General features: G+C 50.6%; 3 protein-coding genes, 1 long non-coding RNA gene and 1 pseudogene across 7 annotated transcripts; 3 read left to right on the top strand and 2 right to left on the bottom strand.

The window, feature by feature from the left end:
- Positions 1-7: 7 nt before the first annotated feature.
- On the bottom strand, positions 8-4433 carry LOC117095825. The gene is made up of 2 exons (XR_004442194.1): positions 3976-4433; positions 8-1951 (listed from the first exon to the last, which is right to left on the bottom strand). It is a non-coding gene; the product is annotated as an uncharacterized LOC117095825 (long non-coding RNA).
- TFF2 (trefoil factor 2) lies at positions 3905-7623 on the top strand. 2 transcript variants are annotated; one of them, XM_033232561.1, is made up of 4 exons: positions 3905-4110; positions 4943-5092; positions 6365-6511; positions 7431-7623. In XM_033232561.1, the coding sequence occupies exons 1-4, from the start codon at positions 4032-4034 to the stop codon at positions 7442-7444; spliced, it is 390 nt and encodes a 129-aa protein (XP_033088452.1). In that variant the 5' UTR covers positions 3905-4031; the 3' UTR covers positions 7445-7623. The 2 variants fall into 2 exon arrangements, with proteins under 2 accessions (XP_033088452.1, XP_033088451.1); XM_033232560.1 differs by lacking the exon at positions 7431-7623 and having other exon boundaries at positions 6365-6771.
- A 26827-nt stretch (positions 7624-34450) lies between these two features.
- Positions 34451-38367, top strand: TFF3 (trefoil factor 3). Its single transcript, XM_033232559.1, is given in 4 exon segments — positions 34451-34540; positions 34542-34680; positions 36794-36943; positions 38150-38367. Coding segments are annotated over 4 exon segments (393 nt in total). The 3' UTR covers positions 38164-38367.
- Positions 38368-40861: 2494 nt separating this feature from the next.
- LOC117095822 lies at positions 40862-42374 on the top strand (annotated as a pseudogene). Its single transcript, XR_004442193.1, has one exon. The product of XR_004442193.1 is annotated as a ribosome maturation protein SBDS-like (transcript).
- A 5287-nt stretch (positions 42375-47661) lies between these two features.
- On the bottom strand, positions 47662-126624 carry ABCG1 (ATP binding cassette subfamily G member 1). Of its 2 annotated transcripts, none has more exons than XM_033232556.1 (15): positions 126444-126624; positions 119840-120083; positions 80118-80235; positions 77818-77950; positions 74190-74240; positions 68561-68706; positions 66770-66893; positions 65321-65435; positions 63249-63433; positions 63012-63113; positions 61084-61252; positions 60110-60210; positions 59673-59831; positions 57310-57428; positions 47662-55778 (listed from the first exon to the last, which is right to left on the bottom strand). In XM_033232556.1, exons 1-15 carry the CDS (start codon positions 126483-126485, stop codon positions 55550-55552), a joined length of 2037 nt encoding a protein of 678 aa, XP_033088447.1. In that variant the 5' UTR covers positions 126486-126624; the 3' UTR covers positions 47662-55549. The 2 variants fall into 2 exon arrangements, with proteins under 2 accessions (XP_033088447.1, XP_033088449.1); XM_033232558.1 differs by having other exon boundaries at positions 63285-63433.
- Positions 126625-141981: the final 15357 nt, after the last annotated feature.

Here is a 141981-nt window from a genome sequence, read left to right as displayed (position 1 = left end):
TTTTCACTTTATGCTCTAGTTTGCATAGTTATCTTGCACTGACTTCATTCAAGTAAACTGACCATTCCTCTGCAGTATCTAATAGTATCTAATCTAAAACCCACACAGTGTATTTTTCATTTCAGATGTTGTATTTTTCATTTCTAAAATTTGTACCTGGTTAATGTTTAGTTTCCACCTATCTATTGAGATTTCTTTTTGTTCCTTTGTTATATTACGTTCTTCTTTCAATCCTTGAACATTTTATGCCATGTCTAAGTCTGTTTTTGTTCACTGATTTTTCTAAGGGGTGTGGGCCATGTTTCCTAATTCTCTCCACACATCTAGTAAACTTCTGATTTTCTGTTGGACATTAGGGATATGTTGCGTATTTAGGTTTCGCTGTCTTCGTTAGTAAAGTGTTGGGAGCTTTGCTCTCTTAGGTAGTGTTATCGGTTGAATTATTCCTCCCAAATTCATATATGAAGCCTTAAATTCCATTACCTAAGAATGTGACTACATTTGGAGACAGTGTCTTAAAAGGGGTAATCAAGTTAAAATGAGGCTCTTAGGATGGGCCCTGGTTCAATCTCACTGGTGTCCTTATAAGAAGAGAGACACCAGGGATGTGCAGGCACAGAGGAAAGACCATGTGAGATATGGGAAAACACAGCCATCTACAAGCAGAAAGAGGCCTCAGTAGAAACCAGATGTGCTGACACCCTATCTTGAACTTCTGGGCACCCGAATTGTGAAAAAGTACATTTCTGTTGGTTAAGTCACACAATCTGTAGTATTTTGTTATAGCAACCTGAGTGAACTAATACAAGCAGTTAATTTAGTTGGAGGTTAACTTGATTCTTGCAAGACTTGTTTTAAAGTTTTGCTCGAATGGGTTTAGAGTAGCTTTCCTCTAGAAAGATCAGGCTTCCTTTTACGGCATGGCCTTTACTGAATGTTTGAAGTAGTCAATACCTCTGGCTGCTCAGAGCTCAAATGCTTTCCGGCCCCACGAACCCTGCACTAGTCATTCAGTTCAGCCTCCCCAGTGATTTTTCTGTCCCCAGGAGCTGTTTAGCCTGGCCTTGTGGGCATGAACAGCACAGTATTTGACGAAAAGCTTAAAGGACCCCCATTTATATTTCTGGAGCTCCCTTCTCTTACCCTGATAACCCGCCTGCCTCAGAAGCTTCCCGTTCCAGCCTGTGTCCTCAGCTCGGTGGGACTGCGGTACTATTGGGGTTCCCCTCCCTGTGCTGTAGTCTGGAGAGTGTCTCCAGGAAACCAAGGCAGCCGTGGGACTCCCCCTATTGTTTCCTTTCTCTTGGGGATCGCTGTCTGGCCCTGCCTGCTGCTCAGCAACTGCAGACAGTTACTCATGTAGTTTTAGAGTTTAGCCTCACGGTGGGAGGCTAACCTGGTAGCCATGACTCCATAGTCAAAAGCGGAGGTCCACATGGGTGATATTTGAGGTGGTTCCCATTTGTTGACTTTCTATGTGAACTGATGGACAGTATCATCCCCAAAGTGTGCAGAATGGAAGCGAGCAGGGGTGGAGAAGGAGAGAGAGAAAGAAGGAGGGTGCCAGCCCTGAGTGCCTGGATGGCGCTGAGATCATGCATTGAGAGTGACAACAATGCAAGGCAAGTGTTGGCCACGCTGGGCAGATGGCGTAGGCACAGAGACAGTGCGAGACAGCAGTGAGGAAGACGGTGGGTGAAGACAGCACCATGGAAGTCAGGCTGGAGAAGCAAGAAGGAAGGATAGACAGGAGGGGGCTCACGCGGGGGTAGGGGATTGGAGGGCTTCAGGATTCAGACAAAGGTGTGGTGGCAGGGAGAGTGTTAGGAGATTAGGACATCCTGGGCAGAAAGGACATTTGCATACCGTCTTTCAGAGGTAGAGCTCAAGTTCTGAGTGTGGTCACGGGAGGGTGGCAGAAGTGGCAGAAGTGGAGTGGAGATGGAAGTTCCTAGAGATGAGGAAAAATAAAATCTGAGCAACTGCATTTGGATGAAATGTCCACTGCCACGTTGAAGATGTCTGGGATGTGACCAAGTCTTAGCATGACAAGGAACACGGTGAACACAGTGCTGAAATTCTTAACAAAAGGGACAGGCTGCACCAAGGTTGGTAGATGACAGCAAGGCAGGGATTCTGGACATGGCGCCCTTCCCAGCCTGCATCTCCAAGGAGGATGGTTTTTGCATGAGGGTGAAGACTTGGGGCTCAAAGTCAATGTCCAGCCCCCTGGTCTGAGCCCATGTGATGGGGAGGTGGCCAAATACAGTTGTGGAGGTTGTGAGCAGCTCCACTTTCAACCAGCAATGCCACTCTATTGCAGATGTCCCATCTCATGTAATGGTTTCCCAATTCTGTGGGCATTCAGTGTCCCTGCATGGGGGCCTGAGCAGGATTCCGGGGGAGCATCCCTAGGACAACACGGGCTTCCGCCAGGGCCAAGAGAATGCGAGAGGCCGAGAAGTGGTCTCTCTTACATGGGCCAGGCAGTGGCAGCAGCAGGAATCCTGAAGGGGCTACAGTGAGCAGTGGGAAGTCGGCTCGATGGGGAGGAAGCAGAGAGGAGAGGTGGGTGGGAATATGAGAGAAAACAACGACTCAGGCACTTATGTCATGATGGTGACTAAAGGGACTGCCAGAGTTTTCACAGATTGAGTCCCCGTGGCTGCCCAGTGGTAAACAGTCAGCGGCAAGTCTGGAGGCACTTGACCTGGATCCAGAGGAGACCTGGAGGATGGAGCCTGGAGGACGGGGGCCTGGAGGATGAGGTCCTGGAGGACGGGGGCCTGGAGGATGGGGACCTGGAGGATGGAGTCTGGAGGATGGGGGCCTGGAGGATGGCAGCATAGAGGGTGGGGCCTGGAGGATGGGGGTCTGGAGGACTGCAGCATAGAGGGCAGGGCCTGGAGGACGGCGGCCTAGAGGATGGGGGCCTGGAAAATGGGGGCCTGGAGGACGGAGCCTGGGGAACGAGGGCCTGGAGGACGAAGCCTGGAGGATGGGGACCTGGAGGACGGGGCCTGCTCTCCAGACCCTGAGGACAGCCCTGTGGTGGACTAAGAATTTTGGGTTTCCTGTGTCTCTGGGCCCCTGACCGCTCAGCCATCAGAAAGAGACTGGCAACCCCCTGCCACTCCCCGGCATGCAGAACTTCGGGTCCCCCTCTGTCCTTCCCACCACACCTTCCCCTCTTTCTTTCCAGGTGTCTCCCCTCTGGCTGCTATCCTCTCTGTCCAGTCCACAGACTCCTTCTCCAGCACATCCTAACCTGGGGAGGCCATGGACGGGGTCCCAGGTGCCATCTTTTAGGAGATGCAGAGCGTTCCCATGGAACAAAAATAACCCATTTCAGGGGTTGGCTGAAAATGAACTTATTAAAACCTGCCTGTCACAGGCTGCTCCGCTGACCCTGTCAGTCTCATCTCCGTGGAGAGCAGCTCCTCCTGCTGAAGATGAGACAAAGCACATGGTGCTGTGGCTGGGGAGGCTCTAACCACAACACCGGGAGCAGTCTCTTCCCTCCTCTGAGATGCTTCCCTTCCTCGGGCAGGGTCTTTTCCTTGCTACCTGCTGGTCTGTTCATTTCCCCCAGTAAACTGGGCCCTAATATTTTCTAAATTCCTGTGGTGCTGCCCACTCTATCAATAGAAATGCACGGCTTATCCCTTCCTGGGTGTGACCCTGTGTATGCCCGGCCCCAGACCTGCACGTGGCTGGTTTTTCACATTGGCAGCCTGGCACAACCCAACTCCCTGGCCAGGGCAGGAGGAGGCCTCACCAAGCAGGGAGTCACCCGCGCCCGGAAGCCTCGCCTGCACAGAGCACGGCTGCCACTTGCCTCCTCCTCGCCTCCACGGTGGAAGGGCTGGGCCACAGGGAAGAGAAGAAAGATTATCAAAGGGCCGGGGCCATGGTGCGGAGAAGAAAGGTTATCTGTGCTTGTTGGACAAACAGAGAAGAGATTATAAAATACACCCGGCGGTGGGCGCCATGCATTCTGCAAGCCGTCCTGGGGTGCAGCTGAGCTGGACATGGGACCACGAGGCGCCCAGCTCCTGGCAGTGCTCCTCGTCCTGGGGCTGTGTGCCCTGGCGGGGGGTGAGAAACCCTGTAAGTGAAGGAGAGGGTCTCTTTATGTGCTTTCTTTATTTCTCTTAAAGAAATAAATTTACTTGAGAGGGGAAATAGCCATAAAGGCATCTGGCAATGTGTGTTGTTCACATGGGATTTCCCGCTGCTCAGGAGGGTAGCTCCGAGAAGGGCCTCCCTCCTAGGGAAAGGCTGAGTGACGGCAGATGTCAGTGGACCCCGTGTCAGGCTAGGAGGGCATTCCCACCAAGGGTCCTTGGAGTTCCAGAGCACTCACCTGTCACCTCGATCTTAGCCTTGGGTCCATCTGTTCATCTTCCTCTAAAAGGGATTTTTTTTTTTTTTTTGCTTTTTCACACAGGATCTGGTCTGCCGCCCAGGCAGGAGTGCAGTGGTGTGATCTTGGCTCACTGCAACCTCTGCCTCCCAGGCTCAAGTGATCCTCCCACCTCAGCCTCCTGAGTAGCTGAGACCACAGGTGTGGACCACCATGCCTGGCCCATTTTTTTTTTTTTTGTATTGTTTGTAGAAATGGGGTTTTGACATATTGCCCAGGATGGTCTTGAACTCCTGAGCTCAAGCAATCTGCCCGTCTCGGCTTCCTAAAGTGCTGGGATTATAGGTATGAGCCACCATGCTTGGCTTTTTTTTTTTTCTTTTAAACTAATATAACAATTTCAGCAAAGCCCTATCAGTTTCTCAGGAGGAAACGGCATTGCTTAAATATGGGCAAGATAAGACTTTGTGTTTCTCTATGTGGCAGCAAGACAGTAGAGGCATCCCCTAAAATCCCTGAGAAGGAGCAGTGTGGTCTGGGGTACCAGGGCGGGGCTGACCGAGGGTCTTTCCACAGCCGCCTGCCAGTGCTCGAGGCTGAGCCCCCAAAGCAGGAAGAACTGCGGCTTCCCTGGCATCACCAGCGACCAGTGCTTTGACAAAGGATGCTGTTTCGACTCCAGTGTCGTTGGGGTCCCCTGGTGTTTCGAACCCCTCCCGAAGCAAGGTAATCTTCCAGGGAAGCCACACCCTCTTCCTGGGCTGCCATAGCTTCACAGGCAGAGATCAGAGCAGGGGCTGGAGGAGGCCCAGTTGCTAGTCTAGGGTTAGCCTGGGTGGGTTAGTCTGGGGCTAGCCCTGGTTGGTTGGTCTAGGGTTAGCCCAGGTTGGTTAGTCTGGGGCTAGTCCAGGTTAGTTAGTCTGGGGTTAGCCCAGGTTGGTTAGTCTGGGGCTAGTCCAGGTTGCTTAGTCTGGGGCTAGCATAGGCCGGTTAGTGTAGAGGTAGCCCAGGTTTGTTAGTCTGGAACTAGCCTGGACTGTCAGTCTCGAGGTAGCCCAGGTTGGTTAGTCTGGGACTAGCCTGGACTGTTAGTCTAGAGGGTAGCTCAGGTCAGCCAACAGTGAGATGAAAATGTTCCACCTACCCCGTTTCTACACCGTTATTTCCTTCAGCAGACATGTATGTGTGGAGCCATCAGTTTTATTTTAGTTAAGAAAAAGAAAAAAAACAATAATAGGTCTCCTCTAGCTTTTGAAGTGTGACTTCTGAGGAAGCTTCCATGGGGAAAAAAGGTTATTTAATAGGACAGTAGTAACGTAAGGGCTGACAGACCTCAGATATTAGGGAAGGAAGTGAAGCCTTCTAGAGTTCTTTGGGAGTGAGTTTTATGTCAGCGCAAGGGATCAGGACCCAAGTCGTAACCGCCGAGGAGTGCTCAAAGGAAGATTGCATGTGTGCCGTGCACCTGTGTGAGTGGAACCGGGCACGTCCTCTGGAGAAGGGCGATTCTTCCCCCAGATTGTTGCTGGGAGGCTTGCTGAGCCCGGCGGGTAAACCAGGCAGATGGTGGATTGTTCACAAGCGCCCACTGAATGGCAGTGTCTTTGGGTATCAATACCGTGTCCAAATGCTTTCCATCATTCCAAGGTGCCCACAAACCTTTTCTCACCTTGGTCAGGGGAGCCACCCCATTTAAAGAGGATAACACTGAGTTCTGAGAGGCAAAATGATTTCCCCAACGTGGGGGACTCCAGAGCTTCTGACTGTGACCACCCCACATGGGCCCCACCTTTGGGGAGGACAGGCCAACCAAGCGTCCCTGGGGCCGACATTTCCACAGTCCCCGGGGGAGGCGGTCCCAGGGGATGCTGCCCCCGGCAGCGCCTCAGGATCCACGGAGGCTGCAAACCAGCGCTGCTCTCGGAGGAGGAAGGGGTGGAGCTTTCCAGGACACAGCAGGCCTGACTGGGTCTCGGTGTCATGCCTGTCCCATGGCAGAGTCGGAGCAGTGCGTCATGGAGGTCTCAGACCGAAAAGACTGTGGCTACCCGGGCATCAGCCCCGAGGAATGCACCTCTCGGAACTGCTGCTTCTCCAACCTCATCTTTGAAGTGCCCTGGTGCTTCTTCCCGAAGTCTGTGGAAGGTAACGTGGCTGTGGGACGCGCCATCTGGTTCCTGGACACCATGATTCCTCCTCCGTCCCTAGAGGTGGGGTGCGGGGAGGGCAGCTGCCTCGCTGCCTCAACGCCATCGAGGCCAGGGCCCTTGCCTCCTATGGGATTCTGAAGGCAATTCCAGAATGTTCTTGGCAAAGACAGCGTCTTTTCAATAAGTTTATAACCTCCGGCATTGCCACTGCGTCATCTCTGATGGTTCCAGAAACAGCATCTCATCCCTGTCGCCTCCCCAGGTGTTGCAACGTTCAGGGGCATTGCCTATTTTGTTGCAATCTGATCTGTGTTTGGAGGCTACTGAGTGTCTTGCGCTGTGCTGGGTACCAGAAAGGGCCCAATTCAAGCAGACCTGGCCCCTCCTCCCGTGGCCTCCCCGTTCTCCCCCACATGACCCTGAGTGACAAACGTCCCCCACAACGTCCTGCTCCGGGCAGTCCTGGGAGGGTGCCGCCCACAGAGGGGAACGGGTCCACTTCTCCCAGCCACTTAGTGACAGTGTGTTCTTAACACAGAGTGTAACAAGATAAAAAAAAAGACCAAGCAGATCCTGGAAAATGGGGAAAGAGCGTGCTGGTCCTTGAAGGATGCCTTTTCTTAGGATATCAAAGTATTTCAAAGAGCAAAATATTTCATGTTCAGGATTTTCCGAGTGATTTTCTTATGTGACCTAAAGGTCATAAAAAAGTTCTGGGGAGAATGCGCCCCACAGAGGAAACTCTAGCCTGGGGTGAGGAGATTTGGTCCCTTTACGTACCCTCCCCAGGAAAGGGGCTCCTTCCTCAGTAGGAGGCTCCTGGGCAAAGTGACTTGGGCCCACCCCAGCTTCGCAGCCTAGGCGCCCCTATTTCTGGGGTTCCCTTACCAACTGTCTTGCGTTTAAATTTCTAGACTGCCATTACTAACAGAGGCTGGTTCCAGAGGATGCATCTGGCTCACTGGGTGTTCCAAAACCAAAGAAGAAACTTCAGCTCCTTGTCAGCTTCGTGTTTCATGAAATCCTGGGTTTTCTTAATCATCTTTTTATCATTTTCAATGGTTTAACATACCATTTCTTTAAATAAAACCCTTAAAATCTGCTAAATTTCATTCTGGTTTCATTAATGCAGAGGTGGTGATGGTGGTGTGCATGTGTACACATGTATGAGTGTGTGTATACATGTGAATGTGTACACATGTGAATGTATGTGCAGGGGTTTTTTGTTTTGAGACAGAGTCTTGCTCTGTCGCCCAGGCTAGAGTGCAGTGATGCGATCTTGGCTTGCTATAATCTCCCCTTCCCAGGTTCAAGCTATCCTCCTGCCTCAGCCTCCCGAGTAGCCGGGATTACAGGCGCACACCATCACACTGGCTAATTTTTGTATTTTTAGTAGAGATGGGGTTTCACCATGTTGGCCAGGCTGGTCTTGAACTCCTGACCTCAAGTGATCCACCTGCCTCGGCCTCCCAAAGTGCTGGGATTATAGGTGTGAGCCACCACGCCTGGCAGTTTTAATGTCCCTTCAATTTTTCTAAGAGAAAAAATTCATCAAATACATTTAGGTTTCTCTAAAAGCAATAAAAAAGTATTGCACATAAGTACATTTCAGAATTCACAATCACTTTGTACCTCCAATTCTCTATCCTTTTTATGAAAACTCAAATGACTAGCCCTAAAACCCCCTTGGAGTGATACATGACTTCAGATTGCAATTGCAAAATCCTTTCTCTTTGACCAAATGCATCTCAGACCCCTTGCTTTTGAGATGGGTGTGTGGCAGCCGGTTGTCTCCTATTTCCAAGGCAAGCAGGGAGGGGCCTTGGACCAGGTAAGCCAAAAGATTCTCTCTCAACTCTTTGCTTCTGTGTTTTCTGGCCTCTGCCTGAGGGTAGCTTTGGTAATGTGCTAACATTTGAGGATACTCAAGGGAGGACGTTCACAGCGTTTCATTAAGGCAATGCCGACCGTGGGGAGATCACCGTGTGAAAGATTCTTATTTACTAATTATTATTATCATACCAATTTACAGGGTACATGTGCAATTGTTACGTGTGGTTTGCATAATAGTCAAGTCAGAGCTTTTAGTGTGTCCACCAACTGAATCATGTACACTGTACCTGTTAACTAACTTCTCATCATCCATCCCCCACCCCCGTCAGCCATCCACATGTCCATTGTCCACCATTCCTGTGTGCATGTGGACACATTTTTAGCATCCACTTACAAATGAGAACAGGTGATATTTGACTTTCTGTGTCTAGTTTGTTTCACTTAAGATAATGACCTCCAGTTCCATCCATGTTACTGCAGAAGACATGATTTACTTCTTTTTATGGCTGAATATGATTTCGTTGTGTGTATATACCACTTTTAAAATCCATTTACCTGTTGATGGACACTTAGGTTGATTCCATACCTTTGCTATTGTGAATAGTGCTGCGATACATGTACAAGAACAGGTATCTTTTTGATTGAATGATTTCATTTCCTTCGGATAGATACCCAGTAGGGATTGCTGCATTGAATAGTGGCTCTACGTTTAGTGGATTCTTTTGCGCCTCCTTTAAGGGATCCTGGTGTCATTTAGCTTGGTGGTGGGAGTGCAGAGTGGATGATGCTAGGCCAGCCTTCCTGTTGCTCTCCCCCACATCCCTCTCCCACCCCAAGCCGACTGGCTTAGCAAATGTGTCACCCAATAGCCCACTCCTGTCGCCCTAAAAAGTCCAAGGCCTTGGCCCTCCAGGGTGGGGTGGGGCCAGTGCCACTAGCTTCCTATTGGAAGACGGGAGTATTAGGAGATAGGATTATAGGAGAGGGGTTGGTCAGCTTGCTGGGGGTGGGAACACCAGGAGTTGTTACCATGTGTGCGGGTTGATGGCCCAGGTGGGTCACCGTGGGGAGGTTTTCAAAAATCTCTCAGATTCTCAGGCTTTCTGTTTGTAAAATATGAGTAATGATTACTTCCCTAGCAGGATTCTGGTGAGAATTAAAAATAATGTTTGTGGCTGGGCATGCTGGCTCAGGCCTGTAATCCCAGCACTTTGGGAAGCCAAGGGAGGAGGATTCCTTGAGCCCAGAAGTTCAAGACCAGCCTGGGCAACATGGTGAGACCCCATCTCTACAAAAAATACAAAAAGTAGCCGGGCACACCTCTAGTCCCAGCTACTCAGGAGGCTGAGGTGGGAGGATTGCTTGAACCCAGGGAAGTCAAGGCTGCAGTGAGTTGTGATCACAGTACTGCACTCTAGCCTGGGCCACAGAGCGAGACTCTGTCTAAGAAAAAAAAAAAAGAAAAGAGTCAGAATTTTTAAAAATTAAAAAAAATATAAAGTAAAAATGTTACAGTAAGTTGAGGATAATTTTATTATTGAAGAAAGAACAGTATTTTTTATAAAGGTCATGTGTTTATAAAGTCTGTGGCATGACGACGGCATGACGGTCGTGTCCTGGGCCTTCGAATTCACTCCCCACTCCCTCCCTGACTCGCCGGGTCCTGCAAGCTCCCTTCATGGTAAGTGCCTACTCACCATCCCATTCTTTATCTTTCACACCATGTTTTGACTGTATCTTTTCTTTTGTTTTGGAAAGGAGTCTCACCCTGTTGCCCAGGCTGGAGTGCAATGGCACCATCTTGACTCACTGCAACCTCTGCCTCCCGGGTTCAAGTGATTCTCCTGCCTCAATTTCCCAAGTAGCTGGGATTACAGGCACTCGCCACCACACCCGGTTAATTTTTGTACTTTTACTAGAGATGGGGTTTCACCGTGTTGGTCAGGCTGGTCTCAAACTCCTGACCTCATGATCTGCTCATCTCGGCCTCCCAAAGTGCTGGGATTACAGGCGTAAGTCACCGTACCCGGCCTTGGCTGTACCTTTCTATGTTTAGATACACAAATGCTTACCACTGCATTACAGTAGTTCCAGTGTTCAGTTCCATGTTCAGTCCAGTCACTCTCTGCACAGGTTTGCAGCCTGGGAGCCAACCGTGCAGCCTGGGTATGCAGCAGGCGCTGCCCTCCAGCTGTGCGTTAAGCACACTCTACCATGTTCACACAACAAAACCCCTCATGACGCGTTTCTCATAACATTTCCCTGTCGTTCAGTGCTGCATGGCTGTGTGTGTACAGGCACTTTAGTGCTGATTTATAGTGGGTATCTATACAGTCTGTTCTGGCATTCATGTAGTTAAGTTCTATGAAGTCGCTGCCAGTACTGACCTAGTGAATCTGGAACCGTTGCTCCTGAGGAAGTACAGGGTCAGGCTTCTGCGAGCTTCTGGAAGCATTTCATCAACCAGCCATACGTAGCCAGGCTCGAGTATGTTTCCTGTAGACACCTGGCAGAGTGCACACGGTGGTTGCATTAACACTGAATTCCAGGCCGACATCCTGTCACCCAGTCCCAGTGAGGCTGCCCTGACCCTGGTGTTTTCCCCGTATCCATATTGCCTCACGCTCAGGACAGCAGACAGTTCCTCACCACGGCACATGGGGGCATTTTAAATGGGAAATCACCAATAACAGGCATAAAAACGTGGCACTACATAGACCAAGAAAAGGACACTTGTTCACACTATGGATTGAGGCAAGAAGGCCATGTGTGGCTGGGTGCAGTGGCTCACACCGGTAATCCCAGCACTTTGGGAGGCTGAGGCGGGCAGATCACCTGAGGTCAGGAGTTCGAGACCAGCCTGGCCAACTAAAAATACAAAAATTAGCCGGGTGTGGTGGCAGGTGCCTGTAATCCCAGCTACTTAGGAGGCTGAGGCAGGAGAATCACTTGAACCTGGGAGGTAGACGTAGCGGCGAGCTGAGATCACGCATTGCACTCACCTGGATGACAAGAGCGAGACTCTGTCTCCAAAAAAAGAAAAAGAAAGCAAGAAAGAAAAAGGCCTTGTGTGACTTCAGTTGGGAATGTGCATGCCTGCAACCCAAATTTGTCACCACTTTGTACATTTCTGCAAATGACCTTGAAAGCACCCCAAGTATTGATTTAAAGCTTACAAATAAATTTTAGTGAGTAGGTAAACTTGCAAATAGAGAATATGTAATGAGAATAGACTGCATATTCATCACATGCATTTTATATTCATTATCTTTAGTTTGGAGTTGTGGTACACGCGTACATTTCTCTAGCTATTGCTTCAGGGGGCCAGCCCTGGTGTGATGTCCCCCTCAACCCACCCAGTCTTAGAAGCCCAATCTGATCCCCCTGTGGGATACTGGGCAGTTAATTGGAGTCAGGAGACTGCAATGAGGGCATGTGAATCAGATCTCAAAAATACCTATTGCACTTCTGCTCTACAGCAATTTCTCTCTCAGGGTCACTGTGTGGCCTTGGACAAGTTACTTAGACTTTGTGACCCTAGTTTTACTCACATGCCAAGTACAGATATTCATAACATCTTCCCTTCTGGGCTTGTGATGAGGGTTCATGAGTTGAATCAGGATGTGCTTAGAACTGTTCTTGCTGTGATTGTTCATACACGCACATCCCGATATCCCAGGCCCATTCATCCGGGTAGACGCATGTGGTCCTGGTTGTCTCACAGTGACTGTCCCAGTGGAGGGCACCTGGCTATTAGACCCTCAGCACTCCACCTGCTTACACAGGAGGCCAGCGCCTACCAAGCCCCCTCCATGAGCACATGGGGGCACCTTTCCCAGGGGCTCTGCCTCGCTTCCCTGTGACCCTGGCTAATGCTGTGATTCTGACACATAGCCTCCCCACCCCAAGCTGGAACTCTGCTATTGCACCTCTCCCGGAAAGCCCTGGGGGTCTGCCCTCGCCAGTGAAATAGGTAGGGGTGGTGCCTTTTCTCTTGCTGCACTTGGCTGGGTGGGCCACGGCAAGGATGCCTGAGCCTTGGGGCCCCCGGGTGTGGAGCAAGCAGCTGTCTCTTCCTTGTGGAAGCAGCAGGCACTCTGCAACCCACAAGGCCACCGTTTCAGGGGCATGCATGCAGGAATATACAGCGTGTGGCTTCTGGGTATGGTATACAGTCACTCAGCACTGGGTGGGAGGGAGCAGCCCCCTCCTTCCTCCAGCTTGTGGAGGGACCAGGCCACAGGGAGGTGCAGCCTGGGCACAGTGGTGCCCTCTCAGTAACTAGCAGAGGCCCAGTGACCTCCAGGAAGGCTGGGCCAGGGCTGGTTCCCATGTGCAGGACCGCAGCTCCCTGACAGCCTGTCTCCTCTGACGCCCCATCTGTCCCCCGCCCCCCCCCCGCCATCTGTCCCTCCCCCGTCTGTCCCTCCCTGCTGGCCCATTCCCCGAGTCAGCCTGTCTCTGCAACAGTGCTTCCCCCACCTCAGCTCCCTACCAGGTCTGCGTAAAGAGTGGTGAGAGGTTTTCGGCACTTTCCTGGGAACTTCCTCAGCTTCCAGGGAAACCAGGGGAGGGAGAAGTCGCCCCACTCCCGCTGAAGGGCTCTGATCTCAGCTCCGGCCAGGCCTCCAGCAGCGCGGACACCATCGCAGGACGGCTGCCAGCTTTCCACAGGGCCCAGTGGCTGCAGCCTCTGTGTTTGTTTTCTGTGATCCAAAGACTGCTCAGCACTTAATAATTGTGTGACTGAATGTGGCGCAACCAGAAATGCGGCTTAGAGGAAGGAAGGGCCCTCTCTTCAACCTTCTGAGCGCGCAGAGCTCATTAATTTAAGGTGTTTCCGGGTGAAGAATCTTACAGGTCAATGATGCCCCGCAGCGCCCTCTGCTGTCCATGCTGGGGACAGACTCGCAGGCTTCCTGCAGCCTAATGGGCAAATGGGTTCAGCTTTGGCATCTGATAACACGCAGCTTCCTAATGTCTGGAGAGAGACCAGTGCCTATCACACGTTGCAAATTGCCCCGTCATTTCATCAATTCACTGTCTTCACATTAGTAATGCTGATGATGGCAATGCTCACGCCTTGAGATTTTTAAAAAATTCGTTTCTCGGAGGTATAATTCACATACAATAAAACTCACCCATTTTAAGTGAATCAGTTCGTTGAGTTTTGACATATGCATACAATTGTGTAAACACTACCACAATCAAGATGTAGAACATTCATTCCCTCCAAGAAAATCCCCTTGTGCCCTTTGCTGTCAATAGCCTCTCCCTAGCGCCAGAAAACCAAGAATCTACATTCTTTCACTTTAGTTTAATTTCTTCTAGAATTTCGAGTAAGTTTAATCACACAGGGCACATAGTGCACAGTGTTTGGAGTCTGTTTTCTTTCCCTCAGCACACAACTTTCTTTGAGATTCTTCCAAGTTGTTGCACGGAAGGGTAGTTTGTTCCTTTTTCATCGCTGAGTAGTATTCCACAGCAGGATACACTGCAATTCACTTACCCATTCACCAGGTGATGACATCTTGATTACTCCCCGCTTTTTACTATTATGGATAAAGTTACTATGAACAATTATGCACATGTATGTGAAGGGATTTGGGTAAATGCTTGGGGAAATGTCTTTTTTCTTGGATGTGTAGCTATGAGCAGATTTCTGGGTAGTACAGTGTTAATGTTTAACTTCATAAGAATCTGAAAAATTGTTTCCAAAGTATTGAACCATTTTGCCTCCCCAGCAACAATGGAGGAGAATTCCAAATGCTTACTACATCTTTGGTTTCTTAGTCTTTCACATTTTAGCCATTTTGGTGTATGGAATGTGGTATCCTGTTTTCATTTTAATTTACATTTTACTAATAACTAAGGACGTTGAACACCTTTTACGGGCTTTTCACACATCTTCTCAGGTAAAATATCTGTCTAAATCTTTAACATGTTTTAAGTTAGGTGCTTTTTTCTTCTTAGTAATGACTTGTAAAATTCTTTATGTATTTTGCATACAAGCCTTTTATTAGATATATTTGGTGCAAATATTTTCTCCTAGCCTGTGACTTACCTTTTGGCTCTATTTCTTAAGAATATTTTTCAAAGAGAAAATATTTTTAATTTTGATGGAATCCAATTTTTCTTTTATGATTCAAACTTTATGTGCCCTACCTGAAAGTCTTTGCCTAATTCAAGGCCACGGACATTTTTTATTATATTCTCTTCTAGGAGTTTTATAACTTTAGTGCTTTTGCTTTTGTCTATGACACATTTTCAGTTAATACTTTTGTATAAATTTGTGCATTTTCCTTTAAGTCTCTGAAACAATTTTTGCAGCATTGGGTCTGTTAGGTACTTGACGCTTGGCTAGAATTTCCCTGTGAGATTATCTGGACATGGAGATTCTTACGGCTTTTTTTTCTGTGAACCCCGAAAGAACCAGTCCTTCAAGGTGGATCCCGGGGAACCAACTGGGGCTAAATTCAAAATAGAGCCTAGTGGCTATTTGCTGCCCAGACGTCGCACACGTACTCTGCATTCCTGGAAAGCCACACCTTTGCTTCGCTCTAGGACCTTCACAGCTGTCCCTGCTCACGCCTGTATCAAGGGCTGCTGGAAAGCCTCGCCTCGCCGGGAAAATGTGGCCCACATCGACCAGTCAGAACTAAACAAGCGTCAACCAATCACAGCTAAGCAAGTCTGCACCCCTATTTGCATAGCAGACCAGAGGGGAACCCAGGGGGAACTTTCTCTTTAAAAGACAGCCCCTCGGCCGGGCGCGGTGGCTCACACCTGTAATCCCAGCACTTTGGGAGGCTGAGGCGGGCGGATCAAGAGGTCAGGAGATCGAAATCATCCTGGCTCACACGGTGAAACCCCCAAATCCCGTCTCTATAAAAAAATTAGCCGGGTGTGGTGGTGCGCACCTGTAGTCCCAGCTACTCCAGAGGCTGACGCAGGAGAATCGCTTGAACCCGGGATGTAGATGTTGCAGTGAACCGAGATCGCACCACCGTACTCCATCCTGGGCGACAGAGAATCCGTCTCAAAAAAAAAAAAAAAAAAAAAAAAAAAAAGACAACCCCTCTCTTTGTTGTCTCATATTGCACCTTTGTTTTGCCCCGATGGGTGTCTTCCTGGTTTGCAAAATGTTTACTGGAATAAAGTCTCTTTCTTTAAAAAAAAAAAAAAAAAAGAAGCAAAATCCTTTTTAGTGATTTTGTTGGCAGCTCCTTGATAACGTTCTTCATTTCTTCTATGGCTTATTTCAGCCCCATGTCTCTATTGGACCCGTTTTGTTAAACTGTTATTTTCCTAGGAACTTACGCGTTTCATCGAGATGTTAAAAATTAGTTGCACAAAGTTATTCAGGGTAGCTCTTACTGCTTTGAAAGTCTCTTCTGTTTCAACAGTTACTTCCTTCATTGTCAGTTCTTATTTTGGATATTTGCGGATTCTTTTTTCATTTTTTTGGATTGGGTTAGCCAATGGTTTGCATATTTTGTTTAATTTTTTGAAAGAACTGGGATTGAATTTGTGACTTAATTCCACTCTTTGTCTCTTCTGTACTTCATTGAATTCTTTCCCTTTGCTTACTTTCAGCCTTTTTTCAACAAGCTATTCTTTTCCTAGTTTTCTGGTTTGGGCATTCAATGTATGGATTAATGGTGTGTGTTTAAAGCTACACACTTTCCTCTAATTACCATTTTAAATATTGCCCACAGATTCAAAAACGTAGTGTTTTTGTTATCATAATTTCTAAAATATTCTATAATTTTGGTTAGTAATTTATCTTTTAGCCACAAGTGTTTAATAGAAGATATTTCCATTTCCATGTGCAATAATGTTGTTAATATTAGAAGATATTTCCATTTCCATGTGCAATAATGTTGTTAAGATTTTTAGTTTTGCCGGGCGCGGTGGCTCAAGCCTGTAATCCCAGCACTTTGGGAGGCCGAGATGGGCGGATCACGAGGTCAGGAGATCGAGACCATCCTGGCTAACACAGTGAAACCCCGTGTCTACTAAAAAATACAAAAAAAAAACTAGCCGGGCGAGCTGGCGGGTGCCTGTAGTCCCAGCTACTCAGAGGCTGAGGCAGGAGAATGGTGTAAACCCGGGAGGCGGAGCTTGCAGTGAGCTGAGAATAGGCCACTGCACTCCAGCCCGGTGACAGAGCGAGACTCCGTCTCAAAAAAAAAAAAAAAAAAGATTTTTAGTTTTGTTGCACCTGATCATAGTGATTATAACATTTTCACTTTTCTGTTTCTGAGACAGAGTGTCACTCTGTTACCCATGCTGGAGTGCAGTGGCATGATCTTGGCTCACTGCAGCCTCTGCCTTCCAAGTTCAAATGACTCTCAAGCTTCAGTCTCCCAAGTAGCCGGGATTAAAGGCATGCACCCCCACACCTGGCTAATTTTTTTGGGTATTTTTAGTAGAGACAGGGTTTTGCCATGTTGCCCAGGCTAGTCTTGAACTCCTGGCCTGAAGTTATCCTTCCTTGGCCTCCCAAAGTGCTGGAATTAGAGGCATGAGCCATGGCACCCAGCCAATACTTTTCCTTAATGGAACTTATTGCTTTGTTGCATATAAATTTACTATTAAATTTCGTGAATATTTCATGTGCGCTTGAGAAAAAGTTGTATTAATATTGGGAATTAAATTTTGACGTACGCATATGTATATATACATACACAGTGTATATGTCTCTTCATAAGATCTGCCTTATTCATTATATTCCTTAAGTTCTATTTTTTTGCTGACTTTTTTCTTTGTTCACTTGACTTGTCTTATCCACAGAATGATGTTCTCATGACCAGTTATTGGTTTTGCCTATTTCTGCTTGCATCTCACTGTTTCTGGCTTATAAAATAAATATACTTTTCCTATCCCTTTCTTGGTACAAAAGTATTTATAACTGTTATTGCTTCATTGTGAACTGTGACCTGCCAAGCGTTGTCTTCATCATGTTTGATGCCGGCTGGCCTGAATTCTATTTTGTCTGATGTTGAGATTGCAGCCCCTGCTCATAGCTCAAAGTCCTAGTAGTTACATCAGTTTTGATCATCAGGTGATCAGAACTCTATGGTTTTAGCAATATATTGATTAATTTTTCATCAGAATAGCTGTTGGTTAACAGCAGAAAGGAAAAGAAATACCAGCCAAGAAATGTAAGGGGCTGGGCGTGATGGCTCACACCTGTAATCCTAGCATTTAGGGAGGCTAAAGTGGATGGATCACTTGAGGTCTGGAGTTCAAGACCAGCCTGGCCAACATGTTGGAACCCTGTCTCTACTAAAAATACAAAAATTAGCCAGGCAAAGTTATAGGCACCTATAATCCCAGTTATTCAGGAGACTGAGGCAGGAGAATCACTTGAACCTGGGAGGCAGGGGTTGCAGGGAGCTGGGATTGTGCCATTGGACTCCAGCCTAGGGGACAAAAGTGAAACTCTGTCAAAAAAGAAGGAAAGAAAGAAAGAAGAAAGAAAGCGAGAGAGAGACAGAAAGAGAGAGGAAAAAAAAAAGAAAGAAAGAAAAGAAAGAAAGAAAGAAAGAAAAAGGAAGGAAGGAAGAAAGAAAGAAAAAGAAAGGAAGGAAGGAAGGAAGGAAGGAAGGAAGAAAGAAAGAAAGAAAGAAAGAAAGAAAGAAAGAAAGAAAAGGGAAGGAAAGGAGGGAAACAGAAGAGAAGAGAGGTGCTAATGAGGAAGAGGATAAGAGAATAATAAAAATGACAATAGTGTCAATTCATCTTATGTTTTTCAATAGGTAAGTTATCTGATAGATTGGTTTAAAAGTCTTATAGAACACATCAAAGTTTCTCTAGAATTAAAAATAAGGTTAAAAAGGAAAAATATATGACCATAATCTGAATTATTGCATTTTTGATGAAATGCTTCTCTAAAATAAAATAGTTTATATCAGTTCACCTTATGCCAGACAAGGTTTACTGCAAATAAGTTTTTGTAAAATTCCAAACAAGATGAGTAAGATGGGTTTCTTTTCCCTGTGAAATGTGTTCACAAGTCAAAAAAGGTTGGGGGCTGGGCGCGGTGGCTCATGCCTGTAATCCCAGCACTTTGGGAGGCTGAGGTGGACGAATCACTTGAGGTCGTGAGTTCAAGACCAGCCTGGCCAACATGGCGAAACCCCGTCTCTACTAAAAACACAAAAATTAGCTGGGTGTGGTGGTGCACACCTGTAATCCCAGCTACTCAGGAGGCTGAGGCAGGAGAATTACTTGAACCCTGGAGGTGGAGGTTGCAGTGAGCCAAGATCATGCCACTGCACTCCAGTCTGGGCAACAAAGCGAGACTCTGCCTCAGAAAAAAAGGATGTGGGGCGGGGGGATTGGGATCCACGACCCCAGTGCTTGCTTCTGCGTTCCTTGTCACTCACAATAACCCCATGAGCTTTGTATTAGCTCAGGATTTCTCTGAACTCACCTGCTTTATGGCTGTGTTCTTTTGCAAACTGTACCTTGGCACCGAGTGTATTGACTTATGACCAAATAACCCTCATTATGGCAAATAAATAAGCCCAGGGTCCCTGCCTCTCTTCTTACCTGGAATCTATAAAAGTCTAATGATCAGCAGGCATTCAGCCTCCTCTGCTGAAGGTTTTTAATCATTCAGCCACCAGAGCCATGCAATTTGCTGGAAAACTGACTTCTGGTCTCAGAGGTCAGCACTGCACTGCAAGGCTCCAAACCTGTGAGCTTCAGGCCAGGTCAAGATAGTTTATTGTCTTCATTTACCCATCCTACTTTCACACACACCCTACTGCAATCAATGACTTCCATCCTTCTGTAACTGGGGTAGCAGGGAGCTGAGCTGAGAGCCACTCCCACCCAAGCAGAGGAGCTAGAGAGAAGAGCTGGAAGTGATGGTGAAGGCAAGGATCTGCTCCAGGAGTGAACAGTCACTCAGGTCATGAAACCCCAAGGGGGAGACAGCCCAGGAGGCTGGTCAGTGAGTTAGATCAAGTCAAACTGAACAGAATCATGAGGGACTGACTGAATACGTCTTCAGAGTTTGCATCTTGAGACGGTCACAACCACAATAAAGTAGTCATTGTGTGTTGACCTCTTATGACAGCAATGACATCTGCTAATAGCAGGGGGACAGTGCTTAACCCTTCAGGTTGCACTGCCTACCATTGCTTGAGCCTCCCACCTACCTTGGGAGGATGGGCAAGGAAGGCATCATTATTATCCAGCAGAAAACTATGGCTGGATGTCCAATGACACCCATGAAACTTGAATTCCACTTTTCTGTCTCTAGACCCTATGGGGTATCACCTGTCAGTCTTCCTGCACCTCAGCAGAGATGAAAGCGAAGGGGATCAGAATTGCTACCTCCAAGATATGCCAGTTTGTAATAAGAATTGTTTTGAGATGAAGGCAATGAAGAAGCATCAAATGCAGAAAGAGCACTTTGCCCTCCTTAATCTGCCTCAAAGCAGGACATAAATTTTCCTTTGTGAAGGTGTTTCTTCCTTTCTCCCCTACCAGGAGACTGAAAGTTGGCACTGCAATGGGCCTGCACAAATGAACTTTACTAAAATAACCCTCATCTTCATTAGTTTCCCTCAGATATTTACCTTCCCACAATTTCCCACTTCTAGGAGTCAAAATGTCTTTCCCTTCACCTTATCACTTCTCCAGAATTTATTACCTTTTGTTAAAATGGTATATAAACCCTTAGGTCTAACCACTTCTTGGGATCTTCACTTCTTTTCTATGAAGGTCTCTATGCACATAAAAATTAAAATATCAATATCAAATCAAGTTTGTTTTCTGTTTCTCCTGTTAATCTTCCTTTTTAACAAGTTTAATTTGCAGACCCCAGCTGAAGAACCTAAGAGGGCAGAGGAAAGTGAAGAGCCCAGGTCATGGCCACTGTGCCTTGGGTTCTTGAGCAGCTGCTATCTGGAAGCCAAGTACTCTTCTGCCCAGGGGCTGTCCAGGGCATCATCCACCAGTTCTACTCTGAATCTCAGGACTGTCTGGCCCCACCCTACTGCCCTGGAGAAAGGCATTTTCTTGCTGCATCTCCATTTGTTATCCTCTTTTTCACCTCTCAAGTAACACATCTCCATGGACTCCGTCAGATCACCTCTGCCTGGCAGAGCCCAGTTCAGAGTCTCCTTTCCCTTTAAGACTTCTTCTGTTAGGAGGAGTATTGTGCTAACTTTGAGGCCTAAACACCACATATTTTTTCCTCCCTGTTGACTGTACGTGTATCTGTGAATTAATTTTTTAAATGACCATATTTACCTTCTCAACCCCTCTTAATACGTTGAGCTGCTAGAGGACATGCCATATCGATACGAACGCTCCATGGATTTCATAATGCAGGAGGCTGAGTGGGAGTTTATGATGCCTCCACGACCGCAGTTTTCTTATCAACAACGATCATATCATCTTCTTCTATTGTAACCTCCCACAGCACCTGGACTGAAGGCTGTGCACACAGTGGATGTTAAATAAATATTGACTGATATTCTTTGTTCAATAATATTTATAGCTACAGGAACTCAACAAATTTTAACTCTTTGGTAAAACTCCTTAAGACATTGAAAAACAAGATATCATGTGAGTGCCACGGAAGTAGGAATAACATATTAATGAGAGTTGGTATTTAGCTTCCTGCCATTTGATATGCACAACAGGGCTATTATGAGTCTTGAGAACATGGGCTGCCTCTATCATGAAGAGCCAAGGGGAGGCATTGGCAATTAAGGCAGGCTCTTGCCTGAAGATGTTGCCATACTTTGTGATCTCACACTTCGCTTTCAGTTCCCGGATGGAGTAAACAGTTAATGAGGTGAATACATTACAGCAGGGAAAAAGCATCCTTTAAAACATGGAGCTGATGGTGAGTAGGAAGAGTCGAGTGAGAGGCATGCCTGCCACAAACCCAAGAAATGTCCACGGGGCACCCTTAGCACAAACCACCCAGAGTCCTGTGGACACCAGCCCTGGAAAGTGGCCGACTGTGAGGGGCTCCTCCTCCACACAGGGAAATCATCCTTTTCTCTGCACAAACAGGGGAGCCCCAGAGTGAGGTTCCAGAAGTCATGTGTGGTTTTCATCTGGGCCATCTTATACAGTCAGTTTGCAGTTCTGACAGTCCCACCATGTTTTTGTTTTGGTAGACAACATACTTCTTTTTTTTTGAGACAGAGTCTCGCTCTGTCGCCCAGGCTGGAGTGCAGTGGCCGGATCTCAGCTCACTGCAAGCTCCGCCTCCTGGGTTTATGCCATTCTCCTGCCTCGGCCTCCCGAGTAGCTGGGACTACAGGCGCCCGCCACCTCGCCTGGCTAGTTTTGTTGTATTTTTTAAATAGAAACGGGATTTCACCATGTTAGCCAGGATGGTCTCGATCTCCTGACCTCGTGATCCACCCGTCTCGGCCTCCCAAAGTGCTGAGATTACAGGCTTGAGCCACTGCGCCCGGCCGGTAGACAACATATTTCTTAAGGGTGGGCCCTGCTTTCAATTTCTTTTGAATTCCCTAGAAACTACTCTCTAGTCATCTAGGCTAACAACTGCAGAGAACGTGGTGGGATTAGGCACCAGCTATGGTTGCATTTTATGAGACGTAAGGTACTTTCAATTCTGACCATTCTATTTCTACATTCCCATGAAAAATCGAAGAGACCATTTCTTCTCCTCTAGCGGTGAGCAGCCAACAATGACCCTTCTTCTCTTTGAATAAAGTAATGGTCATTTTCCAGAAGTCAGAAAAATAATCTTTAGTTTATGTTCTCCGACATACTTTGAGGGGAGGGATGAGCTGGGGCACGGCACGAGTGACACACCCATGGCACATTTGATCCAGGGATTACTTGTATTAAACATCGACTCTTTCTAGTGCTTCCCCCCTGGGATGCTAATTCCCTCTCTAGTTCGAGCCCCTGCTTGCCCTGGAAACAGTCAGGCACTCACCCTCAGGTGGATCTGTCGGCTCTGCTAATACAGTGAGAAAGCTGAGATTGCACTGCAGGGGTCCAAAGACTTGGGAATTAAAATTTTAAAATGTGAAAGGACTTAAGACTTTTATTTGCCATCAAGTTGGATGCTGCTGGGATTTAAACGTGGTTGTAAGAGTTAAAGAAAGATGAAAGAAACGCAAAAAGTGGCTCAACAGTCAAAGACAGGTTTATTCTCCAAAATAAAGAGGGGCTTCTGGATATTTTCCGTCAGGAGTGTTCTGTCTTACAGACTAAGAGTATTTATTGGTTTTAGGATGAGAGAGAGCTTATCACAAGCTTGGAATGTTTCTGTGTCGAGGACAAGTTTATGGCGGGGTTGGACTGTCTCTGGCTGGAAGGGAGGTGCCTCTGGTCGGGGAGAGGTATATTTCTTATGGTTGGAAAGTTTCTGGTTGAAGATGTCATTTGTGGTTTATGGTCATGCTAACCTTAGCCTTAACCATTAGGCAGTTTTTGATCAAGGTGAACTTTAAAATGGCAGTGCTTGTCCAAGACAGTGATGCTCCTGCCCTATCAGTGGTCCCTTCCCCATCCCTGGCCAGATAAACCCCTGGAGTATTGGCCAAGCAACCGGGATGCAGCATGAGAACAGCCTCTAGACCAGGACTCATGTGCCAGTCCCAGCCTCAGGGCTGGCTTCTGCCAGCCTCTCTCACACCCAGCAGCTGGGACTTGCTGCCCACATCATCTGCGTTATTTGGATTTCTTTAAAGAAAAATGTAAACAGTCATATGTCAAATGCCTGTCCTTGAATGGTATCTAATGTAGTGTCATCTATATACGTGCTACCCAGACTCATCAACCTGTCAGTTATTCTCGCCTTGATGCCTCTCACTTTAAAAATGCCTCTCATTTTAAAAAGAAATAAAATCATAAAAGTGCTCCCTTAATCCATCCTTTTCCTCCCTCCCCAGAATTAGCCACTCTTCCCAAGTCAATGGGCTTTATTCCCGTGCATACCCATAAACCATACATGGTATTATTTTGTTGTTTTTTTAACATAATCAGAAATGGCATTCTGTATGCAACCTTTTCAACTTATATCTTATTTTTAACTTTTGAAATGTATTTGCATTAATACAAATAGATCTGCTTCATTCATTCTGACATGTGTATAATATTCCATGGGATTCAGTCCCTTATTGATAGGCAACTAGGTATACTGTTGCCAATTTCTTTCTATCAAAACAATATGGACTTCTTCAATTTACTGGATGTTGTCAAAATGCTTGCCAAAGAAGGTGTGTCAATTACCCTTTTGCCAGATTTGCATAAGAGTTCCTATTTCTCCACAATTTGTTGACATTTGGTGATCAGTGCAATCTGATGTTAAGTAAAGTGATATTTTAACATTGGTTTATTTGTAATTCCCTGACTTTTTGTGAGGTTGAGCTTCTTTCCATATTCTTATTGACTACCTAGCTTTTCTTTTCAGTGGCAATCCTATTTGTGTATTTTAAAAATCATGTTATTCGTCTTTTTCTCACTGGTTTGAAGGAGTTCTTTACCTATCCTGTATAGCAATCCTTTGTCAGTTATATGGGTTTCAAATATCTTTTCCTAGTTCATGACTCGACTTTTTTTACTCCTTGGTCATGTCTTGATGAATAGATATCCTTAATTGTAATTGAGTCAGATTTATCCACTGCACCTTCATGATTTGTGCTATGTTAGAACATCCTTTAAAAAATCTATTAAAAATTATTTAAAACAAGGTTACAGGAAACAAAGTTAATATACAACTCCTGACCTCAGGTAATCCACCCGGCTCAGCCTCCCAAAGTGCTGGGATTACAGGCATGAGCCACCACACCTGACCCCCCTCAGTTCTATACTTTCTACCTGGTTATTTTTATACAGTTTTTAAATTTTCTTTTTCTGGGATTTTCTATTTTTACATACACTATAAGCACATAGTTCTTCATTTCCTCAAGCATACTTTTACTAATTGTTTTAAAATCTTTATCTGATCACTGCAATGTCTGGGTCATCTCAGGTTGATGCCTTTTTTTTTCTCTTCGGAACGCATGACACATTTGACACATTCCTGTTTGTTGTGCGTTTAGTAATTTTGGATTGTGGCCAGGACATTGTATTGTTATGTTGTGGGGAATGCAGATTCTGTTCTGTTCCTCTGAAGATAGTTATGTTTGCTCGTTTATTTGTTTTGTATGTTTGTTTGAACAGGAAAACGTCTCCGTTGGATTCAAATATCAAACTCTGCTTCTTGGGTGTCATTCGAACTTCAGTTTCTTCATCTTTAGCCAGAGTCTGTCCTGTATGTGGACTGTTCACGGGTCAGACAGAGACATGGGAATGGTTTTCACACAGAATTCGGAGCTTCTCCTCTCTGGCTTTCTGGTTTCTGGGATTCCTCCGCTTTCCTGCAGCTGGGTTTGTGCTTTTTTCAGTACAGGGATTCTGCAGCCTAGAAGGACCGCAGGTTTCCATTGGTGTTATTTTACCTGCAACTATACAACATCCACTGTAACCTACCCTCAGGCAAAACCCCACACAGAAGTAAATTTGCAGCATTCCTTCTCCTTCTCCCAGGGTCAGCTCCCCTCCAGGAGCTCAGACAGCTGTGCTTGGTTTGTTTTTCTCACTCTCCGGCGCCATCAGGCCTTTGCTTTGTGCTTTTTCCAGAGTTTTCATTGTTACATCAAGAAGGGCATGGTCTAGTATGAGCTGTTGACCATCTCTACTTTTACTTTTCCCTTTGGGCCTTTAATTCACTTTGAACACTGTGGGACTTGGACAGAGGGAGGAACAGGCGCTCCCCTAGACGAGGAATAGGCGCTCCCCCAGAGGGAGGAACAGGAGCCCCCTCAGATGGAGGAATAGGTGCCCCTCGAGATGGAGGAACAGGCGCTCCCCCAGAGGGAGGAACAGGCGCCCCCCCAGACGGAGGAACAGGTGCTCCCACAGAGGGGAGGAACAGGCACTCTCCCAGTTTTGGGCATGGAAACACAGACAGGCAATCCCAACACAAATGTGGCATATTGTCATGCTCTGACATACGTGGTCATGCACAGATGGTCATGCACATACATGAATGCATGTGTGTGCATCTGGCCCTGCAATGGGTCAGGAAGCTGAGCAGCCACACAGCACAAACGGGACCGACCGCAGTACTAAGCGTCCTGGCTGGGGGGCGCTGAGCACCCAGGCAGAGCTTGTCCAGCTCCCCAGGAAGCCAGGCCAGGGCAGAGAGGAAAACTTGTTAAGGGATTCTTAAATTGTGGTTCTAAATTTAACTTTCTCAATGTAGATAATTAAAAATAGCTTAGCATCATTAGGTGAGGATCTAAATTTGTCTTTTTAAAATACGGATAACTGTCGTGGTACCATTTATTCAATTGTCCTGTTTCCCCATTGATATCAAATATATTATCCACATTTTCTTATGTGTGTGGATCTATTTCTGACCTTTCTGTTCTGTTCCAGTTGTCTGATTTGATCCCTGCACGCATACTTCCCTGCTTTAAACACAGTAGTTTTGTAATCAGTCTCAATGTCAGATAGGACAGATATCTTCTGATTCTTCTTTTCCTCTTCCTATGAACTGTTCTTTAAACTTTTACTAGGTATTTTTGGTGCTTTATCTTTTCATTTAAATCCTAAAGTCAGTTTGTGACATTTAATCACAATCTCCCTTTGAGACTTTGATAGAAAATAAGTTGAATATGTAGTTTATTTTGAGAAAATTACCACCTTTAGAATCCATGGTCTTCTCATCCATGAATAGGCATGTCTCTGCTTCCTCAGTTCTTCTTTCAGGTCCTTTAGTAAAGTCCATAACTTGTCTGTACATCTAGTCTTCCCTTGTACTCCCAAGTCTCTCAGGGGAAGGAGCTACACATTTTTTGGCTTTGTTCTCTCTCACCAGAGTCTGTCACAGTTATCTGGCCAGTAGGAGCCCTCAAGACCTCTGTCTTTGGGTTTTGTATCTAAATACAGAATCTAATTGTCAGAGGCATGCGAATCAGAGCAACTCCATCTTAAATAGGAGCTGGGTAAAATGAGGCTGAAACCTACAGGGCTGCATTCACAGACGGTGAAGGCATTCTAAGTCACAGGGTGAGATAGGAGGTCAGCACAAAACACAGGTCATAAAGGCCTTGCTGATAAAACAGGTTGCAGTGAAGGAGTGGGACAAAACCCACCCAAACCAAGAAAGATGGCCACGAGACTGACCTGTGGTCATCCTCACTGCTACACTCCCATCAGCACCATGACCGTTTACAAACGCCATGGTAATGTCAGGAAGTTACCCTAGACGATCTAAAAAGGGGAGGCATGAATAATCCACCCCTTGTTTAGCATATCATCAAGAATAACCATAAAATATGGGCAACCAGCAACCCTCAGGGCTGCTCTGTCTATGGAGTAGCCATTCTCTTATTCCTCTACTTCCTTAATAAACTTACCTTCACTTTGCATTGTGGACTTGCCGTGAATTCTTTCTTGCCCGAGATGTAAGAACCCTCTCTTGGGGATCTGGATCGGGACCCTTTCCTGTAACACGATGAACAAATACAGTGAGAGCTCTTGGTGTTCTGGGTGTTGGAGTGGAGGTTTAGCTGAGACATCAAGAAACAGTAGATGTCATGTTTCAAAGTGAGACGATAGATCATGAAATATCAAAAACAATGTGGCTGAGAATTGTTAGATGACTCTTCCATATTTTGCCTCTACTGATGCTACAAGAGGTTTAAGGGAAGGGAAGTTGGTAGAAAATGCTATGTGTGAGAATTTTTAAGGAGTTGCTGATATGCTGTGAGTCTCTCTCACTGTCATCTTGCCCCAAGGGGTGAGGGTGGGGTGTGCCCGTCTCTAGACTCAGGTCTTAGGAATGAGGTCTTAGTGGGACCATCAAGAGAGCTTGGTGTGTGTCCATCGTGGTTGGAGGCTACAGGACACCAGTGTCTGACTCCTGGGGACTAGTAAGGAACAGGACGAATCGCTGGGATCTGCCTGCATCCAGGAGTGTGTTGGGGTGAAGGATGCATGAATGTGTCCGGTGAACCACAGGTAAGCTATGGAGCTCAAGAGAACTGTGTCCGTCATCCTAGATTTTGTACAAGAGAGTCACTTGAGGTGAGAGCAGACATCTTCTCAGAGAAGCTAAAGACAGCACCACGTTCCTGGGGACGGGAATTGATGAGCTAGTGGAAAGTGCATCCCCAGCGTTAAAGGATCTGCAGATGAGGAATCCCCGAAGAGCCCCCGGAAGTAGCACATGAGATAAGGCGTTTGTTTCAAGCACCTGATGGGTCCAGAGAATGTGGAGCCAGCCTGGAAAACACCAGTCCAGTACAGGAAGAGCTTCCATTCCCTGTTCCCCTTACTCCCCACTGCCCTGCCCCTGCCCCAGCCACTGTTCCTACCCCTGGAGCAGCAGGCAGGGAGAGGGAGAGGGTTCAACTTATTAATTATGGCAAATTGCAAACATATATTAAAGTAGAGATCATAGTTTGATGAACCCCCATCAACAAGTTTCAACAAGTATCAACTTACGGCCAATCTTGTTTTATCTATACTTACTACCTCTAATTATCCTTCCTGAATTATTTTGAAGGCAATCCCACACATTATATGTAATATTTCAGCCTGTACCTTGAAGAGATACTGATACATGTAAATATTTATATCCGTGTGTGTGTCAGATACGTAGAGATACACACTCAAAGATCCACCCTATGCTAATAATGATCACTAATTCCTTTATTGCATCAAATGAAAACATCTAATCTTAATTCAAGTTCAGAATTTTGATTGTCATATGGGACTGGACATGTCAACTCCTAAATGGCAACTGTGTTTTGTGACTTTGGAGACCATAAGATTATCTGACTTTTCTTTCCAAAAGAGAAGGGACCAATCCCCACCGAACAGGAGACAAAAATAAAGACACTCAGTGCTGCTGTTGGCCCTGTGAGTGCTGTGTGGCTCCTCAGCTCCCCAGCCCGTTGCAGGGCCAGGTGCACACACATGCATCCACGTACCTTCCCCGTCTGTGCACGACCACATATGTCAGGGCATGATGCTATGCCACACATGTGTTGGGATCACCTGACGGTGTCTCTGTTTCCAAAGCTGGGGGAGTGCCTGTTCCTCTCTCTGCCCTAGTCCCACAGTGTTCACATCTCTGGAAATGACTGCAGCCCAGTGGGGGGCTTGTGGAATGCCCTCTTGGCAGGTGGTACTGGTCCCAGCTTGCCAGGGACACTGCCTTCACACCTGTTGTCCTGGCACCATTGTTCACACATCCCCACTGACTTGTCTCAAAAGTGTCCTGCCTTTGACAACCTCTCCCAGGGCCGCCTCTCTGTTCAGCTCTGCCCTGAGCTGCCACGTGCCCTGCCCTCCACTGGGCAGAGCCCAGTCCAGGCCCCACCAGGAAGTGAGAGTCCCTCAGCCCTCACCAGCCAGTGTTGTCTCAGCCTCCTCTGAGACAAGGAAATGGGAACAAAAGACTCCACTGGGGATAATTCTGGTGACAGGGGAGTTTGGGAAGGGATCCAGTACATGTCTGGGGATTGATGATAGCCAGGGACTCGTGGAGACCAGCAATCGGATGGGTGCCGGAAAGGACAAAGGCCGAGGCCTGGCGATGTGTGGGGTCAAAGGCATCCAGGTGGCCGAGTGGACCCATGGTCCTGGCTGGGGGGACACTGAACACCCGGACAGAGCTCGTCCAGGGCCCCAGGGAGCCAGGCCAGGGCAGGAAGGGAGAGGTCATCGTGAGACAAGCCATTGGGATCTTTCAACGTGTCCTTACTGTCCCCCTCCCCTCACCCCAGAAAGCACAAGCTGAACAGACCCTGCTGCCAGGTGCCCCTTGTGTGTGAGGGTCCTGGGCCACCATAACCAACACTGCAAGCTGGGTGGTTTAAACAACAGACGTTTATTCTTGTTTATTCTCTCCCAGCTCTGGAGGCCAGGAGTCCTAGGTCAAAGTGTCACAGGGCCTCCTCCCTCTGAGGGCTCCAGGGAAGGGTCCTGCCTGCCTCTTCCAGCTTCTGGGGGTGCCGCAATCCCTGGCCTCCTTACCTTGCAGGCACATCAGTTGCCATTGCCACGTGGCCTCCCCCCGCGTCTGTGCTCACATCTTCACCCCTGTGTGTCTCAGTGTTTCTTCTCTTCTTATAACGACACTAGTGAGGTTGGATTTAGGGCCCATCCTACTCCATCTAGACCAGGCCAGATGGCAAGCAGATCCGTCTAGACCCAGGTGACCAGTCTTCTGGCTTCCCTGGGTCATACCAGAAGAAGAATTGTCTTGGGCCACACATCAAATGCACTAATGGTAGTTGATGAGCCAAAAAAAAAAAAATTGCAAAAAATCTCATAACATTTTAAGAAAGTCTACGGATTTGTGTTGGGCCGTCTTCAAAGCTGTCCTGGGCTGCATGTGGCAGACAGACCTCACATTGAACAAGCTTGATCTAGACCTTATCTTAGTTTAATTACAACTGCAAAAACCTTATTTCCAAATAAGATTACATTCCGAGGTTTCAGGAGGGACATGAATTTTGGGGAGGACACCCTTCAACTCAGTGTACTTGGGGATCACTTGGTGGCAAAGGCTTGGCTCACAGGTATGAGCCAAGTCTGAAGGCCGAGAGCGGCTGTGGCTTCCCAGCCTGGTGGTGGGAGGACCTGGATCCCCACGGGGTCTCCCGTACTGTCTGGGGCTGTTGAACTTGGCTGCCGGCACCAAGGCATTCAGGGACTGTCTGTGAGAACTGCATGACATCAGCCCTGGTCTGGTACAAGAGGGGCTCCCAGCTGTCAGCCCAGGACTGGCTCAGTGCAGGACTGCAGACTGGAGTGCATCGCACGGAAGGTGAGGTGACACTGTGCCTCTGGTGCCTGAGCAAGGGCCTTGCACCTTCCTCCCGGGCTCTGCTTCCTGGTAGAGCAGGTCTGGCTGCCCAGGAAGGGACCGTCTGGGTCCAGCACGTGGGACTGTGGGTGAGGAGGTGCTCCTGTCCATGGCGGTCAGCTGAGTTATTTCTGGCCATCGGTCCACGCCTTTCTGGGAACCTTTCCTGTCCCTTGCACGTGGGGCTGATGCAATGGTCCCAACCCCACAGACGCTCTGGGTTTAGAGCGACTCCTTCTCAAGACGAGTGGCTGAAACGTCACCAAGGGCCCCTTGAGCTGCGCGAGGGAACCCTGGAGCCCATGCCCCTCCCAAGCCCACTGGGCCGCTCTGTGTTCTCACCTTCCTGTCCCACACTTGGTGGTGGGATTTGCGCTGCTGCGCGAGGGAACCCTGGAGCCCATGCCCCTCCCAAGCCCACTGGGCCGCTCTGTGGTCTCACCTTCCTGTCCCACACTTGGTGGTGGGATTTGCGCTGCTCCTGGTCCCCCACCCCCATTTGTCCTCAATGGACTGTGGGTCAAGACACCCTGGAAGGCAGGGTGGGCCTCCTGTGCCATCCTCTGTTCCTGTACAGAGGTCACTGCGTTTGCCTCCCCAAAGCACCTACATTCAGGTCGTGATGACTCAGGAAGGGTCTGTGAGCCTCTCTCGGGGAGGCAGGAGGAAGTTCTGTGCAGAGGGAGGGCGGCACCCGCGGCAGCTGCAGACCGAGAGACAGCTGGGCAGCAGGCTGCTCCTGGGAGGCATGCGGCCCGGGGCCACCCAGGGGTGCTGATTAGCACGACTTCCTACCTCCTTCCTCCACCGGACTGTCTGCTGCGTGAGTAACTGAGTGACAATATCAGAAAACCGAGCGGTGATGCAGACCCTATAACCTGCACATGCCACATCAACTCTGAGTTTCCTGTGGGGCGGTGAGTTAATAGTGCAAAGTAGTCTGTGTTATGGCCTTACCTGCCCCTTGGCACTTTGGGAGGCTGAGGCGGGCGAGTCACTTGAGGTTAGGAGTTTGAGACCAGCCTGGTCAACATGGTGAAACCCTGGTCCTACTAAAAATACAGAACTTAGCCAGGTGTGCTGGCGTGCGCCTGTAATCCCAGCACTTTGGAAGGCCAAGACCGACGGGTCACCTGAAGTCAGGAGTTCGAGACCAGCTTGGCCAACATGGTGAAACCCTGTATCTACTAAAAATACAAAAATTAGCCAAGTGTAGTGGCATGCACCTGTAATCCCAGCTACTCGGGAGGCTGAGGCAAGAGGATCTCTTGAGGCTGGGAGGTGTAGGTTGTAATGAGCTGAGGTGGCACCACTGTACTCCAGCCTGGGTGACAGGAGTGAAACTCTGCCTCAAAATAAAATAAAAAAATAAAATAAAATAAAATAAAATAAAACAAAATGTGCTGACCTTCACCCCTCCCATATGGTGAACTTGTACTCATTCCTCAAGACCTAGTTAGATTTCAGCCCACTCTGCCAGCTGTAATCATACTGCACCACAATTCAAGCTTGAAGGCTTGTTCCTCCTCGCCAGCCTGTGAGCTCTGAGGGCAGGGGCTCTGCCTGATGTTCTGGGGCTCCCGCATCTGCAGGCCGAGTGCCTGACCTGGGACCCAGGCTCAGCTTGTGCTCCTTCCATGCACGTGACAATGACCGTGTGTCCAGGAGGTGAAAGGTTGCAGCCCTGGCATGGGGGACCAGACTGTCTTCTTCTTGGACCCATCCAGGAGCCCCTGCCCTTCCCTCGGACACCAGTGCACAAAGCCCAGGGCCAGAGGGATTTGCAGGGCTCTCAGGACGGCCCACACCGCACACGGCTGAAGAGGCTGCTGCAGGGATGCGGGATGCAGCTCCCAGGGAGGAAGGGGAGAGTCCTGCTCACCCCCAGGTCTTGGGCTGTCCAGGGCAGCCACCTGTCTGGGTGGGGCCCGATGCCCAGTGCCCCACGGCCTACAGCTCTTGACAATAGCTCTCCTTTGTCTCTGGAACTTGAACTCTCCCAGGTGAACAGGGAGGCTGGGGAAGGCGACGGGAATGCAGGCTCCGGAAGGCAGGGTGGGCTCTCCCGTGCCATCCTCTGTTCCTGTACACAGCCCAGGGCTCCTGGGGAGGGGTCTCCTAGAACAGAGACAGGGGACACACACGGGCCTCCCCATCCCCCTTCCCGAGGCCCAGCTCAAATCCCCCTTCTCTGAGAGGCCTGTGTGTCTCCACCTGCCGGGACCCAGCTCTGGCCCCCTCGCCATAGCCGTTGCTCCTACCGGGAATCCGCTCCTCTGACGTTGTGGCTGATCCAGCACACCCAGCGGGTGGACCGTGTGTGTCCCAGGCACCTGACTGGGCTGTGCAGCACCACTTCATGCTGTTCTGTGGGGTGACACCCTGCGACAGGTAGGGAAACTGAGGTACAGATGGGAAGTGACTTGCCCGAGGTCAGGCAGTGCAGGACTTGGGACCCAGTCTTGGCTTCACCATCTTAACTCTGACATGATCCCGTCTCCCTTTGCAGGGAAGACTTTTCAAGGATAAGAATGTGTCACCTTTGTTATTCCTTCCTGAGCCCTAAACCCTGGGTGTGGGCAGTAGGGGCTCAGTCAACATTTACAGAGTTAAACCGAAGCAAACCCCAGAACGGTTCTCGGTGCTGGCCGCAGAGAAGAATCACAGGCGGCAGAACCACCCTTTGGGGCAGGGCCCAGGCATTGATATTCTCCCCACTCCAGGCAATTTTGAGTGCAGCAGGTGGAGACCACGGCACTGCAGAAGCCCCTTGCAGGGGTCCTTCTCTGCCAGATCATGGGCTGGAGGGACAGCAGTCTATTCCTGGGGTGTTTGCACCCTCCTAGAACTCAGCCCTGCACCACGGCCTGGCCTGGCCTCTGGGTATTATGAGCAGTGGGAAGGCAGAGAGCTCTCACCAGATACCCCAGGATGTCCCCTACAATGACCCTTTTAATAACATGAAAATTCTGCTGTCCACGGATGAACCTGGGTTCACTGTCTCCCAGAAAAAGTGAGTACCCTGAAAACAAGGCAGACAATGCTCTTTCCTTCTTCCTCCTTCACTGGCCTCAGCAGGAGTGGCACACCAGAGGTGAGGGGCCCTCAAATCCATCCACAAAGGGCTTGCTGAACACAAGGCGGGACCTGGGAGTCACAGGGTGGGACACATCCTGGTGCCCAGCACATGCGCCTTCGGGCTCCCATGGGTCACTCGGGGAAGGGTAGTTTGTGGACGCACCCTTGGCAGCGCAGAGCCGCCCTGCACACACCACCAGGGACCCCAGTTGGAGGCTAAATCCGAGCGGCCAGGCGCTCCCATTTCTCGGGGTGATAAACCAAGTCCACCCTTCAGACAGAGGCTCCTGGAAGGGTCAGTGGGGGTCATCAAAATGCCTCTCTGAAAAAGAAACATGGAGAACACAAAATCTAGGAACCCGTTTTCCTGGAATGAGATTAGTCTCTTGCCCACAACCAGCCAGTGCACTGTAGGAGGTTGGGGGTTGGGGGGTGCTGCGGATGCCAAGGGCGGAGGCTTAGGGTCCTGGGAGTGGGTTAAATACCGGCTATAGCAGGGATACTGGAGTAACCTCTGACAGGCACCGGAAATGTTGAGTCTTAGTTTTTTCCTCTGGAAAATGGATATCTCATCTGATATGTTGTTATAAAACAATTCTTCAGAAGTAGTCTTTAGTTTCTAAAAGAGCACGCGGGGCAAAGGTGGAGAGGCAGTTCCTGTTTGTGTTAAAAATGTGGCCGGGTGCAGTGGCTCACGCCTGTAATCCTGATACTTTGGGAGGCCAAGGAAGGCAGATCATTTGACTCCAGGAGTTTGAGACCAGTCTGGCCAACATGGCGACAGCTGGTCTCTAAAAAAACTATGAAAAATTAGCTGGACACACGCCTGTGGCCTGTCTCCAAGGCTGATCTGGGATGGAGCAGCCTGGGGCTCTCTTGTCGTGGGACCAGGGGTGTTCTGAGGGCCCCTGGCTGGGAGGCTGAGATGGACACCACGTCCTAGTCCTGCAGCCCCACATGGCTCCCACACCCTGCACCAGGCCAGGCTAGGAGGGTGATTAACACACGTCTGCTCCCCACCAGAGGACCCGTAACCAGAATTGGAATCCGCCCTCACTGCTTGCTGCCAAAACAGTGGAGGCTGAACTGACCTCTCCCCTTTGAGAGAGAAGAACTGTCTGGGAGCTTGACAAAGGCATGCAGGAGAGTACAGGAGCAGCCAGAGCCAGGAGGGAGAGCCCTCCCCAAGCAAACAATCCAGAGCGGCTGTGCAAACACTGGGGCATAAAATGAGGCCTCCTGGACCATGAAGTGTGTCCTGAGCTGCATCCCGGAGCCTATGGTAGTCATGGCGGCCAGAGCGCTCTGCATGCTGGGGCTGGTCTTGGCCTTGGTGTCCTCCAGCTCTGCTGAGTACGTGGGCCTGTGTGAGTACCGCTCTGACTGCCCCAGTAGCAGGGTGGGCAGGAAGGGAAGGGATCCAGGATAAGGGGGGATTCTGCATTCATGTAATAATGGCCACCTGTCACAGACACACTTTCTCCTGCGCTAGCCCTATGAAGTGGGTGTTGACTGTCACCATTTCACAGACAAGGAAACCGAGGCTCAGAGAAAGTGAACAACTTATCTAAGGCAGCTCTGCCCAATCTGTGTTGAAATGAGGCTTTGAGCCTGAGCCCATCCCCTATGACCCCATAGCCATCTTTGCCGGAGATTTCTAAATTACAGTATAGGTCTTTATGCATCGTTTCCACATTTACAAAGAAGATGCAGGAAAAAAACCCTGACTTCAGAACACTGTCAATACCTACAGGCACAAGGTTCATTTAGCCATCGCATAGCAACCCTGCGGCGGGGGCGTGGCTGCTCCTTTAACCCAAGTTTGAAGGAATGAGGGTGTGGCTTTTATCCAGGTGTCTTCTGAGCAGGGTCAAAGGCAGGGGTTCCTGAACTTGCAGCCCATTAGCATCACCTGGAGAGCTTTAAAAATCCTAATGCCGGCCGGGCGCGGTGGCTCAAGCCTGTAATCCCAGCACTTTGGGAGGCCGAGACGGGCGGATCACGAGGTCAGGAGATCGAGACCATCCTGGCTAACACGGTGAAACCCCGTCTCTACTAAAAAATACAAAAAACTAGCCGGGCGAGGTGGTGTGCGCCTGTAATCCCAGCTACTCGGGAGGCTGAGGCAGGAGAATGGCGTAAACCTGGGAGGCGGAGCTTGCAGTGAGCTGAGATCCGGCCACTGCACTCCAGCCCAGGAGACAGAGCGAGACTCAAAAAAAAAAAAAAAATCCTAATGCCTGGGGCACACCAGTTACATCAGGTCATCTGCGGGTGAGAGCCAGGCCTCAGTTGTTTTCTTTCGATACAGCCACGCTTTGTCACTCAGGCTGGAGTGCAGTGGCACAATCTCAGCTCACTGCAACCTCCGCCTCCCAGGTTCAAGCAATTCTTGTTCCTAGGCTTCGAGCAGCTGGGATTACAGGCATGCACCACCATGCCCAGCTAATTTTTTGTATCTTTAGTAGAGACGGAGTTTCGCTATGTTGGCCAAGCTGGTCTTAAACTCCTGGCCTCAAGTGATTCTCCTGCCTTGGCCTCCCAAAGTGCTGGAATTAGAGGCATAAGCCACCACGCCCAGCCAACGTCAGTCATTTCTAAAGCTCTGCAGCATATTCCAGTGTGAGAGAAATTTGGACACCGTGAGGATAAGCAATTACAGACTGAGAGCAATAGAAGGGAATTTAAGAGACCACATGATTTCTATTTTCCTAAGAAAATACCCAGTTCATTAATGAAACGAGGTGAACTTCTGCGGCACACACAGACATAGAGGCTTGCCTGAAAAATGAAAATATTGGGGACTGAAGGATGTCCAGGGATGGTGGGACATGCTCAACAATTCGGGGAAGGGAGATGCAGAAAAAAATGAAAAGCAGGCAGCATGCGTTGCAGTGATCTCTACGGTGTGTGTGCCTCCCATCACGTTTTTCATTTAAAACAAAGGGGCAAGGTTTTGTTGGTCAAACAGGGAAGGGGAACTTTGTTTCCAGGTTCAGGGGACCCTGGATTCCCCAGGGGTTCCTACCAGCTGGAAGGGACCCAGGTCCGTATGTGACTTCCTGAGAAGATGGTAAGAGCGTGCCAAGGAGAGAGACGCTTAGGCAAATGGCCAGAGTCCCCAAGTTTAGCATTTAACAGACTGCTTCTCTTTAAATAGTCACAGGGCAAGCCCGTCTTCATAAAGGCAAGGGTTTCAGCTGTGGTTGAACTCAGGAGGGGCAGCAAGAGGATGCAGATATTCACAGGGAAAGCCTGTCTTCCTAGGAGTGAGGGTTTCAGCTGTGGTTGAACTCAGGAGGGGCAGCAGGAGGATGCAGATATTCACAGGGAAAGCCCGTCTTCCTAGGAGTGAGGGTTTCAGCAGTGGTTGAGCTCAGGAGGTGGGAGCGGGAGGATGCAAGCTTGCAAAGTGAAGCAGACACACTCACTGCAGCCCAGTAAGGGCTCTGACAGCTGACAGGGCTTTGTTTGGGACAGCTGCAAACCAGTGTGCCGTGCCGGCCAAGGACAGGGTGGACTGCGGCTACCCCCAGGTCACCCCCGAGCAGTGCAACAACCGAGGCTGCTGCTTCGACTCCAGCGTCCCTGGAGTGCCTTGGTGCTTCAAACCCCTGCAGGAACAAGGAGGTAAGGCCTGAGTGACAGCATCGCGGTCTGGGCCTGGCCGCATAAGGCAGGGGGTCTCAGGGCCTCCCTGTCCTCTCTGGGCTGGAGATGGAGGCACGAGGTCCCCGGGAAGCCACACACACCTGCACCAAGGCCTCAGCGTAGAGGCTTCAAGCCCAGGGCAGCCATGGCCAGGGGCTGTCCTCTTCTGTCCCCTTTGTGTAAAACATAAAAGCAATCATTTCAAAAAGGTGTTCAAAATGATGGCATTATGTAGAGGAAACTAACTTAATAACTATTCTTGAGAGAAGCGGAAACACATAGATGTGGAAAGCCAGGCTGACTTTCAGGCTGTTTTTGCCAACCGGCCCCCCACCAGAGTCTTGTCATTTGTGGCGTCCCCTCCACAGATGGCAGGCAGTGCCAGCCCTGGGCGTCGGGCCTCGGTGCCACACCCCATTTCCCCACTCTGCCCCTCACAAGGGCCATCTCCTCTCCCTCTCTCTGCCATAGTGGAGGGCAGGTGCAGGGCAACCACCCTGGGGGTTCCCTCCCCAAGGGCGGAGAGCCTGTGTGCTGTACAGGTAACAGATGGCCCTGGCTCCACCAGGCTCAGCTGCCCCACATCATGGGTGGGGCGATCGGCTATAAGCCATCTGCCGTGTCCAAGTGCCAGCTCAGGCCCCACGAAGGCCGCACCTGCGTGAGGCACCTTCCTGGAACCAGCATCCAGAGGGGCCTCTCTTGCCCTTTGTCCCAGGGTGAAACGCGGGAGGCTGAGTCCTGCTGGCACTGGCTGCCTGATCAATGATGGACCCCTGCCCTGCCCTGCCCAGGGCCTCCCTCCACCCTCCCCAGCAAGTCCAGGGTGGGGGTGGGGGTCCAGAGAAGGCCAGGAGAGAGAGGGGTCTGTCGACTGTCCACTGCCGGTCCTGTTCCTTCGGCTCCTCATCCCGGAACTACACTCTCCTCTCTGAGTGCCAGCCACGGCCCTGCCAAGGCCCATCTCACTTGTTATCTGCCTGACCCCTGGGTCCCACTATCTCGCTTAGTAACCCGAGGTGGGAATCTTGGCTATTCCCCCATGTGGTGGGGACTCAACACTCCCTGGTGACTCAGGGTAGGAGGCAGCACTAGGCACTGGCCTTGGAGCCTGCCTTGACCTTGGGAAGCCGGGCAGCCTGGGTGGAGAGAGACTGTTCACACAGGCCTTTGCTCTTTTTGCAGAATGCTCATTCTGAGGCACCTCCAGCTGCCCCCGGCCAGGGGATGCGAAGCTCCGAGCACCCTTGCCTGGCCGTGATTGCTGCCAGGCGCTGTTCATCCCAGCTTTTCTGTCCATTTGCTCCCGGCAAGCGCTTCTCTGAAAGTTCATGTCTGGAGCCTGATGTCTTAACGAATAAAGGTCCCATGCTCCACACGAGGACAGTTCTTGGTGCCTGAGACTTTCCGCAGTTGTGTTTTATTTCTGCTGCGTCGTGGGAGACGGTGGGAGGGTGTCAAGGGAGGGTCTGCCCAGGCCTCAAGGGCAGGAACAGACTCCCTAAGGAGCCGCAGTGCATGCAAGGATGTTTTGAATCCCAGACTGGCACCCACGTCACAGGAAAGCCTAGGAACACGTAGTGCCGCTTCCTCGGGAAAGCAGAAAAAATACATTTCAAGTAGAAGTTTTCAAAAATCACAAATGTCTTTCTTGGTGAAGACAGCAAGCCAATAAAACGATCTTCCAAAGTGGTCCTTTATTTCACACCCGCTCTCGCTGCTGTTTGATACTCACTGTTCCTGGGTTCTTGTTTCTTTGTCCAGTAAATTAAACTGGCACTGTTTTGTATTTGTTTGCTAATTAAGTTTAAACATCTGTGACACATTGGGTGGCCTTTTCTCTTTTTTTAAAAAAAGGATGCAGCTATAGGAATGAATGAGCTGGTGACAGTGACGATTCCATGTCATGTCCTCATGAAGCCTTATCCACCTCTAGACCTGAGTGTGGTTCTCTCCCCACCGCACTGACCTGGGACGTGGCAGCTCTCCACTCCCACCAAGAGGGTTTTGGATGCACAAAGGCCAGTGAGTGCTGCCTGGCTGGGCCTCCCATGCTGCTCCCACTGCTGGGGCTCTCTTAGGGGCCAGATCCACAATTCCACTGCACTGCGGTCACAGCGGTGGGGTTCTTGTTCTGAGCTATTTCTTCCCATTCGAAAAGAGACAACTGCTCCTTTAAAACAGCAGCCTTTGTTTTTTAGCTTGCACGTGGGGCCTGGTCCCTAGAGCTCACAACATCCCAAGAAGTGAGGTAGTACTGCCCTTGTCTTACAGATGTGGAAAGAGATTTTCGTGAAGTAGCTTGTCCAAAAGTCCCTACGGAGAGGGGACACTGTCAGGATATCCTGGTCTCTGAATCTGAAGCCCTGGGTGTCCCTTCCAATGCCCCGAAGCATCAGCTGCCCTCCCTGGAGTGAAACTTCCAGGACTATCCCAGACCTCAGAACACACGCCAAGTGTGGCCTCCCCGCTCCGGGGCTCTGCTACTGAGAGCTGCTCTGGCCTGGACATCCTTCTGGGCGGGGCTCTGCATCCCTCTCCCTCACAGACCATGCCCACTCCTTAAGGGCTACAGGGGATGGAAAGGCTGGCCCCAGGCCCCCTGGCCTCAGCCTCAGGCCACCTCACTGCTGGCTGGATGACCAGCTCCATTTTCCTCCTACCCTGCCTGGTGCCCTCTCCCCGGGGACAGGGCTCTGCTGCCTCCTTGCCCGGGACCTCACTCATGGGCACCACCCACCTGCATTTCCAAAGAATTTCTTGACTTGCCCCACCCCTCCGTTCCCGGCATTGCCTTCTGCAGTCAACACCTCCCACACTGCGGTACCCCCTCCCAGACTCCTTCCTGCTATGCCCCTGAGAGGGAGGGCTCCCCCCAAATCTGAGCCAGGTGGGACCCCTCCTTCACCCCCCACAGAGCTGCTCCCTGTCTCCAGCCCGAGCCTGTGCCTTCCTCAGACAGGACAATGTTTCATGCACATTCTAGAAGCTTCATCATTGACTCCTGCTGTCCTTGTCGGGGGGCGGGGATCAAGGTCGCTTCCATCAAATGAAACAGCATCAGGTGGAGAGATCAGCTGGCAGGACAGAGAACCCCCATAACTCAGCTGTGCAGGGCAGGCTCCAGTGAGGAAAGAAAAGGGACTGAGGAGGGCTGGGGTCCTGGAATGAGCTGGAGGGGACCCCCGGCCTTCTCCGTCTCCAGGGTCCTGCCTCTGTCTGTCTCTGCCTCTTCCTCGCTTCCGCTTCGGTTGCTATGGGGACCTTGGAAGCTCCCTGCCTTCCTCGGGAGCCCCAGGAGGGGTATGGGGGCTCTCAGAACCCCGGGTGGGGTTTGTGCTATGAGAAAGAGCGCACCGCCCCTGACAGCACCCACCTGGGGGCTGTGACAGTCTCCTAAGAGATCACAGACAGCAATGAGGGAGCAAGACCCAAAGCTGCCCATCCACCCCGCAGCGCGGCGGCAGAACGGAACCCTGGGCCAAACACAAAGTGACTAAACAGCGCCCTCTGCTGACCACTGCAGTCACTGCGGCTCGCCACCAATCAGCTGTGCCCTGCCACTTCCTGATACGAATTAAGATAACCAGCCCCGCCGGGCGCGGTGGCTCAAGCCTGTAATCCCAGCACTTTGGGAGGCCGAGACGGGCGGATCACGAGGTCAGGAGATCGAGACCATCCTGGCTAACACGGTGAAACCCCGTCTCTACTAAAAAGTACAAAAAACTAGCCGGGCGAGGTGGCGGGCGCCTGTAGTCCCAGCTACTCGGGAGGCTGAGGCAGGAGAATGGCGTAAACCCAGGAGGCGGAGCTTGCAGTGAGCTGAGATCCGGCCACTGCACTCCAGCCTGGGCGACAGAGCGAGACTCCGCCTCAAAAAAAAAAAAAAAAAAAAAAGATACCCAGTCCCGGGGTCACGGCCGCGCGCCGCTGGTGGCCTTCAGGCTGGTCGGTGCGGGTCTGCTCCGGTTCGCCGGCTCCTTGGTCTTTGAACAGCGGCGATGTCGATCTTCATCCCCACCAACCAGATCCGCCTAATCAATGTGGCCGTGGTGCGGTTGAAGCGCGCCGGGAAGCGCTTAGAAATCGCCTGCTGCAAAAACAAGGTCGCCGGCTGGCGGAGCGGCGTGGAAAAAGACCTTGACGAAGTTCTGCAGACCCATTCAGGGTTTGTAAATGTTTCTAAGGGTCAGGTTGCCAAGAAGGAAGATCTCATCAGTGCGTTTGGAACAGATGACCAAACTGTAATCTGTAAGCAGATTTTGACTAAAGGAGAAGTTCAAGTATCAGATAAAGACGCACACAACTGGAGCGGATGTTTAGGGACATTGCAACTATTGTGGCAGACAAATGTGTGAATCCTGAAACAAAGAGACCATACACGTGATCCTTATTGAGAGAGCCATGAAGGACATCCACTATTCAGTGAAAACCAACAACAGTACAAAACAGCAGGCTTTGGAAGTGATACAGCAGTTAAAAGAGAAAATGAAGATAGAACGTGCTCACATGAGGCTTCGCTTCATCCTTCCAGTGAATGAAGGCAAGAAGCTGAAAGAAAAGCTCAAGCCACTGATCAAGGTCATAGAAAGTGAAGATTATGGCCAACAGTTAGAAATCGTATGTCTGATTGACCCGGGCTACTTCCGAGAAATTGATGAGCTAATAAAAAAGGAAACCAAAGGCAAAGGTTCTTTGGAAGTACTCAATTTGAAAGATGTGGAAGAAGGAGATGAGAAATTTGAATGACACCCATCAATCTCTTCACCTCTAAAAACACTAAAGGGTTTTTGTTTCCGACAGCACTGTTTCATGTCTGTGATCTGCCAAATACTTGCTCAAACTAGTTGACATTTTCTATCTTTGTGTTAAGAGTGGACACGGCAAGGCTTTCCTACATAAGTGTAATAATGTGGGAATGATTAGGTTTTAATTATAAACTGGAGTCTAAATCCTAAAGCAAAATTGAAACTCCAAGATGCAAAGTCCAGAGTGGCATTTTGCTACTCTGTTTCACGCCTTGACAACTTTCCAAAATGAAAGTTATTTGAGGCAACTCTTGTGGGTGAAAAGTTATTTGTACAGTAGAGTAAGATTATTAGGGATATGTCCATACGACAAAAGGGGGAGTCTTTCCTAAAAAAGGAAAACATACGATGCTTCATTTCTACTTAATGGAACTTACGTCATGAGGGTCATTATGCTTGGATGATGTTCCTGATTACCTGAGAAACAGATATAGAAAAACTGTGCCGGACTTAAATAATTTTCATTGAACATGCTGCCATCACTTAGATTATTCTTGGTTAAAAAATAGAAGTCACTTATTTCTAATTCTTAAAATTTATAGTATATATTAATATAGCTGAAATTGTGTGTAATCAATAAAACCACTCTTATTTTTATTTAAAAAAAAAAAGATACCCAGCCCCAGAATTACCCTGGGCTTCCTGTTGGTGAGGAGGATCTGGGTCCCAGGACACGTGATCTAAGCCGAGGGTTCCCAGTGGAGGCTGCTGCCGCGGGGATGTTTGGGAATCTGTGGGCGTGTTCATGAATCATATGAACGGGGGTGTTGAGTGGACACAGGCCAGACATGGCAGGACCCTGTGATGTTCCCAGGTGTCCTGAACAGACCACTGCCTCCACCCGATGGACGTCCTAGCGTCCTATTGGACACTCACGGTGGCTGCAAACCTATTCATGACGATTGAAGCCCAGAGACTACTTCTGTGTCACATCTTAACACGGTTGTTTTGGTTGTTGTTTGTTGTTTCAAATGGCTTGAACATACCTGAATTTTCCAGGAGTGTATGTCATGTAAATCAAGAAAAGACTGCATTGGTTTGGTTTGCAGCGTTAGCCGAGTCGTTCATTTCAAGCATGTCAGTGCTGGGGCTGCCTGTGTTCGTGGGTGGCCAATCCAGGGGAATTCAAGCCCTGGTCTCCTTCATCCTGTCCTCTGGTGTGGACATGGGGAGCACGATGCACTGAACAGGAGTGTACCAAACATTACTCTCCTTTTGTTTCTTATATTTTCATAGGGCCTCATGCATATTTAATTTCCATCACTGGGCATCAGTTGACCACAGCTGTCCAGAGCCCTAGTGGCCTTAATGCCACCTGCTGGGCCTTCCCACCTCCTGGTCTGGGTACATCTGAAACAGACATCTGTCAGTGGCTCAGGGTGAATTCAAATAATGAATTGTGACCTATAGGACCCAGGAACCATTTTTATGTCAAATACCTTCATCACTGACTTGGAAATGGTCCATGTTTCCAGAACCTTCCAGAATGAACACTTTGATTGCCAGAAGAAGCCAGAACAGGACTGGGCTCCTTTGCTGCTGGCATGTGCTGCTGGTGGAAAGGGAGAGAAAAACTGGACTTCTCACCACACTGCAGCCATTACACCCCATGATGGTTTTCCGTGGCATGCGCACACCTTCTCCCTCCTCTTGAGTGGTGGTGAAGGGTGTGGCTGTGGCACTTTTCCACCGTTCCTCCGGAGTCTGCTGGAAAGTTCTACATTGTCCCATAATACATTGGATATTCACTTGTATTTATCACTGTATTCCAAGGATTCCTAAATTTCCAATGGTGAGGATTTTGGCTTCAAGCGGAGATACCCATGTAGGCTTTCATAAGGAACAGACGTACTGGGGAACCCCTTAGGGAGGAAGAACAGGCTGAGAAGTTGCAGGCCTTTGTGTGGGTCTGATGCCTCCCAACTGAGTGGGGGAAAGACTGGGGAGGAAGAGCCTCCAGCAGGCTGATGGGGAGTCCCCAAAGCAGAGTGCCCCTCAAGGGACCCTGTGTCTGGTGGGAATGTCCTGGTTGGGAGCAGCCCCAGGGAAGTTGGCCTGGCATGGATGCCATGCTGGACGCGGGGCTGCGGGTGACCTGGGTCCCTGCAGCAGGTCCTCTCTGAGGGACAGCTGAGTGGTAGACGCATCTCCAGGCAGCCAAGAAGCCTCCCTGCTCACTAGGTTTTTGCTCTGAGGCCCTGGACTGTGACACAGCTGTGGAGGTTGGAAATTCTCCCCTCAGTCCTCCTTCATGAGGGCTCGAGAGGCACGTCATGTATTGGAAAGAGTTAGAGACCCCTGGGCTTCAGAGTTCCTATCAGCAAAATGGGACAATTGCAGTGGCTGTGTCGGAGGGTTGCCGATGGCTGCGGAAGGAAGGTGTAGGCTGAGAAAGCTCATTCCTGTGTGAGCTCAGAGCCGCACCCCTCGGTTGGCCATTGTTTTCTAGTGCATTTAGAGTTCATGCTCCCTTTCTTCCTTAGGTTCTATTATTTTGTTTTCAACAACACTGAAGTGTGTTTTATGCTAAGCGAAAGAAGCTGATCACAAAAAGCCACATGTTGTGTGATTCCATTTATATGAAACGTGCAGAATAGGGAAACCCACAGAGACAGACGGTGTTTCATAGTTGCTGGGTAGGGGTAGGGATGGGGAGTGGCAGCTCATGGGGAAGGGGTTCCTTTTGGGGTGATGGAAACGTTCTGGAGTGGCATATGGTACTGGCTGCACAATTCTGTGCATATTAGATACTAAAAACAACCAAATCATACACTTTACTAAAACAATACTAAAACCCACTGAGATGTGTCCTTTAAAAAAGTCAATTCTATGGCATGCGAATAATATCTCGATTAAGCACACATCTATACATGTGCTGATACCTCTGTTGATTTGCCCATTTAGACAAGGCCTGACTTTTTGCCCTGAGAATTGAGAGTTTATTGCCAAGGCCATACCGAGCACCTAGGTGTGGCTGGCACGTCTGATCTTCAATGGGTCCTGCCAGGTGGATGCCAGGCGGCCTTGTTCCCGTCCAGGTGGCTCCCAGGCTCGAGGGTTCTCTCCACCATTCCAAGACCACACTCAGGCACAGGAATCATTCACCGCTTCTCGCTGTGCAGCTGTCTTTGCCCCTGTTGGCCTGAGCACTGCAGCCTTTCCCTCTTGGGTTTTGTGGGGTGCAGCCGACTCCCTCTGCTCCCCCATCCCACCGACCTGTCTCCCTGGCCTCTGTCCTCCACAGGGAGCAGGTGGGCAGGCCTCCTGGAGGAAGCCCCTGACACCCACATTCATTCGTTCACTGCTCTGAGCCTCCCACCCTAGCCCCAGCCCTCACCAGCCAGAGGAATTGTCTCAGTCCTGGGGTGTGGTGAGATGCCATTTCCCTCTGACACCTACTCTCAACTATGGCAACCTGGCTATTTACAGATGGGGACATTAGGGAGAATGAGGTCCCAGAGCTCCCAAGGTCACAGAACTTATAGGTTGCCTGGCTGTGGTCCCCGCTGTGACCATCTGGCCCCTGGTTGTGGCTTCATTAGTGTCTGCAGAGCAGAGCAGCAGGAAGCACAGACGGACAGCTGCTTGCACCGGGGAAAGGGCAGAGAAGGGAAATAAAATAGCGGGGCCGGCACGAGGGGATCTGTTGGTTCTTCAGGAAGAGTGCCCTGCCACAGGTTTACCTGCGTCTGACTTCACCATCTCTCTGTAGAATGAAGTTGTTAACAAGTGGCACCTACTGCAATGCCAGCCACAGTGGTGGTGGGGGAAGATTGGCCCCTTATGCGGGGGTGCAGTCAATTTGGCTGGCAACAGTACTGTGGACTCCTTGTCCAAGAGGCGGCAGCCTTGGGAGGGTTCATGGCACCCCACTCACCTGACGTCCCCAAGAGTCACCTCTTTTTGTAAAACCCAGAGGCCCCAGGACTGGAGGCAGAATGTCGGTGCTGAGTGGGACCACCTGGGCACGGTGAGAGTGGGGGGTGCTCCGTGGGATTTCAGGCCCCACCATTTTTACATTTTGGATATTCTTCTGCTTGGGTTTCCAAAAAGGCTTCTACAGCTTGAATGGTGGGTTGTAAAGATATAAATAGAAGGATGTTTTCCAAATTTTCAGATTTACGAAGGCATGGCCTTTGGCAGAAATGATCTCAGAGTCCTTTGGAGGACTCTGGCTGCATAGATTCTGCAGCGCTCGGATAACGATGGGCCAGGCACTGCGTGGATTCTGGAGCACTCTCGGTGTGGGGTGCTGCTCGCTGCACGGGTTCTAGAGCACTCCGACTAAGGGGTGCTGCACGCTTCAGGGATTCTGGAGCACTGCGATGAGGGAGTGCCGCGTGCTTCACGGTGTCTGGTGCGCTCTGGATGTGGGGTGATGCCCTCTGCATGGATTCTAGAGTGCTCCGATGATGGGGTGCTGCGAGGCTGCATGGATGCTGGAGGGCTCTGACAAGGGGATGCCGCGCAACCGATAAGCAGGAGTGGGGAACAGTGCGCCTCTGGTCTGCAGCGCCTGCAGTAATTCTGAGCCAGGGAAGGAGAGCTGTATGGAGTGTGGGCGGTGCCCAGTCCTTTCCCAGCAGTGGAGCGGATGGGTCAACAAATTGTTATTGGGCGCAGTGGCTCGTGCCTGTAATCCCTGCACTTTGAGAGGCTGAGGCAGGCAGATCACGAGGTCAGGAGTTCGAGACCAGCCTGGCCAAAATAATGAAACCCTGTCTCTACTGAAAATACAAAAGTTAGCTGAGAATGATGGCATGCGTCTGTGGTCCCAGCTACTCAGGATGCCGAGGCAGAAGAATCTCTTGAACCCAGGAGGTGGAGGTTGTGGTAAGCCAAGATAACACCACTGCACTCCAGCCTGGGCAACAGAGCAAGACTCTGTCTCAAAAACAAAACAAAACAAAAACTGTTATCTGGTTGTCAACTTGAGTGACCTCATGGGGTGGGTGGGGGCGAGGTTATTGGGCTTGGTGGATGGGTTTGGGGCATGGGATGGCATCTAGGGATGGAGAAACCAGGGCGGGAAGGAGGGGAGTGTGGGGGACTGTGAGTACAGAGGCAGCTGTTATCTTCAGTGGGTCACCGTGCAGGTGGGAGGGCCGAGTCTGCAGGCTGGGTCACCGGGCAGCGACTTTTCGCACTGTCCCGTTCCTACCCACACATGTACATCTTCCTCCTCGCCTACAAGTAGGGCCCAGTAGGGCCATGTCCCAGGTGATGGTCCCAGATGACACCTGGACTCAGGCCCCAGCGCTGACTCACAGGGGCCTTGACAGCATATGGACCTCAAGGCCGAGCCCTGGAGATGCTGGTACATCATCTGGGATCGATGTGTCTGGGAGGAGAAGTTTCCACTGGTCATGAGGGTCAGACCTGCCACACCACTTCCTGCACCATGTGGATTCTCCTGTGCAGTCTCAATTCCTAAATGCCTCTCCCTGAGGAAGGGAGAGCCACGGAGTGGCCAGGAGCCTTGGCTCCCTAGCAGGATGGCCAGGGTCTCACTTCTGTGTGCACCACCGACCAGCTCTGTGGCTTTGGGAAGTTGTGTAATCTCCCTGAGCCTCGGTGTTTTTAACCTGAACAATGGGGCCAGTTGTGACTCTCCAGCTCTGATGACATGACGGTTTGATGAGATTGCACATGGAAAGGTAGGGTACAGTGCCACTACGCGGTGCTCCATGGAATCTGGAGCTGCAGGCATCCTTACCATCACTCTTATTTGTCTTCCTCACTGGAATCCATCATGACACTGAAGAGAGAACTGCTCCATTGAGAGCAAGGGCGGGTAGGGGGAAAATGCTAGATGCTCTGCCAGAACTGAGTCCCCCAGCAGGTCTGAGAGCTGGGGCTGTTGAAAGCAAAAGGAAAGAGAAGCAGAAATCTGAAAATAATGATGCTTTATTTGACTGACATTACATCATCATAAATGGCATCTAATTTCAGAAAACAAAGTTTAAGTCTGCAAAAAACGCATGTACAAATCTCAGGAGATAGGTCTACAGAAATAGACACGTGGCTCTTTGGCCTGTAAGGTGGAGTCAGGAACCTCACATTCTAGGGTCTGTCCAGGTTCAATGTTCCAGTGGTGTGAAACAACCAAGGAAACAGACACCCCAAAGAGCCGATGTTATTTTTGAATATATATATGTATACACATGTACCTATGTAAATATGTTGCCTTCGTCTGTAACAGTGCAAACCTCTCACAGCGTGCAAAGCAACAGTGTTTCCTACAGTCAAGTAACTAAATCAGTGTAAAGTTATCCACACAGCATTATAAAAACATTATATAATTACATAGCAGATATACAGATATATGCAGGCGTTTGCACGCTGATTAGAGTTACTTGCATTGACTTTTGCTTTAGAAGAAATAACAAAGGAAAATCTTTAAATAGTTCTTCATCAAATAAAAGGTAACAATTCGTAACAGATTCAACTATGAACAGGTATTGCATCAATATGTCTACAAAGGAAAAATATAAATACATAAAAACAAAGGCAAAGGGGTCAGCTACACCTATTAACTTACCAAACATACATGTTCTATTGAAAAACTGATCCCCACTCACACCCTGCAGGTGGGGGGACAAGACTATAAAAATGGGAAGCCCCCAGTGTGTGAGTGTGTTGGTCTATTTTATTATCAATTTGGATGATAATATCAATTTGGGTGTTTTGCTACTGTTTTTAGTTGGCCAATGACATAATAGTGAGATATTGATTATGAAGCTTGGGAAGTTGGTAGGTCACGGAAGAGAGACCCCAAGATGCACACTGACAGACATGTAAAAATGCAAAGGTGTAAAAATGAAATCGTTGCCATGGTTACTATTATATTTTTCAGACAAACCAAACTGTGTTCCCACTCAGATTAGGTGGCATTCAGGGATCGCCAGGAGTCCATGCATATGGGACTGTCAACCCTAAACCCACGTACTTCTTAACTTCCTAGCCTTCTCTTTCAAGGCCAGATGCATTTCAACCCACAGGAGGAGGCACATTAGGGCCTCCTAAGAGGGGAGATTGTTTGGGTAACTTCCCCAGAAACAGACACGTCTGCTTCTGCCTCAGCTGCAGCACTCTCATTGGGCAAACTGTTTTCCAGAGGCTCGTAGGCAAGTGCAGTGAGCAGTGAGGAGTCAACTTAATTCTGAGTGCCGGCACTCAGAGCTTCAGAAGCCTCCTTAAAGGGAGATTTGTCTGGGGGACTAGAGGACTAGCCCCCCCCACAGGCCACCAGGGAGGGTCCTGCCTCACTGCACGGGCCTCGCCACCCAGGCCTCAGCATCTCTGCCCCACTCACCGGCCCTCATGGTAATGGACCACATGAGTCAGAGGTAACAGCAGGTGGCTTACACGTTTCCAGAGATCGGATCTTGGAACCTTAAGGACCATAAAATAAAAAGCATTTCTTACTGTGTGCAGTGCCAGGGCCATGTTTAAAGTCATGTGCAAAGTTTAGGTCAAAGGCACCCAAAGTGATCATCCAGATTCTCTCGTATGTTTGTTCAGTGCAGACACACAGAGGATGGTGGTGCTTTATTGACAGAAAACAGCTGAATGTAATAATTTTGAGTTTGCTACTTTTTAGGTATGTGGCTCGAGCTCATGCCTTTCCCGAGATCTCGGGGGCTAGAAGACTGTCCCCAAAACCATGAACCCCAGTGAAACAAACACATATGTGCCCGTGGCTGTGTCCTCAACCTGGACCTGAAAGCCCGGTGGCCATGGGAGTGGCTTTCTGGAAAAGGGGAGTGGCTTGGGCAAGCTTAGCCCACAGCTGTAGAGGAGCCCACAGCGAGTCCAGTCCAGCACGCCCTCAAAATGCAGAGCTCTCCTCCAGCCGGCAGCCCCTGCCTGTTTGCGATGAATCAAGGTGCCTTTGTGCTTCTGTTCCTTTCTCTTCAGCTTTACAATGGTCATTCTCCATGGAAAAGCCTCCAAATGGTGCCTCTATAAACAGTAACCCTTGCCAGGCTGGAATGTGGTAGCCAGTGGCATGGCCTGTTTTCTCCTTTTGATGCCAGGAGACTATTTCTGAGAACAGGGAAGCCTCAGGGTCCTAATCCCAGCCTCCACTCACATGTGTGTCATTCACATCAACCCCAGGCAAAGCAGGGTGGGCCTCGGGCACACTGGGGCAGGCCACACGTGTCTGTGTGAGGGGTGGTTCCAGGTTGGCCTGTTCAGAGATAACATAAAAAACTGGGCTAAGGCTAAACCCTTCTGTTTCCTCAAATATGGAAAAAGGAAACAGGCAGGATGTAGGATAGTTATTAGGAACTTTAGCCCAGCACAGCAGAAGGATGTGTGTGTGTGCCCATCCCATTTCCTTCCTGCCCAGGACACGTGGATTTTAAGGACAGCCTGAATTGAGCTTGTAAGTGAAAATTAGACTGTGCCATGGGGATGCAGGGTCTCCTATTTCTTCCTTGCTTCTGGTCCCAGGGAGGTTCCCTAAAAAGGCCAGCCCCACACGTGGACATCAGAAGCCCCTGTCTTTGCAGGGGGCGATTATCTTGGAGGAATCTCCCCAATGGGACAGGCCAAGCACAGTGGCTCGGAAAGGATCATGACTTTAACGTTACTGGGATCCAGGGCGGCCGGGCAGTCCAGAGAGGCAGGGGTTACTGAGGGGGAAGCAAAGTGTGCATTGTGAGCTTATGTGCACGCCTGGGGCAGCCTCCGATTGTGCTTGCCCGCCATGAGAGGAGTGCAGGGCCACTGTGGGTCGATTCTGCGACCTCACCCAGCCCAGCTCTCTACTTTGCATCCCGGAGGTGGGAGGGAAACTGAATCTGAAAGCCCAGTTCTAAGCCACTGCTGTCCCAGGAAGTCCTCACTCTGAGGGACACTGCCTGGCCAGAGCTCAGGGAGCCATGGGCTAATGCAGCACATAACACCGAGCAACTTCTAGGCCCTGCTCACCTCAACTTTGGGACCAAAACCTCGAGAGGGGCTGCTTTCCCCACCAGTAGCCGACTCTACAGAGCTGAGCCTGGGGAATGGGTTTCCAGCAAAGCAGAGTAAAGAAGAAGTGATATCGCCCTGCCCGAGCTACCACCCCAGAGCCCGGGTTGAGGGAGCCCCTGCAAGGGTGGAGAGGACCAAAGGGAAGGTGTGGTCCAGAGCCCTCCTGCTAGCCCTGCCATGAGCCTCCTCCAGCCATATTTCGAGGTCATGGCCAATATCACGAGGCAGGAGGATATGGGTGAGGATTCTGGGAGAACAGGAGACACAAAACTTTAAGACAATTCAACATAAAACATGAACATCATTGAGAACGGGCTCATCTACAGCCAGGTCTTGGACCAGAACATAAGTGACAAATCAGTGCTCTTCCCAGAGGAACAACAAATGCATTCCAGACACAGCCTAAGAATCCATCGACTTAGAAAATGCAAGCCAATCACGTAAAGCATCTGAGGCCGAACACAGGTAAAACGTTTTATATAAAATATTTTATTAGAGTCTTTATTCCTTAAAAGTATCTAACTTTATATTTAATCACTCTGCGCCTCCCCCGCCTGCACAGTCGGGGTGTTCTGTCTAACGTTTGTCACGTTCTAATTCAGCTGGCATTTGACTAAAGCCTTCATGGGTTTTGACTACACTTTTCCCATCTGCACCACAGACCTGCAAGGAGAGAGGTTTTTCTTCTCTTCTTGAAGTAAAAAGCCTGATTGAGGATTCAGAAGCTGCTATTCTATGGAGATGAGGGAAATATCATAGAATAATACTATCAGACACACGCCTGGAGCCAAGTCTGCACACCGGCATGTATGTGTGCACGTGCGTGCGTGCATGTATGTGTGTGTGCATGTGTGCACATGTGCTTGTATGTAGACACACACACACACACACACCAGCCCCTCTGGAGCCTGAGCCAGTCCACAGGACTGTTGCAATAGGAGGAGCCAGGCAAGGGCGAGGACAGCCTCTCTCCATGCAGAGGTACCTGTCACGGGCACTCCGATGCAAGGCCACTGAAGGGCATTAGGCTTGGGTTTCCCTCTCATCTCAGCCATCTGTTTGGTGACAGAAGGAATCACTGAACAATCAGCCACTAAACTAGTATTGCACTTTATGCCTTACAAAGCATCTCAGATACATTCATACGCCATGAACAGGAGGCAGTAAACAAAACAGGGACTTTGCGGTCCAACTGGGCTGGAATCCCAACTCTGCTCCTTCCTCGTTCTGGGGCCCCGGGGACATCACGGAGCCTCTCCCCACCTCCGCGTTCCACGTCTGCACCATGAGCAGGGCTAAGCCAAGTGGCCACGTGGGTCCCTCCCACCACACTGGAGGGCAAACCCACGTTGGAGTCCCCTCCCTCTCACTCCCAGGGCCTGGGACAGGACCAGGCGAGAGGGGTGGGTCAGTAAGGGTTTGAGGAGTGGGCAGGGGACAGGGGATTCTGAGAGCATTCAGCCCAGTGCCTGGAAACAGCCACAAGGAAAGGTGCTCGGTGCACCAGAGTCGTGCCTTCTCTTCTCACTCCAACAACCAAGCCCGGTTTCTCCCCCATGAGTATGGTCTGTCCCTGATGTCGGGCTGGGGAAATGACTTTTTGTGAGTTTCTAAGATAAGTTTTCACCTCAAAGCTCCATGTCCTATTTCCTGGTGCTGAAGGCGGCTCCCCCAGGTGATGTAATCCAATTCTAGCATCGACTATGTAAAACTTTGCACAGTCACTCCCCTTCCTGGAGACAGCTTCCCACTTCACCCAAGCAGGGAGTTTCGGAGAATTCAATCTCCAGTGGATATTCAGCCAGAGGAGAAGAAAGAGAGGCACAAAATGACAAAACTTTTTGGATGGGGACAAAGGCAAAAGGCCCCAGCAGTTTCACTGAAACTTCCATTTTCACCTCTATTAACCACTGGGGCAGCTGCGAATCTTTTATCCAAGGTTTAATCCTTCCTTCTAATGGAAGAAACTCAATCAGAGATGAAAGGAGTATCTGGGTCATTGCATTCAGGAATTACTGAAACAAATTAGATTTGGGGAGTTGGTCTGGGTTTAACGTTCAACACGTGAAAGACAGCACGTTGCCGGGTGCCTCTTAACCACAGCTAGTTAGAAAAGTAAATCAATGAGTTGCTTGATGTTATCTTAGGTCATTGGAATAAGGCATTTTACCAAACTACCTTAACACAAAAAGCAGCGGGGAAATATCTGGAAAGCTAAACAATGGCATTTGAGTCAATGCTGCCAAAGGTTACGAGGAAAATGCCCAACCAGGGGCCCTTGCTGAACCTGGAAGAGGGAGGCTGGCTGCGCCTAGGACAGACGCATCCTCTCCTCCTTTTGCGGTAGGCTTTCCTCCAGTCTACAGGGGAGGGCTGAGCAAAGCCATCCTGCACCATCGACTGCAGAATCCTCACCTACTCCAGTTCACCCTTCAAAAAATAAATCCACGTGATCTCACATATCCATTCCCTTCTTACAGCCTAACAGCCCTCACGGTTCCCAAGCCCTTCCCCGTAGAAGTACCTCCATCAAATTCCTACGGGAGTCATTCCATCAGAGGGCTTAGGTGCTCTCCGAAACCAGATTTTAAATCTAGAGGCATCTCCCTGTTTCCTCCTGAAATTGATGAGGTACAGCAAGCGGTCTCAGCAAACGAGACCAAGCTGCTTCTGGGGCAGGGCTGTGGGTCCACGCAGTGCAGTTCCTGGCAGACACACCTGTATTAGGGCCATGAACCCCCAACACTAATCCACAATGGGAAAGGCTCACCTGGAGGGAACGGGCGTTTTCAACACCGACCTCACTCGATGTAGTTCTGAGCCATGAGCAAGGACTTTTGCCTTTTTCCAACTGTGCATTTCACCCAGCTATTCCTACGTAGGTCTTCCCTATGGGCGATGTCTTACAAGAAGATCTGTTTTGAAATTAAATGAGGACTTTTTATAAAGGCTAAGTTTGACTCTGGTTAAAAACTTAATCTGGAAGGCAATGCCATATTTGTATAGAACAAGCACACTTAAAATTACACTTTAATACCTATCTCAATTGTGTTTACGAAAAAAGATCTAGCAGTAAAAAAGGAATCTCTAAGAATTTGCAAACTAAATCCATGTGTAAATAAAATTCAGACCCTTTTCGTTCTTTCAAAGTGGGAAATAAGAGCTTCAGCGACATCACCAAGGAATCCCACGCCCTTTGACCCCCTTTGAGCTGGCATGGCCGTGGGCATGATTTACTGTAACTATTTACAGATGAGGAAAAATGTAGCTCAGAAAGTTTCACTGATTTGCCCACAAAAACACAGCCTTTCCATCAGAAGCCCGGATTCTTGGAGAATGATATTCTAGAAGGAGGAAACAATGGCATTGTCCTAAAGATGGACTTCTTTGGCCAGAATCACCTTCTCCGCGTGTAGTTAAACTGCCTCTGAGAGCTGACAAGCACACAGGTAGCCTTGTTTGAATTCAAAGGCCACTTGACCTCCAGATAGGCACCTGTTCCTGCCCTAGTGGGATCTGACCTATGTGATTCAGTCGTAAGAAAGAAGGTGGTTTCCAATATGCAAAGTTTACACAAGCCTAACACTGAGGCGGTGATGTGGCTGTGAGGTCACAAAAACCAGAGATGAAATCCCCCACCACTCGAAATGCGTTGTTTGATCAAGTTTCAAATGCCTCCACACACTGAAGTCTACTGACTTTGCCCTAAGCCCTTGGATTCTGATGCCATCTTGTTGACCTCCTACCCTGTTGCACAGTTAGCCCATCTTTCTCTGCTGGCTGCTCCTGCAGAGACAACCCTCAAAGGTCGTGCCTGAATTTCCCTAAGCCCTGCTCTTCCAGGTTCAGTGGAGGTAGCTGAGGTGATACAGGAGGAAAGGGATGCTGTTTGTTTGTTTGTTTGTTTGTTTAAATCAACCTAGGCAAAATTAAGGTAGTCAGAAAGTTAGGAAGAAACAAACAATATATTTTGCTTAAAATAAGAGGCACGTGGAAAATAAGAGACTTTGAAAGAGTTGGCCAATGTCTTCTTACAATGTTTCGTATAGCTTTTAAAAATTTCTGCATGGCTCAGTAGAGATGGTGCCCACGTCTTCCCTCCACCTGGAACCTGCATTCAATCCTTCACAAGTGCTGTCTGCGTATGAGACCAGCTAGGTGATTCGGTTAAACCCCTTGCCTCTCTAAACAAAGTACGTGATTTACCCCAAATCATTCTTCAGCAAGTACTAAAAAGGTACAGTTTCTTAAAATGAATGCAATTGATTAACTTTTGGCTTGCAAAAATGAGTTCTCATTGGAAAAGAGACACACCTTAGAAAGATGAGACTATGAAAAACAACAGTCATAAAATGGAATCGCTCCGTGCTCGGCCCCTCTGCCCCGAGACATCTGACTGTGCAGCCATCAGCCGAGAGGCTGCTTGCGGTTCCCCATCCAGCACCCACGGTGCCTGGTACTAAGGAGCACTGGACTGAGGAAGCCTCTCGTCGCCAGCTGTGTTACAGTTTTAAATTCTGCCCCAGTTGTGGTATTTAAAATTCTGTATGTAAAAAAAAAAACCACCGACCTTCCTACATCTTCCTAGTTAAAGCTAGAAAGGGGAATGGAGAGAATCCAGCCCAGCTGGACGGAGCGGCTGAACACGAGACACCCACAAACCCAACGCGGTTCTAGGGGTTGGATCAGAAGAGTCTCTGCGTCGTCGGTCGGGCACAGGCTCGCCTCCTCGATTCTAGACGTGCCCTCGGCCACAGTGTCTAATCTTCCTCTTTCCTGGCATTCGGGTGTTTTACCTCTCTGCCCGGATTTTGTACCTGAGGACAAAATAGGCAATGAGGCGCAGGGAGATGAAGAAAATCCCGAGTACGATGAAGTCCAGGTACAGCTTGGCGTTTTCCACGTCCAGCTCCCGCAGGATGGCCTCCGACTTCTGGAAGTGGCACGTCTCGTCGATGTCACAGTGCAGATCTTCTCGGTCTAAGCCGTAGATGGAGAGGATGACCCCTTCGAACCCATACCTAGGAGGAAAGGACGGGCATGAGGGAGGGCACTCTCCCAGCCAACCACACTGTTGCCTGAAGGTCAATGTTGTTCACCCTCCCTGCGATTCCCACCCTGGCTGTCCTCCCTTCCCAAAGGGCTGCCTTCCCCAGAATACTTCCTCACCGCCCACCATCTCCTTAAGATAAACATGGGCAACAGCTCCACTATGTTTTTCTTCCAATTTTGTTTCCTCCAGGGCCCCGAGCAAAAAACCAAGTTGAATGAACAGTACATATGCATTCACTGGTGAAATGCACTGAGAAATCTTTTGTTCACTTCCGAGGTTACGTGCTTTCTATCGGTTGGAGGGAAACACGGGCTGGCCAACTTGCAAGGACTTGAGAAGATTTATACGAAACATTCCTGCCCCTCTCTCCCTCTGCTCCAGCCCCGCCCTGTCAGAACAAAAGCACTCATTTTGAGAAGAAAGACGTTGGTTTCTGATTTCGTGGTGTTGGAGCACACACAGATTGTTGAAACTCTGTACAAGGGCTTTGTTTTCATTCTGTTTTCTTGAACAATATACCTGAGTCTGAACTGACATTCTAGAAAAGAAGAGCTTGTTCCAAACTTTGGATCTTTGTGTCACGTGGAACTTCTGCAGCTCAGAAGATGGGTGCTGCCCCTGGTGGGGCCAGCGTGCCAACACCCTGCTCCGCAGAGGGCACGAAACCCTGTAACTAAGGACCTGAGGCACTGGGCATTCTTGTTCCAAGATATTAGGATGTTTAAAAAGTTGTTTAAAAATGACTTGTTTCCCACCAGATTTCCTTCCTTCCCTCCCTCCTTCCTTCCTTCCTTCCTTTTTTCCTTCCTTCCTTCCCTCCCTCCCTCCCTCCTTCCTCCTTTCTCTCTCTCTCTCTGTCTCGCTCTGTCACCTAGGTGCAACGGCACAATGTCAGCTCACTGCAATCTCTGCCTCCCAGGTTCAAGAGATTCTCCTGCTTCAGCCTCCGGAGTAGCTGGAATTACAGTTGCGTGCCACCATGCCCAGCTAATTGTTTTGAGTTTTTAGTGGAGACTGGGTTTTGCCATGTTAGCCAGGCTGGTATCGAACTCCTGACATCAAGCTATCTGACTGCCTTGGCCTCCCAAAGTGCTGGGATTACAGACATGAGCCACCACACCCAGCCCCCACCAGATTTCTTATGAAGGTTTTACAATCATCACTTGTTAAGAGCACTGTGCACTTCGGGGAGGAAAAATGTTTCTAAAAAATGGAAGCACTTCCACCAAAGGCAGCTCTCAGAAATGCCCAGAACACTTGGGCCTGCCATGGCCCTTGGGGTGCCAAGCGCTGGTTTGTGTGGCCTCCTTGTTTAGTGTGTGTGTGTTGGGGAGAAGCAGGTGGAACTACCAGGAAGATGGAAGGCCTGGATCCTCAGATGTGTGATCTGCACTTGGCCAGCAGCCCAGGGTGGCTTTTGTGAGCCCCTCACGCCATTGGAGGCAGTTCTTCCCTCGTCACCCTCGGTCCCCACGCCATGCGTGCCCCGCGCCCGCTACCTGACATAGGAGATGTAGGACATCCACTGCAGGTACGTGGGGATGGTGTCGAAGCTGACGAAGAACCCCGAAAACAGGAGCACGGGGATGGCTGTCACCGGGCCCACGAAGGTGGCCACCTGGAGTTGGGGGCACAGGGGACAGATGTAGCAGAACTTGTAGCCTGGCCTCCTGCAGAGGAGGCTCGCCCACCCCAGCTTCCCCTGGGGCAGGGCCAGGGCACCTTCTGGGCATGGTAATGAGGGTCCTTAATGGGGCAGAGGGTGCAGCGTCCCCAAGGTGCGGGGTCACCATCTCTGAGGATCCCCCAGCTGCCCTGCTGTGACGTGGCAGCCCCAGAGCCCCCTACAGCCCAGGATGAGCTGGGACCCGGTGGACGTGCCCAGGCCAGACAGATGGGGACACACCTCCTCAAAGGCTGCTGCCTGCTCCTCCACAGCTGTCCCCGGGGGGCTAAGGCCAGTGCCTGGCCCGTGGCAGGTGTGTGGTGGGCACCCCCACAGTCGGGGCCCAGTGGAAGGACTGCAGCCTCCATAGGCCGGACGGGCGCCTGCCTGTCGGCCCCTCCGGGAGAGCAGCCCAGAGATGGAACAAACCGCTGTGACTCAGGGTTCACGGTGAGCACAGGTCCAGCCAGGGCGCTGTGAGTGTATGGGGGGTAGGAGGTTGTGTGGAGTGTGTGTGGTGTGTGCAATGTCTGCTGTGTGGTGTGTGATGTCTGTAGTGTGTGGTGTGGTGTGTAGTGTGTGGTGTGTATGGGGGGTGTGGTATGTGGTAGGTACTGTGGTGTGTATGTAGTATTTGTGTGTAGTGTGGTGTGTCTGCAGTGTGCAGTGTGATGTGTGTGTAGTGCTTGATGTGTAGTGTGTGTGGTGTGTGGTGTACAGTGTGGTGTGTGTAGTGTGGTGTGTCTGCAGTGTGCAGTGTGATTGTGTAGTGCGTGGTGTGTAGTGTGTAGTGTGGTGTGTCTGCAGTGTGCAGTGTGATGTGTGTGTAGTGCGTGGTATGTAGTGTGTGTGGTGTGTGGTGTGTGTAGTGTGGTGTGTCTGCAGTGTGCAGTGTGATGTGTGTGTAGTGCGTGGTATGTAGTGTGTGTGGTGTGTGGTGTGTGTAGTGTGGTGTGTCTGCAGTGTGTAGTGTGGTGTGTTTGTATTGTGCAGTGTGTAGTGTGTGGTGTGTGGTGTGTGTGGTGTGTGGTGTGTGTAGTGTGTAGTGTGGTGTGTCTGCAGTGTGTAGTGTGTGTGTGTGGTGTGTGGTGTGTGTAGTGTGTAGTGTGGTGTGTTTGTATTGTGCAGTGTGTAGTGTGGTGTGTGTAGTGTGTGTGTGTGGTGTGGTGTGTGTAGTGTGTGGTGTGGTGTGTGTAGCGTGTAGTGTGGTGTGTGTAGTGTGGTGTGTTTGTATTGTGTGGTGTGTAGTGTGTGGTGTGGTGTGTGTAGTGTGTAGTGTCTGTGTGCATGTGTGCCGTGTGTAACCGTGCAGACAGGGGCATCCCAGTCCTGCTCTGATTAGTGACCCCTGCGGAGCCTGAGCGCCCTAGGCAGAAGGCCTGGCGGTGGCTGAGCAGGTGCGCTGGGGCTGGCCTTGGGGGACATGGGTTGCTGCAGCTGGTGTGGGCCTGGCACCTTCCTGCTGTGTCATCTTTGGTCCATGGCAGCCTTGTGAGCCGGGCTCCGTGGCTATCCTCATCTAGGGTGAGGGCACCCGGGCCCTGGGGGCCAGGCAGCCGGCTCGTGGTGGACTGGAGGCGACCCAGGAATACACTGCACCCAGCATGGGACCCTGAGGGCCTCGAGAGCAGTGCTTTTGTCCGGAAGGACAGGCTCAGGCCGAGTGTCCCGAAGCCACAGAGGTAGAGAACCTGCAGGTGCACGTGGGTGGCAGGTCGGGGGGCAGGGTGGGCGACGGGAGGAGGAAGGGGCCCATGGAGAAGCCGAGGGTCCCCACAGAGGCAGCGATGTGTAGGTGTTGAGAGCTTGGCTCCTGAGACAGCTGTGTGACCCCCTGACAAATCACTTTGCCTTCTGGGCCTCAGTGCCCCCCTGTGTAAAATGGGGCCAGCACAGCACCTAAGCATGGCTCACCTAAGCATGCCTGTGCTTGGGGCTACAGGAGCTCAGGTTTGGGAAAGGCTGGGAAGGGCGCCCAGCAGGCAGTCAGCACACGTGAGGCTGCCCGCTCTGCGCACTGTGGAAGCCAGCCGATCCTGACCCTCGACAATGCGGGCCCTTCCCGTGGGAACGGCCCCATCTAGGAGGGTCAGGGCAGACGTAGGGGGAGGGGTGGCAGAGTCCCCTAGCTCAGGCCAAGATGGCGCAGGGAAGCCCAGCCCTCATGCCGTCACTCAGCGCCTCCTGGGCTGGCACCTGTAGGGACGTGGAGGCGGCTCCGATCAGCAGGCCCAGGGACTGTGCCACCAGCGAGGTCATGGTGCCCAGCGCAGCAAACAGCACGAAGCGCACGGCGTCGGACGGCTGCGACGTCATCCAGTACACGATGCTGCAGTAGGCCACTGGGAACATGATCTGGAAACAAGGGCCCATCAGCCTCAGGCTCAGCCGCTTCTCACTACCGCAGGCCAACAGCAAAGCTCCTGGGCAGCCAACCCTTCCCCGTAGCTCCCGCCAGAGCTCCCGAAGTCGGGTCCTTCCCCACTCCCCACAGCTCCTGCCAGAGCTCCCACCAGAGCTCCTGACGTCGGGCCACGCCACCCTGCATCCCTGGCAGGCCCTCTTACTCAATATAAAGGGTGTACAGGAGAACTCTTGCCCCCGTTTCCTATTCCAGCCCCTGGCTAACACACCTGAAAGGGCACGTCCGCCATGGTCTTGGCTAGGTAGTAGGCCTTCAGGCTGTACCAGTAGTTCAGGTGTTCCCGAAGAAAGACTCCCATCTCCAGGGGAACTAGGAGATAGAAAAGCAAGAAAGAAGGGTCAGCAACCATGCGCAGCGAGTCTGTTTAACATCCCAACCGGTGACCTCGAGCTGAGCGGCTCATAACCCAGCTCTGGTCTAGGGCACTGAGAGACTGAACAAGGACAGGACGTGTTTTGCTAGCCTGGAAAACTCGCCACCCATGTGGATAACCTGAAGAGTCACCGGGTGGAGAATCAGGGTGGGGAGTGTGTCTGTGAACGCAAAGCATCATCTTAGTGATGAATGCAAGGATTGGTGCCTGGCCTTACTCTTCCTGAGTCAGCCTCTTCTGAAACTCCGCATCAGCGTGGTGCCTTCCCATGAGCAAAGCTGCGAGCTGCTCTTGGAAATCAGGGGCAGCTTGGGGAGGAGGTACCTAGGGAGGGGCTGTTTATGCTGAAGTTCCAGAGAAGCAGCAGCTGTGTTCACTGTCGCCCAAAGTGACCAAGGGCAGCCTCCTTGTGAACAAACTGGAATTGTGTGGAGATCCATCTAAGAGAGCTTCTCTGCTCCTGAAGTGGGCTGTGCAGAGCTATCTTAACAACTGAACTAGGTAACGCTTAAGTAGTAGATTTGGGGGGCTCCTAATCAGTGAATCTTTGAGAAATCCCCCTCCCATCAGCCTTCCACCATGCTTAAAAGTCTTCCATTTGGGATTCATTCCTTTGGCTTAAGTATTGTATTTTCTTATTTAACAGCAAATACAATACAACTTGATCTGTCAACAAAGAAGATGATATTTGAAAAAACAAAAACATTGTGTTTAGAAAACTCATCTGTTGGTCAAGGCATGACCTCAGGCCTCCAAGCTTGGGAAGGAATTGAAAATAAGGAAGAAGGGGTCTGTGGCCTGTCACTCACATGTCAGAACAGTGGGCATGAGGGCCGCGAACATGAGGAACAGCATGGAGAAGAAGAGGAAGCCGGAGTTGCTCAAGACCTTCTTGGCTTCGTTCCCGATCCCCAAGTACAGCAGGCCAATGAGGAGGCCGATCCCAATGTGCGAGGTGATGCGCAGATGCGTCAGGACCTGGGGGCAGACCCGCGTCTTACCCAGTGCATGCGCAAAGCTGTCCTCAGCCCAGAGAACAACCTGGCTGCGGCCTTTGGAAGCATGGGACCCTGAACTCTGTGACAGCAGTTCTTGGACTTTATCCTCTCTTCTCCTCTAGAAAAACAAGCCAAACCCTAAAGCAACTCACACACACACACACACACACGCATGCTTGCACACACATATGCACACATGTCAGGCTTTTGTTGTGTTAAAACAGACATAATTACTATCCTTTGTTAAAGATTTAAAAATGGAGAACAAACGAAGTCTACCCTCAGAAGAGAGGAAAGGTAAAAACAACGGTGAGGGAGAAGTGGCCATATCAGAGGCTCCAAGAACTCTGGCGTGGGCTGCGGTGAGCCTCTCTGTCTTTCAATTAGGTCCCAGAAGCCATGCCAGGCATTCAGCCGCTCCTAAGCTGGAAGCCAGATTGTCCACTTCTCTGGTGGAACTATGGTTCCCGTGTATTCATCACCTCCTTCCCTATAAGGAATTGTCCAGCCCCCCACCCCAATCCTCGTAATTCACAGTGCTTTCCTGAAGGAGAAATGGACTTGCCTACGGCCCTGGTTTCAGGCTCGGCCATGTGACTTGTTTAGGCCAACCACATGTGAGTGCAAGTGACAATTTGCCGCCTCCAACTGGAAGTTTTAAGGGCTGTCATTTGGTTTCTCTCTTGCACTTTTCCTTTGACATGCTGCAGAAACGCATGTCCAGATAGGAGCTGTCCCAGGATCAGAAGACTTATGGGACGGAGCCATGACACAACCCACCGTTGCCACCCCTAACACAAGCAGGACACAAATATCAGTGGAGGGAGACACGTACATGACGGGAGTGTTTGTTACTGCAGCATTACAGTGAACGCTGACTATTGCAAATGGAAGAAAAGTAATTTGAAAGTTTGGTGGTATGGTTTGGGTCTGTGTCCCTGTCCAAATCTCATGTCAAATTGTAATCCCCAGTGTTGGAGATGGGGCCTGATTGGATCATGGGGGTGGACTTCTTTGGTTCTGTGCTTGTGACAGTGGGTGAATTATTGTGAGATCTGGATGTTTAAAAGTGTGTAGCGCTCCATTCCCCTTCCCAGGGGAATGCCTGCCCCTCCCCTGCCTTCCACCATGATTGAAAGTTTCCTGAGGCCTCCCCGGCCATGCTTCCTATACAGCCTGCAGAACAACGAGCCAATTAAACCTCTTTTCTTTATAAATTCCCCAGGCTCAGACCTGCCTGCCTGCCTTCCTTCCTGCCTGCCTGCCTGCCTTCCTTCCTCCCTCCCTCCCTCCCTCCCTCCTTCCCTCGCTCCCTCCTTCCCTCGCTCCCTCCCTTCCTTTCAGATGGGAGTCTAGCTCTGTCACCCAGGCTGGAGTGCAGTGGTGCGTTCTTGGTTCACTGCAACCTCTGCTCCCTGGGTTCAAGCAGTTCTTCTGCCTCAGCCTCCTGAGTAGCAGGCATTACAGGCATGCGCTACCAGGCCCGGCTAATTTTTGTATTTTTAGTAGAGATGGGGTTTCCCCCCGTTGGCCAGGCTGGTCTGAACTCCTGGCCTCAAGTGATCTGCCTGCCTTGGCCTCCCAAAGTGCTGGGGCTACAGGCGTAAGCCAGCACACCCGGCCTCAGACATTTCTTTATAGCAATATGAGAATGAACAAACACATTCCATCAGGATGAGTCTAGGAGAAAATGACACATGACTTTCCTAGCCATGGGAGAAGATGTGGGGCAGCCTTACCGAGTCCCTCATGATGCTGAGGAAGGTCCTCTTGAAGAGGATGCAGAACTGCGTGAGGCAGCTGGCAGAGAAGCTGTGGCAGCCTTCCATGGACGAGGAGTCCTGAGGGGACACGCAAGAGGGGAACGGGTGAAAGCCAGTCAGAGCCGCCGCTCCTTCTTGCTCCGAAAGAGCTCTCATGCAGCGGTGCACAGTGCCACATGCAGCCTTCCCCAGGGGCTTCCGGATTTGCATTACCTTTCTCAACCCCTTTAATCGTTTTGTCTGCTTTACCTCTTCAGAGGGCCGGTGCCAAAGAAAAGGGTTCACCTCGGCATCACCCCCGAGGTCTCTCTTGTGGTCGGAGTCACACATGCCCTCCCGAACCGCTCTCACCAGGCGACTGTTCTGATCACCATACTCGCCGGATGCAACCTCCATGACTGCAGGAGACACAGACGCAGGGTCAGCCCAGGTTCCAGGAAGGACGGCCCAATCACCCACATGCGAAAGTCGTTATTCAAGTGGGAATGTTTTAAAGTGATTCCATAGGTGCTTGCCTGGTGGTGCTAATGGCATGATGTCAAAGTCATTTATCAACCAGCGTGCGGCTCTCAAACCCCCCAGCAAGGCCCTTTATCATGTCAGGAGACTGGAAACGCAAACACACGTGCTGTCGGTGGTCTGAGAAGTAATGAGCTCCTGCATCTACCGACTGCTCATCCAGCCGGTACTTACTGAATGCCTGCTCTGGGCCAGCCTCCAAGGTGGGGCTGGGGAGGGGAGCAGAACAAAGGACTCCTCCTTGAGGGACTCCTCCTTGAGGAGCTTGTGGTTTGGCAGGGTGTGATGAGAGCCAAGACAGCAGAGAAGGATGTGCCCATCGCCATACGAGTGGCTGGCACCCTGGGGACTTGGAGGTCCTAGGACTCTCCACCTGCACCTCTCAGATCCCGGTGAGTGTCTCCTGCACAGGCTCTCCCCACCTGCTCCTTCCTCCCACATCCCAAGCGTCACCTCCCCGCTCTGCCTGCGGACTTGCTCCCCTAAGCTCACCCTCCACCTCGACTTCCTCTGCAGCCTGCAACTCCTTCCACACTCCCGTGGAGACTGGCCTCCTTCCCTCGGCCTACCTCTGCTTTCTCCCAACCCCTCTGCCCTCTCCTGCCTCCGTGTCCTCCTGTGCCATGCCTCGCTTCCCACTCCAGCAACGATCTTGCTAAGGCCCAAAGCTCCTCAATGCCCTTCCCTTTCCCGCACTTCCCTCTGGCAGAGCCAGCTACTTGCTTCCTCCCCGCTGGTACAGGGGCCACCACACCCCCTAGATCAAGCCACAAACCAGGACACATTGGCCCTACCAGAAAGTCATCCTCAAGGGATCTAAATGAGCCCACAGCACTGCCAGGCAACGTTTCCAGACCCCTCTGGTCACCCACACCCGCCACAGTGGGTCATACTCCGCTCACCTCCCACTCTCTGGTCAGATGACATTGAGGAAATGGAATCCCCAGAACACCGTCATCTCTCCAGGATCTCTCTGCATACCCATATGCCATGTTTCCTCTCCTTCCTGCCCGCCCTTCCCTCCAGGTTCTCACCTCCATGCAGGCTTCAGACCTCTCCTCCCTGCCCACTCAGCAGCACCCGTTACTGACCCGTTACTGATCTGTTACTCTCCCTTGTGAGCAAGCGCAAAGCCAGAACCACAGCCCTCCCAGGCCCCATCCCCCCTTAAACCGCACTCCCTGCACCCCTCTCCCTCTCTCCTCTCCATCACAGCCTACTCCTTAGGAGTGAGAGGCACTTCCCGTGAACGGTGTCTCATGGAACACAATTTGGGAAATAGTGTGGTAGAAAATACGAGTCCTGGGAATTGCACGAATCAAATATTTTAAAGAAACATGACAGATTAAGGCTGATGGCTGGAAGGCGAAGGAGGAGGGAAGTCCACCTGGACCGTCACCACGCACCCTTATTTGAAAAAGGGTCTTTGCAGAGGTAATTAGGATCTTGAGATGAATCATCCTGGACTCAGGGCGGGCCCTGAACCCAATGACTGCTGTCCTCAGCAGAGGAGGCGATTAGGACACAGAGAGAGGAGAGAGGCAGAGATGGGCTGGCCAGATGGTTTTACCTAGAGTCTAGAGGAAAGGGCACCTTTTTTTTTTATTTGTTCTTTAAAAGTTTTATCACTGGATGACACTTGAGCCATTTGTGGAACAGTCAAGTGGTTTCTGAGTTGGGGACATCTGCACTTTTCACTAAAAGTGAAACCTACAGAGGAGGAAAATCCCCTTCCCGTCCCCTGAGCTGCTCAGGGCTCTGCTTACCAAAATCTGCTGGGTTGTGGTAGGTTGGGCAGTTCAGACCCAAATCCCTCAAATATGGCACAAGATTGCAGACTTTTCCCCGGTACACACATTGTCCTTGACTCAGGACGTAAAGCTGGAAAAAAGGAAGGAGAGAAAGGGATCAAGCCCTGCCTTCCACAGAAAGTAACCGAGCTCTCAATCCATCAACCAACCACTCAATCGGTCAGCCCAAACGCTCAGCCACTTCCTCTCCTGAGAGCTTTACATCACCCCCAAGGGTCCTATTAGCATGTGAAGGGAAAGCTGTGAAAAGCCAGGGAAGAAGATGGACAGCCAGGGATGATTTGATTATATTGCTTGCTTTTTATTTTTCATGCTAACCCCCTGCTCAGAAAAAATTTTGGAGCTATACACATTTTATCCCTTTGTGACTATTTTTGCTCAGACTAATATCAAAACCTAAGATTTGTTGTTGTTGTTGTTGTTGTTTGTTTTGTTTTGTTTTTGATACAGGGTCTTGCTCTATTGCCCAGGCTGGAGTGCAGTGGCACGATCTTGGCTCAGTGCAACCTCCACCTCCTGGGCTCGGGTGATCCTTCCACATCAGCCTCCTGAGTAGCTGGGACTGTAGGAGTATGCCACTACACCTGGATAATTTTTGTACTTTTTTTTTTTTTTTTTTTTTTGAGGCAGAGTCTCGCTCTGTCGCCCGGACTGGAGTGCAGTGGCCAGATCTCAGCTCACTGCAAGCTCCGCCTCCCGGGTTCCCGCCATTCTCCTGCCTCAGCCTCCCGAGTAGCTGGGACTACAGGCGCCGCCACCTCGCCCGGCTAGTTTTTGTATTTTTAGTAGAGACGGGGTTTCACCGTGTTAGCCAGGATGGTCTCGATCTCCTGACCTTGTGATCCGCCCGTCTCGGCCTCCCAAAGTGCTGGGATTACAGGCTTGAGCCACCGCGCCTGGCCCTTTTTTTTTCTTTTGTAGAGACAGGGTTTTACCATGTTGCTCAGGCTCTTCTTCAACTCCCGAGCTCAAGTGATCCACCCACCTCAGCCTCCCAAAGTGCTGGGATTACAGGGGAGAGCCACCGTGCCTGGCCAAAACCTGAGATTTATAAACCAAATGATACTGTGCAAATGCTGTAACCCGTTATTAATTCTGGAAAACAAGTGTCCCCCCTCCCACTTTTTAACAGGGGAGGTGATGAAGTTCTACAATGCTGGTGACACCCAGGATCCCACGACCGACCACCAGGACCGAGAGAGGACCTTGCTCAGCAACTTCCACTCCCCACCCCCTTTGCTGCATATGGTTCCACAAGTCTCACAAAACCTGGCACTTAAACGCTCTCAAAAATGAAGATGCCCCACGAGCTAACAGAAGGCCGAGGGTACCCAGGGTTTGGTGTCATTCAGGCTGACCTGAGTGCAGCAGTCATCTGGTGGGGAGGGCCCGGGGCCCGCGTACCTGGTCAAACAGCTCGAAGAGTTTGGCGCTGGGCTGGTGGATGGTGCAGATGATGGAGCGCCCCCCTTGAGCGAGCCCCTTCATCAGCGAGACCACCTGGAAGCAGGAGGCGCTGTCCAGGCCGCTGCAAGTCAAGGGGCATCGTGAGACGCCCGTGGGCGGCAGGAACAAGCCACTGCCCCCGGTCCCAGGGGCCCAGGGAGCTCCTGTCCCAGAGGGCTTGGCATCAGGGGCCTGTAGCTGCAGCTGCCCCGTCCCAGGCAGGGCTCTGCTCTTGCTGTTTGTTTTGCTGCTTAGTGTCGGGGCACACAGTGGGGCTTTGCATGTTACACTTTATTCCTGGCAAGAATGGAGGGACCCCAGCGAGCCTTCTTGCCAGAGTTCAGGACTGGGGGGGGTCCCCACTCATCTGGGTGTGAGGGGACTTCACAACTGTCCAAGCAGGAGAGAGGTGGGGGTCCCCACTCATCTAGGCAGTGGAGGGACTTCACAACTGTCCAGGCAGGACAGAGGTGGGGGGGTCCCCACTCATCTGGGTAGAGGGGACTTCACAACTGTCCAGGAAGGCAGCTGTGCCTCAGGTGGTCTAGTGCTCCGCAGTCACCACCCCCCACTCCCCACCTCCCATCTATGGGGCTGGCAATGGGGGTGTCACCCATAGAAGGCAGCCTTGGTGCAGCCCAGGTGGGCTTTACTCCGGCAGGTAATTCACTGTACAGTAGGGTCCTTGGGGGGACCTCTCTTCTCTCTTCTCCTTTCCTGGCTTCTCATATCTACTCCTGCTCCCATCCCCTCAACTCTGAAGTGACAGGCCCAGGGGACAGTGTGTGCTGGGCAGTCCCCGAGCCCGCCCATCTCAGAGCATTCAGGGCATTCAGCCTGCAAGATGCTATTCAAGGGTTCACTGGGGTCTGTTTTCCTGAAGTAACTGACAGACACCGTGGGCTGCTGCTGTGCAGGCCCAAGAGAAGAAAACAGGTGAGCCTCCCCTCCTGACCCCCAGAAGGTCACGGTCACGCTGCTGTCAAATCTAGCCGGACTTTGGAGAGGTGAGTGAGGGGCAGAAATGAGACAATGGAAAGTCTGGCTTAAGTCATTTTAGGAGCAGCCTCGTTCCCGGCCACCCATCCTCCCCGGGACAACTGAACAGGACACATGCAGGAGTCAGACGAGCTCAACCTGCGGCCGGGGGCACCGGAGCCAGGACTCCAGAGCAGCAGTTCCACAGGGGAGCCCCGAACGTAAAGGACGTCACCCAGGACAGGGGTCAGAGCGCCCGTGGGTATAGAGAGCTGGTGAGCAACCGAGGCAGGATTCTGTCCTGCAGGCATCTCTGAGCCTCTGATGTGCTAAACTGCAGGGCATTTCCAGAACACACCTGAGGACAGACCGTTTCCCAGGGTGTCCCATGACCTTGGCCTTCAGAGTGGCTGAGCCATGAGGAACTTGGTGTCACGGAAAAGACATGCATCGTGAAAGGATGTTCCCCGCTGCCCAGAGGACTGGGGACCCCCCGACCTCTGTCCTGCCTAGACAGTTGTGAAGTTCCTCCCAAAGCCATACCCCCAGGGTCAACACATGCCGTGCAGGCCTGAGCACAGGGATGTCTCTGAGTGAGGGAGGGGGCGTAAGTCAGCTCTTCTACCCAGTGGTCCCAGATGGAAGGAGGAACCGCTGGGTGAGCTCACCCCCTCTGAGGCTACATCAGGATCTCAGGGTCACCTGGAAGAACTGCTGAATAGAGGGGGTTGTTCCTGCCCCTGGACATCAGCCCAGATGCTCCTGACTTACCTGGTGGGCTCATCGAAGAACATGACTGGAGGGTTGTTCACCAGCTCCAGTGCGATGGCCAAGCGCTTGCGCTGACCACCTGACAGGCTCCCGGTTCGCGTGTTGGCACAAGACAGCAAGCCCAGTGCTGTCAGTATCTCCTTGACCTGGGGCAACAGAACCAGAGACATTGGGAGCTGCCCGCCAAAGCTCACCACCTCCACGGCCCACACAGGAAGACCGGACGGCCGCCCTCAGCCTGCTGGACACACAGTGCCTGGTCCACATGGAGGCCGCAGAAGTCGAGCCCACCCCAGGCTGCCCAGTGCCAACTGGGGCAGGTGCCATTTCTACGTCAGCAGTCCTGATGAGGGACAGACACTGCCCAGAGGCTCTGCACTGCCCAGAGGCTGTGCAACAGTGCTGGGGTCAGACACGAGAGCCTGCATCCTCATCAGTCATATGGCCTCTGGCACTCTGGCAGGTGCCCAGGGCACGTTCCTCACTGCTAAGCCTAGCCCAGTGCCCCATACGGAGGAAGTGTCCAGTCAGTAGCTGATGAAAGGACATGAGACGATGCATGATTTCTGGTGGTTTCTGCCCAGAACGAAGGGGAGGGTCGCTGTGACGGTTACTTGAAAGAGTGAATGCAGAGTGCGGGGGGCAGCATGGAGTCTGTGGGTGGCAGTGTGGAGTGCAAGGGGGCAGCGTGGAGTTCATTGTGGGGGCAACGGGCAGTGTGCGGGGGTGGGGGCAGGGTGGAGTCCACGGGGGGCAGCATGAAGTCCGTGGGGGCTGTTCCCAGCACTCCCGTCATCGCTGAGGTAGGCGTTAAGGGCAGGAACATAGTCACACACACCAGAGCTCTGGGAAGGGGGACAGAGTCACTTTTGTTCTTGTAAATAGGTTTGACTTGAAAACAAGGTCTCTGAGGTGCCAGGAAAGCAACAACACAGATCTGCAGTGCCCCTCAAAGCAGTTATGACCCACGGTAGCCACACCATGGCGTGGGCTCCGGGAAGCAGGCTGCATGCCAGGACATACGCAGGGCACTGTGCATGGAGCCCTCCCTGTCTGCTCCGGATTATTGATCCTGTATCGACTCAGGGAACACAAAGGTCAGCAGATTTCTGTGCCGGTTTGGTGTTGCTTTCAGCCCCTGCATCATCTCAGAAGCAGGCCCTGGGTCAGCCACTGCCATCCCTGCCTCCCTACCCTGGGGACAGCCTGCCTGTAGCTCCCTCCAGCATTCACCCAGCTATTGTCCCCACCCCGCCAGGGCAGCCCTGTGGTGGCCGGCCCCTGGCGGCCATAGCAAGGGGACCCTACTCCGCAGCTCCTCCAGGGAGATGAAGTCATCCGAAGGGAGGAAGAACTCTCAAGGAAGAAAATTTCCACTCTGAGCTTTTGAATTATTTATGCATAGTCAGTACAAAGTGCAGCTTTGGTGACAGAAAGAACCAGGGCATGGCTGTCGGACAGGCTGGGGCAGGTGGCAGTACAGGGTCAGCTGACCTGGGCTCCAGCCCTGTCCTGAGCCTCCCTGCTGATGCCCTCACCCCAGCCCTGGTGCCTCCCCTGGATGCCTGGCTCTGAGGGCCGCCAACCCAGAAACAGCTTCTGAGAGGCTGTCTGGAAAAGGCTGGTGGGTGGGGGGCGTGCAAGGTGGGCAGGGCCCTCTTCCCGGCCGGCATCGACTGCTGGTCTTCCCAGGACGAGGCCTCCAGGTCTTCTGGAACCACTGGGCGACGCTGCTGGCTGACTGAATGGCTCTGGTGCTTCCAGGCTCACTGTGGGGGCCCCACACATGCGGCACGTCTTCTCTCTCTCTACCCTCACAGAGGGGATGCTGGAAGCGGAGGCTGCTAAGGGTGCCTTTCCCTCTGCGCCCCTGCCCATGAGCTGGGCCCACTCCACTTTCTCCAGTGTCCTCTCAGGAGTGATGCCACCCAGATGGGTTCTGTTTTAAAGACTAGTCAGAAAGAACTAACAATGATCTCAGTCATTTATACATTTTTCCTAAACAAACCAACAAAAAAATTGCAAGGCTGCTTGTAGCTTCAGCCCCCCTGGGGCTTCCCAGTGGGCGCTCCAGGGAGGGTCTCGGCAGCCCAGGGTGCTCCTGGAGACCTCACTCCTGAGGAAGTGGCCTTGCTGGAGGGCTCTGGGGGATTGAGGGTGCTTTGCTGAGGATCAAGGAAGGCCGTGAACAACACAGCAAAATTCCACGATCTTCTAGAACATTCCATTCCATTTTGTTTCCATGAGACACAGAGAACGTCGACCTAGGTGCACATTGGGGGTTGGAGGGAAGTGAGTGAAGGCATGAAGATGCTGCCGTGTTCTGAAGCACTCCTGATGGTGGGCCCGTCAGGGAGGCGTGCACCTGCACCATGGTGGGCCCGTCAGAGAGGCACCTGCACCATGGCTGAGGAACAGCTGGGTCTGCTGGTGAGAAGCATGTGCAGGATGCAGTGTGGCCTCCAGGTCCTGCGGGGAGGGCTCTCTGTGTTGTTCCATCCAGCCGAAGAGGAATCTGAGAATGGTGCCAGGGGCTCACTCCTCAGGGATGATTCAGCCACGTGAGTTGATATTTTTGCCCTTGTAAACCCAGTTGAAAATAGCTGGAGGCTCTTATCCGGGCTGTGTCTTGGGCAGGGCCCAGGCACCACGAGGACACACACCTATGGGTGCCATCTGCCTTCGGGCCTCGTGTAGCTACTCCTGGGAGGCACCTCCATTCTCCACCGAGATGCCGGCTTGTTCTGGGTCTTCCGGCTCTGGCAGTCCAAGGGCCTGGCTTGCTGTGTCCTTGGCATGGAGCCTGCTGAGCAGCACTCACTGTGCACCCAGCCCTTGGGGAGGGCAGCTTTTGCCAGCTATGCCAGAAGAGGCTGGTGGCTGTTGCCTTATGCTGCAGGGAAGCAATCCCACTGCTCCTCTCATATGGATCACATGGGCTCCATCGAGCTCATTGACCTTAAAGAATCCATTCAATTCAGGTTGCACTGCCCCAAAAGGCAGGTGGGGCCTGGTTTCCTGTCCCTACATTATAGGCGAAGCTCGGCTCGGGGCACCACAAGCAGTGGCCCAAGGCCATCCAGTGGGTTCCAGGAGGCCAGGGTGGAGGGCTCCCCTGTGTGCTCAGCTCCGCTTCACCCCAGAGCCTCTCCGTGTTAGCAAGTCTCCCCACCCTCTGCCTCCTGCGTCTGCTCCCCCTGCCTCCAGTGATCCCGGAGAGCCTCTCCACCGTCTTCTCTGTCCTTGGGCCTTTGGTTTGGGTCATCGAGACAGAATTCCCTCTCTCCAGTGCCTTCCCCTCCAGAGCTCTCGGCTCCTCCTCCACGCTGAGCATCAGTGACCACTTCCACCGTCTCTTGGAGACCCCACAGCTGCCCCTCAGCTTGCAGGCCAGTGTCTGGAGGGGTCTTCGGGACCTTGATGGAGGGCTATCCGAGGCAAAGAAATTGGATAGTGTTTCCGACACCCCATGAAAGCAGGGAGGCTGGGGGATGGGAAGGAGGGCCTGAGAGGCGGTCCCAGGGGCACTGCAGTCCTCCAGGCTTCGGGAGGAGCAGCTTCTTGAGTCTCCGGATGGAAAAGCCTCTGCTTCGTGGGGCGCTGCACACTCTTGCTGGCCTCTCTTGTCCTGCAGCTGATGGGAAGGAGGGCCCAGGACTGGGGGGTGGCAAAGCTGACCTCAGACAGGGAGAGTGGAGGTCACCCTGGCTCAAGCCCAGGGCCCCGTTCTGTTGATTTGGGGTCATCTCCCGTGGGAGACTGCCAAGACTCAACTGTGACACCTGCTTTTCTCCGTGTTCTTCTGTGTGCCTGGAACTAAGGCTTTCATTTGTTACATTCACTGCCGTCTCAGTCAGCACGAGCTGCTGTAACGAAGCCTCCCACACCGGGCGGCTTCCACAACAGAAATTCCTGTCTCAATTCTGGAGGCCAAAGTCTGAGATGGAGGGCAGCAGGGCTGGTTCCTGAGGCCCCTCTCCTGGGCTGGCAGATGCCGCCTCCTCCCTGTGTCCTCACGGAGTCGTCCCTCGGTGTGTGCCTGGGTTCTCTTCTCCTCCTCTTACAAGGACACAGTCAGACTGGACTGAGGCCCACCCATATGACCCTGTTTTAACTTCATTACCTCTGTAAGGACCTGATCTTCAAATACAGCCAGTTCTGGGTTTCTGGGGCATGGGCTTTAACATATCATCATTTTGGGGGGATACAGGCCATAACACTCATCTTCCATAACTTGGTATAAGGAACACGCGGGCGTGGGAGGTGGTGTGTGTGTGGGGTGTGTGTCTATGTTACACTGGTTAGAAAACACTGTCCAGAGAGGGCTCTCGCTTTTCAGCCTAGAAAATAAACTCACAAGGCTGGGTCTTCTGCCCCCACGAAGGGCCAGGAACACATGTAATTTCCACATTTTCTCTCTTTTGGGTTCTGTTCATCCATTTTCTTCTCCATCGCAGAATAAAAGAATTCCACACAAAATGTTTTCTGTAGCAACAAAGAATTGTTTTCCTTCTCTCAGACACTGGGCTCTTTCTACCTGCACCGGGCATTTCACCCCCCAGCCCTGATGACATGGGCTGAATCCTGAGTTTCGAAGGGCACAGTTGCTGGGGGAGGAGGAGCATTAAGGTTATCCAGCTCTTTTTTCCATAGCAAAGTGGTTTACATTTACTTAATATTAGCTATTACCGATGACAGGAGAGGGGGAAATGCCCGAAATAGAATTGCTGTGACTGTTTCTCAGCATGTTTGACTCTATCCCATCAATCACTCCATTTTATACCACAACACAAAGGGCCATGTCGAGCCACTGGCACTAACCCAGCAAACCCCACTCTCAGCTGCCAGACTGTGGTCCTTTAAGGGTGTTAGGGGAGAAAGATAATCTTATAGAAGGGGGGTTTCCCCAAATTCCATCTCACGCTGAAAATCCCACCAGCACTGGCCACAGTAGAGAGTAAGACAGTGGGTTTCCTGTGGAGGGTGTGAGAGTCCAGGCTGCCTCTCCCTCTGTGTGGCTTTCTACTGCTCCACCTGGCTCTGCCCACCTGCACCTGTCCCTGCTCCCTGGGTTTAGGAAGCCAAAAAAAAAAAAAAAAAAAAAATGGCTAAAGGGATTAGAAAGTCTTCACCATCCTGGAAACATATTTATTTTCTTTTTTAAGAGGCCGGTTAATTACACGTAAGAACTAAATTTCTTCTTGCAAGTGTAGGTGGGTGGAGGGTGGTTATTTTTAAACGAATGACTAACTTCATCTTCTTCATTGTTACTGTCTTATAAAAAAATCTAATATCGATCATATTAAACACTAAAAGGGGCAGCACTCTTAGTCTAACCCTGAAGCTGGCATCTTCTGGCCCCATGAGTGCCAAGGTTGTTGTCCCTCACGTTACATTCTGACTCCTGCATCTGAGAATCAAAGCCATGAACGTGTGCACCAGATCTGCCTCTTTTGGCCTCTGGCTGCCACAGGCCATAGCACTCCCTGAAATGTCACCTGTCTCACATATGGAAGGCAAAACAAATCAACAAAGAAAAGTCAGTGCCAAAATGCCCCGGCAGGCGCACCATCCACATGCACTTCTTGCACTTTCTGGACCACTTGTGGGCCCCGAACAACCCACTTACCATCTCCCTTCTGCCTTCATCCTTCTCCTGAAGCTTCAGATGTGCCGACACCTGCAGGGGACAAGGACAACAGTGTAGAAGCAGAACAGATGGCCACAGGCATTGTGAGCCTCAAGCGCGCACTGCAGGCCACAGTGCAGCTAGCCAAGATGCAGCTAGCCACGGTGCCACGAGCCACGGTGCAGTTACCTACAGTGCAGCTAGCCCCAGTGCAGCTAGCCACAGTGAAGCTAGTCACAATGCCGCTAGCCACAGAGCAGCTAGACACGGTGATGCTAGCCACAGTGCAGCTAGCCATGGTGCCACTAGCCACGGTGCAACTAGCCACAGTGCAGCTAGTCACAATGCCGCTATCCACAGTGTAGCTAGACGCGGTGCTGCTAGCCACAGTGCAGCTAGCCATGGTGCCACTAGCCACAGTGCAACTAGCCACGGTGCAGCTAGCTGATCACCATGGAAAACCCAGGAGTTCTTGGCTTCCAATGCCCCCTGCTTTCATAATGGTAGGATCGCAGGAGAGCAGTTCATGTGCATGCTTCCTGCTGTCTCAGTTGAATTCTCTGCTGTACCCAGGAGAGAAGTCAGATGTGGGCCATTCAGAGGTAAGAAAGCCCCAGCCATCAGGGGCTTGGTGAATAGCCTGGGCAGAACCAGTGCTGCGAATTAGGAATTCCACAAACCGCCTGTTAAACTGCTGCGGCTTGAACTTATCCACAGGGAGAGTCTTTACAACACAGGAATTTACGAGGGCGACACACCAGGATGCCGCATTTTGTTGTTGTGTTTTTTGAGATCCCATTTGCTAACACAGCACTGGGCTCCTGGCCCTGCTTGGGAAAACCTAGAGTAGATTGCCATGCACAGGACTGGCCTTGCTTCCACCCTCCTGCCTCCTGTGGCCACGGGCAAACATGCAGCCTCCGTTTCCTCACAGGCACAATAGTGAGGTGAAGCTCTCTCCACCTCATTAGCTAGCAAAGTTGCTGTGAGGATCAGAGGAGAGGGTGAGATGCAGGGTGGTAGAGGGGGCGGCGGGTGGCAAAGAGGTCTCAGGCCCCAGAGTTGGACCGGATCAGGCCCGCGCTCCTGGGCAGGGCCAGCTGCCTGCCATGTGCCACTGTCTGCCATTTCTCAGTCTGCCTGGTGGTGAGGGTGAAAAGCATAAAAATGCACAACTGTGTCTGATGTGGGATTGGGACTCCACAACAGGTGGCCAATGTCTCCTCCGTGTGAGACAGGACCTTGAGTGGTAACACGTACCATAGCCTCAAAGTATTTCTCCAGGGCCTCAAGAAATCCTCAGACTCAAAATCAAACTGAATTTGATTCTGAAAATAGATCATTTCACAGCAGGTTCAGTGGCGAGGTTGGGAGAGGACGGCGGGAGTCCCTAGTCGCATGTGCGGAGAATACAGCCATTGAGCTGGGGTCCCAGCGAAGAGTCTCGAGCACGTGGCCATGGGGTTCACTCAAGAACTCACTGAGAAGCCAAAGTCGGGCTACCCAAGATGCAGGAGCTGCTTAGGAATCAGTAGAGTGTGCATGGAGCTTGCACTTAAGGCATACATGGAAAAGTGAACATTAGGGTCAAGAAAAACTTCATGGCTGCTTTGCAGCTGTTTTCCAACTCCTCAGAGATCCTCTGTGCCCCACCTGAACGTCCATTTGGAGGCCAGATCAACAGTCAGGGCTCCACGGGGCACACATCACCCAGGGAGGCTGGGCCCAGGGGGATGGCGTCCGCTTACCCACAGAACACGCAGGACCAGGGAACGTGATTGGGAACAGTCCCACAGGTTCTCCTCTTTCTGTTTCCCCACAAAGAAGCTTAGGGAGCAGATCATGTGTCTGCAAATGTAACCTGCTTCTCTTTGCTGAGTTAAGAACCCCTTGGTATTGCCCTTTACATGACACGCTGGGCAGCTGCCACTCTCAGACACCATGGGGAGAAAGCTTTGCCCAACCCAAGTCAGGAATGCCTAACCCAAGTCACGGCCTCTCCAAGTGGAAAACCAAGGAGAATCCCCATCTACTGACCAAAGCACAGAGCAGACCAAGCTGAGGATGTCCTCCTAGGGTAGCAGGAGAGACATGAAGGCTGAGGACTCTTTTTTTGCAGCGAACAAGGAGGAAGCAGAAATATAAACAGTCCCCCACACAAAGCCAGCCATGATTGGCAACCGGAGCTGCACGCTGATTTTCAATCTCCTCTTAATGGGAGGATTCTTGTGGCTGCCCCTGCTCATAATTAGGTCCGTGCAGTATCAGTCACCATGAGTTAGGCCTTTAAAAAAAAAAGGCCCCCGCCGGGAGCAGTGGCTCACACCTGTAATCCCAGCACTTTGGGAGGCCGAGGTGGGCAGATCACGAGGTCAGGAGTTCAAGACCAGCCTGGCCAACGTAGTGAAACCCCATCTCTACTAAAAATACAAAAATTAGCCAGGCATCGTGGTGGATGCCTGTAGTCCCAGCTACTTGGGAGGCCTGAGGCCTGAGGCAGAAGAATCACTTGAACCTGGGAGGTGGAGGTTGCAGTGAGCGGAGATCGTGCTACTGCATTCCAGCCTGGGTGACTGAGTGAGACTCTGTCTCAAAAAAAAAGGCCCTGGAAGCCCAGAGGTATGGCACTTGGCTGGATCATGGTCTGTCCAAGGAGCACAACCAGCTATTCCAGAAACCCAGGCAGAGGATATCCCCTGGACACTTCTGTGGCCCCAAGAGGGAAAGGTATTTTTAAACTTCCCCAGATACTGGACTTATCCACAGAGGACATAAGTGAAGACACTATGGGGAGGCTTGCTAGCAGTGAAAAGAAACAGTGACCAAGTTGAATTGATTAGGCACCAACTGTATGCCATAATTCTACTCCACCTTCCCTGTATTTTTCCTTTCAATATTTACACCAACCCCTTATGGTCTTGCAGATGAGGACACTGAGGCTGTGAGGGTAAAGCAGGTGCACAGCAAGGAAGCCGAGTTGGCAATTAAAGGTGCGCCTTTGGAGGCAGACAGCTCTGGCCACGTGTGGCCATCAGCAGCCTTGTGACCCTGGGCTCCTGGCTTGATTGGGGGAAGCTCCATTTCCCACCCACTTTCTTGGGATGACCTATCTGGTGTGTGTAGAGCTATGCGCTCGGGGCCTGGGACCCAGGAGATGCTTGGCCATTGCTGGTTTCATTTTCCCACCTAGGAGGCAGGTGAGTCAGAGGAATAGACCCTTGGGGTCCTGAGCAAGGCACCAGGTGTGTGGGTGCTTGGGCCAAAGACACAGAACTCAAGGATGGCTGACAGGAAGGAGAATCTCAAGCTCTGGCCTGCAGGGGAAATAGGATGGTGGCTGCCCTGGATAAGATCACCCAAGCCAGCCAGGTTAATAACCTTCTGAGAAACTTGACCCCAACCCTGCCAAACAAGGTCCATTGAACTCACAGTCTTGGGGGATTTGGGGACGACGCTACCTGTCCCAATAGTAAGTCTGGTGTTAGAACTCCACTACAGGGAGGGTGCTGATCCCATGCAGGCTGTGTGGCAGAACCCGTGGGTCCCTCGCCGCTGGGCACTTGGCCAGTGCTGTGTCTAATGTGTGGACTGGGGGCAGGGGGCAGAGGCAGAGCGGGGCGGAGCTCACCATCATGGCTTCCTGCACAGTGAGGTGTGGCAGCAGCATGTCATCCTGCATGATGTAGCAGGACACCTTCCGGAAGCAGCGCAGGTCCCGGGGCAGGCCGTTGATGAGGACGGCCCCCTTCATGCCCGTCTCCCTGCAGAGCCAAGGACAGGAGAAGCCGTCAGCCGGGCTCCTGCTCCTCCTCCACCTCCCCGGGGCAGGAGAGGGGAGCCAGAGAGGGGGGCTTGCCTCCCAGCATCTTCCCAGCTGAACCACTGGCCACAGGGACCCCGAGCAGCAGAAAGGGACCGGACCTCACTAGCACTGCAGCAATCAGGAGGAAGAAATTCCACAGAGAAAGCACCCAGTGGGAAGAGAAAGCTGCACACAGGCCTCTGTGGGATGGCATGTTTATACTAGGGTAAACGGCAGCACTGTCTTCACCTACCAAACAAAGATACGCAGGGATGGTCCTCTATGCAACCGTGAGGTCGGGATGTACAGCCCCTGGATTTGTGGGGGTTTGTAACATTGGCTTCTGAACAATTCTGTGTGTAGCTCAGGCTGCACCCAACTGCCCAAAGGCCAGACCTCTGCAGACTTCAGGCCTGGGAAGGAGCACCAGCAGAGAGGGGCCTGGACTGGTTCAGCCGAGTGCATGGCCCTTCTTCACCAGGGAGAATTCTCTCTGCTGAGCAAGCTGAGCGCCTCCCAGGTGCTCATGTGAGGCGGGCAGTGCCTCACCAGGCACACTCATTCACTAGCTGGTTCATCGGCTCACTGCAGACCTACTGTGCGCCTCTGCCACCTGCCATTCTGGGAGCATCAGTGCAGCTCGGGAGCCGGTGCATGCCACAGGCAGTCTACACACTATGCTTCTGAGGATCCAGTCGTTCCAGCCCTATTTCCTAGATGTTATGGAGAATAAAACAGACGCAAATCTGTGGAGACTAATGAAAGCATGTCTAGCTTCCAACTTTACTCAGTTTGTTACTATGACTGTGGGTCTGTGGCCGGGTCCCTTCTCTCCTCTGGGCACAGGCTGGGGTCAACTGGCTTCCCCTGGATCCCCAGGTCTGAAGGCCTTGTCCTGAGTGGCCTCCACAGGTCTGGGATGCCAAGCACCCATACAGGCTGCCAAGAGCTGTGGGTGTATTGATGAACTGAGAAACCGCCACGCTTGCAGGAATACTCCACTCCCCTCTGGCCCTGCATCACTCTGAGAATTCAGCTTTAACCTTTCGATGTGACTGTCACAGGCAGGAATTTGCCATAAGTGAGATTTTTTCAAATCCCAATTTCTGGCATTAAGGTGTAATTCAGAAGCTCTAAGGAAAAGGGTGATATTTGCCATTTTTTCAGTAAATGAAATTGTTACTATTATTACTATTTGCCAAAGTTAGTAAATAAAACCAATCAGACACGAAAATAACTAACTTTAATAGAGCATTTTCTAAACACTTCTAAAGATTCTAATCTAAGTTTTCTAAGCATCCCCAAATGGATGACATTGGACACAATGGTCGCCGAACTTCTTTGTTGCTGTTGTTGTTGTTTGTGTGTTTTTGAGATGGAGTCTCGCTCTTGTCATCCAGGCTGGAGGGCAGTGGCACGATCACGGCTCACTGCAACCTTCTGCCTCCTGGGTTCAAGCGACTCTCCTACCTCAGCCTCCTAAATAGCTGGCACCTGCTACCATGCCCAGCTACTTTTTCTGTATTTTTAGTAGAGATGGGGTTTCATCATGTTGGCCAGGCTGGTCTTGAACTCCTGACCTCAGGTGATCTACGCACTTCGGCCTCCCAAAGTGCTGCGATTATAGGTGCGAGCCACCACACCCAGCTCAAACTTCTAAACAACTAAGACCACTACAAGCCTCAGCCAAACAGTTCTCATCCTCTTCCGAAAATGCCTTGTCTCTCTTCAACTTGCACTCACTCCTGTTCTCTCCAAGTTTTCTGGCCACCCCTCTCCCTGACCTTGACCTTCCTACCTCTTCCCATCCCTTTGGCTGGGCTGAGCTCATCCAGGGTGCTGCTGTGGCCACTGTGCCCAGGGACCCCTCTCTGAGTGTGGGTCTCCACCCATCACGTGGCCCCTGGCGAGTGCAACCCCTCAAGGTCACTCTCTCCCTTGGACCCAGTTTCCTTCACAGATTCCAGAGCTTTCTGATCCGAAACCCACCTTGTGCTCCGCTGGAGCCTGTGTGTACAGAGCGTTAAGAAGTTACTGCTGTAGACCACAGCCTGCTCCAGGTGATGGGGCTGACGGAAGGAGCTCCACTATCCCCATTGCTGGCCTGACAGGGCAGGGCTGCTCACCTGTATCCAGCCAGGATGTTCATCAGCGTGGACTTCCCGGCCCCGGAAGGACCCATAATGGCCACCAGCTCACCACTATTGAACTTCCCGGAAATTCCTTTCAGAAGGGTCTTGTATCCTGCAAAAACCAGATCATATTCATGTTCGTTTCATTTTGTTTTATCTCTAATGCAATATGCAGATGTTCAAGTACACACGACTGAGGCTGAAGGCAACCTTTGACATGCATGGTAGAAAAGGCTGCATTCCAGGGAAGAACATGAACTTCGTGTCTTTTGAATTCCCTGGTCTACGTCTTCAATTGCATTTCACGGGTTATAATAATGATGATAACCAGCACACATGTAATGCTTTAGAGCTTACAAAGCACTTTCCCACTCATCGTCTAGTCTATAAGGAATCCACCATTCCTGTCTCAGAGTGAGGAAGTGATGTCCAGTGGGCCCAGGCCCTCGGCCAGCGTGGGCAGAACCCAGCTCTGGGCTGCAGCACTACCAGCTTGCTCCTGCCCCGATATGCTATGCATGTGTCTGTATTAATTAATAATTCACTTACTACATGTACAAATTATTTATGTTTTATATATTTATGTAAATATAAATTATGTATATACGATTTATTTAGAAATAATCAACATATAATTAAATAATCAATATATTATTAATCTCTTAATTAATAATTAAGAAAGTTTGTCATTTTGCAGCCACACCAAAGTGCTTTGGAATTTCTGCCAGGTCTCCATCTCAGAGCTTTATAAAAGGGGAAACGCTACACATCCCAAGCAAAGCCACATTAATTTTTTTCAGCTAGACTGTTTAAAAGTGCTGTAAATAATCAAACAAAAGCAACTGGAGGCATAGATAATGACTCCCAATCCAGGGGCACTTCTCAGTGTAGTACCAGATCAGAATCCACCGTTAAATGATTAAGAATCATGTGAATGCAACTTCAGCTCCCACACATTTCAGGGAACCTAATGAGACAGGGACCCGCGGGGTCCTTGGCCCAATCCCGGGTTTTCGACTTTCACCCGGTCCCCAGCTGGACACCCACGCCTGTATGTTTCCATGAGTCTGGCCCAGGGAGCTTGCTTCCTGCTGTCTTCCTGTCTTTCGTGGACAGGACACCGGAAAATGCCAACCTGTCACCAGGTGCCGCCTTCATTTGGATGTGGAGTCCCTGAGGCCTTGTTTAGGGGAGTCAGAGAGCTGCGGAAGCCAGTCAGGAAGCTTGGGACTGCCACTCATGACAGAGAGGGCGGTTGTCGCCCCAGGGAGGGCCAGGAGAGTCATCCCAGCGGGGGTAGGGGCACAGGAAGAAAGGGCAGGGGCCGGAGAGCAGCTCAGAACTGCAGGTGAACCAGCTTGTACAGCAGGACCATGAATAACAATGCTTACAAACACACAGCACTTGAGGCCTAAACAGATGAGCAGGGCTGGAGGAGGACCAGGAACCCCAAGAACAGCCCTTATGCTGAGCTACGGGTACCCCTCGGTGGACAGGCAGATGGAAGAGCTGGGGACCACAGAGACCCTTCCTCCACGGGAGCAAGCTCCCGGTACCACGGAGTACCCAGGCCCCTGGGGACTCACGTGATATCACTGAGAAAGCACTATATGCTGGGTACCTGCTAATTACTGCCTCTTGTCTATTGAGGGTGGAAGTGGGGCTGCTCCCCACCAAACCTCCCTTAGGCTGTGTCCTCTCAAAGTTACAAGCTGCCTGAAGACGCCTGGTCACTGAGCTCACCAGCAGCCATCGTCTGACCATGCCCATGACACAGCTGAGGGCTCATGCCTCAGGCTCTGAGAAGCCTCTCTCCCTCCGTCCAGGGCTGGCAGGGCCCACGTCTCCTGCTGGGCACAGCCTCTGAGCTCTCACCTGTGACAGTGTCTGGGGCTGACCCTCAGGGCTGGGGTACCAGATGGTCACCCTGGCTGGAGGAAGCACACACAGGCTGCAATGACCCCCAGGACCCCAGGAACAGGACAGGGTGTGGAGGTGGGAGCATTCAGCCCCTCATGGGAAAAGCAGAACAGGTGGTCTCAGGCTGGTCTTGCTATTGAGAACCACCAGACTGGAATTGCAAGAATATACAGCACACAGAGAGTGCACACAACTGGGGCTGCAGGCATCCTCTCCACCTGGTCCTCATGGGGTCCAGCAGTGGACACAAGGCCCAACTCGGGGCTGTACTTCTCTAATATTAGAAACCTGTTTTTCTTTCTTTCTTTTTTTAAAAAAGTCATGCATTTGGGATTGAAGAATCTTAAAAGTGGCTCTGGAAGCAAAGTCCAGCCAACATTAGTATGCCCTGCTGTGGGACAGCCCGGGTGCAACAGCGACCCTGTGCAGGTCTAAAAGAGAGTCCTGAGCTGAGGGGCCCAGGAAACACCAGTCAGAGGCTTCCCGTCATAGTCGGGTTTCCTGAGTATCCAGCACACACACGCATGCACACACGCATGCATGCACGTGCGCGCACACACACACACACACACCCCTCTCTATTTATGTAAGGAAATCACCCTCCCTGCAGAGCCCTGCATTTGGCTCCTCTTATAGAAATATAAAGCGAAGATGGGACCATCCTGCCCCGCCTGCCCTACTTACCCACCCTGAGCTCTGCTCAGCCCACTTCTTGGCATAATGGACATGCGCCTGCCTCCCTGTCCATGTGGGCTCTGGTTCACAGCGCACGCAGTCTGCCACTGTTTTTCTGGCTGGGATAAACGCCCAGGATGACAAGTGTGGAGACTGCCAGAGCCAGGCCCACTGAAGGCCCATCAGCCCCGTGCAGGATGCCCAGGTTCAGTGTTTGAAACAGCCAGATGCTAGCCCAGACCAGAGTTTAGACACAACCCAGACCAGACCAGAGCCGCAGACCAGAACAGCCAGACCAGAACTTAGAACCCAGACCAGACTCAGAAAGAACTCAAATCAGACCCAGAGAGAATCCAGAGAGAACCCAGACCAGACTCACAGAGAACCCAGATCAGACCAGATAGAACCCAGACTAGACCAGATAGAACCCAGACCAGACCCAGACAGAACCCAGACCAGACCCAGACAGAACCCAGACCAGACCAGATAGGACCCAGACCAGACCAGATAGAACCCAGACCAGACTCAGACAGAACCCAGACCAGACCCAGAGAGAACCCAGACCAGACCCAGACAGAACCCAGACCAGACCCAGACAGAACCCAGACCAGACCCAGACAGAACTCAGACCAGACCCAGACAGAACCTAGACCAGACCCAGACAGAACTCAGACCAGACCCAGACAGAACCTAGACCAGACCCAGACAGAACCTAGACCAGACCCAGACAGAACTCAGACCAGACCCAGACAGAACCTAGACCAGACCCAGACAGAACTCAGATCAGACCCAGACAGAACCCAGACAAGACCCAGACAAAACCCAGATCAGACCCAGACAGAACCCAGACCACACCCAGATAGAACCCAGACCAGGTCTAGAGAGAACCCAGATTAGACCTAGACAGAACCCAGACAGAACCCAGGCCAGACCAGAGCCTCAGATCAGAAACTAAATGGAACTCAGATAAGAACTGCAGACCAGAACCCATGAGAGCGCTAGGCAGGGCAGGGCTGGCCTCTGTGAGCCTGGGTGGGAGGAGGGCTCCGCTTCCCATTTATTCCAATCAGTACCTGTTTCCCCCGCATCCCTGGACTAATCCTAAAGTCTTTATCAATTGCTGGATTGTCTCTGAGCACTACATTCTAAGAAGAAGTGATGCAGCTTAATCTCTTTTTTTTTTTTTTTTTTTGACACGGAGTCTTGCTCTGTCGCCCAGGCTGGAGTACAGTGGCCAGATCTCAGCTCACTGCAAGCTCCACCTCCGGGTTTACGCCATTCTCCTGCCTCAGCCTCCCCAGTAGCTGGGACTACAGGCGCCCGCCACCTCGCCCGGCTAGTTTTTGTATTTTTAGTAGAGACGGGGTTTCACCGTGTTAGCCAGGATGGTCTCGATCTCCTGACCTCGTGATCCGCCTGTCTCGGCCTCCCAAAGTGCTGGGATTACAGGCTTGAGCCACCGCGCCCGGCCGCTTAATCTCTTTTTTAAGGGACATAAATTCATAGTCAATTAAGGCAAAAACAAGCCATAAGTTCAACCAGACTTCTCTGGGAAATGGAAAGAAATGGGAGGCGAGGGCCATTGAGAACCAGAAGAGAGAATGGGGTCTGAGCAGGCCCCAGGCGCCAGACACCTGCTCAGGAATTAATTCCTTAAGTGACACTGGCAGTCTACGTTTCTTCTTGGGACCCTAACATCAATGTCTTTAAAAACAGGGAACTGGACAAGATGGTTTCTAGTGTCTTAATTACCCTAGAAAGGAAGCAAATGCTCTATGAGCCTGTGAAAATCCTTGCTCCTTAACATAAAATGTGGGAGCTTAGCAAGGGGCACAATTAGCAGTGCCCGGGGCTGTGGTCATCGCCCGAGGACAGAGATGGGAGGATGACAGAAGAGTGCTCCAGATAAGGTGGTGATGGACTGTCCTTGGAGCCGCAGACCTACATCATCAGAGAGGAGCAAATCCCTTGGGATATTCCAAAGACAACCCATGGAGTCTATCTCTGCCCCTTTTACGGTTTGTTCACTAAGAGGATGCATACTTGGGAGAGACGGGGACACAGCATGCCGGTCCTTCGGAGCTACTCACTATAAAAGGAGCAGTGGAAGCCCCGTGATCCCAGCCCCTCCTAATCAGACTCACCTTGGCTGAATTTCATATTGCAATTATTTTATTTTATTTTATTTACTATTTATTTATTTTATTTTATTTTTTAGTTTTTTTGAGACAGACTCTCACTCTGTCACCCAGGCTGGAGTGTAGTGGCGTGATCTCGGCACACTGCAAACTCCACCTCCTGGGTTCAAGTGATTCTCCTGCCTCAGCCTCCCAAGTAGCTGGGACTACAGGTGTCTACCACCATGCCAGGCTAATTTTTTGTATTTTTAGTAGAGACAGGGTTTCACTGTGTTAGCCAGGATGGTCTCGATCTCCTGACCTTATGATCCGCCCGCCTCAGCCTCCCAAAGTGCTGGGATTACAGACATGAGCCACCGTGCCCAGGCTCATATTGCAATTCACAAGTCCACTGTCAAAGCAAAACCAAGAGCAAGCCCACTTACCCAGGCTGAAGAGAGAAGAACCCTATCCAGGAAGGGGGGCCTGAAGATGAATCTCTCAAGCCATGAGGGGCAAGCTATGGCAGTGCACTAGGGGGCTGCCTCGCTAAGGGGGTGGCCAGGGCTGGCAGGACGCCACTGACTGTAGAGGTGGAGAAAAATGTCTCCAGGCCATCCCAGCTTGCGGTCCTGAGCCAGCTCACAGTCTGGTGTAGTGGACCACAGGTGCACATCTGGAAAGCCTAAGAAGTCAACAGTGGTCAGGCCGCCCTGCAGTATGTTAGAGCTGACCCCTTTCCAGGGCTCATCCTCTCACAGCCCTGGAGGCTGGAAGTCCTCACTGGAAGTGTCCTCAGGGCTGTGCTCCCGCTGAAGGTGCTAGGGGAGGACCTCCCCTGCCTCTACCAGCTGCTGGTGCTCCAGGTGTTCCTTGATTTGTGGCTGCCTCCCTTTGATCTCTCCTCTGTCTGCACATGGACCTCTCCCCTGTGTGTCTGTGACTCTGCATCCAAATTCCCATCTTCTTATCCGGACAGCTGTCATATGGGATCAGGGATCCACCCTACTTCAGCATGACCTCATCTTAACTAATGCCATCTGCAGTGACTCTGTTTCAAGTAAGGCCACATTCTTAGGGAGCAGGGGTTAGAACTTCAACATATCTATTTTGGGGACACAGTTCAACCCACAGCAGAGCACAATGCTAGAGAGAAAGCGCCACCCGGGGCTGTGGCACTGGATGCAGCCTCCAGGAGGAAACGGAGCTGTGGGTGCTGGAATGAGGGCCGTGAGGGCCTGAGCACTCTGGACTGTGTTATCAGGGGTGCAACCCTGCCTGAGCACGGCTGCAGCTCCTAAGAACTCCTGTGCACACTTGGAAAGATGGTACGAAGCTGTTCCGCATGGGGATGGCGGGCCAGCACGAGCGAGCGCCAACAAGCTGACTCTGGCCCCAAGGAGCTCAGCCAAAGGGCTCAAGAGGTGGGCCCCCAAAGTCCCTCACACAGTGACTCCAGAAAAATGTGGCTCTGAGGAGCCCGCTCAGACCTGACTGTACTCAAGGAGAGGGGTGTGAGCCCAGGCTGGCCGGGGAGCATGGCACCCTCCCACCTACTGTCTGCCACCTCAGGCAAAAATCATGAGAGCTAGTGGCCTCAAGGCCAGAGATGGAGTCCTGGTGTTGTCAAGGCTTCCCGAGACCCAACCCTCCCTGTGCACATGCCCCCAGTCAAGACCCTGAGAGAGCTCCCCAGAGCACACCAACCAGCACCCCAAAGAGCGCTCCTCTATCCCACCTCTCGGTCCTCCCCCTTCCCCCATGTGTCCTTCTGTCTCCCACCTCCTTCCCTCTCTCCTCTGTCTCCCTCTCTCTCCTCTTTGTCTCTCCCTCTCTCTCTCTTTCTCCCCACCTTCTCTCTCTCACCCTTCACCTTTCCTTTGCCAGCATCCTCTGAGAAGTAGGAACCTCACCTTTCCATCTCTAAACATTCAGCCCTGGCCCAGTGCAGATACTCAAGTGTCGCTGAATGGATGGATGAATGGATGAATGGATGAACAGTTGGATGGATGGATGGATGGATGGATGGATGGATGGGCAGATGAGTGGGTGGGTGGGTGGGTGGATGGATGGACGGATGGATGGATGGATGAATGGATGGAGAGATGGACAGACAGATGGCTGAATAGATGAATGAATGGATAGCTGGATTGACAGATGGAAGGATAGAAGGATGGAAGGATGGATGGATGGATGGATGGACGGACGGACGGACAGACGGATGGATGGATGAACAGATGTTTAAAAACCATGCAGATGAAGCATTCAGTAATGTTTAAAATTAAGTGAATACTAAAGAGTTTCCTGAGTTATCCCCTCCCTCAGAATGAGCCACTTTTGGCACATTAGAGATTCAGAGACAGCCTGTGCACACGCCCCGAATTCCAGTGATCATGAGTATAAGGAGACAACGTTGGAATGAAGCCGCTCCTCCTAAAGGCCAGCCCGCCAATCCCAAACCAGGCACCCCAGAGAGCCGGGCATCCAACAGCCGCCATATGACGCACGACTTCTTCTGCTTCCGGCTCTGTCACTGCCCTCGAGACCCTGAGAATGTCAGCTCCATGAGGATGTGAGCAAGACCAGCTTCTTGATTATCATACCCCATGAGCCTGGAATGGAGCCTGCACAGTGGTTACTGGAAGGAAATGTTCGTGGAGCTCACAAGACAGGAAGGGCTCTTGGCACAAGTGAACCTCGAGCAACATCCCGTCTCAGGCAACACCGTGGCCTTGTTGTCTCTTCCTACACCTCCCTTCTGAGAGCACAGACTCCTTTGGGACCAGAGCCATCAGGCAATGTCCAGAGGCCACTGCAGGCCCAGCTGCCTGGCCCCTCCCCAGAGTGTAACGGCAGGATCAACCTACTTCAGGCATTTTTATAGGGTCACTGGCTCCCTCTGTCTTGTGTTACATAAGCACAAACCCCTCCCCAGTGGATGGGACAGAAATCATCAGGAAGCCCGTAGACAATGGCCATGGAAACATGCCTGCTGTGTTCACTTCTGAGTAATTATGTTTTGCTATAAACGTTGCTGAGGTGTAGAAAACACAGAGAAGTGTGCAGACCGTAAACACATAGCTTCATGTGCTTTTCCAGATCGAACACAACGGGGTCCCAGCCCCCAGATCAGAACCGGGACGTGGCCGGCTCCTAGGAGCTCCCTCACACCCCCTTCCTGTCATTTCAGGGATAACCGCTTTTAAATCTAAAGTAAACCCCCAAAGGTGTTAATTTTTAAACAAAGAAATACAACTTTTCCAAAACAAACAATAAAAAGGACTGTTTCCTCCCTTGGAAATGAAGGCAACATTCCTTTGCCCATGGGAAAATCAAGGCACCTTTCTGAGATGGAGATTGCCCCCCAGTAATCCCACAAGCCCTGCTAGCTGCAGTGGCCAGGATACACCGCTTGCCAGACAGTCCCTGGGACGAGGTGATTCCGGCCTAGAAGGAAGTTCAGGAAGGCACTGAATGTTTACATTTCCTACCTTAGCTAACAGTGCTTCACAAAGATACCGATACCTGTCAACTGTGAAAACCTAGGAAGAGTCACGGGACACAGCAGCATCGCTGGGGGCTGGGAGCCCTTTCCTCTGCAGAAATGTGCCCTTGAAGGAGGCACAGGCAGGGCCAACCCAGTCCCCGTGCAGAGGCCATGAGTCACAGAACAGGCCTCACCCGGCCAGAGCTCACTGGGGTGGGCATGGTGCCAGCCTTGCTCCTGTCACTCTGCTTAGGCCTCACAGCAGCGAGTGCTGCATCCTGCTCCATCTTTTACAGGTGACATACAAGGGCTTGGAGAGGGTTAATGACCTGCCCAAGGCCACGCGGTAGGTCAGCAGAGGATCCAAGATTCCAATCCCTTCTGCCAAATCCAGAGGCGGCTCTTGCGCCCAGGGCCACGAGTGCCTTTGCCAGGCCCCGCAGAGCGGTTCCTGGCCCTTCCCCTCCTCTCTCCCTCCTCCTCCGAGTGGGCACGTCCCATTGAATCAATAGAGTCAGCTCAATCCAGAATTGTGCATTTAGTCTGATATCGCAAGAAATATTGAACAGAGGATGAGAAGGAATTTCAGGCCTTTCCCCTCATAAAGAAGAAACCCTGTGGGTCACCTGAGGCTAAGAATAACACCCAGGTGTGGGCAGGGTGGCTCGCAGCGCTGGCGCAGTGAGACGCTCTGAAAGCTACGGCCATAAGAACTCCTATGCCCATTCAAAGAGATCTTCACTTGTGCAACTGACCTTTATCTTTCAATTTAGTTTTCATTCCACAAAACATCCTCAGAACAAAGGAGAATTGTTGCCAGGGTGTGGGAAAGTCTCCTGTCCTTCAGGGAGGACTCAAGCCCTGCTTACATGAAGTACTCCTTGCAGCCCCTGCTAGGAAGCATGCTTCCCCAAGCCAAATGCACGCTCCCCAGACCTTCGTGTGAGAAAAACCTCTCCTGCCACCTGCCCAGCAACCAAGCGATCTGAGCCCCTTGGGAACCATTAGGCCCCCCAGTCCTGGTTACCTGCAGAAAATAATAAGCAAGTGACTGGCTCACTCAGGTTTCACTGAATGAGTTGCGGTTTGGAAAGGGGCCTGCTGCTTCTCGAGAGACCCTGGGGAAGATCGGTCATTGGGTTTTGTTTCCCAGCAGCACCAACAAAGGCGTGTTGTCCACCTGCACTGGGCTGGGCTGGGACCAGGTGAAGTGGGCGCCCGCAGAGAATCAGGGCCTTGTTCTGTGGTTGTCCAAATGTCAAATGTCACTCTGATAGCTCAGCGTTCTGACCTCTCCGCGAGTTAAGTACGCCATAAACATAACTGTGGATAAACAGCAGGGACAAGAGGCCATCCTGTGTTTACGGAGCTCTGCAGCCGAGATCGCAGTGTGTTTCGCCATCTTGTCTTGTTCACTCACCCGCCAGCTTCCCGAGGGGGCCGGGGCAGGCAGGACATTCTTCTTCCAAGTCAGGGCAAGGCAATGCGTCTCCTCACAAGCGGGCGGTCCCTGATATACAGAGGGATACTCGGGGTTTCAGTGGAGAGAGGGGGCGGGGAGCTGCCCAAGCTTCCCCCAGGCGCCCGTGGATTCTGTGCCCCTTCAGCCAGGCCAGGGAGTCTGCAACGGAGTTTCCTATCCTGCCTGTCTGTTTTCTCAGGAGTCATCCTCTCTCATGGGAGAAGACGCCGTGCAGACAGTACTGCTCCCACCGGCCGCTCCCATCGCCCCACATCCAGGAGGTCAGCTTGCCAACCGCAAACATCAAAACACTGTCACCCCGGCCTGAGCACAGCAGGGTATCTGAAATCCCCTCACAAATGGCTCTGTTTAGTAAACATGCAGCCAGCAGGACTCCAGAGCTGCCCGGGGTGGCGGGGCGGGGGGCAAGAGCACTCCTGTACTAGAAGAAGAAAGAGGGCAGAAAACGGGAGAGAGGGAGGTGCACAGCTGTGGGGCTGTGGGGAAAAGTGGGTAGCTCATGGGGGAACAGAGGTGGGGTTTGCTTTCTGGGTCCTTGTTCAGTTTCTGGGATGCCTCTATTTTCTTTCCTTCCTGCTAAAGGATATTTTCCTCTCCTTGGCTACTGGGCAGCAGCTGGGTGGGGCTGAGTGCAAAGACTGAGAGGGGAAGTGAGAAGTCCATCCTGCTCCACTGTGACATCTAATGCCACCAGTTGGTGTGTGTTTGGTGGAGGGGTCACTGGGGAGTTTGGGTCCTCTGACATGGCTCTTCTCCTCCTTAAATAACATGGCTTCAGACACTCTGGTGAGCTCTTTTGAAAATCTTTTCAACTGCAAAAGAACCCAAACAAAATCCTGCAGAGGGAATGCTGGGAAGGAAGACTGGCCCACGCTCAGGCTCTCCGTTTTCACAGGTGATGAGCCCCCGGCAGGAGCAGCAGCGTCACAGATCTCAGCATCTCAGGACCCCTTGAGAGGAGCCCTGGCCCCAGCCTGGCTACCATTCAGCTCCATGGTGGAAGCTGGGTCCTAGAAACACCCAGCGCCCAATGCCACCTGCAGGGTTGAAGTAAGCATCTACTCTGAATGCCTTTAGGGCCCTGTGGCCAGTTTCACTCGAGAAGCAACACAACACATCCTCACCTTCCTCCGTGGGATCGCCAGGAAAACCCCAACCATCGGCCCTTCCTACCCCATGAGCCGCTGATAAGACTTTGCCACTGACAGAGACCACTCCCAGGTGATGGGGCCCTCCCTGGACTTGGACTGACCACATGTAGGATGCTGCACTGCCCTGAAGAAGCCAGCAGGGAAGGGGAAGACCAGGCCACGGTCCAACCCACAGCTGCTGAGCTTCAGGGCCGCTCAAGCCTGGGAGGAAGATATGAGGGGTCTTCTTTCTCCTGCTGTGCCCCTTTGCCATAGGCCTCTCTCTCCCCTGCTCTCTTCCTTTCTTCCATCCAAAGGGAGGAGGCAATGGGCTAATGAGAAAACACCCCAACTCTGCCTCTTCCTAAACTGTGAACTGCGGCAAGTGGCAAATCCGTAAGCTGCTTGCCCTCAGGTAAATACCCATCACCGAGTAACTGCGTGGATTAAATGCACGTGCAAATGCCCACTGGGTTACAAACACATGGCTTTAGCAATCCTGCCAGTTTTTATCAAATGAGTGACACTTAGGAAACAAGGTAATGGCCAGCTCCTCAGAAGCAATGCCACTCGATTTGCCTCCATAGTCTGAGGGCCCACAGGACGACTCCAGACAAGGAGCCTCAGTCAATGCACCTTGAGTGGACGGTTGGATGGGGGCATGATGACAAGGCTTGAGCCCTCTAGGCCAGACATCAGACCCATTTTCCCTAAAGAGCCGAATTGCAGATAGTTTAGGTTTTGCAGGACACACCGTCTGTCATAACCACTGAGCTCTCCAGTTTAGCAGAAGCTAAAGCAGCCACGTGCATGTGCATGGTGGTGGCTACTGCAACGAAACTTCACTTACAAACTCAAGCAGAGCACAGATCTCATCTCCAGGCTGTGTTTTGTTGACTTTGCTCCAGAACTCTGGAGCTGAGCCCAGCACCAGCGACATCTGTGAACGTGATGTCGTCTCTCTCACACCAAGTCATGTCTCCCAGGCAGGGGCATGTGCAAGGTGGAAGAAAGCCCAGCTAAGGCTGGGGATGCACCCTGTGCTCTTGGGGGAAAGACAGAGTATGAGAACAGGACAACTGAGGCGGGTCTGAGAGAAAGGCAAGCTTGGATCACCACCAGGAACAAGGGAAAGGACTGACGATGCCCTCAAGGAGCTCTGAATCCTACGGTTCTCCAGAATCCTGGAGTGGACGATTCAAACTCCCCTCACATGAGAAGGCTGATTTGTCAGCTGATAAAGAAAGCTCTGGAGCAGCTCTCTCCCGGGTGCTCCTAGACACCCACTGTGCCCTCCTAATTAGGGAACAAAGCTGCTGCTGCTGGGGTTACCACCCAGAGCTGCAGCCTTCAGAGCCACCTGCAGGGGGCAGACCTCATCCTGAGTCTTAGAGCAGCTGCCAGCAGGCACCCTGCTCCCCTGAGAGGCAGAAGAAGGCTGACCTTGGCTGTTCTCTAGTAGAATGCTCTAGAGGAGGACTAATGGAGGGATGGATGGAGAGGCTGATGGAGTGGATGGATGGAGGGATGCAAGGAGGGATGGATGGAGTGAATGGAGATATGGGTGTTTCCAAACTTCAACCAGGAACACTAGGAACATGTTCAAGGCAACCCCCAACTGCAAATCCCAGAGTGAGTTTCAGGAGTGCAGCACTGGGGACTCGGGATGTGGTGAACTCTGGACGGAGAGAGGGAGGCATTGAGGGATGGAGGGAGGGATGGAGGAAGATATGGAGGGAGGGATGGGGGGATATGGAAGGAGGGATGGAAGGAGGGATGGAGGGAAAGATGGAAAGAGGGATGGAGGGAGGGGTGGAGGAAGGATAGAGAAAGATATGAAGGGAGGGATGGAGAGAGAAATAGAGAGATAAAGGGAGGGATGGGGGATGGGTGGAGGGAAGAATTAATGGAGGAATAGATAGAGGGATGGATGGAGAGGCTGATGGAACAGATGGGGAAATGGGAGGAAGGATGGATGGAGTAAGTAGAGGGAAGAGTGGAGGGATGGATGGAGAGGCTGATGGAGTGGATGGGGAAATGGGTGGAAGGATGGAGGGAGTGGATGAAGCGGTGAGTGGAGGGATGAGTGGAGGGGAGGATTAATGGAGGGATGGATGGAGGGAAGGATCTTCATGAAGCCTCACTCTGTTCCTGAAGAATACCTTTTCTAGCACGGGCCTTGCAGTGCAGGGAGACCTCTTGGGACTGTGTATGCAGTTCAGTGTCCAGTGTAAGCACATCTTCAAGTATGACTATCTTCTTTGCCACACATTTCAACACATTCTGATTTCTGGAATATTTCATCCACTGTGGAAGGCGGTAAGCATCATGCAAATGTGTCCAAAGTAAGGAGGCTGGCTGGAGTCTGGAGCTCTCAGCACGGCACTTCCCCAGGGTCACCGCCGTGCCCTACACAGCTGTCTCAGCAATATGCTTTAGGACAAGAACGCTTCAGGTGGAGGGGGGATGGCCCCCAGCACGTCCACTCCCACTGCCAAATGAGCTCCAAGTACATCCTGCTAACGCTGTTTGTATTCACCAGTCCTGTATCCTTATTATAGGACCAGGCAATGGGAAGAAAAACTCAGGCCAGATGCTGCAGCAGCAGAGGCTGCGGGTGCCACGGATATTCTACATAGACTCCAGCCCAGCTGGGTTCCCAAAACGTTGTCTGCACATTGATTGACTGGAATCTCCTGGGGAGCTCCGAGAAACACTTCTGATGGAACAGGCCTGGGGCATGACCCAGGTGATTCCAATGGGCCCTGAAGTTTCCAAATGGGCTCTAGAGTTCTGCCTCTAATTAGCCGTGTGACCTTGGGCAAGTTCCTTGAGTTTTTAAAATGTGTTTTCTTCATCTGGTAATGGGCATGAATGAGTACTTAACCTTAAGGGCGTCTGTGAAGACCAAACAAGAGAATGTGTGTGAAATGCCTCATATTGAGTCCGGCATATTACAAGTGTTTAATAAACACTGGCTGCTGGAGTTGCAATTAGAGACAAAACATCACAACAAAAGGCATGCTGGAAAACGCAAGCAATGTGAGAATGATGGCAAGAGGGGTCTCTCTTCATTTCAAGGAGTGACAGCTGCGCGGACACAGCCACGTGAATTAAGAATCCTGACTGGGTCCTGGAGCCTGGGGAGGGCACGCGCTCCCACCAAGGAGAGTGAACCTAAGGCTTAACATTGCAGACCCGGATCCTTAAGCTCGTAATCATTTCTGAAGAGCCAGAGCCTGTTCCTGCAATGCTCCCAGATCTTTCTGAATGCAAAGAAGCCGTCAGCCTCTGGGAGGAGCAGATAGGGCTGCCTGGTGGCAATCCTGTCCCCGGCACTCCAAGAGCTGACCTGTGCCTGTAAAAACTGGGAGAACTGCTTTCTCTTCATGGGTCAGTGTCCCAGAGAATGCAGATGGGATATTTGTTGTGACATTATTTCTCATCACCCAGGCACACAGGTGACCTGGAGCCATAGTCATCTGTAGCCAGTACACCCAGCCAGGGTATGGATACTCCGGGTACTCTGGATACTCTGGCAGGAAGGTGTGAGTAGGGACCAGGTGCAGACACTACAGTCTGGCCAAGAGAATGGTGGTACAGACCAGCCTCTCTTGACCATGCCCCGGAGCCCCATCAGAGAGGGCCCATCCTCTGTAAACTGGGCAGCAGCTGGAAGACCACTTCCTGGAAGGAGGGCAGGCAGGTAAGTGTTCTGCCTGTTACACTGCTAGCATCTTTCTTGTATGGGAAACCAGTTACGGGGCCTTTCAGGGTTAAGCCCTGTGCCTGTGTAATTAATCTGCCTAAATGATTGCAGCAGCCCTAAGAGGGAGGTATATCACATGCAGGTTTCACAAGACAGGTGGAGGCTTGGGAAGGCTACAGGGCTCGCCCAGAGACCCCTGGAAAGAAAGTGTGCACACCTGGATCCAAGTCAAGGCACCTGACTCCCAGTGGCTCCCCTCAATGGCTGCTACTGCTCTAGGGCCCCCTGGCTCCAGCTGGATCACCTTGGGGACACAAAGAGATGGGCTAGAAAACAAAGCGGACATTTGTCTAATAACAAAAGTTCCCAAAGACTACACTATCAACCATAGCCCCATTCTCTGTAGAACTCACTAGTTAAGAAGAAGGGCTCAGGGCGCTGTTCCCCGGGAGCCCAAGAGGCCGCAGCAGGAGAACTGGGGAGATTTTCGTTGAAAGTAGGGCCACGTCCCCTCTAAACAGGTGGGGCGCTTGAGCATGGATTAAAGGGAAAGTCAACACACATAAAACCAGAAGAAACAATGAGTGTGGTCTCTGAGAGCTGCTCTGTGATTTCTGTAAAAACATCCCAGCCCCAAGTGGGGAAGAGAAGAGCTCACAGCTGAAATTCTCACTGGTGTTTCCTCCTGCCTATTACAACTGAAGGGGCCCCTCGGTGCGTCTGCCCTGTACACACAGTGTGCGCGCACACACCATGATACACACCCACGCCATGCACACACCATGTGCACATAGGCACATGCGCATGCACACACACCCACACACGGACACGTGTGCACTCATACCATGCACTCACACATACACATCCACCCATACACATGCACATCACGTGCACACACCATGCACGCACAATCATGCTGACACGGACACACCATGTACACACATCCTGTGTGCACGTACACGCCCCCCGCACACCGCGCCCCACAGGCTGACTAGTTCATCAGATCACTAGCAACGGGGCCCTGCCCCTGCGCAGGTACTGAAATATAACTGGAAATCATTTACATCTGCCTGTCAGGCATGAAGCATTTTCCATCCCTGCGGTATTTTTATACTTCTAAAAGCAGAACTGGTCTTTTTCCAGGCTTCTAAACCTGGCTGGAACTATTAAGAATAAAATTCTTCCCATTATTTAAATTATGTCAATAGCACCAATAAGGCTGCCAGATGATCTCCAAGTCTCACATCAACCTCAATCTGAAAACTACACAGCAGGACCGTTTCCCCACCCAAAGCCGTGATTTTTCTCTGGATGCCAACATTGATGGGATGAGCCCAGCTGCGCTGCACTCCTTCCCCTCCCCCTCACTCCCCATTCATCTCAGCCCTGAGCTGAAAGGGGCTCCTTCTCAAACGGACTGTCTTGTTCTCCCAGACCCCTCTTCCTCCCTCCCCAAGAGCAAGCCCAAGGCAGAAAGGACAGAAATCCACATTCTACGACATCCAGTGACATTTCCTTTTTATCCTACTTGTTTCTTCCCCCTAATGCCCAAGGGCCTTCTCATCAACCGCCTCCATTTTTGTGATCACGTGGCAAAGCCATGCACTGATCAATCCTCTTCTTGCTTTTTGCACCTTCTGAAACAGGAAGGGGGCTTTTGTGCCAACAACAAGAACAGGAAGAAAGTCTGGGAAGTTGGGCTTAGTAACATCAAAATGGATCTGAAAACACACATGAGGGATTCTAAGTCACAGGGAGCAAGAACTGCTCATAAAATGAAGACAGTATCATTTGCCCACTAGTGTGCAAAGAACAGGCCACCCCTCCCTACCACCCCTCAGTGAGTGTGGGGCAGGAAGCCCTCTCTGGCGCCAGGAGAACAACTGATTTAATTTGTCAGACTATGAAAATCTGCTGCTGGATTTTGAACCGATGCTGTGCTCTGAAGTCGACTGGATGACAGGCAAAGCTGCAAGCATCTATGTGGTTTCTCCAAGCATGACTTTAATGGCCTTAACATGGTCACCTGACCACAGCCAAGGGTTGTTTTCTTGTGTCATCCTGGTTCTGGGGTCTCCCTCCCATTCAGCATTCCCCATCCATCCTTCTGTCCATTTCTCCATCCCTCCAGTCCCTTTCCTTCACCAGCCTCCTCATCTCATGAGTTTCATCCCTGCCCCTAATTCTAAGGAACAGCAGCTGTCTCCTTCCTGTCTGCTTGGATTGGGTATTTTGAACTGTGCTATGCACAGGTCAGCATCCCACAAGTGATGGGAGTAATCACAGCAATAAATATCATGCAAAGGGAGTAGGGACATCAATAAATATCACCAAAATGATGTTCAGTCTCCCTTAGGCACCCCAAGGAGGCACTCAGACCCCAAGGAGGCACACACAACCTCCTCACTTCCCTATAACCCCAACAGTAACAGCTGGCAGGTCCATTGATCTCACCCCCAATCCTACAGAGGGTCCCCTGACGCTCCTTCAAAGCCAAGTTACCCTGCAGACAAGGGGCGCAGTGGCACGGTGACGTCAGGGGTCCCTCAGGAACCTGGCAGGCAGAAAGGACAGAAATCCATATTCACCTGCCGTTTCCCTTTAGGGTTCCCTAGGAACCAGAGTGTCACGGGGGTCACAACAGGCCTTCCAAGACCCTCTCTCTCTAGGAGGGACTGCTTGCCTGGGGGTCCAATGGCATCGTGACTGCCTCTGCCAGATGGGTCTGGCCAAATAAAGGCGTTTCTCCATACCAAGATCCAAAGCGGCTCTTGACAGAGGCTTCAGGAGAGAAGCAGAACCCACATGATGGAATGCACATTCTTCTGTAGCTTGCTGAATTGTACCAAGCAGGGTCCTAGCTTCCCCTCAAACCACATGATGGCTGGGATGATCCCCCCACTGACACCAGTGCTGGCTCATCTCTGGTCTTGTTCTCTGAGCTGCTCTGGGCATCCGCCTTAGCTGCAGCTGTTACTGACCAGGTTTTTATGTTTCTGCCCTTTACCCCAGCTCTGCCAACTTCCTGCATCTCCGGCTGAAAGGATCCTCTCTAGATGCAGGCCCAGGCAGGTGTAATCCCTGGGAACAGCCTTTGTCCCACCAGCTGCTCCAAGGCTGGCAATCTGGATCTTAGACATCTCGCCCACTGCATCCTGAAGTTCCGACCATGTCCGTCCCGGCGTGCTAATGCAGCATCCAGGCGTGCTGGGGCTGGGAAGGTGAGTTTCTCCTGCCAGGTGCTCTGCGGAACACACAGGCAGCAGCTGCTGCCACGAAACGTCTTTCCACTGCTATCCTCGAGCAGCAGCTTCCCCAGGCACCAGAACCTCACTCACCCCAACACCACCTGGACTGAGATGGCATCAGGGAAGAGGGCTTCCCTCTGCTGGCTTTCCTAAACTTGCTGTCAACGGGGGTTCAAATCCAAGTGGGGAACCCTCAAAATGCCAAACCCCAGAGGTGGTTGCTTGGGAAGTAGGAGGGAAGGCCAGGCAACGGGAGGGGGACCCCTAACCTGCAGTCACCGGGCCAGGAAGGTGCCGCTTGTCCTTCCAAACACCTTTTCTGTGATTAAAGGTTTATTTGGGACACATCTCCAAACTGAATGACATCAGAGTCAACCCCACTAAAGAAAAATCATAGTCCAAAGTCAACCAGAAGCCAGAGACCCTCCAAAGCTGCCACGGCTGAGTCTCGAACAGGACAACGAAAGAAGAGTCCCTAACCTGCCCCAGCTGCCCAGCGGCCCTGCTTTGTGTTTCTCGGTGCTCTCAGGCATCCCAGCCCCACACACTGGCTCGCACTCGGCCCATCCATACACAGACAGTAAGGAGCTGGGTTCTGCTTAATGACAGCCATTATTGCTGCTCTAATATATCAAATTACCGTCCTCCCAAACCCAAGTTCAAACTCTGAAAGAAAAAGGAAAAACAAGCAGAAATCCAGCACAGGCACAATGGTAGGCGCAGGGAGATCTGGAAAGCTTCCAGAAGCAAGAGTTAGCTGACAACTGCGAGGTCTTATTGCTATCCCTGAACATTTACATTACTGAGATTTCTGGAGAGAATGGCGGCCAACAGCTCCTTCTCGTCCGGGCGATGGCACAGAGCCGGAGATGCTCTCATCAAACACTTGCCCCTGTGCAAGGCCACATCCAAGAAGCATTGTGGGGAGAGCTTGAGAGGCAGCGGTTCCGTTTCCACCGCTGGGGTTTCCAGCAACCCAGTGGCATGGCCAGGGTGGCCGCCAAGCAGAAGGATGACTCTGAACCCAGCTTCCTGAGCTTCCCTGGTCCTTTCGGATTTGACGGACACTGAGACAATGCCACATGCAAGCCTTGGGCCTCAGCTCTGCACTTGTCTTGTAAAGTAAAGCAAGGACTCTGGACCCACGCATGACTTGGGAGGCCCTCCCATGCCCAAGGCCAGTGCTGGCGTGGCCTGCTTGGGAATGGTAGGGGCTCCAGTGGATTCTGACAGTCCACCAGCTCTCTCTGGGTGGGCCCCCACTGTCTCCCTCCAGGACTGACTGTGCCTAGGCCTGGGTTTCAAGGGCGTCTTTCCACAACTGGGCCCTTCCAGACCCGTCTCCCATTCCCCGCGCCTCGCCTCCACCTCCCCCACATCAGGCTGGTCTGGTTGGGGTCTCCCAAACATGTGCTGGCCGCTGTCATTCATCCCATTGAGAAGGACTACCCTATCCTCATCCCAGCCTTGTCCTGCCCGCTCATCAAGCCAGTTTTGTAGCCCCAAGAAGCAAGTAAACTTCACAGAGTGGCTGGCCACAGCTTAAATCCTACATCGAGTCCTTAGTCATCTTTGGACTCAAGGCAACTTAGCATATCTCGCTGAGCCTCCGTTATCTCATTTGTAAACTGGGGTAACAATACATACCTCCTTCCACCTGGCACTGCTGGGGAGACAAAATGAGATTAGGACTGTGAAGCATTTGCCACCTGGTTGGGCCTCCATGAATACAGGCCCTCCCTTTCCTGCCCAAACCTAAAGCAAACCTCCTTCCTCCAAGCACCAGGGCCACTCACATCTATTTGTTCAATTTGCAGACTCATCATTTCACCATCAGGAGAGTCAAAGCAGTAGGGCCTGGAGGCAAACTAGTCAGATCCGAATCCTGCTTCCCTCCTGGGTAGGTCACCGACATGGGCCTCTGTTACCCAGAGGAGACAGTGACAGCCCGAGCTCCTCACAGGGCTACGGTCAGGCAAGTTCATGTCTGCTGGGCGCTGAGCTGCCCCTGTGTTCGTTTCTGTTGTTGCCCTTGTGTTGTGATCCTGCCGTTCCTGCCAGCAATGCCACTTAGCGCTGCTGTTGCTTCCCTTCATGTGTCTGGTGCATCTCTCCCAAGCTGATCCCTCCGGGGTCTGGGGACCACCTTACTATACCCTGCACACACCCCTTGTTAGGCTCCTGACCCAGCCTCCATCCCAGCAGCACAGCATGCCAGGGAGGAAAGGGGTAAGTGCAAGAGAGACAAGCACCTTTGTGTTATGTTCCGATCAGTGAAAATGAGACTCAGGAATAGTCCACATGGAGGGTACCGCCTCCCAGGTTCACGCCATTCTCCTGCCTCAGCCTCCCAAGTAGCTGGGAATACAGGTGCCCACCACCACGCCTGGCTAATTTTTTTTTGTAGTTTTAGTAGAGACAGGGTTTCACCCTGTTAGCCATGATGGTCTCGATCTCCTGACCTTGTGATCTGCCTGCTTCGGCCTCCCAAAGTGCTGGGATTACAGGCGTGAGCCACCGCGCCCGGCCTTTTTTTTTTTTTTTTTGAGATGGAGTCTCGCTCTGTCGCCCAGGCGGGAGTGCAGTGGCGTGATCTCAGCTCACTGCAACCTCCGCCTCATGGATTCAAGTGATTCTCCTGCCTCAGCCTCCCAAGTAGCTGGGACTACAGGTACGCACCACCATGCCTGGCTAATTTTTGTATTTTCAGTAGAGACGGGGTTTCATCGTGCTGGCCAGGCTGGTCTCAAACTCCTGACCTGGCAATCTGCCTGCCTCAGCCTCCCAAAGTGCCAAGATTACAGGCATGAGCCACCGTGCCTGGCCCTCCCTCTCACTTCTTTACAGCTCCATCCTGTCTTTTTACTTTTTTGATTTCAAACTGCCTTACATTTACAAAATGATGATGCTGATGATGACAATAGCTGATGCTTATATAGATCCACCATGCCTCAGGCACGATTCTAAACTTTCGCATACATTAACTCACTTAATTCTCAATACATAACTCAGTTAATTCTCACCAGAACCCTGCAAGGTCCATATTTCAATATACCCAGATGAGAAAATTGAGGCACCAGAGACCTAAAATAACCTTCCCCAAGAACCATAGCTAATAAGCAGAATCGAAACTGACCAGAAACAGAACTTAAACTGAGTGGTCTGGCTCCAGAGTCCACGCACAACATGACACTTACTCTCTGTGCAGATCACTTGCTTGTGAGATGCGAGGAAGAAAAATAAATGAATAAATCAATGACAAATAAATGTGCCCACAAGCCAGCCAAGTGGTAATTTCAGCTAATCTCAGCAACACTCCCCAGCCCTGGTGCCCCTCCCTCATCCCAGTCCCCGCCCTTCACTGGATATCCCCACTCTCTTGAATGGTATTATATCCTTGTTTTTCTCTATCTTGCACCACGTTCATATTTATCCTTTAACAATTTTGGTGACTTTTGAATGTTTTGAAGTTTTTAGAAATGGCATCACACAGCATGTGTTCTAGGAATTGCTTTTTCTCCCTCCACATTATCTTGTCCATTAGATCTGTTCTTGCTGACACCTGTAATTGTGCTTCATTTATTTTCTGGGCTCTGTAATATTCCACTGTGGGATCCATCACAGTATGTTTCTTCACTCTTCTTTTTTCCATTTTTTAATTTTTGAGACGGGTCTTGCTCTGTCACCCAGGCCAGAGTGCAGTGGTACAATCATGGCTCACTGCAACCTCAATCTCCCTGGCTCAAAAAATCCTCCCTCAGCCTCCCAAGTAGCTGGGACTACAGGTTGCACCACCACGCCCAGGTGGTTTTTAAAAAATTTTTAGATTTTTTTTTTATTTTGTAGAGGCAGGGTTTTGCTATGTTGCCCAGGCTGCTCTTGAACTCCCGGGCTCAAACAGTTCACCTTCTTCAGCCTCCTAAAGTTCTGGAATTATAGGCGTGAGCCACCGCACCTGCCCGGCTTATTCACTCTTCTGGATACATTTGGGTCGTATCCAGTCTTGTTGTTGTTATAAACAGTGCTGCTGAGAGCACTGTATTCAGGTCGAAGCGAAAGTGCTGGGCCACAGAGGGTGCCCATCTTCAACTCAGCTTCATGAAGCCAAACGGCGTCTGTGGCGGCTGCCCCTGCACCCCCACGGGTGGTGTCTCACAGTCTTCCTTGCTCCAGGGTTATCTAGGTTAGATAGAACTGCACTTCTCTTTGCTTCTCTCCACCACCGCTGTCTGGACAGGGCCTCACGAATCCTGCAACAGACACCTCTCCACTCTCACGCCCATCCTCTATTGCGGCCCCTCAGCAACTGCTGTCTTTCCAGATTTTACAGAGGAACTGGCTGGGGGATAAATCAGATGATGATGGAGATCATGACAATCTTACTGCAGCTTAAACAGGTTTTACAAATAAGCAGAAAGAAACCTAATCTTCTTTATCCCACCCAGGTGATATTGCAAACCAACATACACACACACACACACACACACACACACACACACACTATTAAAATTTGGTTCTGTGAAACAGATTAAGATAAAAATAAAATCTGCACCTCTTAAATAATAATATAAATTGCTGAATCCAGGCACTTCTGCCCTGTTCCCTGGTGTGCAACAGTCCACCACCCCCAAGGAGGTACCCTGGAGGACATGAGCTTTTACTCCCATTCCTGCAGAGGAAAGGGGCCGACGGGCTCCCCAAATTCATAGTGCGACTCGTGAGACACCACCTGGCCCTGCTGTCTGCATCTCTGTCTGACCACCCAGGTTCACAAGGAAAGCTGACTTTGAAGGCCTGGGAGTGGTGAGACGCTGAGGCCGCCTGACTGCGGGAGAGCAGGCCCCTCACTCCTGCCTGCAGTGCAAATGTGGATGATGCCACCTCCTGTTCCAGCTTTCCCAGGGCTCAGGGGGGCTGCCACGTGGCCATCAACTCCTCTTTACTCTAATTCAGCAGTTCTCAAAGTGGGATCCCTGGACCAGTAACAGCAGCATCACCCCGTACTTATTAGACATGGAACCCTGCCCGCCCCAAATCTGCTCACTCAGACCCCCCGGGGTGTGGCCCAGCCACCAGCATTTTCACAAGCCCTCAGGGCCATGGTGGAGCTCACTTAATTGCCTCATTGCACTTCAGCCTCTGAAGACACAAAAACCAAAAGACACAACAAAGAACTCTATGGGTCACTGCTCCGGTTCATGGTCTGCTCTGAAGGACTGGGATGTGGAAAGTGTGAAATAACACAAGAGCCGGAACAGAATGAATGTCCCTTAACAGCCAGCGTTCTCCAGCAGCCAAGTCACCCGGCCACCTCTCATCATGCTCCTTCCGCCCTCCTCAGCATCACCGCTTGGTTCCAGATACCACACACCTATAATACAGCTCTCGCCTCCTCTCTCATTGTACAGTTTGAGTTTTTGTTTTGTTTTGTTTTTAGGGACAGGGTCTCTGCTATCAGCACTGCTGATAGTATGCAGCAGTGCTATCATAGCTCACTGCAGCCTTGAACTCCTAGGCTCAAGCAATCCTCCCTGCTCAGCCTCCTCAGTGCCTGGGACTACAGGTGCACACTGCTATGCTCTGCTAATCTTATTTTCTGTAGAGACAGCATCTTGCTATGTTGCTGAGGCTGGTCTTGGGCTCCTGGGCTCAAGCAGTCCTCCTGCCTTGGCCTCCCAAAGCACTGGGATTATAGGCCTGAGCCACTGTGCCAGGCCCATTGTATAGTCTTTTTAAAAAGCCAATATTTCCTAAAGGAAACTCAGAAAATCAAAATACAGTAGTAAGAACTGCACGTGCTTTGTAACTTTGCTTAAAATAAAATGTACTGGAGTCTACTTTGTGGCTGGACCCATGAGCTTTAGAAAGGGATTTCATTATTTTGTGCTTTCAATGGCAAACATGTTTGTAAAACAAGTAACCAAAAACATCATGGGGAGTTCTTTTTTTTTTTTTTTTTTTGAGACAGGGTCTTGCCCTGTTGTCCAGGCTGGAGTGCAGTCACATGATAATGACTCACTGCAGCCTCAACCTCCTGGCCTCAAGTGATCCTCCCACGTCAGCCTCCCAAGTAACTGGGGCCACAGGCATGCACCATGCCTCGCTATTTTTTTTTTTTTAAATAGAGATAGGGTCTCTGATGCCCAGGCTGGTCTCAACCTCCTGCCCTGAAGAAATCCTCCTGCCTCAGCCCCCAAAGTGCTGGGATTATAGGTGTGAGCTACTGCACCCAGCAGGGCATTTTTAATACAAGAGAATCTCTTAGGAAACAGTATGAAATTATAAACACCCTATGGATTTTTTTTTCTTTTTTCTGAGACAGGGTCTCACTCTGTTGCCCAGGCTGTGAGTGCAGTGGTGCGATCTCAGCTCACTGCAACCTCTGTCTCTCGGGTTCAAGTGATTCTCATGCCTCGGCCTCCTGAGTAGCTGGGATTATAGGCGTGCACCATCACGCCCAGCTAATTTTTGCATTTTTAGTAGAGATGGGGTTTCACCATGTTGGCCAGGCTAGTCTCGAACTCCCAACCTCAAGTAATTCACCCGCTTCAGCCTCCCAAACCGCTGGGATGACTGCCCTATGGATTTTTTAACTCCCCACAGAAACACACTCTGACGCATCTCCCCCTCTCCATTTACGGTGAGCTCACAGATGTCACGAGGAAAAAAGCATCTCCGCTGTGCACCTGGTTTTTATGATAAATGGATGCTGAAAGCTGGCGGCCCAGCCAGGGTCATCTCCATCAGAATCCCAAGAGGCAGTCACGTCTGGACGTGGCCAGGGCTCTCACTACGTGTCTGTGACAGTCAGAAGGATAAGACTCCCAGAGACCAACATGCTATTCACCAGGACTGCTGACCGTCAGGTTAGAGTGTCCATTCCAGATCCCAAGCCTCCTGAAGTCCTTCAGAGGGTCTGCCCACGCCCTGAATTCCCTCCTAAGTCCCCACCTGAGTGCCCTCAGTCCCCTGCGTGGTATGGGAACACACATCTGGTGGGTGTGACCAAGCGTGGCCTATGCTGGTCATGCCGTTCACTCTCCCAGAAGACAAACAATAGGGCTTAATCTGGTCCAGGCCATGAGAACTGGCTGGTAGTCTCTACCATTAGACAACCTCCCAAGCTCATCAGACTTTTCAACAACGTGGCTTCATTCTCATCAAAATTAACTTTTTGGCTGGGTGCGGTGGCTCACGCCTGTAATCCCAGCTTCTGGGGAGGCCGAGGTGGGTGGATAACCTGAGGTCAGGAGTTTGAGACCGGCCTGGCCAACATGGCAAAACCCCGTCTCTACTAAAAACACAAAAATTAGCTGGGTGTGGTGCGTGCCTGTAATCCCTGCTACGTGGGAGGCTGAGGCAGGAGAATCACTTGAATCCATGAGGCGGAGGTTGCAGTGAGCTGAGATCGTGCCACTGCACTCCAGACTGGGTGACAAAGCGAGACTCCACCTCAAAGAAAACACAAACGACGTTTTAAGCCATAAGTGTGAAGGTAGTAAACATTTTAATGTTTCAAGTTCACGGAAAAGGACTATGGCCCTAGGCAGTCACTGGCTGTTTCATATGATCTCAAAGAGCAAACAGGAGGAGCCAGGTGTCAGTTGGGTTAGGCTTGGTCCTGGGGTCCACCTGTTGGCAGCAGGAACTTGAACTCATCGTCCACCTGTCTCCAGGCCACGGTTTCCTCGCTGATAACACGGAAGCAGCACCTCGTGTGGCTTTTGGAGACTCAGCATGGCAGGCACCATGGCCTGGCATAACACTGTGTGACCTGGAGGCCGCAGGCGCTCTCATCCTGCCACCTGCCCTCCTCTCCTGCCTGTCCCAAGATGAGCACACAGCGTTCTCTGGGGCCCTGCAGAAGGCACCATGGGCTCCCACAACCATGGCCCAGGGGATGAAATGACATCATGATCCTTTTCTGGGGCTCCAATTTGAGTGGTGAGATACTGGAAGCCTGGCAATCAGCAGACACCCAAAAATGACCAAAGGGGAACCTTCTGGAGCTTAGGCCCCTTGCCCAGCTCGCTGATTCTGAAGAGGCCACGTGACAAAGGCTCATCACCCAAGTGGTGTGAGCATCTATGACACAGAGTAGATGAGCAGTAGCCATCATATTAGTCAGAGGCCAGGCCCCGGAAGGTCTTCTGCCCCAACCGGAAGCTGGCTCTAGGAGCATGGGTCACCCAAAGACACACAAAGGCAAGATGTAGCCCAGTCAGGGGACCAGTGTGGGGCTCCGGAAGCAGCTACCTGTGTCACCTCTTAGCTCTGCTACTTATAGCCCTATGACCCCGGACAAGGCCCCTCCACCTGCCCTCGCCCCTCCCCTCTCAAAGGGCAGCAATGAGACTCATGGGAGCCTGTAGGTGTGAGGCTCTGAGCACACAGCCCAGTGCCTAGGAAATGCTAAGTCAACAGTGGCCACCAAGTATATCCTTGCTCTTTCCCTTTCATTTCTAAAGCCTAAGGTATCAAGCCACACTTAACATTTAGAATGAGAACTAAAAGGCTTTGATCCATCTTAGTGATTCTAAGATATTATGATTTTATTACATCACATATAAGAAGGGTAGCCATGGTTTATTAAGTGCCACATGCTGATCACAGTGCTTCATAGGTATCAAGCTATTTGATCGAATAAGATGGATATTTTTATTATTAATATTTCCTTTTTACAGGAGGGATAAGTCACCAGTTGCCCTGCTAGTGGGTGGTGGAGCCAGTTCTGAACCCAGACTCTCTTACCGTGGAGCCCATATTCCCAAGCTCTGTCCTATACTGCCTCCTCCTTTACTGAGGGCATTTTGCTAAAAAGTGCTACACCCGGAATCATTTTATTGAAATAAATAGGGGGAGAAAGAAAATTTTAACTAAGCTCCACATATAGTTCAATTCATCTTAACCTCCTTGTTACATATTAATTTAGTATTACCGCAAAGGAGAGTAAGTGCATTTTCTATAAAGCTACAACATTAATGGATTTACATTAAATATTTGCAAATCCAAGAACAACGTTCACACCCTGCCAATGGGTGTGAGACAGTGGCTCCCACCAACCCCAGCGCTGCTGCCACCTCCCCCTGCCACTAGCTGAAAACCAGAGCAGTGGGCACGACATCCTCAATTTTCAGTCATGACCATCTAGCCACAAGACTAAAACACACAGGAGCTGATAACATCTCACATCCTCCTAAGATAACCTGCATCAACCTTGCCAATGAGCCAAATTCTGAAGTGTAACATTGCTTGCCAAGCTTTGTTTCAATGGTGGAAATTTCCATCCAGTAACTCACAAATGTAGAAACTGAAATATAAATAGTTCAAAGATGCAAAGCTTGTCATCCAGCGATCTGAAAGTACTTGAGAGAGCTCTCAGAAATAATAAGACTTACCTGTCTTGTACATTCAAGTACACAAGTCTCAAGACAGAGGGATTTAACATGTCTGAAATTAGTCACAGTATGAGCCATGAGTAAGAAACCAGGAGAAGTCTCAGAAAAGGAACCATACAAAAATTCTCTCGGAGGACAACTCCAGGGAGCATGTAGCCCGTCTTGGGAAAAAGCAGAGAGCTCAGGGTGTTGAGACTTGAAATCCCCATTTTGTGTAAGAGATGGCACTTTCCGTGCTGCCCGGGCAAAGGCCCTCACTGCTCCCAGCCACAGCATCTTCCTCCCTCAAAGGGAATGGGGAGAAAACCTGACTGCAGGGTTGCTGTGAAGACAGAGTAAGTTACTGCTCACAGACTAATAAATACCAAGCTAATACTATTATTACTAGAAGGAGAAGTGTTTGGCTTCATGAAACCAACAACACAAAAAAACAATTTTTAGCAAAATTTGACCTGTAACATTAAAATGCCTTGAGCACTATTGTGTGCCGGCCCTGGCTGCAGTGATGACCTCTGCTATCCTCACTCCAATCCTCTCATTTTGGCACTCGGAACAGCCCTGTTCTGTAGATGAAAAAACTGAGGCCCAGGGTCACATGGTTAAGAAGAGGTAGAGCTGGTATTCAAGAGCAGGCTGCTTGACCCAGAATCCAGGCTCTTACCATTCCCCAACTGCCCATCCGCCTATCCGCTGTGCTGTAAGTGAGGCCAAAGAAACAGCCCTCAGAAACCACCTGCATGAAGCTTAGTCAGAGGTGGCTCATGGGTTTGACACAGTAAGGGAAGATCAAAACAGCCCAGCATCTCCAGGCTCTTGTTTTTCCTCTCTACTTCTCCTCTCTACCAAGCTGTCTTTAAGGGTAAAAGTATATGCTCTTCTACTGTGATTTAGATTTTTGTGATTCCATTCATTCATTTGCACACCAGCTCTGAGCCAGGTGCTGGCTGGGCAGCTGAGATGCAGGGGTAACTTTGGAAGCTCAGAAGAGAAGCACAAATCCCACGGTGAGCGCCATAAACCCATGATCAAAGGGGCAGAGGAGTACGATCATAACCAGGGAAGACTCTCCTGGCCACAGGGGGTAAGGGTGAATGAAGGAAGGCTTCCCCTAGCCTGGGGAGATGAGGTGGGTTCTTGGTAGAGGGTGTGTCCCAAAGAAAGCACAAATGCTAGAATGACAGGCAGTTCAGCCTGGCCAGCCCATGGGGAGTGGCTGCAGAGACGCAAAGCTGGGAGAGAAAAAGGACTCCAACGGAGCCCTGCTGGCCAGGTTAAGTTCTTTGAAATTCATATTCTAGAGACTTAGCCAACTCAGAGATTGAGGGGTAGTTCTCAAGAAGCACAGAACGCCCCTGGGAAGAGAGAAGGTGACGAATTGGCGCTGCCCATTTTCCTCTCTAAACCAGATGAAATTCAGAGAAAGGCTGCTGGGTTTGGGCCAGGGCACATGGCACATTTATGACAACGGAAGGGGAGGAGGCCTAGAGGCACAAGGCTGGATGGCCTCCTGCTCACACCATTCAGGACACAGCCATTTTCTGGACAAACTCATTTGCAGATCTTCAGAAACAGGAAACCTGCAGCTTCTGCTGTAATTCTTAATGTGAGCGCTGATAAATATGAAACTTAGTGAAAGGGCTCCTCCCTTTTTCAACAGACTTTTGCGTAGAGTCCATTCTCATGTTAGTGACACACATCCTTACTGTAACACCATAGTTATCGTAGATGTACCCTTCCTTCTTGTTGCAAAGATTTTCATCCACCACCATCTCTGGTTTCCTGTGTTCCCCCATTGGCTTAGTGGGTTTTGGCTTGGAAACTGTAATTTCTATATGGGCTTACAGAAATGCGAGCTCCACAGTCACAAAATCGAATAAGCAAGCAGGCAACGAAAACCCAAGACTGCAAGGAAAAGCAAGCCCTTGGGTCTCTTTGCATTTGGTCAGGAGCCCAAAAGGTTGAGCAAAGCATCTGAAAGACGATGTTTAACATTTCACAAAACACCTAAATTATGCCCGAGGGAACTAGTCCCGCTGGGTGTCTAGAGAAGGCCCTGGTCTCCAGAGACAGCAAAGCGTGGCACCTCCGAATCCACCCAGGTGGCCCCAGGCCTTCCAGTTACTCAAACAGAGTACAGCTGGTGGAAATGATGTCTGTTATCACACTTAAGGGTTCACACACAAAAAATTGTAATAGATGCCCTGGAAAACACTCCGTAAAGCTCAGCTGTGATCTGTCCTTGCCTCTAACCTGCCCAGGATGGAAGTGACTCGTCAGGCAGCCGGGAAGCGTGACCTTGCAGCATGATCTCCGGATTCCAGCCGGCTTAGCGGAGCCAACGCTGCAGATTCCCAAGGGCAATTCCAAGGTTCCAAACCCCATCCTGGCCATTTTTCAGTGCTGACCCCAGAGAAGCCTCACACATGCTTGGACCCACCCCAGGAGGCCCTGGCGCCCTTACAGCTCCACCCCACACTGTCAGCTGAAACCAAAAACAGCACGTTTTAGAAGGAATCAAAAATCACCTGTCTCCTAGGAAAATTGTGCCACCTGAAGACCTGTAAATCAAAACTAAAATTCAAAGGCAACCATCCCCTGCAACCATGGGGATAGACTCCCTCCTTGGCCATGGCACTCTAAAATTTCACCTGAAAGACTGCTTCAGGACATGACAGGAAGTGGGGGTCCGTCCGACATGCCTTATCATACCCTATAACATTAACATCAACACATACCGTAAGTCTGATATGAAGCATTTACAGTCTGTTCTCTTTCAAGCCTGCTGCCTGGAGGCCTCATCCGCATGATACAACCTAGGTCCCCACAGCCCCCTATCGTAATCCAGACATCCGTTTCTATCGATAATAACCAATTAGAAAAAATTTAAATTTACTTATAACCCGGAAGGTCCCCTTTGGGCTGTCCCACCTTTCTGGACGGAACCAATGTACATCTTAAAGTACTGATCACTGCCTCACCTCTCCCTAAAAGCATGAAACCAAGCTGTCCCCGACCCTTTTGGGCATGTGTTCTCAGGATCTCCTGAGGCTGTGTCACGGGCCATGATCTCTCAGGATAAATCCCTTTAAATGTTTTAGTTTGACTCTTTTCGTGGACAGACCTCTCTGATTTAAACAGGAGTCTGGAAGATTCCCTCAGTTCCCCGACGCTGCTGAAGCCACAGAGGCGCAGACCCCACACACCGGCGGGCCGTTCCCCTGCGGACGCCACACCAGCATTTGCGCGTCATTTCCATTCCCGGGGTCTCCCAGTCACTGCTCAAGCCTGAAGGGACCGCAGGCCGCCCCAGGTGGCAACACCTCACCGTCAGGTCCACACTGGCGACTCTTTGTACTACCAGGGCTCTCGGGCTTCCTGGCCCGGTGTTCCTGGACCCAGGGAGGGGAACACGAGGACGTGTGGGGCGCTGGGATTTGCACTGCCGGGTTGATTCCCTATGCATGGGGCCGGCCCTGTCCCAGGGAGGCTGCGACCCCTACTCAGGGCTGCAGCTGCTTCCTCCCGCTTGGCAACAGCGCCGGGCGCCGGCAGCCAATCGCGCGGGGCGCCGCCGCTCAGCCGCGGAGGTTACTAGCGAGCGTTGACCGGGAGTAACCCTGGCGCGGGCGGCGGCGGCGGCGGACGGGCGGGCACTGCGCACGCGCGGCGGCGCGCACCCGCCCCGCCCGCACCTGCGCGAGCGAGGGGCTCCGGCAGCGCTATTTTCTCCCGGGCGTTGAGCTCCGGCAAGGGCGCGAACGTCACCCTGCGTCCACAGGCCTGCAGAGTCAGCACCTGCACCAGCCAGAGGAAGGACGGGCTTTTACTCAGTATGGAGAGCCTGCGTTAGAGCTGCCACTCAGTGGGCAGAGCCCGGCCTTCCAGGAGCCTACACATCACCACGGGCCAGGATGAATCCCGCCCTGGGAGGGAACGTCTGGGTGGAAGCCAGGTGGCCTGATAACCCCAGGGCCAGGGTGGGCAGAGGTGTCCAGTGCAGCCCCCAGCCAGGTGCGGGGAGCTCGGGACAAAGGACAGAGTCCAAAGATGCCCCCACACCTGCATCTATGAAAGAATTCCCGGAACACGTCCCCCAGGAGGAGGAGAGGCCTTTTGTAGCCCCTCATTGTCAGCAGGCTTTGGGGTTTATGTCTTGGGTAAGGAAAACTCAATACAGCTCATTTTATTACCTGGGTCTGAGCGATTGCAAAGAGATGAGTTCTCAGTGGCACTTATAGAGGCAGGGAGTTGGGACTCCAGGTGTTAAGTCCAGTGCTGGACCTGCTGCCTACCTGCCAGCGGTTCTGGGCAGGCCCTTGTCCCCCCTCCACCCTCCTTCCCTTCTGGAGAAGATGCCCACACTGATGTGTGTCCCAGGCCACTCCCCTAAGGCTTAATGAGGCAAATCGCCAAATAAAGCAAACATGATTTGCTCAGTAAACACCAGTTATCTAAAAAATAAAAAATAAAAATAAAAACAAACAAAAAACCTTCTCCCAAAACTGTGGGAGGAGAGAAATAACAACCGAGAAATCCCACAAAACTCCTGCCAAAAGGTTCACTTTCAAGATAAGCAGTTGAGATAGAGAGGGGGACTTTTTTGGTTGGAAGGCACCAAGTTGCCTTGTAACAGTAAAAGAAACAGAAAGAACATGACTCAGGTTCTGCCCTTCCAGCAAGTTCCATCCCTATCAGTTTATAGACAGCAAGAACCTTCCAGCAGGGGCACCTACCCACTGCCCTGCCCCCTGCGGATGCTGCTGTGATGCCCACCTCCCGAAGCAGGACTCTGATCTCATTTCCTGCAAGGGCCATGTACTTCTTATTTCCTCCTCTTGAGGTAGCCTGGATTGTAATGTATTTGGTTATTGTTCTGTACTTGGCTGGGCTTTTCCCCTTAACTTGTGAGCTCATTTCAAGACCAAGATTAACTTGGTCTGCAGAGTTTCAAAAAACAGAACCTGGATCCACAAATGAACATTGCCCAGATACAGATTTCAGCTCAACAGACAGAAGCATTTTCTAAGAATGAGAGTTGTGCAAACATAGTCCGGCTGCCTGGGAGGTGTCAGTTCCTGGTTGCTGGAAGTGCTCAGACAGAAGCTGGCTGTCCCTTGTCAGGAATGGTGCAAGAAGGCTCCCTCCACGGGGCAGGAGGGCAGGCTACGGCAGCACAACTCCTTTTGGCTCCGAGATTTGGACTCTAAATATAGGTCTCAGCTGGATGTAATCACAGCCCTGAAGTCACCCTGGTGTGTCTTACTTTCGACACCAAGTGCCATTTACCCCACAGAGCACGAAGGTGACAAAACAGCACACAGCTGACAAAGTGGGAAGTAAAACTCTTGGCTGCAGGTCAGACTGGATCCTTGCAGGCCCACTCGCCACCACTCATGACTGAAAACCCATCTTGTTGCCTTTTCTCACAATGTGAGCAAAAACAGTCGGCACTGGGTACATTTTATTTGAGAGTAAGCTTTCCCACGCAGGTGTCAGAACTTCATCAACATGAGTTTGATGGAGAATGCACCTCCATGACAAATCCCTAGTTTTACAGTTTAGTCCTTCAAGATATATTTAATCTGACCTACATGGTTTTCTTTGTTCATCGCTAATCTGTTGATTCTAGAACTGAACTCAGAAAGAGCAGGTGTATGGTTCTAAACATTTTTTTCCTGCCAATTTATAAACAAAAGAAACGGTGTCATGTTCAGCAAAATGTCACCTTTGGTTATTTCTTGGACTGGTGGATTAGGTTCTGGTTTATAGGGAGGGCCTCCATTTGAGAATGTGAACTTTTCAAGATACAAGCCTATTCAAGGCGGTAGAGGAAGGCAGGGGGGCACCCACCATGCAGGTGAAAATGATCGTGGTAAGAACATCCTTCAACAGTTAAACAGTGACACCAACCCCCATGGAGCAGAGCACAGTCCTACAGAGTTGCACTGAAGGGGCCAGATGGTTCAAGAATACGAGCACTCTCCGGGAAAATGACAAAGTATTAACATGCCCAAATAAAGAACCTGCCAATCCGAGGGTGGCAAAGAGAAAAGGAGACCCCAAGGCCAATGTTGGCAGAGCCATCTGAGCCTTGTCCAGGGAGGCTGCCACAGCTAACAATGCCACACTAAGGAGTCACACACCCAGATCCCGGGTCCCAGCTGGTGAGGGTTTGGTTTCCCATGCAACATGCTCATAGGGAGAGAATGTGCAGGCTGGAGGGGAGCATCTAGGCCCCTTGGATGTGAAACCTGTCCAAGAAAGTAGCAAACCCCTTTGGTCTTGCACATAGTGGCTAAACATTCATCTCATATGAATCTGCTGTGAGAGTTGGTCCATTCTCAACATTTTTTCAAAGCCTCTTTGGGACCCTGTAAGGCAGAGGGGTCAGAACTGTGCCAGAAGACCTCATCACCAAAGGAATGCTACCCCTCAGGGCCTGAGTGGTAGCCCGCCTACCCACCCCGGGGGCCACTAAGAACCTAGGAACTGGCCCCTGCGGGGAAAAGACAGGTTTTCCAGTCCTCTGAATTCCCCAAGGCAGACGCAGGCATTGGGCTCCTCTTTGTCAATGCCCCAGCCTCAAGTAAGCCATCCCTGCAAGTGGCCTGGGGCCACCACACCGCACCAGGAATCAGCTGTAGCCTCCAATAAAGGTGAAGGACTAAAAGAAATGTCCTGTGGACCCACAAGAAAGCCCACCTTAGCATAACAGCCTCGAAGAAGGACAAAAGTAACTCACTCATGCTAGGGAACTATCAGTCCCCCTTCAGCTTGAGCACCTGCCCCTCTGAAATCCCCTAGCAACAGGATCTCCACACTCTGCCTTTAACTGGGCTGCCTCCCCTCCCTGTTCTAGGAGGTTGGATCAAGTCACCAGCACTTGGTCGGAATCCAGTCTTCCCTTAATGGAATTCCTGAAAGGTTTTATTAATGGTGCCTTCCATGCACTTTAGATGGTCCGTCATTACAGGCCTTGTGAAATGGCTATGGAAATTATGAGAAAGCAACCCTGAATTTGAGAAAGGTGTCCAAATGCATTTTTATAGCTTAGGAGCAAACCAATACAGATAATCTGACTTGGCGCTGCCCGGAGTATTTAACCCCTTCTGGTTTTTGGCAAGGATGAGGCTGGAGGGTTGGGTTTCAAAGCATGAGGTGACATGGCGTTCCATCAGAGCATCACCATGTGGAGGCCACGGCCTGACTGCAGATAGGAAAGAAAACGTTTAAAGCCCCAGATATGACTACGTTTGTTCTCAACCTGAACTTCGCCTCCAGATAATCTTGGGAGGTGAATTTGATTTCTGAGAATCGCTTCACCTGTTGGAGAGAAAGCACGCCATGCACATCAACCTCCCCTTCCTGGTGAGGAGAGGGAAGCTGGAGCCTTTCCAGAGGGACAGGAAATCCCTATAAAGGGCCAACGGCCACTGACATCCAAGCAGGCCAATTAAAAGGAAAATACATCAGTTTACAGCCAAGACAACCCCAAACCATTTCATAACATGGGGCTGGGCACAGCTGTGCCTTGGTCGTCCAGTCTTGTGCCCACGTCAGGGCTAAGCACTTGCCATGCTCCTTTTTGGCCCGAAATCACACAGACCTGGTTCTGAGTTCCTTCCTCCCCAGTCCTATGACATTGGTCACATCTCTGAGCCTCATGTCACAGTTTTCCACAGGGAGAATACGCAGATCCTTCCTGAAGTGGCCCCGTGAGCCAAGTGGATTGAAGAATGGCTGTCATTCAGTCAACTATACCTGGAAACTGCCGGGATCTCCTGGGAGATGGGCAGTGTACGAGTACCCAAGCATTCCATTTGTTCACTGTGGCCAGTCACACCCTAATAAAATGAGATCCTTGTGTGAATGGGCTCTGAAAACAGCTTACAATAAGATCTGCTCATCCCCATCCTCTTTACCTAAGAAGAATTTTATTCTGTGAATTTACTCTTAACCACATTCCTAAATATTCTCAGCATAGTGTCTACTCTGTAGGAAGCAAAGGCCGCTAAGGGTGAGGAGGAACAACTAAATCAGATCACTCTGATCTGTCCCCAACACAGTTTGTGTGACAACACCAAAGATGGTATTGTTCCGAGCCATTTGTCCCATTGGCACAACCTACGTGAGTGAATTCCTTGAGGGAGAGTAATTACTGTATCCGAAGCCGGGGAAATTATCCTTGGGGTGTACTCCTCTCTCCTGAGAATAGTTCCTCTCACAATTATGTTCTTTGCTAGGAATCTATTATATGATCTAGTTCTCCCTCCAAAGACATCATTAATCATACGGTGAAAATGTAACTACAATTGAAAATACAAGATGTTTTGTTAAAATGCCATATTCAATGCTTAGTAATCGTCATGCTCAAAAATTTTAAAGAATCAGCGCCTGGCATCTCCTTCTTAAAAATACCACTACTGTTTCCTGCATAGCCTTTCTTGTAAGAATTGTAAAGTTGTCCTTCTTTAAAATAATTATGTAGGACTTCACAAAGTTATTCTGGTCACAATGCCGAACTTTGCTATGGCATTCTATGTTGAGTTTGTATCGCAGCACCATGTTTTGGGTGAAATCACGTGAGAAAAAGTCTTTCCTGGGAACAACTGGAGTGGTCCAGTGTCTTTGTAATGGGAAGGAACTTGGACTGTGAGTCAGAACAGCTGGGTCCCAGCCTGGCTCTGCCTTTGAGCGAATCAGCTCTGTACCTGAGCTCCTGTTTCCTTTGCCCTACTGTGAAGCTTGGGACCAGGCACTTTCTTTCTTTTTTTTTTTTTTGAAACGGAGTCTTACTCTGTCCCCCAGGCTGGAGTGCAATGGCACAATCCCGGCTCACTGCAACCTCCACCTCCTGGGTTCAAGCAATTCCCTTGCCTCAGCCTCCTGAGTAGCTGGGATTACAGGTGCCTGCCACCACGCCTGGCTAATTTTTTTGTATTTTTACTAGAGACAGGGTTTCACTATGTTGGCCAGTCTGGTCTCGAACTCCTGACCTTGTGGTCCACCCACCTAGGCCTCCCAAAGTGCTGGGATTACAGGCGTGAGCCACTGCACCCGGCCGGAACCAGGTACTTTCAAAACTCCTTCACTTCTTACCTTCGGAGACATCTCCCCAGCAATGCCAGGACATCCAGCCTCAGCGTGATCATTACAATTCGCTCAATGCATCAAACTGAATTTTTAAAAGGTGAAAGCAATGGACTTGATACAGACAGCAAAATGAATACACTGAGAGCAGTCAGAGAAGTAGCCCCTGACCCAGCGTCACACTTAGGGTTGCACAGAGATGATGCCAAATACAAACTCCGCCACTGTGAGAAGACAGAAATGCAGAGCAAGGCTAGGCTCTGACTTCTCGGCCTAACCTAAGCATGGCTGGGACTGAGACCACCACTAGCAATCAGAGGGACAAAAACAGGAGAGGGAGGAACCCATCTATGGGAGGAGCAAAAGAGGCCAATTTGGAGGACCGACAGGCACAGAGGCTGACCAGGAGGGTGGCGACCCGTGTGGGTGAGGTCCAGTGGGATGCAGCTCCTCCTGCAGCCCCACACAAGATCCACATTTAATGTGCACTGTTAATGATTGTCCTGGCTTTTAGTTGGGGAAATATGGTACCCAAGTTGGAGCCAACTGGATGCAGCACCCAGGAGCAGGCTGGTGTTGGGAGAACAGTGGGCACAGAGAGGGCTTCTGCAGCTAGCACCCTTTGGCAGGAAAAACTCTTCAGCAATGACAATCAAACCACCAACAGCAGGAAACCCTATGGGCACCAGAGCCTCCAGGAAGAGCTCTGCTTCCTTTCTGGCTGCATGGACCCTGGCACCCCATAAGGCCCTGTGCTAGGTAAGGCGTGGCCACCGTGTCGGAGTGCACAGAGCTGGAAATTGCTGCCCTCATCCCAGGCCTGCCTCTCTTGAGCCCAGGAGTATGGGCAAGTCCCTTAACCACCTTTGCCTCAGTTTCCTTTCTATTCTGTGTGCTGGAGTGATAAGCCATCTAGACTCTGAATTGCAGGCACCAGGAACGAAGGAAAGGATGGGGCACGCAGGGGAGGAGGAGCAGGGAGAGGGAAGACAGACACAGGTGCTGCTGTGGCTGGGGAGGGCAGTGGGGAGAGCCAGACAGCAAAACTACCAGACACATCCTGTCTGTCAACCCCTCTGGCTCCACCCATTTCTGACTCATGGGGAGGTCCCTCGGGAGCCCATTTTGGGTTCTTCCCCTGCCTGAGCCCACAAGGTTACTGTAGGGCAAGTCTCTATCTGGTGGCCACCCCACCCAGGCTGCGCTTCTAAGAATGGACAGTTGGGGCTCCTCCCTCACTAAGAGCCATTACCAGCTGGCTAACTGTGATGATTCATGTGATCAGTTTAAACACTTAGAGAATATAGGGGTGACGAGTCACATACTGGGTGATGTGGTTTGGCTCTGTGTCCCCACCCAAATCTCATCTTGAATTGTAATCCCCATGTGTCAAGGGAGGGACTGGGTGAGAGGTGATTGGATCATGGGGGCGGTTTCCCCCATGCTGTTCTCATGATAGTGAGGGAGTTCTTATGGGATCTAATGATCTAAATGCGTGTGGGTTCTTTTGCTCTCTCTCTCTCTCTCTCTTTCTCTCATGCCACCATGTAAGACATGCCTTGCTTCCCCTTCACCTTCTACTATGATTGTAAGTTTCCTGAGCCCTCCCCAGCCATGCAGAACTGTGGGTCAATTAAACCTCCTTTCTTTAAAAATGACCCAGTCTCAGGTAGTTCTTTATAGCAGTGTGAAAACGGACAAACACACGGGGTAGGGGAGCGATACTCTTCACTTGCAAACACTGGCTACAGCTGTGTGCCAGGCTTATGCCAAGACATTTCAAACCCAGATGCCACCAGGTTTCAGATGTCTACATTTCTGCATTACAGCCCATCTTCACTTTACAAGACACCGTTCCCAGCATTTTCTACCATCATGACAACACTGCCAAGGCCACACATAACAGACGGACAGGAATCACTCTATGTTGCTCACTGCTTTGCCACAATTTGTCTATATGGACAAATGAGGCCAAAACATGACGTGGTGTCCTGGTTTCTTGATACATTTTTCTATAAAATCTTTCTTTAAGTTGAGAAGGAGAAGGCTAGAACCCTATGTTGAAATTTCAACAGGATCAAAGGAGTGGGCTCACATCTGAGCCTGCCACAGAGCTGCTTTCTTACCAGAACAGGCTGGCATGCTCTGAAAATGCAAGTATCATATCACAGTGCTATACCGTTGTCTGTTGAGAAGGTACTGAATCTGTTTCTGGTTGTGCAAACATAGACATACAGTTACCCAGCCACCAACTGGGCTTGCAGGTCCCAGGGACCAGTCTGTCAAAGCTCTAAAATTGTGATCGCAATGAAGACAGGACTGCCAGTGTCAAGGGTCTCAAAGACTTAGCTTCGAGAGGGTAGAAAAGCAAAAAGAAGATAATAAGGAAAAAGAAGAAAGACAACTAAAAATTTAAACTGTGAGTCTTGGTTGGTCTTCTTCAAAATGAAAGAAGTGCTGAATCCAATTTTAAGTTCAAAGTCCTAAAATATTAGAATATTCCAGGGGTACCTGAGTCATTTGTATTATTCCAAAGTCCTCCCAGATTTTCAAGTTGCTTTCCATGATTCGGTAGAAACTAGGGACCACGGTTTCTTGATGAAGTCTGACACCTCCTCTGCCTGTCAGCTCCCCCAACCCACCTGTCTGATCCACTTAGGAGCAGACAATGGGTGCATGGAGCAGAAGGAGATAAAGGATAAATTCCACAAGAAGAAACAGATCAGGCTGGAGAAAAACACACCAACCCAGGGTGGCATTAACTCCACAGACTCTGAAACTCTAGAGCCAGGAAAGATTGCTGAGAAAACTCAAACTACCACTCATCAGTTCCCTGTAACATGCAACAAGCTGGTGGCAAACTCCTGCATTGTGTGGCGTTCCAGACACCTCCGGAGCTGAGCTCCATCCTCTCTGTTTTTCCTATTTTTAAGTATACTGCTCATTTCAACAGTTTATTTTTCTTTCTAGCCCACCACGACCACCCACAAAAGAATCCTTTCAAGATGGCTCTCTGGAGAGGTCAGTCTAGGTCGCTGGCCACTTTTTAACACTTCACGCTTGGGAGGGGGCACCTGTCTCCCATTTTGCTCTGGGCGGTTGAAAAACAGTTCCATCTTGAAAGATGGACATGAACAGTATCCACAAAAGAGGACTCTCTGAGCATGTGCCAGAAACAAGCACACTTTGACACCCATCAATCTTTGTGAAATTCTCCATAATGACATCGCAGAATTTCAGAGCAACCACGAACTTTGAGATCACCAAATCCAACCTGTTCATTTTATAGGTGAGGAAAATTCAGGCAGAAAGCAATAGAATAAATTGACCACCGCAGTGACAGCGTTGGGAAGAGAAGCTCAGCTTCCTGACTTCCAGACCCCAGCTTTGCCCAAACAACCTGTTGCCTCCTTCAGAGGCTCCTCCCAGCTTGATACACAAAACAGCCACCCTCCCTACCTTTCTTCCTCCACCAGGGTCCTTCAGGAACCGAGTAGGAAAGGTCCCTGAATTCAATGTTCACAGCTGCCCTCCGAGGCAAGGAGGAGAAGCGCTGGGCTTCCGTGAGGTTGTTATCTACTTTTTTCAGATGCCCATTCAGCAGGTCCGTCTCAGCGGTCTCCATGCTGCTGGACACCACCTCATCCACCGAGACACACACCGACTTGGGCTCCATCATCTCTGCAGAGTAACTGCTGGCATTCTAGAAAAACCAGAGGAAGCAACAAGACCTGTTATAAGCTGCATCAAGAGAAAGAACATGAAGAGATTCACCATGAGGCTCAGGGTCATTGATTATTAATAGCAACACTTTTTCCACTGCAGGAGTGCCTTTGGCCCCAGGAGAAACGTGCCTACCTACAGGAATTTGTCATCTCTGTCACATTTTCTTCTATTAAAAAATGCTTCAGGTAAAGTGTTACGCTGATCTACAAGTCTTACTTTGGAATCATAAAATCTCATCGTAAAACTATACTCGATGAATCATCCATTGCCTCAAAGAAGAAAACACTGGCCACCATAAGCAATGATCTGTTTACAGTCCCTCATTTTAAAAACCTCCATAAAGACACACCAGGCGCCTAAGACATAAATAACCGAGAAAGTTTTATTTACACTGAGCTGTTTTGTGCCTCTCTCGCGTAATCTCATAAAAATGTCTCAGGAGAAATGACATCACCTGAGCTGCTGAGTTTTGTGGGGACTGGCCTTGGTATTTTGCATTTAAAATGTCCAAGTCACTTACAACTCTACTCTCTCGCTACCTCTTCATAATAGCGCTGAAAAGTCGGAATGGTTAATATTTTTTAATCTGTTAGACAAATAAGGAAACGGAGATGTAGACAATGTAAGGACCGTGTTCCAGGTCCCACAATCAAGTGAGTAGCAGCAGTTATCCCAGAATTTGAGTCATAAAAAAAATATAGGTATTCATTTCATTGCATCATGAGAGTACCTAATCGTTGGTAGCTACCATTGGCTTTTAAAGCTTCCTCTGGGAGTCAAATGAAGTATCACCAATTGCCAAGAACCCAGAAGTATCCATGCAAAGAAAGGAATATCCTTTTTTAATGGCCTGGCAACCGTGAGCAAATCAATCAGCTTCAGGTACCTTCAAAACACAGAGGAACCTTGGGGAAGCAAATTGCTGTGCTTTTTCTTGCTGTCTTCCAAATCGAGAGAGAACATCTCCCAGTGCCAAAAGCACACACACACACCCCTCCCGGGCATCTTCTACCTCTGAAGTCCTTCACGAAATCAAAACTTAGCTCCTGGGCTATAATACTGTGTGGCTAAAACTAAAGGTGCTGAGTGAAACTCTGACAAAGCTGAGCTTGGTCTGCTGGTCCTGGGCATGCGGGATGTCTCGGATGCCAGTGTAAGTGGGTTCCCGCATCCCTAAGCAGAGCTAGGAGGGTGTATGTGTGTCTGACAAGGGATCCGCACTCCTCAGGGGTCTGGTGTGATGATAAGATGCAGACCCCGAGGGAGCGACCCCAAAGCCTCCTCCCAGCTGGTCCTGATGCCCCTGTGGCAGGGTCTCTTGGAGGAGCTGCTGCACCATGCCCCTCAGCCTGCCTTCTGGGCTCCTATGCTGCTGCCCCAGGTGTTTAGAGCTCACTTTGATTCCAAAAGGGCCCCGAAAGCCCCCGATCTGGGCCTTGGAGGGGGCATGTCGACAAAGCTGTGGAGAAAGACAAAGGGCTCTAGGCCTGGTTCCCTGTGTCCGTTTCCATCCCCACCTTGCCACACAAGTAAAGACAGAACGTGCTGGGTTCTGCCCAATCCTGCTGGCAGACGTGGGCTCTGCCCTGCAACCCCCGATGGCTGTGTGTGCAGTTGAGGGTAAGGCCTAGGGGGCTCGAGCAACTCCTCTCCCATTGTGGGCCCCCTCCACCTCCACCCAGGAGGCCAGTGCCACACACCATCTGCTCCCTCTCCCCAGGCACCCATTGCAGGTATGGAGCCCCTGCGGAAGCCCAGGGACAGGTGCTTCTTTCTTGTGGCTGAAGCCCACACTGATACAGGATGCATGGCCACCACACCAGCCATCTACATTATCATGAGGGCCTGGCTTTCTCTGCTAGACTCACTGTCTGCTCACCCACTCACTCTCTCACTCCCTCATTCACTGGACAAATTGAGCACCAGATAAAGCCCTAGGGTCAGCAATCAGACAGACAGACATGGCCCCTGACCTGGCAAGCTCAAGTTCAAGATCTGGCCCAGGCAAGAAAACAGGCAACTAATTACAATAGGTAAAGGCAAGAGCCAGGCGGAAAGCGTAAGTGCCTCCGGATTGTTGAGCAGCTCAGCTGTGCTTCTTGATGCCTTGGTCCTCTGGGCAGTCGCCTTGAGGACTCTTGGTCAGTGCATTTCCCCATGTGTGCCTATGATCTTCTTCTTTCATTTTGAGGAAGACCAACTAATGACAACAGGTCAAGGCGAGAGCCAGACAGAGAGCATACTATGGGTAACTCAGAAAGGATTTCTAACGCAACGCAGACCCTGAGATGGGGAGACGCAGGACAAAGTCTTTCTGCAGAAATAGAATCTTAGCTGAATTTAGCAAAGTGGGATGGAGGGGTGCTGGCTCCTGGTGGCCTCTGCTAGGGTACAGCATAGACAAAGTCCCACCGGCACAAGACAGTGAAGCGTCCAGAGACCTGTAAGAAACGCGGGGGCTGGAACGTCGATTTGGGCTGGTAGGGTGGGGGCAGGAGAGCAGGGGGCTTTAGAATAAGATGAGACTAGAGGGGTAAACAAGGTGCCCATGGGGAAGGGCTTGCCAACTTGGTTAAGGGTTTTGCATTTTATCTAGAGATTTTTGGGGAGCCTTGAGGGAATAACAGGACCAGAACTGCAGAAGAGTCTCCTGCTGTGAGCCAGGTGGGGTGATGGTGGCCTGGATCCGCTGGTGGTAGTGGGGCTGAAGGCAAGGGGACAGGCCAGGAGGATAAAACTGGGTGACTAAACTGATTTTGGAGTAAGAAAGAGAGAAGCCAGAATCAAGTACTTGCAATGTAAAGTATTAATAATGACTCGTGCATGCTAGGTAAGTGATTATAAACAATAGTGTTTATTGATCCAGCAATTACCATGTGCCTATTAAACTCTAGCCTATATAGTTTATGCCTCTTATTACCTCCACAACTCTAACAGGGACAGGGGCCCTGGGAGCTGGGATGACCATCTCTAGTTTGGAGGAAGTATTGGAAGCGCAGAGACACTGTCTGACTTGCTTAAGACCCTGTAATTAGGGCGTGGCCAGGCTGGGGCCCTGCTCTGAGAGGCTTCCAAGTCTGAGACCACAAGCCTCTGTAATGGCCCTTGACTGTTGTTTAGCCTTCCACGGGTGAGTTGTGGGTGTTTTGGCATCTTTCAGCCCTTGTCCGTTATAGGAAAACCCACACTGGGGAAATCATGCAGCCCCACCCCCAAATAAACCAACAGCAAAGCAATGCATACAGCTGACCACCTTCCCTCCATGGCATCTAACAGCCTCACCCAATTAATAAAATCTTGAAAACTGTGTGATGCGAGGCAGTGTGTGATGCGAGGCAGTGGCCTGTCAGTCCGAAATAGACCAGCTCTCTGGAAACATCCTCCGATGAGAGCTGCCGGCAATGTAGGTTACAGCGAGTTTCTCCTTAGCCTCCCGAGCTCATTAAAATTAAAACAAATGCATCTTCTCTCTTCATTTTTTTCCTTTCACTCTTCTGTTTCCCTATCCTACTGAAGCATTGTCTTTGACCTTCCCCCACCCCCACACCAGGCCACATATGATTTGTGCCGCACAATACATTGTAAGTCATAGTAAGTTCATTCATAAATGTGGAATGCCAAAGAGACCCTGTTAGGATTGTTCCTGGCTGCTGTTCATGGGAAATTTTCCTGGGCGCTGAGCAGAGTGGGCTGTGATTACAGTTTGAACCCTGGACAGATAGAGATGCCTATTTAGCTGGGGAGCGTCTTTAGCAGTCAGTAAGCCACCACAGGCCATGGTGAGCCGCATTCACTCCATTTCCACCAGGAACACAGAGATAGAAACTTTTTCTCCCAGCATTAGGAGGAAGTTGGGAAACAGGAAGAGGAGCCAGTCAGCAGGACAGTTAGCATGCAGCTGTCTGTCTTCTCTCTTTGGTTCACTGCTGCCAGCCTTGGTACCCACCTAAGCATCCTAAGCATGTAAGAGGAAAATGCACTGACCAAGAGTCCTCAAGGCGACTGCCCAGAAGAAAACACCCAAGGCTTCATACCCTTAACTGAACCAGAGACCAGATCATGCTCGAGGGGGTCACTCGCAATCCCAGAACAGCTCCAAATACCACCCTCCCACTAGAAACACTTGCCACCCCTTGCCTGCCCACTGAACTCAGGGACTCCAGCATGTTCCCCCGAGTGCCTGGCTCACCCCTAGGCACCTCCTTTGACTCACAGCTCAGAGGATCCACACCAGGATGGACCCCAGAGCAGGGAGGTGAAGGAAAAGCAAAGTATAAGATCCCAGGTATCTCTGAAGGGCTCTTTGTTCATGACTTGGCCAGAATTTATTTTCTTTTTAATTTATTTTTCTTTTAACCCTACAGCCCCCAGAATTCCCAGGTGATCTTTCATTCAAGGACTAGCTGGGGCCTAACTCTGCTTAGCTTCTACCATCAGACTAGTGCTTTCAGGGTGGGACAGCTGTGCATGAATAGAAATGTTTAAACTTTTTTTTAAAGTACCAAGTTTTCAGGGAGGAAAATAATTTTCAAAACAAAATAATGTTCTCCAAAACAATGAGTCCAGCCGTGACTGTCTCCACGTGATAACAAAAGAGTTGAGCTCTGGAGGCTGTATCAAATATAATATAGTATTTTTAAAAAAATCTTGGCATTAAAAATCTGTACCTTAAAACATCGGATTCATGATTTTTCTACATGTCCATTATAGGAAAACCCACACCAAGCCACCTTTGCAGCTCCAAAAGGAATTCAGGAGTTACCTAGCATCTAATATAAGATCGATCACTTTCTCTACCTGCAACTAACATCAATAATCTCCTTCATTTTCCATGGTCAATCCCATTTAGGAATCGTAATAGATGAATAAGTGCAAAAGGCAGAATTTCCAAGTGTTGCCCAAAGATTCAACCAGAGAAAAAGCAAGTGTCACCGGGAGGGAAACGGCTTTTCCGTTTTGTTCACTGCCTCTTCTACATAGAAGCCACGCAGGGAAGACAGGGCAGCCCAGAGAGGGGAGTCAGACTGCGGGTCTCCCGCCCGGGCTCTCCCCTCCTCCACCCACCGCCTGGCCGTGTCTGCGGCCCCATTCTATCGTTTACACAAAATCATTATATAATGAGCTGGCGAGGCTCCGTATGTTCTACAGTAACCTGTTTGGAATCATAGGATGCAGTTGTCACAGCGGAGCATGCGCAGAAACCTGGCTACTTTTTTTTTTCCTCTTGAGCTGAAGGCAAGAGGTAACTGTCGGTCAAATCCTGCTCAGCCCTGCTGACTTCAAATACAGGATGCTAAAAATGAAATACAGGGGAGGGGCGGGGTGAGCCCCGGAGCGTGCCATGCACTGTGGGCTTACAGCCTCGGGGAAGTAATATCAGGGTAGTAACTACACAGATACACGGCGTGGAATACGGAAGACTTTCCATTTGTACTTTAGCTACCTATACGCTGTTAGTGTGCTGGGCGTAGACATGAAGGGCCCTAGGATAAGGTGAGGTGGGTGGCTGGGGGCCTGATGATTGGTTCGTTGTTTGTTCCTAATGCCAGAAAACCGGAAAGGGATATTCCTGACCACTCCTGGGAACAGCACTTACTGTAACTGTCCAGCAGTGAACTCGCCGACACCCCGCCATCCCTCTCCAGAGCTGGGGGGAAGTGAGATGCGCGTCCCTGTCACCACCGTGTCTCTCTCTCTCCGGCGCGCGCAGAAAGGCGGCAGGCAAGAATCCGGGCTTGCCCCTCGCGGGTCTCCCCGGGCCTTAGCCGCCCCCTCCCCGAGTGGGTCCGGGAGAGGCTGTCCCCGGGAGTGCAGTCGCAGGCTCCAGCTCTCTGGGGGCAGCTCCCTCTTTGGTTCCCCCAGACCTTGCCTAGCGTTCCTGGGGATGGCGCAAGAAGTCCGCGGTCCCCAAGCCCACAGCCGCGCGCGCGGGGCTCCCCCTCTTCAAGCCCCTCTTCCCTCCGGCCCGAGCTGCGGCCCTTCCCCAGTCCCTAGTGCACTCCGGGTCCCAAGCGCCCCCCGCCCCCCGCCCGGAGGCCATCAGGTCAAGGCCATCGGTCCACTTGTAGGGCTGCTCGCTGCCCTCACCCCACTCCCGGCCCCTCCGCCTTGTCAGTGCTCTCGGCCGGTGCAAGGGGCATCCCGAGGCTCCAGGTGGCCCAGGCGGAGGGGCGGGGATAGCGATTGGAGCCGGGCGCCTCTGTAGGGTGCCCTGGGGCAGCGCCCAGAGGACGCGCTCCAGGGAGGGGTGTCAGGTCGAGTGTGCGAGTCTTTGTGTGTTTCCTGCTCTCCTTGAAAATAAAACCGATCCCGGCGGGCGAAGGATGCGCTCACTCACCATGGCGGTGCCGACCGAGAAAGCGGCCATCAGACAGGCCATGCCCCGGGGGCGGCGGCGGCGGCGGGGACGAGGCTTGAGCTGCGGGACCGAGGCTGCGCTGGCTCCCGGCTTGGCCGCTGCGCGGGGTGCGGGCTGCGCTCGGGCTCCTGCTGGGATCCGGCTCGGGCTCTGGCTCCAGCGCGCCCGGCCCCGCCCCGCGCGCGCGATTGGCTGGCACCGAGGGGGCGGGCAGGCCGGCAGGTGCGCGTGCTCTTGTTTTGCTCCTGCGGGGGGCGGCGGACCAGGCCCGCTGAAGCGCAGGTTCCGGGAGCCACCCGAGCAGAGGCCTCGCAGGCGCCATGGGACACCCCTGCCACCCCAGAAACCCCGGGTCCCGAACTCGTGGGGGCTGGGCCTGCACTGCCCGAGTGAGGCTGCCGGGACACCCGACAGACCCTGGGATTCCCAGGCTAGGAAATCCACTGCCTCCAAGCCTCAAGCGGCTGCGTGATGGGGCCAGAGAGGGAGAGTCCAGAGAGGGAGGGTGAGGGCAAGGGGGCTCCTTTCTTGCTGCTGCTTTTCCCCCTACCCCCACCCCCGCGGTGCTGGGCAGCTCTCTGCCAGTTAGGAGCTTGAGGACTAAAGAAAAGATGACCACTCTAACTCCCGCAACAGCACTGGTATGGGGTGACCCCTGGCAGTGAGGCAGGGTGTGCACTAACACATGTGACATTGCTGTGCGTCAGCCATGGTGCTAAGTGCTGGGTTACAAAGGGATGCTGAGTGAAGATGGCCAGGCCTCTGCCCTCTGCTCACCCCCAAAGAAAAAGAAGGCTCATTTTCTACAGACAGAGGTGTTTCCAGAGCTGGGTTCAGAACCTGGCCATAGCCGTGTTCATGGAACTGTATAAGGAATGACGCCAGGGCACCCTCCCATGTGGCCCCAGACTGGAATATCAGATGGTCCAGCATCTCTAAAGCCCTTATTATATATAAGTGGGGCCATTTCCTGGTAGCCATGGTGACAAGGTATTCTTTACTCCCAGTCTCAGGCCCTAATGCTTTTGTTCAGTTGTTTGCATGTTGGGACGAAAAACAGGAATGCATTTCTTTTCATTTCCAGCACACCTGGATGCCCCCCTCCCAACCACACCTCAGATGAGCCAGGTCTCTGTCTTTCTCCTCACCTAGAAAGGAGGCACAGCTTTTTATGCCAGGCAGGTAGGTGGACTTCACACCCACAGGTCAGATGATGGTAACCAAATTCTGCCCCTCAAATCCGAGGAGAATAAGGAGACGCGGTTATGAGTTTAAGGGGAGGTCCTGCATTTGTCTGAATGGTGTTTTCTCAAGAATAGATCCGCGGAGCACAGTGGCTCACGCCTGTAATCCCAGCACTTTGGGAGGCTGAGGTGATCACAAGGTCAGGAGATCAAGACCATCCTGGCTAACACGGTGAAACCCCGTCTCTACTAAAAATACAAAAAACTAGCCGGGCGTGATGGCGGGTGCCTGTAGTCCCACCTGCTCCGGACGTTGAGGCAGAAGAATGGCGTGCACGCGGGAGGCGGAGCTTGCAGTGAGTGGAGATGGTGCCACTGCACTCCAGCCTGGGCGACAGAGCAAGACTCCATCTCAAAAAAAAAAAAAAAAAAAAGAGTCGATCTGTTACCTTGATTTTACACTTGGCTGAGATGAAGAAATCTGACTGCTGTGTTTACCAGGTGCTACTGCCCGGGTGCCAGGCCTCGGAGGCTGTGTGGTGCCTTAAACATACACCACAGGGAGGCCAGCAAAGCCTGAGTGTGCTGGGAAGAGGATTCGGATCCACAAACCTTGGGAGCGTTTATGCCAAAATGCAGAGAGGAAGGTGCCTCATGGCTGGAGATGGGGACTGGTGCCCAGCCCTGGGACCCACCTTGCTCCAGAAACAGACAGGCCCTGGAGCAGGAGAGGAGGCACGGAACACAGCCAGGGAGGAACTGCCCATGTGACCAGGGCAAGCGAGGGATGCCTGGGTGCCTGCAGCGACATAATTTCTGTCCAATATCCATCCTCCTCACTTCCAGGAATGTGCCCAGAATTTCCTTCTAGACATTCCCCCTCCTCTACCTCCCCGCAGTTCTCTGCCCCAAGATTTATGTGGGATTGATCGACCTTCAGCTCGAGAATAGGCAATTTGGCTTCAGCTGGTCGATGGCTCCCATCCAGCCTGGCCATCGTGGCTGGTCCAGAACTGGAAGTGTGAGGCAGTGCTTACTGGGCTGCTGGGAATGGCCAGGGGGACGGTGTGTGGAGCATGAGGATGAAGACAGAGAGGGAAAACACTATGCCGGGCCCTTGTTGGCTTTGGCTGCTGGATTTTCTATTGCAGGATAAGTGAAAGGGTCCTCACTTATCCATCTGCACAGTAGGGTCAAAATCCCCACCACGTGGGAAATAAGGTGTGGCAAGCGCTTTCCACCGTGCCTAGCACCGAGCAAGCATCCCACTCTAGTCCTTGCTGTGTTCCTCTCCAGCGCCTGATCAGGGAAGAAGCCAACAGTAGTGCAGCACAGATCTGTGCCGCTCCTATCAAGGCTCTTGGTTGTAAAGGACAGAAACTCCAACTGGCTTAAGCTAAGTACAGAAAGGTTCGGAGTGCACTGGTTTCAGGCCTGCCGGGACCAAAGACCTGTACTACTCTGTCCTCAGCCCCTGGTCTCTTGCTCTTTCCATGGCTCTGGCCTCCCCAGGTGATCTTCCCTCTGGCAGGCTGTCTCCACATGGCCCCCCAGCAGCTACACGCTTGCTCCTGTAGCTAGCAGCAACCACTGCACCAGGGGGTTGCCAAAACCCAATAGGCCTGGCCTGGTTCACATGGGATGAAATGAGAAGTTTAGCCCCAATGGGGCCATGCAGAAAGACTGGGCATGCATGGGTGCCCAGCCAAGGCCATTCAAGGCATTCTAAGTAGAACCCTGAGGATCAAGGGGAGCTCTCAACAGGACCAGCTTAGTCCCAACCCCAACAGAAATTTATGCTAAGACATTGCTGACAGGCGAGTCCTACTGGGCCCGATCATTTCCAGTGGGGAGCCGCTTCCGGTCTGTATTAGTCTGTTTTCACGCTGCTGATAAAGACATACCTGAGACTGGGCAATTTACAACGGAAAGAGGTTTAACAGACTCACAATTCCACATGGCTGGGGAAGCCTCATGATCATGGCAGAAAGTGAAAGGCATGTCTCACATGGCGGCAGACAAGGGACGGAGCATGTGCAGGGAAACTCCCCTTTATAAAGCCATCAGAGCTCATGAGACTTATTCGCTATCATGAGAATAGCACGGAAAAGACCTGCCCCTGTTATTCAAAGATCTCTGACCAGGTCCTTCCTACAACATGCGGGAATTATGGGAGCTACAATTCAAGATGAGATTTGGGTGGGGACACAGCCAAACCACGTCACTACCACAGCAGGCAACCCACTCCATTATTAAGTGTTGTCACCACTAGCAAACTGAACCTGTGTCTGATCGGACTCCCTGTCACCCTGACTGCTCTGTGTGCCACAGCAACATGGTGTCACTCCCCAGAGTAGGCCCTGGCCAGCCAATGATGGCACCAACATTCTTTCCAGACCCTTGTTGTCTGGACCAGACACCCCCAGTCTCTCCAGTGTGGCTTCCTAGAAGACACCCTTTTGTCCCACTTTCCTCTTCTCGGGATGGGTGCCAGTTCCTCAGTGTCCCTTGTGAAATTCAGAGCCCACCAAAGAAGACCTATTCAGTGTGATCAGGACAGAACAGCCCAGAGTGATGTGTTCCTTCCCTCTGGAGGGTCTGCATCTATTAGCACAGCCCATGTTGGCCTTGATTTGCAGCCAACAGCATCACCCAGTTGACTTTGAGTGGAGTCAACGGAAGTCTAGGTCTGTGGGAAGAGAACTCCTATTCCATCTGGCCTTCCCTGTGGTGTCCCATTTTAGGAGTGTCTGATTTATTTCTGTGGACTTCCAGCTGCTGAGGCCAAACATGATGGGGAGAAAGGGGCACCCTGAGGACTTGGCCTCTGGCATGAGGATCCTGCACTTGGTGCTTGTGAGGGTGGGTGCAGGGGAGTCACATGTCCAGGTGGGCCTGTGGTGGGGCGACCCCTTGTCCCTGGTGAGTTTCTGCAACCAGCCGGGCACTGGGGTGAGACTGGCTTGGTGACTCAAATTGCCCCATCTTCCGCAGGATACCAACAACAGGTCTCTGAATCCCTGGTTCCCGTGCAGATCTCTCTGCTCCTCCACCTGGGCCGAGGCCGGCCTGCACGCAGCCTGCCAATGTGCACACAGACCTGACCTGCCTGCTGTGTCTTCGGCTGCTTTGTGCTCCACTGTGTGGCCGGGCACATCTCGCTCACTTCATACCTCCCCATTTCGTGGAGGAAAACAGAAAAAAAAAAAGGAGGCTGTCCCTCTGCCCCTTTGCCCTGCTCCTCTCTGTACCATGCCCACTGCTGCCTGTTGGCAATATGAAGTATGACAGGTTATGGGATTTTTTTTCCCCCAAAGTCTGGAAACTGGGTAGGAGAAGGGGGAGGAGGATGCAGAGAGGTGTTTGTCTGCTTGCTTGCTTTTCACAACCCAAATCTCTGACTCTGAAGATAAAAGTTCCCAGCCAGTTAAGAACAGAAGACGCTGCCCCAAGTGTAAGCAGGAAAGAGGGGCTTGTGGCTATCCTGTCCGACACTGGTGAGCGATGTGAGGGAGGGAGAGATAGGGATGAACACCGTGCCCTTGGCATCCCAGGCCGAGATGACACAACAGGAGATCATGCTCGAGAGGCATCCCTGTGGCGAACTTGCCCTGGGCTGGGCCTGGAGACCTCCCTTCTGGTCAGCCTGGTCCCGACCCTATTGGCTTCTCTGACCAAGGGAGGGAGAGAGTGTACGTGTGTCTTAGTCCATTCTGGCTGCTGTAACAAACATCTTAGACTGGGAAATCTGTAAACTACAGAAATGTATTGTTCACAGTACCAGAAGCTGGGAGGTCCAAGGTCAGAGCTCCAGCATCTCCAGTGTCGGGTGAGGGCCTGTTCCTCATAGATGGCGCCTCTGTGTCCTCACATGATGGAAGAGGAAGAGATGGTCCCTGCAACCTGTCTTATGAGAGTTCCACCCTATTCATGGGGCAAAGCCTTCATGACCTAATCACCTTCCAAAGGCTACACCTCAGTACTATCAGAGTATTAATCACACTGGGCATTAGGTCCCAACAAATAAATTTAGGAGGAACCCCAATATTCAGACCATAGCATTCCACCCCTGGCTCTCCAAAACTCACAGTCTTCTCACATGCCAAATATGTTCATTCCATCTCAATAGTGCCCAAAGTCTTAAATTGTTCCCGGCACCAAATCAAAAGTCTAAAGCCCAGATTCCCAGCTACACATCATTTAAATCAGATGTGAGTGGGACTCAAGGTAAACATCCTCTTGGGGAAAATTCTTTCAGCGGTGAACTTGTGAAGGCAAACAAGTTATGTGCTTTCAAAATGCAAGGATGGGGCAGGCACAGGACAGACATTTCCATCCAAAAAGAGAAAAATAGGAAAGAAGAAAAGGATAACGGGTCTCAGGTAAGTCCCAAACCCAACAGGGCAAAAAGCATCATATCTTCTTTGACTCCACGGTGCCATCTTCTGAACACTCTAAGGAGGGACTTGGGCCCCCAGGGCTCTGGGTGGCACCTCCTACATGGCTTTGTTGAGCACAGCCCGCACTGCAGCTCTCATGGGATGGAGTCCCCTGCCTGTGGCTCTCTCAGGCTGGAGGTGCACATCAGTGGCTCTGCTAGTCTGAGGTCTTCAGGTGGCCCTGCCCCCACAGCTCCACTGGGCATTGTCCTGGTGGGGGCTCTTTGCAGTGGCTCCGTCCCTGTGGCAGTTCTCTGCCTGGACCCCAAGGCTCTCCAAAGCGTTCTCTGAAATCCAGATGGAGTTAGCCATGCCTCCATAGCTCCTACCCTCTACACACCCATGGAGATGGCCCTGCACAGATGCCCAAGGTTTATTGATTTTGCCCTCTGAGGGGAACACACTGCAGCAGGTGCCAAGGTTCTGCAGGCACTCCAGGCGCCTCTGTGGGCATAGTTCTTTCCCCCAGACCTCGGCACTCTGGGCCTGTGATGGGAGGGCAGCACTGGTAACCTCTGAAACGCCTTCAGCGTTATGCCGTCACTATCTTCATGCACAGCACCTGGCTTCTGCCTCTCTATGCTAATCTCTGCCTGAAACACTAGTTTGGCTATAGCCTCGATTTCAGGCATACTTTTTTTTTCTTTACAGGATGGCCAGGCTGAGAATATTCTGTAAGTTCTGCCTCCCCTTTTGGCTATAAATTCTGTCTTTAATTGATTTCTTGCCTTCTCACATTTTACCATAAGCAGTGGAGAGAAGCTATGCAGTGTCCTCAAGACATGGTTTAGAGTGTTTCTTCCACCAAATATTCAAGTTCATCCCCTACCACTCTGACTTTCACAGAACACGAGGACACAAACAGTTCAGCCAAGTCCTTTGCCATCTGTCACAAGGATGGCCTTTCCTCCCGTTTCCAGTAACACATTCCTCATTTCTGTCTGACACCTCAACAGAGTGGCCTTTACCATCCATACTTCTATCAGCATTCTGATCATAGCCACTTACATAATCTCGGAGGCTCTGTGTCCTCTTCTTCTGAGACCTCACCAGGATCACCCTTTATGTTCACTCTTGGCAGCCCAGGCCTTTTGAGCCTGCTCCTCCAAACTCTTCCAGCCTCTGCCCGTTACCCAGTTCCAGAGCCTCTTCCACATCTGCAGGTCTTTGTTTCTGCAGCACTCTGCTTCTTGGTACCAATTTCTGTCTCAGTCCATCTGGACTCCTATAACAAAATACCTTAGACTAGGTAACTTAAAAACAACAAAAACATATTCGCAGTTCTAGAGGCTGGGAAGTCCAAATTCAAGATTCCAGAAAATTCAGTGTCTGGAGGCCTGTTCCTCACAGATGTGCCTTCTGTGTCCTCCCATGGTAGAAAGGAAAGGGGCTCCTTTCAACCTGTTTCAAACCATTTAATAAATTCGTCAATCCCATTCCTCATGGCCTAATCACTTCCCAAGGACCACATCTCTCTTTTTTTGTTGGTTTTCATTTACTTATTTTTTTTAACAGTCTTGCTCTGTCACCCAGGCTGGAGTGCAGTGGCACAATCTCGGCTCACTGCAGCTTCTGTTGGTCAGGTTCCAGCAATTCTCCTGCCTCAGCCTCCTGGGTAGCTGGGATTACATGTGCATGCCACCATGCCCAGTTAATTTTTTTTTTGTATTTTTCATAGAGACGGGGCTTTGCCATCTTGGCCAGTCTGGTCTTGGACTACTGACCTCAGGTGATCCACCCGCCTTGGCCTCCCAAAGTGCTGGGATTACAGATGTGAGCTACCGCGCCGGGCCCAGGACTGCATCTCTTAATGCTGTCATGATGGGTATTAGGTTCTAACATATGAATTTGGGGAGGATACCAATATTTGGGTCATAGCAGGGAGAATGAAAGGAAGGAAAGAAGAGAGGTAGAGACAGAGAGAGGAAGGAAGGAGGAAGGGAAAGGTGAGTGGAGAAAGGAGGAAGAACAGGTGCAGAGGAAAACCACGTCTTAGACCTTCAAGGGGAAGCCTGGGAAAGTGGGTCAGACACAGAGACCATGTCATCAGGGAGGGCAGTGATGTAAGGCTGGTTGGATACACCAAATAGGAACTTTGTGTGTTGGTTCATTTGAAAGAAATGGGAATGCTGAGGCCGGTCGTGGTGGCTCACGCCTGTAATGCCAGCACTTTGGGAGGCCGAAGCGGGCGGATCACAAGGTCAAGAGATTGAGACCATCCTGGCCAACACGGTGAAACCCCGTCTCTACTAAAAATACAAAAATTAGCTAGGTCTGGTGGCACGCGCCTGTAGTCCCAGCTACTCCAGAGGCTGAGGCAGGAGAATCGCTTGAACCTGGGAGGCGGAGTTTGCAGTGAGCCAAGATTGCAACACTGCACTCCAGTCTGGGCAACAGGGGGAGACTTCGTCTCAAAAAAATCATAATAATAAAATAAATTTTTTAAAAAAGAAATGAGAATGCTTAATCTCCACTGTTGGTTTCCTATTTTGCTGGTGCTCTTGACTTCAGTGGTGTTCTGTCTCCAGTGTCCAGATACGTCCCTTCGCTTCCTCTGGTGAGCCAGCCCAGCTCCAGAGAGGACCCCTTCTTTACCAAGCGCACACAGCCTGTGGGAGGTCAGTGCAAAGGAGGGGCCATGAGATGAGGGAAGCCAAAGAGGTGAGGGAGGTGCAGGGTGGAGGGAGTGGGGGCAGCAGACGTCTGGAAGCTACGGTGGCAAGACACATGATGAGAGATGGTTTCAGGGGAAAAACTGCAAGTAGATATTTCATAGATTTAGTTAAGACAAGACAAGTTAAGTATTACAGATAGATTCCTTTTGTTTTCTTCCATTAGCGTGGAACCAAGAGCGGCTGGTAAAGACCTAGGAAACCATTTCTTCAAACGAAGAAAGAGTAAATAACATCTGGCCACAGGATGACCTTCAAAGTTGAAGATTAGGACAGAAGTCTCAGAGACAGACACCGGAATATTACTAGAGGCCTCCTTCCCACAAGTAATTTAAAGCTTTCCATCACTCCCATAACAGATCCCTTCTAGGAAGTAACTGGAACCACTGTGTACCCCACGTTTCCTCCAGGGAACCTCCCATCCCTGACTCCATGTAGTCAACCGTAGAACGCAACCCCCCTCCCCCGCCCCCCGGAGCCACCCAGAACATTCCATCCCTCTGGCCACTACTGATGTTCTGGAAAAGACACACAAACCCAGCGGGGTCATCAGAGACCCTAAGAGGGAGAGGGTTTCTTTCCCTGCTCCCTGTTGGCATTGACAAGTCATAAGGAGAGTGTTTGTCTGGCTAGGAATTAAGTAAACACCCCCAGGGAAGTAGAGCCGAGATGGAGGGAGTGACAAAGCCCTTTAAGCAGCCTTTTCATCGCTGGAACCTCTACATCCTGCCCTCCTGAGTTCACGCCCATTGTCCAGAGTTGGCCCTTCCCAAGCGGCTGGGCAACCACTTTTAACTTTTGATAAGTGCTGGGCCCCAGAGCCAGATGGCGGCTCTTTAAACAAGCTCGTTCTTCTCAGTGCCCCTGTGACCTCAGCTATTAAGTGGGCTGATGATCAATCCTGTTGGGCCTCAGAAGACTGTTTCAAGGATTAGAGGAGTCAGCATTTGACAGCCATGGCCGGCACACAGTGTGCATCTTATAAAGGCTGGTGCTCTTTATTCTTATTCTTTGTCACGGGATCTTCTCCTCTCCCTTCTGACCCCGAACTAGTATGAATTAGATGTCAGTCACTTGCAACTAAAAAGTCTTGGTTATGATCATCAGTTTGACAAGGAAGTTAAAAGTCAGAGGCCCAAAGCCACTCTATGAGAAAATCCTTACAAGTAGTTTCTAGATCGACCCTCTGACCCTTAGCTTCTTCATCACCCAGTACATGCATTATCTCCCCAAAGAGATGATCAATTCCAGCATCTCACTAATATTACTTTGCTCCAACATCATTCGCCGCATGGAGCCTAGCTGGAATAGGTGCTTAATAAGAACCATGAGTTATGTTTGGACAACCTCGAATGCTTTAGAAAATGTTGTCATGTGCATGATTGCATTTTGCTTCAGAATGCCCTGTGGGGTAGGAGGGCAGATGCCATTGCTGGACCCTATGGGTTTTACACTTTCACACCAGTCACCAGGCAGCCCACATTTTGTTATTTCTGTCAGTCAGATGATCTGTGCCTGGTCTCTCAGAAGCAGCTTCTCCATGCCATGCCTAGGTCAGGCCCAGATCAACTCTCCATGGCTCCAAAGGCCACAGCTCAAGTGTTCAGTGGACTCAGCCCCCTGATCACCTGAGCAGAAATCCTCTTGCCTCCCTGAGACCTCTGAGCTCTCCTGGTGGCTGCAGACTCCATAGCGCCCCTTTCCACGCTCTGAGACATTTCTCCTGACCCCTCTGCCTCCCTCCCCCAGAACCCCAGCTCTGCATTCCTCTCTTCCAGGAGGGCCTGGGGCAGTCACCTTGTGGAGCCTAAGCTTTCAAAAGCAAAGGCTTGATTAGAGAGATTATCTTCTGCATGCCTGGAAACTTATGCCTCAGGTTCTGCAACTCTCTAAAGGCTTTAGGAGAAAAACAACTCCTTTAAAAAAAAAGAAAAAAGAAAAAAAGACATGACTACTTTTTAAAGGGAGGGGAAAATTGCTAGAGCAGGGAAAATTAATAAATTGTCTCGGTAAATTATTCTGCCACATGAAAACAAGAAAATGGAGGCTCCATGAGGTTTGTAACCTGCTTAGGGCCATAAAGCCCGGACAAGGACCCAGGTCTCCTGGCACCTGGCTAAGTATCTTTCCACGTGTCCACTACTGTCAAGTATTTACTGGGTGAAGAGGGAAAACCTATTTCAAACGGGCAGATTTCTACAAGAAGCCCAAGTTCAATCTGTTGAAAGTCATAAGACAGGCTTGTGGGAAGATGGAATAGACATGTTTTTCCCTAGTCCTCCCTCTAATTACAATTAAAAACCTTGGATATTACACAAAACAAACATAAGGAGACTCTAGAAGATGGGGAAAGGAAGGCAAACCATCCAGGGATCTTGGGACCCAAGGAGACACACTGTGGTAAGGTCCCTGGATTTTTGTTTTGCATCATATATCCCAGATTTTGAGTTGAAGAAGCTGAGAACCTGGAAATGCAAATGAGCACCAAAAAAAAAAAAAAAAAAAAGTCCCAACAAAAGGCTGCTTTCTCTACCCAAAAGAACAGGAAAGGGGCAACCTAGAGGACAGAAAATTTTTAGACAATAACTTCTCTGCTTCAACCAAACATTCCAGAATAAACTGTGGTCAAATGTCCACCCATGCCAGCAAAGAAAGAGTGGGGAGCTTAGATTTCCACCCTCCTCAGGCTGTAATTAGGCACATAAACCAACTCCTACTTCTCTAGCCATAATATATGTGTCAGAGAAGGCCAATTAGGAAGTCGGGACTTCTGCTCCCACTGGGCAATAATGAGAAGCTCCTCGCCCACCTTGCTGGGGTGGCGATAGGAGACCCAGTAGAGTCAGGACTTTCGCCGCCACCCAGGGTAACAAGGATACTCATCACCCTGTGATGTCATGAAGACCATGTAGGGAACAGAAGTAAGGTCTCCTACCTCCCCCAGCTAGGGAGGTATCAGTAGAGGCCAAATGGGAAGCCAGAACTTCAACACTCATCCAGTAGTAATGAGGAACCCCTCTTTAGGGTGTCAACAAAGGCTGAGCAGGGAACCTGGACTTGTACCCTTGCCTGGTAGTAAGGTGGCAGTGCTGTGCCCCCTTCCCCTGCCAGAGTGATGTCAGATAAGCCAATTAATGGATGGATGCCAATCAATGCATGCCAACGCAAAGATGACAGCAGTGTTAGAATTATCCAACAAGTGTTGACAAACAGGCATCATAAAAATGCTTCAGTGAGCAATTACGAGCAGATTTGAAAAAATAAAATAGAAAGTAGAAAGTCTTACCAAACAAATAGAAGGTAAAAAGAACAAAATAGAAAGTTGAGAATTGAAAAATTAAACCACCAAAATTAAAAACTCAGCAGACAGGCTTAATAGCAGAATGGAGGGGACAGAGGAAAGAATCAATAAACTGGAAAATGGAACAACAGAAATCATCGAATCTGAACAACAGAGAAAAACAAGCTGAACAAAAAAATGAATACAGCTTAAGGGGCCTGTAGAACTGTATATAAAGATCTAACAGAAACCCAGAAGTGGGGCTGAGGGGTTAAAAAATAATCAAAGAAATAACAGCTAAAAACTTCTCAAACCTAGCAAAAGACATAAACCTACAGATTCAAGAACCTTAGCAAACTCCAAACAGAATAAACGCAAATGAAACTATACCAAGACATTACAGTCAAATTTCTGAAAACTGAAGACAAAGAAGAGATCGTAAGGGGAATGAAAGAGAAACAATACCTTACCTATAGGGGAAAAAGCAATTCAAATGACAGCATATTTCTCAATGAAAACATAGAAGAAGACAGAATTCGCAAAACATTTTTTATTTCCTGAAAGAAAAAAACAAAACAAAACAAAAACCAACACTGGCCACCCAGAAATCAAGATATTCTCAGATAAAGAAAAACTAAGAAAATGTGTCACTAGTAGACATAACCTAAAAGAATGATGAAATGAAGTTATTTAAACATAAATAAAATGGTAAAAGAATGAAGCTTTGAACATCAAGAAGGACAGCACTTTGAGAGGTTGAGGCAGGACAATTGCTTCAGCACAGGAGTTTGAGATCAGCCTGGGCAACATAGTGAGGTCCCATGTCTGCAAAAAATTTAAAAATTATCCAGATGTGGTGGCACATGCCTGTAGCACCAGGATATAGAAGAACTCAGTGATACTATTAATCAATAGGATCATAATCAATATATATATAATAAATATAATCAATATATATCAATATATAATCAATATATATAATCAATATATATCTATATCTATATATATATATATAAAACACTCCACCTGACAACAGAAGAATGCACATTCAAGTATCCATAAAACAGATACCAAGTTAGACCATATTCTGGGCCACAAAGCAAACCTCAACAAACTCAAATTGTACAGATTGCATTTATTTATTTATTTATTTATTTATTTATTTATTTATTTTTGAGACAGAGTCTCCCTCTGTCACCCAGGCTGGAGTGCAGGGGCATGATCTCAGCTCACTGCAACCTCAACCTCCTGGGCTCAAGTGATTCTCATGTCTCAGCCTCCTGAGTAGCTGGGATTACAGGTGTTGTGCCATCATGTCTGGCTAATTCTTGCACTTTTAATAGAGATGGGGTTTTGTCATGTTGGTCTCTAACTCCTGGCCTCAAGTGATCCTCCCACCTCAGCCTCCCAAAGTGCTGGGATTACATGCATGAGCCACCATGCCTGGCACCAGACTGTGCTTTCTGATCAAAGTGGAATCAAATTAGAAATCAATAACAGGAAGATATAAGAAAAACTTCTGAACAGTTAGAATCCAAACAATATACTTTAAAATAATTTATGAGGCAAAGAGGGTGTCTGAAGGGCAATAAAAATACATTTACCTGAATGAAAATGAAAATAAAAATACATGAAAATAAAAATATCAAAATTTGTGGGACACAACTAAAACAGTAAGGAGAGGGAAATTTATAGCACTGAATTCATATACGTTGGAAATGAGGAAAACTCTCAAAGTGATAACTGAAACTCTTACCTCAAGAATGTAGAAAAAAGAGAGAAAAGTCAGAAAAGAAAATGAATAGTAAAGATAATCACAGAAATCAGTGAAACTGAAAAGAGAAAGCCAGTAGAGAAAATCAATGAAACACAAAGCTGGTTCTCGAAGCAATCAATACATTTCTTTCTTTCTTTCTTTTTCTTTTCTGAGATGGAGTCTTGCTCTGTCTCCCAGGGTGGAGTGCAGTGTCACGATCTCGGTTCACTGCAACCTCCACCTCCCAGGTTCAAGCAATTCTCCTGCTTCAGCTTCCCAAGTCACTGGGATGATAGGTGCCCACCACCACACCCAGCCCATTTTTGTATTTTTAGTAGAGACGGGATTTTACCATGTTGGCCAGGCTGGTCTCAAACTCCTGACCTGAGGTAATCTGCCTACCTCGGCCTCCCAAAGTGCTGGGATTACAGGCGTGAGCCACCTTGCCTGGCCACAATAAATCAAATTGACAAACCTCTAGCAAGATGAGCAAAGGAAAAACAGAGAAGATACAAATTACTGATATTAGGGATGGAGCAAGGGACATCACTACAGATCCCACAGGCATCCAAAGGACAATGAGGGAACACTACAAACAACTCTGCAATCATGCATTTGACAACTTAGAAGAAATGAACCAGTTCCTCACATGACACACACTACAACTCACTGGATATAAACAGACTATTTTAATAGTCTCATAACTATTAAGAACATTGAATTTAGTTTTGAAAACTCAAAACAAAACAAAACAAAACAAAACAAAAAACACCTAATTCTCCAGGCCCAGACGATATCACTGGATAATTCTAGCAAACATTTAAAAAAACTAACACCAATTCTAGACAATCTCCTCCAGAAAACAGAGGAGAAAGAAACACTTCTCAATTCATTTATTTAGTTAGTATACCCTGATATCAAAATCAGACAAATATAATATTTTTTAAAAATACTATAGTTGATCACAGGCTGAGGCAAGAGGAGTTGGAGGCCTTAGTGCACCATTTTCGTGCCTGTAAACAGCCACTGCACTCCAGCCTGGGCAACACAGCAAGACTACTGCACTGCAGATCAATGGCCCTCATGAATATAAACACAGAAAACCCAAACAAAATGCTAGTAGATAGAGTTCAGAAATATATTTTTAAAACTATATACCGCATTCAAGTGGGGTTTATTCCAGAGACGTTAAGGCTGGTTCAATATTTGAAAGTCAATCAATGTAATACACCATATTAACAGACTAAAGAGGAAAAAGTCACATGATCACGCCAATTGATACAGAAAAAGCACCTGACAAAATTCTATACCCATTCATCGTTAAAACACTCAGAAAAATAGGAATAGAGAAGTTCCACTTGATAAACAGCATTAACAAGAAATCTACAGTTAATAATATAATTAATGGTGAAAAACTGAATGCTTGCTCCTTAATATCAAACATAATGCAAGGATGTTTGCTTTCACCACTCTTATTCAACATGGTGCTGGAATTTCTAGCCAGTGTGGTAAAGCAAGAAAAGGAAATAAATGGCAGACAGGTTGGAAAGGGAAAAAAAAGCAAAACTGTTTCTATTTTCAAATGACGTGATTGTCTACCTAAGAAATCCCAATCTGTCTACAAAAGCACTCCTGAAACAATAAGTGAGTTCAAGCAAGGTTGCAGGATACAAGATAAACATACATAAATAAATTTTTTTTCTATGCTCTGTCAATGCACATATGGATACTAGAATTAAAAACATGATACCATTCACAACTGCTCAAACAAAATTCAGTACTTAGGTGTAAACCTAACAAAACAGGTATAGGACTTGTATGCTAAAACCTACAAAACCCTGATAAAAGAAGTAAAAAAAGAACTAAAGAAAAAAGGAGGGAAATACTGTTTATAGACTGGAAGATTTAACATCATAAATATATCAATGATCACCAAAATGTGCATGTTTAAGGTAATTGTTATTAAAATCTCAGCAAAATTTTCTGTAGATATAAACAAGAGTAGTCTAAAATTTAAGGAAAAGGCCAAGGAATTAGAAGAGTTAAAACGATTTTGAAAAAGAAGAATAAAGGAGGAGAAATCAGTCTACCTGATGTCAAGACTTATTTTATAGCTACAATAATCCAGACTGTTTGTTATTGGGAAAAGGACAGACACAAAGAGCAATGGAACAGAATGGAAAACC

This window comes from Trachypithecus francoisi, unplaced genomic scaffold (genome assembly GCF_009764315.1).
Source record: "Trachypithecus francoisi isolate TF-2019V2 unplaced genomic scaffold, Tfra_2.0 Lachesis_group14, whole genome shotgun sequence".
Classification (NCBI taxonomy): domain Eukaryota; kingdom Metazoa; phylum Chordata; class Mammalia; order Primates; family Cercopithecidae; genus Trachypithecus; species Trachypithecus francoisi.
The sequence above is the reverse complement of the archived record's forward strand: the minus strand, read 5'-3'. Positions and strand labels throughout refer to the sequence as shown.

Bases quoted from the DNA above. Each gene is read 5' to 3' on its own strand.
- ABCG1 (XM_033232556.1), bottom strand. From the start codon at position 126,485: ATGGCCTGTCTGATGGCCGCTTTCTCGGTCGGCACCGCCATG. The intron at 68,707-74,189 runs GTAAGTGGGTTG...CTGTTGCCCCAG, and splicing joins ATGAAGGCAGAAGGGAGATG to GTCAAGGAGATACTGACAGC. The intron at 63,434-65,320 runs GTAAGCAGAGCC...TGTCTCCTGCAG, and splicing joins CCACAACCCAGCAGATTTTG to TCATGGAGGTTGCATCCGGC.
- TFF2 (XM_033232560.1), top strand. From the start codon at position 4,032: ATGGGACCACGAGGCGCCCAGCTCCTGGCAGTGCTCCTCGTCCTGGGG. The intron at 4,111-4,942 runs GTAAGTGAAGGA...GTCTTTCCACAG, and splicing joins GGCGGGGGGTGAGAAACCCT to CCGCCTGCCAGTGCTCGAGG. The intron at 5,093-6,364 runs GTAATCTTCCAG...GTCCCATGGCAG, and splicing joins CGAACCCCTCCCGAAGCAAG to AGTCGGAGCAGTGCGTCATG.